The following is a 144,179-nucleotide window of genomic DNA, read 5'->3' as shown; positions in this document are numbered from 1 at the left end:
AAGAGCCATGACAACCATGGATTTTCATAGGTAATCTTTGTTTTTAATTGTTTGATTTCAGAATTTGTTATGACTATAGTTTTATACAATGAAGTTTGAGGTATCCTGGTGACACCCGTTGACAATTATTAGTCTACTCTTGTAACATATTATAACATTTTTGAGTGTGTAGCGCTGATTTTGATTGACGATTATTATCATTAAGTTTGATTTTATAGCAGCCATATATTTCAATTTTTTAATTGGGACTCAATTATTGAGTAGAATACAATAGCAAAGAAAAGCTTTTCTAGATATGTTATTACTTTTAATCACACATAACAATACAAAATAATCTTCAAATACATAAAAAGGAACACGATCATCGTTTTAAAAATAAACATTTGTTTCTCTGTAAGTAGGAATTGTTTCATATTATTTTTTTAAAACTCCATAATCTCCATTTTGAATTGATTCGGGTTTACTTTTACCACTTTTTATGTCTTTATTCATCTTCTCGTCCATCCTTCCAATGCCTCTCTTTGAAATTACGATCACGATTTTGAATTTCACTTATAAATAGTTCTGTATCAATATCGGAATCCCCCAATAATGCCAAGATGATACGAGAGAGCACCTACGAATTTATGCGGGGCGTACGAGTTGGCGTTTTAACGTAAAAGTACAAAATGGCGTTCACCCAGCTACCCACCTATTCGCGGCGATCTCATAGCGGGTACGCGTGATCGTTGCGCGCCCGCTCAGCTTAGAAGACACTCGCAATCCGCTAGTATCATAAGGCCATTAGATCTTGTAAACTCAAACAGAATAATAGTCTGGAGTCACAATGAATTCCTATTAACTCATAATGTGCTCATACTTGTGCTCACAGATATTGAAGATTCAACCTACTAGCTATACACAGAAGACCATTGCAAGCTTCTATTTAGATGGTCTAGTTGTAATTTGCAGATTTCACATCGATAAGTTGATTAGGCCATATACAATCTATAAAATCACTATCGATGAACAATTCTTATCACTCTTTGGACTCCATATCAATTTATCAGAATTTTTCTTGACGAATTCGTACATGGAATAGCTAGAAAAGTCCAAAAGGCAGACACTATACAAGAAATGCTACAGGTGCACTAATGGAATAGCAGGCACCGAAAAAGAAAAGACAACGCTGAAAAATATTTCAGTAGAAGGTATAACGTACCTCACAAATATATTAAACGGCATACTAAAAATGGAACGCCTTCCGAAATAAGAACAAACAGTTATTATCATATTGGGAGAATTCGGAAAAAGTCCCATTTTTCCACGGAATTTATTACAGACCAATAAGTTTGCTACCTGCCATGTATAAAATTGCCGAGAGGGTAATACTGGAGATTCTCAACGAACAAACAAAAATTCTTTATTAACTTCTGGGGAAAACAGTTCGCCCTCTGGAAAAACGCAACACCGAACAATAAATTTGTGACTTTTGTTCATTCTACTACTTCATATCAAATTAAAGCTGATTTCATTTATCGTGATAGTACCGTATGCAAGTGGGCGCAAATAAGTGATTTGGAGTGATTGCAGTGACAGTTATGATGACAGTATGGAGACTAGAGATGAGGAAAACAATCTATGTATATGAAAAAGTGTTCTTCGTCATGTGTTGAACAAAGATGACTGAGGGTAAATTTTAAAGGAGAAGTCAAATAATATTTATGAACATTGAAACTTTCCACACTTTGGTACAACGCAAGTTGATGAAATTTCAATAATGGAGAATTATATTAAGTTCCTTGACTCGGCATATTTCATCTCATATACAATTGCTATATTTATACCATATCTTTTGTCTCCGCAAACACCATTTTGGAACGTTTTTGAACTGTTATTTATCATGCACTGGACACTTTTCCAACTTTTCTCCTATATGTAATACTCCTCCATTTTTCTACTCTATATGGACGGAAGTGAAACTAGATACTGAGTAATGATTAATCAACAGGGCTTCTCTTACTCTCAAATCATGATCTAACGTTTCCTATTGTAATAATTTTGCTGGTTGGTGAAACTTCATAATTAATAATTTCACGAAACACATAACTTCACTTCTTTTGCATGTAAGTCAAGTTTTTGGCGTGGTTCACGGATCATATAACGGGATAGGAGTGAATCGCAGATTATGACTATATAATTGCATTTCTTTTGTTAAAATCATGTGGAACGCATTTTCCATAATTTTGATAATAGCAACTGACCGCAGTTGATTCTAAATCGTTTTTGACGAAATATTTGACGCTGTCGCTAACTTTTACTGCTTTATTCAAGATTAGCGAACCAATTAAAACATTCACGAAAAAACAATCATTATTATTAAACCTATAACTCTAGTCACAACTTATATCGTTTTATGGTTGTCAAATTCTGTTCTTCCTTCCGTCCTTCTCTCATTTTTGTAGATGTACAAACCCTTGGTTAAGATCTTTTCGCTTTTTACCTGAAGAAACCTGTTACGACTTTAACTTACTCTAAGAGAAGTTTGTTTTAAATATACTGTGGCGAAGCAAAGCAGCTCCAAATTATGGGAAACGACAATATTTCATAAGAATTGAAAGAAGGAGAAGATTCTTTCAAATAATCGGAAATATCTTTTAATTTTTCTAATTTTTATATAATACTTTTTTTTAGGTCAATGATGAATCAGTATTTATGTCGGAGTTTTCTGGCTGAACAGATAGTTGGTAACATGTCTACTTCTAGAGTTAAACGTAGAATGGGTCATGTGACTCCTGGAATTGGTGAACCTCTAAAGTCACATGTGGATATTACCAAGAATTTGATATATGATGAAGGCTCTACGGGTTACAAAGATTGGTTGTCGAAGTAAGTTCCGTAAGTTATCACAATTTGTTTGGCTACCAATGCACTAAAATGTCGAAATCTCAACGTAAATGCAAAAAAGTAGTCCATAAGTGGACTATTACTAGGTACTATCAAATAAAATTTTGTCAACACAATTTGAAGTTTCTAAGATTGTCTTATTTCACTTAGTAAATAATTATTAAATCTAAACACATCGTTCCATGTCTACCGACGTAATCAGAGCATATTTTGATACCTACAGTATTATAGGTTCATTATTTAATTCTGCTGAAAATTCTCCATTCAGTACATTTGACGCATGAAAGAAAGTAGTATTCGTTTCTAACTAGCACTGCATTTAATTTTTTTGTCTACTTTATTTCGGAGATGTTCAATTTCAAATATTCTTTAGAAGCAATAAGTTGATATTAAATATAAAAAAACGGTATATGTTGCTTAGTATTAAAAAAAATTCAATGAAGCTGGAGAGTTGTGTATATGACGAGAAAGTTCATTGTCAATATTTGTTCAATTTGAAAAGAAAATTACGCTTCCAAATTCAAGGAAATTGAATTTAAAGTTTCTTAGCTGCATTAGTGATTTCCCGGTGCTTTTTCTTTGGTTCGGGTCTCATGTTCTTTTAAAAAAGGATCCGAATTCTCCAGTAGCTTGTGGAATGTGTCTTCTTTGGTAGATATAGGAATCATTTTCCGCATGTTTCTGATCCCGGAAAGCTTGTTATCCTTATTACTACTTTCTATTCTATCTGAGAGAATTGACTTTTGCACTACGAGGCGACAAAATTTTATGCACCGTATTTGGCATGCTATATCATGGATACCATCTCTGCTGTGTGAGAAGAGCTGGAATTTTTCTATATCGATCATTCTATTATTATTTATGACTTTCAGTATGGTACAAATGTACTATTTGACGCAATTAGTCGAACGAGATACTGCAAAAATGTTATGATTGTATAGGCAGATGAAGGAAGTTGATTTTTTAATCTTTACTTTAACACATCTTGTTTGAAGAGTGACCTTCGACATCTCTGAGGAAGCTAAAGCTTTTTATGTAATCATAGCTATTCTCAATGCTTATTAAAAATTCGTAACAAAAGACGTTGTGAAGTTCTCTAATTTTTTCCCAGTGTGAGTGATGTGCGACTAATCTGACCATCGCTTAGCACAATTAGTTAGTTTATAATAAATAGTCATAGTAAACACAACGAAATAGAAAAGTAAACGAAGAATTTGAATCAATTATATGAGTTGGTTAAGTGTTAGGGATAAGTTAATTATTATTTAAATTAGTTAAGTGCAGTATAAAGTGCTCAAATAAATTTAGTGGAGAGAGTATTCAAGTATTCAAGTATTCAATGAAAATTCGATGCTCAATTTTTTCCATTTTTAAAATGACTCACTAATACGATTGTTTAAACAGAATCCTATCGTCCGAAAAGACTAAAATATTGGTCAGAATCTCTCAATACAAGTGAAAATATATTTCTCTAATTATATTTACATGTTTAAGTGGAGTTCGGAAACATCGCAGACAACCCTTGTATACAAATATGCGATTTGAAGTTAACGATACACGATTTGCAGTATACTAAAGCGAAAATTTGTTTTAACACTTTATTTGGTTTAAAGATATCCTTCCATGTTGTGTATACTTCAATAAGTGTGAATTACAAGTCGTTCCTTATCATTCTAGCAGTCAAATAATGTCATTTTGAAGAAAACAAGTTTCCTGAAATTATTTAGATAAACTCAACGTCAATCACCTCAGTAATATTGGCATTTTCCACACTATTCAATAAGTTATATAATGAATACAGATATCGATATTCTTAAATTACGACTGCATAAAAGTACAGAATTCTCCTGATAGTTCATTTTTTTTGTTATTTGGCTTTTGGTTAATTTTTTGCATTATGACACTATTTATGAATATCAATATTTGGATTGATTCAGTTAAATTTTTGTTCCATACAGGAGTTCTACATTAGAAGATATATATCGTCACTACGATCAAGCTCAAAATAAAGTAGACGTAACCGAAGAAATAGACGAAGAAAATAATGAAGATTTCGAAGAAGGTTATAATGTGGAGGATTTGGAGAAACAACAAGAAACAAAGTCAGCTTTGAACCATCGACACGAAGAAACATATTTTTCTGGTATAAGTTACATATATTTTAAACTCAAATTGAGTATATGTTTATCTTTTGACCAATGGAAAGATCACTTTGTGTTGAAGAAATATCAATGAAATATGATACGGTTATGGAATAGAAATAAAGTGTATATCCAAGTTAACACCTTGGTCTCTATAACATAGTAATAAAAACAGGATACTTCCAAGTAGTTAATTTCACTCACTACAAATTTTGATTTTTTGTAGGAGGCTATCCAGTTTCATCATATACAAACTACGGTCCTTCCGATTACAGTCATCAAAGCTTTGGGCACTTGAACCAGCACAGCTATGGATCACCGTATAGTTACCATCATAGCGGGGGAGCAGATGGTTACCAACAACCACAACCAGAACGTAAGATTTAAATTTATTCATCGGAATCATCAAATTAGATGATGGAAGTTTTCAAAAGAACCAAGTTTCTACTCACTTTTAGGAGAATTAATGAAAAGACTTCTGCAGCAAGTGCTCTGATTTACCATTTACATAGAATAACAAGATGAATAGGATGAAGTTTCGTATAGACCCAAATATCAGGTCTCATAATAAACAAAACAATAATACGAATGAATTGATTTCGATGAATTGAAATTGATATTTACCTCTGTGACAATTACCTGCTTCACTTCCTCGGCTTTTTAAACTTTATAAATACCCTCGCAAATCTTACATCATTATTAAAATTCTGAGTCTCTGCCAGGTATCATGTTTAGTTAATTATAATTTTGAAGATCTTCTACTACTCAAAACTGTTTCGATTTCGTAATAACCAGTTGATACAAGGTATTTTGTTCTGTATACTATTTTATGTAAACTGATCTGTGATTATAAGCCAAGACTTATTGGCTGTCTTGTTTGACTCGTTCGAACATATAAAGAATTCTGATTAAAAAAAACCGTTAAGAGTTACGAACCCTTCGAATCATTTCTAGAACTGGCAAAACGCTTTCCGTACTTATACAACTCAGCCTTTCGATTGTCGTAGTCTGTACAACAATTATTAATTTCAGTTTTTCAATTATATACATACTTTTTCAGATCACGTCACGTACGAGCAACAGTACGAGTATCATGAACCGGAATACCACCATAGTACGCCGACGAAATACCATGTTTACAATTACTATACGAAGGATAAAGATTTGGCAGATCTATTTGAAATAGCGTTAACGGCTTTAGCTTTTCTTGCTTTCAAAATGTTCATAGTTCATGTTATCATGTGCATTACCAGTGTGGTGAGTATACTAGTATACTATTCACTGAAAACAGTTTTCTTTTTGAGATAACAAAACTTTATTGTCATTCGATTAGGAAATTGCAAGCTTTGTAAGCTGATGTGAGTATACGTCCAACAACTCGAATATCCTATTTAGCTGAAACATCCGTAACAAATAAGAAACTAAGAGCAACTGGTATGGAGACACTAAGAGCTGTTGATATGCAGTACTTAAGAACCATGCTTTATTAAGGTAGAGTATCCAAAGTGGATGATAAAGGCATTGAAGGAAGTTGAACCAGGATGTTGACATAACGGTCAGGATCACTAGAGATGGAGAACCCTATGAAAAGTTCTATTGAACATCCACCAAAACGACGATTATACTGTTGGAAAACCATCACTAGAAACACTCATATAGACCAAAACTCAACCTTAAAAAATCATGAGAAATAAAGTAATAGAGGGTGGAGAAGCAATATACAGTTATTGTATCTTATTTACCAGAATTCTATAGTAGTTACTCTTTGCTAGTCCAAGTTATAAAAAATTTTCACATTATTCCATTTATTTTGCAATTTGATTCATATGTATATTGTATTTCTTCTAATTTTGATTTGACTGGGTAGCCAATAAAGTGAAGGTATTCCCACCTGAATTAAAATCATATTTTCAAATTATCTTTTTTTCTTTCACAACCTTCCCATGTTATCAGTTCCGGCTTCATATTAAACATTAATTCATAGGTTCAACATATTTTTGTGGAGAAAGTCGAAACCTCCCTTTAGTCTCCTTAATCATACGGCGACAGAAATCAAATTAGAAAATTTTGGGGGTACGTTGCGACAAAATTGACACTAAATGAATTCTTCACATATCCACATCAATAGTACAATGTATTTATATGCGTCGAAAATTTTCTTTTTGGAGTTGACCATCCAATAATGGATAGGAAAGAGCTAAAAATTTTTTAGGAGATCAACATGTCCACGTGGTAGTAATTAAACAAATTTGACTTCTGCTGCTTTTTGAACAATTTTGTGAAAAATGAAGCGTTTTCAACGAGATTTCTCTGCAATTTTTCTGAACAATAAAAAACATCATCTTCATTTTTCAATCTAGTCTCCTTTCAAATCTGTACACTAAGTCCCGCGTTGCTCTAGCTTCTTCAACCTTTTCAAATTATAGTTGCCAAATGCCTCCTCAAAATAGACGTTCACCTATGCGACAACAACCTGGGAAAATCAATCTTCTATGAATGAAACTTTGAAGTTAGGATAAAAAAAGTGGCGCTGAGGGATGAATCTGGTGCTTGAAGTGAGTAGTCAATAAATCCAAATTTTATTAATTTTAGCTGTTACGATCAAGGGTTCCTTTGTCCTTATGGAAAAACTTTTTTTTGCAATAAGGTGCGTTTTTTGCTTCATTCACACACACAAGCAATGATGCATAATACTCTTCTGCTGTTATTTCACCTTTTTGAAGATTTACACAATCTCTTGACCATCACAAAAAATGACCGCTCTCCCTTTTCGGCTAATGATACCGTCTTCTCAATTTTGGAGCAGATTCTCTTTTTGTAATCCACTATCTTGAATTTTATGGATTGAAGTGGTGGATTCAGGTTATTGACAAAAAGTCCAGCTCATTATCCTCAAACCGCGTCAATACAGTCTGGGAAATGTTCATTCGAATGCGCTTCTGGTCATAATAATTTAGATAGTATATGGCAAATGCGTCATTTTGATATGACAATAGCCTCTTTCATCTCTTTAACCTATATTCGATAATTTTCTAGTACCAGTTATTCAACTTCTCGTCCAAAATGGATGACATTCTAATGAAAATATCCAAACACATGGGCAAACTTATTTTTCAGCTAAATTGTTAACTACTGATATCTTAAAGTTGAGGTCGGAAACTTTCCAGACAATCATCGTATGTATTCGATTTAAATGAGTAATGGCCATAGTTTAAAATAAATTTGATTTGTTTTTGAAAACGAGCAATATATTTAGATGTTCTATCTAGCTGCGTACGCTTCTTTTCATAGACAATAATACCGATGACAAAGAAAATGATCACTTGGTGATAGATAGGTAAAGAAAATTAAACGTTGAATATGGTTTTGGTTTGTACTAGCCCTGATTCAGGAACTAATTGATCTGAAGGACTAGGATTATCATGTTTTTTGGATTGTGTTCACTGGCTAGTGTATGTTTGATATATGCCATGGGTGAAATTAGAAGTTCAGTAACATAAAAGAAATGTATGTAAATGTAGTTGAAACAGCGATGTCGCAAAAAATTGGTAACATCAAATAGTGGAGAGGTTGAGTCACGGATTTGTGAAAACGTTTAGGGTAACTATTACTAGACCATTACTAGGCGTCAAAGAGGGGAATACAGAAGTTTCCATCTGGGTTTCGAGAAGAGGAACTGCTAATTGTTCAGGGGGTGCGAAGGTTGTAGCGATTTGATAGTACGAATTACATACATTTAGATGACTCGCAATGTTAGTTATATATGTATTCTAACATATAAACATTAGTGCATAGGCAAAAGTGGCTCTTGTTATAGTAGTACCTAAGAAACGAAAAATAACAATGAGGAAAGGTGGGTCATTTATAATAAATAACCTAGTGATATACCTAATTCATTCGATGCAAATATCTGTCTTCTCAAAAAATTTTTCTGCCTGTATTAGTAGATAACAAATTAAGTTGTCATTTCGTGCGTTCTTGAACTAAATCAGATTTATAATATTTGGAATTTATCTAATGAACTTTGAAAACCAACATAAGTCACAAAATATCATCTCATATAATCTTGAAACTAGATCTAGGAAGAGCCATATCAACAATTAGGTCCAACGTTCTATTTTATTTGTTTTCATTTTTTTAGATTCTGCAAATTCCATACAAGTTAATCGGAACAGCGTACAAAATACGAACAATGTCAATCATTAATAAATCCGATGTCTCTGTCGAAGTAGCTGACATTCGACATTTTTCAAATTTTTATGATTGCTCAGGCACTATGTGAATTTTAAGAGAAATTATGTTGTTTGAATTCTTATGGGATCGGAATAACAAGTGAAATGGCGTCAATAACATTTATAAGTTCTCTTCAACCTCATCAAAGTTCATTTTGTGAATATAGCAACTTTATTCTGTAACTTATATACAGAGTTAGTTTGAAATATGTGAAGAACTTAATATAAAGTAGTTACACACAATTAATAGAATTCTCAACACATTTTTAACAGATTAACTATTTTTAAAACTATCAGGAAGTATCGAGAGACTAAAACACTTGAAATAACTCAAATATTGCGAGCTATAGTTGATGAAATGAAGCTAAGAATGCCCATTCGAAATTGAAGAAAATAAGACGTCCATTATCAGATTCATTGAATCACAGAAATGAAATTCACCGAAATTAAAAGACCACAGAATGTAGTATTATGAATTTATTGAAGAAAAGAGGAACGCTCAAAAAGAATGTATTCTCTGACGAAGGTAAACGAAGGTAAACGCTACACTGATTGATTTACAGACATGGTAGGCATCGCATTTGAAAAAGTACGCTTCAGACTAAATAGCTGATAGTCGTCAACCTTTGGCTCGCGCGAACTTTTTCTGTAGCGGCTCTAGTCTCTTCAGTCAATAGCCACACCTGGTATATAATAAGTAATATTATTCACCGATTCTTCTCAGTTCAGCCTTAGCTTTCTAGCCTTTTATACGAAGTTCTCGTGTAATCATAATTAAGACATGAAATAATGTCGATTATTATATTCTCGATAGTTTGTTTTAACTTTTTTTTTTCAATACATCTATATACTTGATACAATACTAATCATCTCCTCATCTTATTTTCCTAGACAAATAATTCGACAACAACCACTTCGACAATTGCAATGAGTATGAGTCCAACAGCTACAGGAACAGGTATGACTGAAATGCCAATGACTAGCAATGCAGGTGATATGACCAGCACAGGAGGTGATGTGCCTAGTACAGGAGGTGATATGTCTAGCACGGGAGGTGATATGCCTGGTACAGGTGGTGATATACCTAGCACAGGAAGTGATATACCTAGTACAGGAGGTGATATGTCTAGCACGGGAGGTGATATGTCTAGTACAGGAGGTGATGTGCCTAGCACAGGAACTGATATGTCTGATACGGGAGGTGATATGTCTAGTACAGGAGGTGAAGTGCCTAGCACAGGATCTGATATGTCTGATACGGGAGGTGATATGTCTAGCACGGGAGGCGATTTGCCTAGCACAGGGGGTGATGGTGATACATCTGATACTGGTGGTGAAATGATTCCTAACGATGGAGGTGAAGTTCCAAGCACAGGAGAAGGTACGTCGAGTACTGGAGGCGGAACTCCTGGTACAGACGGTGATATATCAAGTACAGGTGGGGACGTGGAAGGTAACGGAGGTGACATGTCGAGTACTGGGGGTGGTATAACTAACACGGGGAGTTTGACTAGTACAGGTGGTGGTACAACTGGTGACGGTCCGATAAGTCCAGAGGGGACTGAAGGTATTAAGATTGTATCATGTTAAGTATCACTGTAGATACTTTCCTTGATATTTTTCAGGCACAGGAACAGGCACAGGCACAGGAACAGGCACAGGAACAGGCACTGGCACGGGAGTGGAAGCAAATTCAGCTAATGGTGGTGATCTTAGTGATTCTCTCAACTTCAGATTTAGGAGATCCCAAGAATTTTATTTTCCACGTTCTCGTATTTCGAATCCTGAAAATAATTTAATTAACGAATTGGCTAGGAAAATTTTGATAGCAATCGAAAGTTCTTTGGTGGCGGATAAAGATGACGGGGTCTGTTTAAGGCGAACACTATGTGAAACAAATAGGTGGTCCAGGACTTTGGAAGGACGGCATAAGTTGTTTATACCTTTGTGGAGGTAAGGAATGTATATATATATATATATATATATATATATATATATATATATATATATATATACTTCTTTGTAATTTATTTTAATGTCCATCTTCCATATCATTTTTTCAGTTTGGGAATGAGCTGGCTGTCGGGAAGGATAGTGAAAAATGTAGCTCCATCAACTTCAATGATTGACGCTCTTAAAGCTTCTATTTTAGGTTTAGGCAAAGCCAATTGCGAAATCATATATCAGAAATGTAATCTCGAGGGCGAAGTGATGGAAAGAAAAAGAAGAAAGAGAAGAAGAAGACAAACCAACAATAGTAAAGCAACATAATTTTGGGATGAGTTCAAATTTGGTGCATCGTTGTCTGTTGTATTGAAATTTTTCCGAGAGCAATAAAAATTATATATTCCGGTTCGATTAATTATCATCATTCCTGATAATATTTCAATGACATTGATAATAGTTATTCATGATAGAAAGAAATGATAGAAATTTGAACTTCACCAAACGCAGAAAACAGCGATTTGATTGATGGAGAAGAGAACAATCGATAAGAAGAATATACATCAAAGATAACAGTGGGAATTATGGAATATGAAGAACGAGATGAATTTTACAAATTTAAACTGGATAAACATGAAGAAATACTAGAAAGAAATGAAAGAAAATGAAATTAAAATGATACTAAGAAATAGAATGATGAATGAATCAATTCTGTGTAAAAGTGATGCCAAAAACTAGCCTCGCTATAAAACTGTTGAAATACAGGAAATACTAAAACAAATTCAGCTTCATATCAAGTTAGTTGCAAAAAATGTTTGCAAATGTCAATATTGACAAAACATTTTTTGTAATATCCTTTCTAATCCCAGAGAATGAGTAGTATTCACTAAAAAGGGCCTCTCATAAATGCGTAAAAGCACATATTCAAAGGAGAAACCTCATTAGTAACCTCTCTATGTAATCAGTTCCGGATAATTCACCTTCGTCGTTAAACAGAACTATAAACGTCTCAAGGATAAAGTAGAAATTCTCATCGTACTATATTTCTAGGAATGTCACTTCCAACTAGTTTGATACATCTAGATTAGATGGATTTGAACATGTTCACATTGTATGGATATAGGTACGCTACGAAAAATATTTCTGAATAAATGTAGTGATGTAATCATCATTCGAAGGATACGTACAAGGATATTTGATAATTGATTGTAGGAATTAAGTTAAAAGATAACGTTAAGATGGCATAAGTATAAAATAGAAATTGAGGTAGAATATAATGAAGCAAATTGGATGAAAAATGAGTTTTACTTCCAAGATAGCACAATAAACGTTAATGTATCATCATATCATTGTAAATTTGTTTTGTAAGATGCGTACAATGTGACGTCACGTTGGAATCGAAATGTGAAGTATATTGTATGCTCTAAGTATAAATCTATGATAAATTTTTATTTTGATTCCAAAATTAATAGTTGATACAAAGACATGTCTATATGTTAATTATATATATGGTTATTGAATTAACCAGATAAATTCCACGTTCTCAAGGTTTTCCGCTGTTTACGTAAAATAAGAGACTCTTCAAAATATGATTAACGAAATTTGCATTATATTGAACTATGCGCTTCGAAATGTATGAAACAAACACGCGCTTAAATAAATAACACATAACTAATAGGTATCGTATCTAAATATTTTCAACTAAGCAGACTGTTACCGTTTTTGGATATAATTCTACAAGTAACAACATACATCCAACCTTAAAAATCTGTGTATTATTTTGTAATCTACAACATTTATGTACCATACTTTGAATCAATTCCATTCTTTCGATAACTGGTTCCTTTCCACTTCTTTGCTAAGTTTTCATTGGAAAACAAACTACTTAATGTAGCCACAGCTCAATTCATCATTGTGATCTTATAATAGAAAGTACAATAGTTTTGAAGCCGCTAAGTAAAAAAAAATACCATAAAACTAGTAAATATATACAACTTCCACATCATCAATGGTAAGAAACATTTTGATTCCAGCGTGACGCGAAGCGTATCAATTTTGAGCAGACAATTCGTGTATCGTGGCTATAATACAATATTCGAAGTATAATAAAGGCTACACAATAGATGAACAGCTAAATACTATCTGTTTCAATACATTTTTTCATCTGATATCCAATTAAAAAAATGTCTATTCATTTGAAAGCAACATACGTTGTATTCGAACATTCTGAAATAGATATTTGCCTCATATACTGTGGAGCTCAAAATAAATAGCCATATTCGGTGGAAACGGTTAAAGCGGATTAATATTTGAATATTCTAATTCAATATTTCTTTTGAGAGGAGAATGTGTTAGGGTTCAAGGTAAAATCAACATTGAATGTAAATTACAGCGCAGTTTTTACGTTTTAATACCTTAATTAAGTGGCTTCGTTAAAAAAGGCTTGATAAATTAAAAACCGTTCGAGTTGGGAAAATTAATGAAACTATTACATTCATTGAATTTTGTAAATTAGTGCTAACATATCCTAGGATTTTTTTTTGCTTTGACTCCATTATAATTGGTAAAAATAAAAAGTATTTTTTCTTTATGGTGTGAGATTCATACAAAACATACATTTCATTGATAAGTATAAATTTGTTTTGACCATACAAAGGTTTGTTTGATACATTTTCAAAATTCAAATTTCAATTTACGCAATTATAATATATGAGCAATTATAATATTTTAAAGTTACATTGAAATTAATGAAATAGAATCATTATTTTTGTTGGAATTATTAAGGTCCGTTTAATAATCTCTCATTTTCAATATAAAAACAGTAGCAAGCAATCTATATGTTTTGTTACGAACAAGCTCGCGAAATGGGTCCTCAAGTCGGCCCTGTCCAGATACAATGGAATTTTAAAATTTGGCCAATGTTATTTTTATATTCAATTCATAGTAAACTTTGGAATTATCTAACGGCAGCCTTTATAAAATAGTTACGAAGTAAGTGAAATGCCATGGAGAAGGGCCAAAGTAACCTTCATATCAAAGGTAGGGAAGAAGGACACCACACACACCACCCAAATCCTTTAGACCAATCAGCTTTACTTCACCAGAGATTCTGAAGTGGAAACCTCTCCAGTCATGAAAATTTGCATACCAAACAGTCAACTATACGGAGACCTCATTGACTTAGGATTCCAATTCAATCTACAAAACATGCCTATGCATGTCCGCATATCTGAAACCGTAACTAGACCGAAACTAGAGACACTCAACTTCCCATATCAATTGTTGAGGGGAATCGGTTCCCATACTTATGTTTCTCATGGAATTTGATTATTATGTACTATGTATTGTTTCTTAAAATAATGGAATACGTATTTTTCAGAGGGTCAGAAGGAACTCTTCATTTATTTATAAAGTTTATCATAACAATGAACTTTCACAATCAAAAAATTGGTTCTCGAATGAAATCATATAGTTGTTCCAGTTCTTTATAGAAGTAGGTCGTAATACTGCTTGAACTAGCTAATGAAATAATTTTTCTAAAACTATGACGCAATGGAAGATTATTTTGGATACAACTCTGTGTGTATTTGTTTTTTGAATATCTTGGAATTTTAATTGTGGGCTTACAAAGTTTTCGCAGTCCTGATTGTTTTTAAACGCAACTTGTACAACATCAATTTATAAAAAGCACTTATTTAAATTTATTCAAAAACATTTTCCCAACTCAGTATTTTCCAATGTGCTCAAACTACTGAAACTGGAGCAATCGAAAGCGAAATTATTACCCTACCGGAAGTTCGTTATCAAAGTTTTGATGTTAAGCGGAGGGTTGCCATTTTCTTTTTCCTTTTACTTTCTTTATTATTCTCCTTTTCAACCATAAACGGCATATTGCCTACGCTGGATTTCGATTCTATTCGGTACTCTCATTAATTGCGTTCAGTATATTGAAATAGTGAAGTATGATTATTTGAGTCTTATTTTCTGGAATGTTTCTTCAATAAATATTTTCGTCTTATATAATTGTGTACAATTAAACTCAATTAAATGAAAAATAACTTAAGAAGCATGACTTATACTGTATATGACGAACCTAACCTAACCTAAACAGGCTTCAAATCAATGTGGGAAAATTGATTAGGAGCCGCAGAAATTATGTAACAAAACCTTCTGCAATTTTGAAGAATAATGGAGACAAAAAATTGAAAATTCGTAATTTTCCACTAAAAAAACTTAACTCTGCTTCATCTGAATTTTAACTCCCTATGAGAACCGTGCAGGAGGAGTTTATTCATCTTTTGACATATGCACAGTGGAAGCAACTTTCCAACGATGGTGTTCATAACATTTCTGGCGCTAATTTCATAATTTCATCTCTGGGTATCAACTGAAGCAATGCTATGCCGTTAGATCTAGGCATTCAGCCATAAGTCTCCTCTCAAGGATGGGTCAATGACTACATGACTTGAATTTTTTGCCTCTTAACTGAAAGCAATTATTTCCACGTAATGCGATGTGCATCCTCAGCTGAATCTAACAACTTGAAGTATTCACTGAGGAGGCAGTATCTCGACAAAATTCCTGTGAAGATTGTTTTCACTTATGTTGACACATTCAGTAGAACTTCTTTATCCCAGTCGCTGTCCCGTATACCTCCTTTTCACGCGTTTTCTCTATTTTCAGGTCGGACAAAGGGTTCATCCGCCACTACTATGGTACTTTATTCTTTTTGCGTTTTAGCTCATTTGACTTTTCTAGGCATTCCCTTCTCGGCTAGGATCATATGAAATTGGAGCTGAGAGTTAAAATGAGAGAGAGAATAGCTTCATTGTCATTAAAAATATGAAAAAAATGGTAGGTTAACTATGTGACAAGATGATAATCACCTATCTACGATAATTTCTTTCTCAAATTAAACTAGACACATTTTTTGATTGCTATTATTTATGCTTGAGAAATATTTGCTTTGAACACTTTCCAAATACTTTGAGTTCGAGTTTTTTTTCTAGTTAAGTTGATTATGTAGGTCTCGTTCGGATCGATATATAATCCTACCGATGAGCACCATCGTATCGTGAGCAACCGTCCACTGCCCCTGTACCACCGGCAGGTTCGGGAAGTAGTGGCTAAATACACACTTGCACCCTCACCGGTTTTTTACCGACCATTCTAGTCTACTTCTCGGTTAAATAAACTAGTCTTGGTAATGCGTGCTTCCACTTCTAAAGAAATTCGTTAAAGGATACTATAGACATTCTAAAGAAATTGAAAAACTTACTACCATCACGACTTGGTTCTTCAAACAGTGTAGAATGTTCCCGTGTGTTCACTGCTTTGTTGTCACCACAACAAAGCATCTGATTATTTGACCGTTAAAAATTCGGTGTGTGTGCAAGTAGCCTGCTCCAATTATGTATCGGCCAATTTTGTACTGGTCGTCCAAAATCGGTGTTTGTACAGATAGCCTTAGCCTTAGCCTCAAACGTAATTGATTACGCAAATCCAGATTGTTTGGATTGTGGTTTTCAAGGAACAAAATTATTAACTACACCGGCTCGATAAAAGTTTCGACTAGAAGCAGGTATATAAGCAGTGAAGTCATTATATAAGCCAAACCAAGAAACACGCTTCTATATCATATGAAACCAAGGAGTGAAGAATAAATATAGTTTGAGAAAACTAAAAATCACGGTTTTAAAGCACATCAAACTGAAAAGCTGAAAATAATTTATAAAATGAGATTTTATACGGCCGCCGTCCGAAATCGGTGTGTGTGCAAATAGCTTTAGATGACTTTATTTTCACGTTTAAACGTAATTGATCCGGATTGTTCGGATACAAGAAAGAAAATTTAGTAACGACTCTAGATCATTTGATTGACAGCAAGAGCTGATAACCTTTTTGACTGACATACAAGAAAAAGCTCCATATTATGTAATTATTGTTTATGGTGAAATATATTTCACGTAGAAGAAAGTTAATTGAATTTAATTGGAAAAAAGGATCGAGATAAAATCAATTATAAATATATGATACATATTAAGTGCTTAATGTCAAGCCTATTTGTGTAAACAAATATCCATTTCAATTAAAGATTTGAGATGTCTAATTACCTCAAAATCCAAATCAAAATTGTGTCGTGACATTGCGGATTCAATCACAAACAAGAAATAAATGAAAATAAATTAAGCTTAAAATATCACTGGAAACATTGTGCAAAACAAAGCATAATAATTGTATATGAGGCCAGTCAATCCTCATGAGTTCATCTTCTACCAGGTTACACTTTCATTTCTGCTGCTCTATTGGGTAGAAGCTGTGACATCCATCTCGTAGTTGTCGTATTTACTAGTTATCTTTCAATATCCTATATGTATAGTATTGTGAAAGGCACATTTCATATCAGCTTTTCATAATAATAATCGACTACCCTGGAGCATATACATACTAACCAAGAGAAAGGAATTGGGCCTAAAACTCAGAAAACTGTATTGGTTAAAAGGTCCAAGATCCCAATTAACAATCAACAACAAGCTGCAAATATGCTAAATACATCAAAACCCATCTGGAATTATTTTGTTCATCTATAGGAGAATACATCCAACTCAAATGGGCATGCACCAACTCGTGATTTCGTGACGGTACATTATGCCGCTCGGGATTTTAATTATGAAATGAAAAACAAAAATAGAGTTTTGATAATGTTTATTAGTAAAAAATATTTCACCTAATCTAACCTAACCTTACCTAAATGAATGAATCCGTTACCAGTTATATTAGGTACTCGGACTACCTTTGGTGCACCCACTCAAATATAGCAATGCTGAAACCAATTTTAGTGTCGTAGTGTTGTGCAGTTATTGTGTAGTTATCCGTCAAAACTATATATTTTTATTAATTGCCACTTCCTACAAGATAACTTATATATTGATATGAAACATTTGCTCAATTGAAATTTACAGCCCACATATCTGATGCTACAAGCATAGATTTTCCCTTTTTCAGTCTACTAAATGAATCCCATTTCAATTATATATAAAAATTATATAATTAGAACGTGAACTATAAAACGATCCTGAAATTAACTATTTTAATTTTTAAAAGTTCTCCGTCACTACCGAAAATTTATCTCCTAACATAAAATACTCTTTTACTTTACAAATTCACCACACAGCGATTATTTTCGCTGTGAAAACTAACGTTCATGCTGTATATGCATAAAATTTAATCGATTCAGGTCGAAGCGGAGAGATTTGAATTCCAAATTTGTCGACATTATTTATATCGACTTAAAACTCTGCATTATGAAGCGAAAAACGTCCAAAGAGAAAACGAAAAAGTGATGGAACTATTGGAAACAATAAAAATATCCAATTTGGTGTCTAAATTCCTCTGTAACGGTGTTACTCTGACTGGCGCGCAATTTCTGGCAACTGCATTTTTATGCAGCGCCGCCATTTTCTTTCTTGGCAGAACGGGTTTTCGTCAGACACTTTACGACCCGGGACGCTTATCTTCAACTATTCTCCGAGTTTCACTTGCGACTTTACTGCCTAGATAGTTTTAGAAGTGTAGAGACAGCCGAACCACCGTTCCGCTGTTTAAGCCAATTTTGATTCGACAAAATTGATGAAACGAACGAAATGCTCCTCTCGATTGCAAGCAGCTCGATTCGTGTCGAGGTTTATTGAATACTTCATTTTCTAATCATTCGAAATTTCAAATTGGATTGTAACTAATGCAGCGATAATATAATGGATAGTTTGTCGATAAGAAACGAACAAATAATGAAATGAAAATCGATTGAAAGAATTATCTTTCACTGACTTCATATTTTTGCAATTGTTCAATGGAATGAAAATTTCCATCAATTACTTTTCATAATTTTTATACTATTCATTTCTACGTATCATTCATTATCCGTTTCATATTTGATGTTGTTGCTGTTCCTTTGGATCCCCGCTAACTTGAGAAACATGTGGTTTCCTGATTCTCCTCCGTTAAACTGAATTTTTTTGTATGATTGAGCTCGCACCATGAAACTAATAGTTCTTTATAAATACATTAGGTGACTCTATACTTCTGATTACCGATATATGCAGGTTTCACAACCCGAAGGAGTACGAAATAAAATTGATCAAAATTATCTCAACTACCTGTCGTTAACACATCATAAATCCACTTTTTTGTTGCTGTTTTCATTGCTATATAACTTTTCTAGATTCAATAAACAGTTATTTTGTCAAGTGAACTTAATATCTGGATGAATATTGGAGGAGAAGAGATGAAAATAAAATGCAAAATGAGGCGATACATTTTCAGCATTTGCCCGTATAAACTGATGGGATTCGTCTACAGTCAAGTGTTCTTAGAGAAATTCCAATCCTTGTAATAGCATTGATGTTAATGGTGACTTTCAGTTTGATTAGATTTAGAAGGATTATTATATTATGACCTTTCCTGATATCGTTGTTGTCGTACTAAAGTTCTTTTCTTATAGTGATTTCCCGGTAATTGAATTGAGTAATAAACATAATGTCCAATGCTCACTACTTCCCTGAACAAATAAATGTACCTCGGTACATTACCATAAATGTACTAATATTATTACATAAGATCTCTAGAATAATGCTTCGATTACAGTATATTCTACTATGGAAATTAACTAATAAGAACCGGAAAATACTATTTCTGGTGATTTTAGTTGGAAATCCTAGAACATTTGGTGATATTTATGCACACTATTAACTACTGCCACTTTAACAACACTCATACATAATAACAATGGCTGACGCGCTTTTCGATACCCAACCAAATTCAAATTGAAGAAAAAAACTTATAATTATAAATTATAATTCACAACAATCATAATACCATCATATCACACATCATAACTTATCATGTATAGACTGACGTAAGAAACTGTGTCGCAGATGAAGCTCGAATTCGAGAGCATTATATCTTAGCATCAAAATGAATCGTGTCGAACAACGCGCAAATCAAATACTTGCGTATTATTATAGTTAATACAACTTGATCAAAGCAAATCCAAAAAGATTTAGTGTAGATATATTAGAGGAATTCGCTGTATTGTGACATAGTTAAAAAGAAGTAGTGACTTCAAATCTTCCAGATAGTTGTATACAGACGAGGTGAAACACCCACAATCGTGACCATACATTAAATTGTTAAAAAATGTTTAAAAAAGCTACATAATCGATGTGTGACTACTAAGCAGTTCAAGGGATGATCTCTTGTACTATGTGATACCGCCAAAAAACTTCACGATGCAAGCTTCAACAGCGAAGATAATGCTAACCTGAGCTTGATGCTGGAGTCACAATATCAGTAGATTACCTCCATAAGGGAGTTGCCCGAAGGTGTTCTCTTGTTTCAGGATAATGCACTTCGTCGCAGGTCTGCTATTACGCAGACACGATCCCGATTAGTTGAGCATTCACTATAATCCTCAGATCTCGCTTTCAAAGAAAAACAGGTGCTCTTGAAACTTGAAGAACACTTGCGTGGTGAATAAGTTTCTTCACATAATGAGATACTTAAGCAGAATAAACTGCACAATGTAAAGAAAATATTTTGAAGAAAAGATTTGTGAAACTTCCATAAAGATACCAAAAAATAAAGAGGATGCACCGTTAATGATCAAGTACCTTATATCAGGTCTAATGAGGGGAAGCTATTAACAGATACACGAGAAAAAGTTAGAAGAAGGGCACACCACTTCAAAGTTGTGCTAAAACGTTGACATTGTGGAGGGACGAACAGAGAAGGAAATTTTCAAACAGATACAAGATTCAAACAATTATAAGTACTTAGGAGAGATATTCACAAAAAAATATGGAAAATAGTACGGGAAAAAATACCTGCCAGATGGAATGATAAGAAATAATATGTCCAATACTCAAAAAGGGGAATGAAAGTAAATATCAAAATTATAGTCTTCTGAGTGTGGTGTACAAAGTATCGACTAGAGTGTGGTGCCCCAAGAAAATCGGTGTGGAGATACCAAGAAGGTTTCAAGAAAGAAATAGGAACAACGGATCAGATATTTATCCGTAAAACGATAATAGATCTGTGTGTGTGAGTAACGATGGCCACAGACTGAAGCTATTGGTCATAGACACTGTTTTATATTATACCTAACGAATATGCATGATTTAAAGAGCTACTCTTCCTTAATGAAGTTTATCAAAGTATATGTATATAGATTTGAAGCAGGCTTATGACTCAATAGATAGTAATAAAATCACTATCCTGAACTATCCTGAAAATAATTGTAAAGCTAGTTAAGATAACATTAGACAACTGACAGTAGACATACATATGACCTAGCTATGACAACCAGACCAAAATGATGCAAAAACCATCTGTGAACAAGATAAAGCTCAAAATCGTTATAGACTGAGAATAACTTTAGAGAAAACAAAATGTTTGGTGATAAAACATAATGTGGCTGTCTGAAAAGAAAATATAAGATAGGAACAGTGATTGGATTTTGATACTTGGGAGCGACAAAGGCAAATGGAAACGAAAATCCAGTCAAGAACTAACGAATCTTTATAATTGCTCATCAATAAAAAGATCTTTGATTAGGATATGTGGTAGGAGGAGTAGAGGGGGCCACAGAAAATTGGTGTGTGCGGTGTTAACAGGTGTTAGAAGAGTTTAAACAAATTGGAGTGTAAAATCAGAAATTACAAATTGTGGAGAATAATTGAAGATGAATAAGATGAGAGAAATATGTCATGGGCTTAGAAGTCTGCATTACTGTGAGTGTACTATATTGAGAAAATATTTGTTGGGTAATTACAAAAGTGAAATACTGGATGTGATAGGTAGTAATAAACTGGGAAATCTAACATGTTGTTAGTCATAATTATGCAATAAGTATAACACAAGCACATAAACAAAATGAATCCAATAATAAATTGTTGCATACATTTGGAATGATTGAGATTGTTAGATGTAAGAATAAATTGAATAGAGACGTAGGACCTGCTCGTGACAATTCACTTTTTTTCTTAGATAAGAATGTAATGTGACTACTTCTTCCTAGTTTTCTCATTGGTAGGCTATGAGATAGGTTTATTAGGTAGTAATTAATAATATGTTCAGATAGATTGATGTGCTGTAGCTAGAGAAACCGTTGTCTCCAATGAATTGTATAGTTTTGGATTGATATGATTAGATATAACTCATCCAGGACAATAATTTAGAAATAACTGAAATAATTATATTGGAAAATCCAAAGGGATCACATCACGTAAAACTAGAAATTCCTATAATTCCTCTTATCATATTCACTGGACCTCTTACTAATGATACTTAACAATTCTGGATAAATCCGAAGGAATTTTAGTAGAATTAAAGTGCAATTATGAAAATAAGGCTCGTAAAGGCAAAGCGATTGCAGAAAGTTCCTGATTGTGGAAATAAGATAAGAACATACAATAGAAAGACCTGCCGTCAGTCTCTTGGGCTTAATGATGATGTTCCTGATAGATTCAATAAGTTTTAATGGTTTTGGACGTAAAGTGCTGAGGTAAATGCTGACAACACTTGTTCAAAGTTAATCAGTGTAAAATGTCCGTCAGTATTATTTCAATATTTTCATCACCAAAAAAATTTTTACAGGGGCGGCTTAAGAAGATATTATAATCAGTTATATATCAAAAGATTACTTCTTATTAATTAATATGTATTATATTTACATAACATGCCGAAATGAGGTTGTTATCGTCAAATGACATGTGGTTTCTGCGTAATCACGTTTTATGAGTTCATTCCTATAATATTAAATGGAAAAGCTGAAGGTCTGAACAGTTATAATAGTAGTAGCGATTTGTTCATATTTGGTACAGTCGTCGGAGTTGTCTATTCCGTGGAATAATATTGAACATAGACATGCTTATTATCTCGTAGTTTATTGTTTTCCCACAAAGTTGGTAAGTTCATTTTTTGCTCTCCTTAAAAGTGGAAGTCACTGTGACATCAAGACCACAGCACCTTGAGTGAGGTGAACTAGATTATCTTCATAATAAGAAATAGAACATCAGAAAACATAACAAATTTGCCGGTTTATCAAGGAATCTTAAAATGTATGTATAAGTAGCTGTATAAAATCGAATTTGAAGATCCTGAACACTATCGAGTACACATTCAAGCTAGCGTGGGAGTGCAAATAAAGTCTTAAAGCACTAGCTAATAGAAATAAAGTGAGCCCAAAAAAGGGCAATGACTTTATACTTTGGACTAGATCGCTACAATAACCTCTAAAAAAAACACTCCAGGTCAAGACAATGTAACATTCATAACCGTTGCAGTTAAAAATTCCGGGGACCTTCTCATGATAACCATAAAACATTAAACTGGTGTTCGGTCTTATGTAACATTGAAATAGCGACTAGTCTTCTGATATTTCACTCTTATGTCAAATACCACCTTAAGAAAAGTATTAGAAATGCTTTATCACTTCACATCTTCTTTAATTTGAGTTCGTTATCCATTAATTCCTGCTCAAATCGAATATTCCGTTCCAAATTTATCGTAATGTCGAATAGAAAGAGCAGTTAAAGCTCTGATAGGTTTTGTCTAGTTTGTGGACAGTTATATTTTTTAAAAACAGAAGACCCACCTTAGATTCGCTGAAAAGTGCATGTCTACATTATTTTGGATTTTCTTTTTATAACCAACATGAAAAGTGTATACCTTCCATTCGATTCACCAATATAAATATATTCGACTAATATATTTCCTGTAAAAAATACATCACTATGTATTAATCAAGCTCAATTAAATGATCTCATTCGAAATTTACAACCATCAAGATCTGAAGCAGAAGTTTTATTTTAAATCGCTCACAACAGTGAAATACGATATTCCGGGACTTTCGGAGGCAATGGAATTAAAACTGTGATCAAACGGTTTGGTTGATCCTTCAAAACACAGTCCATAAACTGTTTTATTGCACCATGTAAGCTATGAATTATTGTGTAATTTAATGTAATTGCTAGAGTATGAAGAACATCAAAGGAAAGTACGTAGATCGAATTTATGTGTTTGTTATTTGGTTTACAAGGTGGATATACTTAATAATAATATTTCCTTTGTTTGTGGGACAGAAGGCCAGAGAACATTATATCATAAACTACTGGACTATTCGAAACAAGGATACTCCAGGCAAATGTGAGCCATAAATTGATATGAAAAACTATATTATACCCCCTTTAATCCATCAAATTAGAAAAAATCCTCAGTTTGGGGGTCTTTTATCTTTTAATAAGAAGCTATTTGTATATCAAAAGTTTTAGAGATGTTTGATGAAATATGAAATACCACGATGAAATACCAGGAATTAGTTCGATCTTTGTTTTTATATCAGTTTTAGCAAGCGGTTTATTTATATTGTTTCTTTTGAATAATAGACCTAGGAAGGTATATTTACTTATTTGTTTTTATTTGTTATTTTTATATGTCTTTGGTGAATTATTTTTAGATATATAAGGAGTTTTTGTAGCACAGTTTAGTTAAATTTATAATAAATAGTCGTAGTGAACAGACCAAAATATAAAGTAAGCGAAGAATTTACATGAATTATTTAAGTTTGTTAAGTGATAGTGAATTATTATAAGTTAGTGTAGTTAGTTAGTGTGAAGTATTTAAATAAATTTAGAACGTGATAGACTCATCGCGACTTTTACGACATAGGCAAAGATGCATTATTTTAAATTGATTTCTGTGTCTTGTGTGTAGATGATTTGTTAATTTCATTTGCTGAATTGTTCACAACACTTACAAACAATCATTGAAAGATTGGGCTATTTCTATGGGATGGATATAAATCAATTTACTTAGAAGTGATATATTTATGTTGATAGGAAGTGATGAATTTGAAATACTAGAAATTATATAAATAAGTATAGGTACGCGAGAATATATTTTTTTCAGCAACAGCCACCTTGGGGTACATTACGTTACTGCTTTTAGTCGGATAATTTGTTTGGTCCTTTAAATGAATGGACTTTAAAAGTACCCCGTATTATTTCATAGTATACCTTCCATCCAAATATTACTCAGTTCCCTTTCGATACAATGCATTAACCGTTCAGTGTGTTTGAAAATGAAAAACGAAAAAATTTTTAAAAAAATGCGAATAATGCACACTCGGAAGCTGTTCAGATTTCACATCAACGTTAATGTTCGCAATCGAGTCCTGGAGTTTTTTCCAATTCAATTTCATTATTTCGAACCACGGCGAGATGCACTTTACATCCTTCCATTTAGAACGCTCCGAGGACTAAGGCGTAGGAGGGTACGGAGGAGTATTTTCGAATGTTGATCAAGTTGAAATTGCAACAGTCTGAAACGTGTGTTTTATATTACTGTAAAACTTACAGAACTACTCATTCACTTCGTTCTGTCTAATAGTCATACGAAGTATAAAATACTAACTCGCACTAACTGACTAATTTCGAAATTGGGAAACTTGTTTGTTGACTTTAAAATATACCAATTTCACGAAATGTCTTGGAACTTATGTAATCAATCGGAAAATACATAAAATAAGTAAACAGGCATATTTTACATTTCCAATCTTTTGTCATATATGTTTTCTTAGTTCTGAATTTCGCAATTCAAGAGAGTTGAGAAATAAAAACTTTGATTCTCTTGGAATTTCTTATATTGCATGAAACAAAATGTATATTATTATACTAACGCTGTTCACAGTTTTTGTGGTGGTTACCTTCCATATTTGGTATCCCATCTAATGTATTGATTCGGTTTTGACACATCTCTTTCTAACAAAAATCGCTTTGCTATTGATAAATGTCGCTTCTATAAACATTGTAACTGGGCCAGGCGAGCAGGTAAGTTCATACGTAGAACTTCAAGATCACTCCCATGATACTTTGATTTGATCTCGTGAATTCTATCTGCTAATTGGACGGTGTATCGGTTTTGTCTTCCACAATAAATAGTCACCTTCTTTCCACCAGAACTGAGACAACTTAATTCACGCTATTCAATAATCAATAATAAATAATTTGTTCAATACAAAAAGAGTAAAAATAATACATAAAAGAAAAAATTTTGAAACCATATGTAATTTTTCTCGCTGGATTAGAGTTGATCCTCAGTGAATAACGGAACCAAAGCGTAACTCAATTGTTTGAAATAACTCATAAAGGTCGTACAAAAATGTTCATAACTCCGAATCATAAAAGCAACCCCCTTGACCGAATACATTTGTAATTCCAGTCGAAAATTCTACTTTATTAATTGCATTAAAAGCCCGCTCGGTATTTTCAAATAAAATTAGGAACGCCATTGACAACATCCGTCTAACAAAAGTACGGTCCAATGGAATACGTCAATTTATTATCGAGTTTTACAGCACGACATTCGAATTTGGACAGTTCAATGTGTGAGTGTGCAGTGTTGCTTGAATTGGGTTACAAAAAAAAACATAAAAAAGAAGTTGAAGTGCAACGCTGAATAAACCCTCTAGAATTAGAGACTAAAACCATTCAAATGGGGATTTAGAATGTTCCATAAAAGATTACACAAAAGACTAATTCAATTTCTATGGAAAATATAATTCAGCTACTTTATATGAAACGAAGGTACATGAAATCGTGAAATGATTGACTGTTGAGTTAAATTGAATTGATATAATATTAGTACCATTACGGGCGGCAAGAAGAAACTAGTTTTTAATTGAGATTATTGTCCATTTATTAACAAATAGGTTAAGATTCGCTTTTATTCGTATCGCGAAGATTGCGCACCTACAGCAAAAATTGCATACAACTTTAGCGACAAGTGTGTATAGGTTGATGCTTGACCAGGATGAGATAACCTGACCCTGAAATCGTACACCATCAAGAACTACAATAAGCTGTTGACGAGAAACTTTTGACAGCAGTTTTAACATTTAATCATTATAAAGCCTATATATGTTGTTAAATAAAATAGGTTATGGTTAGGGTTAGGTTTCTTCGCCTATCACATTCCACAGCCTCAAGGTTCAGACCTTGATTTACCCTCGTGAAACATCAACCTGGTGGGCTATACTTGATCTACACTCAATGCTAGCTCTAAGCAATCTTCGCATATTCCTTTTATTAACACTCTTGAAAGAGAGGATATAAATTGTAGCAGTAATGTTAAGCCACATCATGCGTATCTGTAATGTACCATTTCGCGATATTGGCTCAACCGACAAAAAGAGAGAAACAAAATATTAATTTAGTGGTAATTTTATAACGAACAATACTATTTATATCATTAATTTTTTGCTCTAAATTTCTCTACATTAATTTTCTACAAATTGTGTTTCCTCCAAATAAATTTATAATACACAGGAATACAAAAGAAGTTTCTGATCTTCGCTGGATAACTTAGTTCTTGATTTGGTAAATGATTTGCTTCTTTAAGATAGAGTCGAGCTGAGATATCGGCAAAGAATTATGAATCAGATATATGGTGGAAGATAAAAAAGGTTGTGTTAATGATGAAAATGAAGGTCCGAGTGGGTTGATGATTGAAAATGATGTACTGCCAATAAGCGAGCAAATATAAGAAAAAAAGGAAAATGTCCAAACCAAAATGGGGATTTGAGGAAACAATATCCTAGTTCTAATAATCTCTGTATTCTTACAAATAGAAAATACATTAAAACGAAGTCTTTTGGTAATAAGTCTGGATCTCTGTATAAAAAAACTGTTTTGTCAATATGTGTGCACATGAATAGTTGTGGAAAGAGTATACGTAGAGAAATGTTTCTGTATTAAATATAAATCAAAAGGAAAAATAACCAGGAACTATCATATTTACAAAAAAGAAAAATATAAAAAGGCTTTTCCATAAAGCTATAGATAACAACATACTTGAGATAGTTGAAGAAAGCGGGATGAAAATGGTGGGCGACATAGATGAAAATGTAAAAAACATTGACCATAAACTAGATGTGCGACTTTTATTGACGAGTTTTCTTATCATAGGTATCTTTGTACTAATCTAGTTTTTTTATGTGATGTTTCCTAATATCATCTTTAGATGCTTTATGTCATAACATCCATTTTATTTTTATCATTGTTTCCAATACTGTTCATATGTTATAATATTATGATTAAGTAATGGCAGTATAAAGCTAGAAAACGATTACTTCATTAATAACGTGCTATTCTATAAATTATTATGTGATTCAGTAATCTTTTCTTTTCTAAATTTTGAAAATACTCCAAAATTGTATTCAAATAAACTCATATATACTTCAATTCATTTATTCTATAATAAGTTAATATTAAATAAACATAAACTAGTTACTCATCGTCATCATTAATAGATAATATAAATAAGAATAGACATAAGCTTCAACTGTCAAAAAATTATCTTACACTAAAAAAATGAGGCTCTTACAATGAATAAATTGCTAAAACTGATTATTCACTAGTCGTACGCCATCTTTAGACTGTATTTTCCAGGAGTAACTTTCTAAAGTAAGTGCCCTGTATACGTTCACTTCAAAAAAGTGAAACAAGAGCGAAGTACAAAGCTTCTTTTTTTATTTATCTTCCATTGATATATTATTAATTTTCTTCCATATTAAAAGCTAGGTTTTTGATACCTTCACCATCACCAACAGCTCCTTCTATATTTTCGTCGACTTTATGTATCACACCGTTTTGTTTTGATTCTTTTATCGTGCCATTTTCTTTAGTTTTATTATTAGTCACACCATTACCTGTAGAAACATCGATTGGTACTACTATTTGAGTTTCTCTTACTGCTGTGTTCAGTATAACATTTGCAACTACACTGTTACGTTTCTCGTGATTTAATTTTGAAGATTCCTTGGCTTCACGACATGACTGAAGATACATCCAACTAAAATAAAAGAAAAAACAATGATATAATAATAAAAATATGATTTCCAACAAGACAATAATGACGAATGAGGTAATGTTTACCAACTTTTAGATACGTATTATATCTTAACCCATTTCCCAATATCAATTTCTTAATTTGATCAAATTGAACTGACTGACTGAATGAATAGTTACAAATATCGATACTCACGCGAAAATTATAACTGCAGGTACAGTTAAAATTCCTCCCAAAATATAAAAAGCTCCCGGCATAGCTTGGAGAGTTGCGGCATAAGTGGCATTGTACATAGGTCCATACAATAATGGCATTAGTGCTTCGCAAACTCCAAAGAGAGAATTTACTTTTCCTAGAACAATACAAACATCAGTAACCCTGGAATAGTCGCGTGCTCCAACAACACTAGTCGCGCGGAGTCTAACAGAGTTCGTATTTGAAAAGATCCTTTTGTAAATTATTATTCTCATTCATTTTACTGATTATTTGAAAAAACATCAAAGCACTCATCTTTAATAAACAAAATAAAAACCAATATATTTGTATACATAAACATACCTCATACAGAGTCTAAGACCTAACAAAAACTACAGAAACTAACTGAAATCAAAAACAAAACTCAAATTATTTCAAGAAGAGAAAACTGTTACAAGACTCACGCTTCTGCATAGAAAAAGTATCTTTGCATGTGTTGCTAATAAAGGATTTGTAATACTGGCACTTAAACCTTGTTTTTGTATTCGACGCATTATTTTCTAGTACCTTCTGATGAATGTTCTACAACAGATCCAGAAGCAGTAGAGGTTTTCGCTACATCTTTTCTTCTTTGATGGATGATATCTGGTATATCTACCGATAAGAACGTCTCTGCAAATGTAGTTCAACCAACTTAAATGCTATTTGTGTCAGGTAGGTACACTTTTCCTTTCAAATTATCTCTTGCTTCGAGGTGATTGGGGTTTACTTCAGCGATATGCAATAAAAAGAAGAGAATCACCACTACTTTGTGCTCCATCATAGAGTAAACAAAGTTTGTCTACAGAATCCATACCCTTTTTGGGCCATTGTAAAATGTTATCTTTTCGGGTTTATTTTTATCACCAGCGTCAGAGTCAATTACGTTACTGTTTTGTAAATTGGAAATCATGCAAACATTCTTTTCTTTTTTCGCGACGTTAGTTACAATTGTTATATGCTCTACAAACCCAAACATGACTTCAATAAATCATTTTATGATCTCTTATTAATTTTTTAGACCAATGGCACTGAGATAAAACAATTATCTATGTTGGATATGGAACAATACTCATAGCGTAATTTTTTGTTATGACCAAACAAATTCAACGTATAAAAAGTTCTACTACGTATTTTGTCCAAAAACTTCTGTTACATACGTTTTCTTCTGTAAATTTTATTTCTCATCAAGACCCAACCATTCAATCTTCATAAGTGTTATATGAACCTCATCACAAATCGAATTAAAAAAAATTGTATGGAAACCACCAAATGTTGCACTACTCTCTAACATTACAATTCGTAATAAAACTAGCAAATATATTGTTCAGAGATATAAGTTTGTTTCAATAAAATAATTTTCTCAAATTGGATATTGAAACTTTACCTATAAACCTGATTCAATTAAAACTTCCGAATACGTGCAAATTATATTATTTTACGATGTCGACATTTATATTAACTCACCAAGTTCATCCGTGGGCACCAATTTCGAAGCTATCGATCGCATCGCAATAAACGACGTTCCATTTAGAATCTCAACTATGGCACCTAAAATGTACAAATCATTAAATTAAATATTGATACAAAGTAGCTACAATGTACTCTATTTCTATTTAGTGCACTCTTGAGATATATTGAAACAAATTATTCCGAAACATGTACTATTAAATTCTGTATTTGTAAGATTTAGAATCGGTACAAGCAATATTCATAGTCTGAATTTCGGTGAGGTTCAAAAGTCTCATACATTACGATCTGCTGTCACTCGATGTAGTAGAAGCATTTTTGTAGTAAATAATTGATTATGAGCAATCTTCCATTCGAAAATTGAAACAAATATTGTACTATTACCATGCAGTTCCAGTGCTGAAGCTCTTTTACAAGTTGATCCAGAACTTTTATCGAGACTGTATAGTTACAAAGCTTATTATTAAATTTAAATCTACAATTTTTATAACGGAGTTCATTTTGTTGGAGTGATTAAAAGACAAAAAGGATTATTAATTTCATACACATTCGTCCAATTCCATATAAATAAGCAGTATCTCACCGACTAAGTGATTATTACATATTCAGCTGAAGGGAAGATATTTGTTTTTCTGATTTGGAACAATATTTTCGTTATTAATTGAATGTAAATTGTTATTTTCATCATTACTTTTCATTATTATGCATTTGATATATTGAAGAAATGTAACAAATACAGTAAAATGTACCTGGTGCGGTTTGAAAACATGAAAGTATTGATTTTGATGAGCTTCACTTAAGTTCTGATAAAAAATTCATGATTTCAAAATTAGGCGAATTCGCGCGGCACCTTTCATCTACTTTTTATAAATGACGAATACGCCGTTGATGTTTCCTTCTATAATTTTTTATTATAGCAGGTGATTTATTCACAGTATTTCTTTCAAATAATTTCTAGAAACGTCTGTTTGTTGTATATTTTTTTTTTGTTCTAGAAGTTTCTAGAATTCTATTTGGGATATATAAAGAGTAGTGTAAGCGCAGTTAGTTGAGTTTTAAATAAATATTCGTGGTGAATTGAAAGAATTAGTGAAGAAATTAAGACTGAAAAGAAACAATCGGCTCTAAAGAAGGCAAAAAACGGTTCTATCTGCAGGGAAGGTCATGGCGACGGTTCTTTGAGATCCGGGTAAGATAATATTCATTGACTATCTATCAACGGCTAGTATTATGTGAACTTATTGCAACGTTTGAGAAAAATTAAGCAAAAACGACCGCAAAAATAAATATATTGTTTTCCAAAATTTTGTGTTTTTGTTGGGCGAGCTACTTCTGGGACTATCCTCGAACCTTTGAAAATAAAAATTCCTCAGGCATGGATTAAAACGAATCCCGTACGGATTAAGTGATAAATTTAAATTCAATAGATCCGCATGTTGTTAAAGTTGAAGTATAACGATGAATTCAAATATGTTTTACAAAAGTTCACAACTATACGGTGTTAAAAAATGTTAAGCTAAATTTCTTTAGATATAAGAGTATCATAAACTAACACGATTTACAAGACAAATTTTCTAAAATGAAATAAATCGTATACATAAAACGAGATACTCAGAAACTCTCAATCAAATCTCACTCTAATATATTGTAATAACTCCCAATATATGAACTATATAATCAAATAATTTAACAGAAGATAAAATATTCACATTCCACCCTTAGGTGGAATCCATCCTCATTATTGAGTAGTGTTCTTGTAAAATTCTCCTATTTTCAGAGATACTATCAATTTTAGAGATTAATGTATATAATTTTAAATGAAGTTACCACTGAAGCGTGGAAATGATGTTTTCATTTTTAACAAAAAGTATCCATTCTGTATTCTTTGGAATGGAAAATATTCCAAACCAGTTTAAAAGCTTTTAAAAACAGAAATATTCCCCTTTGTTCTGTAGGCGATTTTTTATTTAATTAAACCCTCTAAGCCCTTTATGTTTTTTGTAATTACCTAAATAGAAGACTAGTGATGTCTTTGCAAATCCATACACAAAACTCGAGAGTATTTTGCTCATCGATGAGTAAATTCCAATAATCGCATCATCAAATTTCAGGACATGGCTGAAAACTCCGACTGAAAATGAAGTTCCTGAAAAAACAGAATTTTTAATCTACTTATGTTAGAAGTTTTGCTGTTTAATAATTATTTGTTGCATGGTTCAGTCAATTTTTCTTTTAAAACTTTTGAATTGGAAAATCTCGAACAGAGCACTGAAATTTAAATAATCCGAGATTTTTTTATTATAGACCAAAAAAGTAAATATGAACAAGTGAACATTTATGTTCAAAATACAATATGGGCACTGAAAATACAATTTTTCTATCTTTATTTTAACAGTCCCTCTAAGAACATAAAGAGTCGAATCTAGAGATAAAAGTTTTCTATTACAAACTTTCATTAAAATGTATATACTTTGTACTAAGAGCAAATAAAGATTACACACTACATTCCAATGGGTAATTATTGTACGTGGGTGGTATCTTATTGTTAGATTTAGATGTCCTGGTTATCGAGCCATCGTCAAGTACCTGTATTTAAAAGGGTAAAGAGGTAAGCAGATGTATGAAGTTATGCTTAATACCCTAAGTGATCGATGTCCTTCATATGCAACCGTGAAAATTGGACTGCAAGCTTCAAAAGAGGTAAATTTACTATTGAAGATCATGACTGATCGGGAAGGCCCCCGAAAATATCGATGCAGTTCATGACATGATTTTATCAGACCGTCGAATTGGGCTAAAACGGATATATGAAGCACTGAATATTTCATACGAATGCATTCGTATGATAATGTACTGTATTGTATTGTAATGTAATGTAATGTAATGTATTGTAATGTAATGTATGGTGATGTAATGTATTGTAATGTAATGTATGATGATGTAATGTATTGTATTGTAATGTATTGTAGTGTAATGTATTGTAATGTAATGTATTGTAATGTAACGTATTGTAATGTAATGTATTGTAATGATCTCTGATACTTATTCAATGGCTTCAATGCGAGCGAAGCCGCGGGTAAAAGCTAGTAAGTATATAATGATATTCTGAATTTTTTTTTACATGATTCGTTTCACGTATGTGAAGTACACCACAGCATGTGTAAATGGAGCTTTCAAAATATACGTTTCATAGTAATATCTAGAGCTCGAGTAACGTAGAGACTGTTATAAATATTGATTTTTTGATGATTAATCTGACAGGAGTGGGTAACTTAATACGTCTATTCTTTTACTCTTCCATTGTTTTAATAAATTTTAATTAATATTCATGAGCAGATCGTGTTTTTTATGTTTGTGCTTCATTATGTAACTGAAGACCAATACAACCAGTAACGACTACTGCAAATGAGTTTTCATCTTTTATTAGTTTCCACTAAAAGTATACTGTCATCACATCAATTAACTAATTATTTTCTAGTATTACTCGTAATTTCATTTTTTTTTTTTTTTTCGATACAATTAGCAGTATTTATAATTTCAAACTCAAGGCAAATAGAAAGAATAAATCGTCATTATAAACTTGCTGTATATAAAATGAGTCTCTAGTTTCTATCTTTTAGAAAAAAATTTGCTTTGGCAATTTCACTACACTCATTTTTTATAATTTGATTTTGCATTAACTGATATAATCTAATATTGAAATATGCCTTCCTGTTCAACTATCATTGTATTTCAAAAGCAGAACACAAATTTTAGAATTGATTTGTGTCACCACTACTTTACCTATTAAGTTCGTAACCATACTATATGTTGAGAATATACTGAAATCTACTTCGTCCCAATTGAATCTGTATCTTGTAAAAAGGTATCCAACACTCATTTCACCTAAAAATAACAAAAAATAATTATTCATTATCCATTCATTATTTCCACTCAATGTTGAAATAGATAAAATTCCAAGGAATGTTTTCTTCACACAGTTTTTCTTTTCGCTGATTGAAAATCAAATCATTTAAAGTAATGATTGATATCAACAGGTTCAGATCATAATAACTGAATACGAATCAACCAAATACAGAAAACTTTGAATTTGGCAACAGAATTCTTAATTGTGTTAACTTTTTCTCAAAACTTTTAGATGAGATATCGTGTATTCTTAATTTCAATGCAACAAAAAGTTTTTCATTGATTTGTAATCCATAGTTCTGAGAAGAGGGTTGAAACAATTGAGGCAGGAAAATCATCCGGAAAATACTATATAACAGAGGACAGGTTGAAAGTAGGGAATTATGAAATTTCCGAAAATTTCCGATACGTACGTTAGTTAGAAAACTAAATATAGAAGTAATGTACGTGAAGTATATAATAGGACGGAAAAAACTATAAGGGAATCACCTTTCATGAACCTTGAGAAGAAATTCGATAAGATAGACAAGAACGATTCATGAGGAAACCTAAAAAACAGAGGAATGGACGAAACAACTGAGAATGGAATCAAAGGATTATACAAGAATATGAAGAATGTGACAAAAATAAGAAATATAAAAACATTCAATACAATGCGAGGAGTAAGACTAAGTTGTTTACTAAAATTTCAGCTTTTCCCAGTTGATTTAAAGTGTGAAGTAAGCAAAAATAATGAGCAACACACTACAAGGTGGAACATTAAAATAAATAAAAGGTCATAGTATAAAACATATTCTATGCAGATGATTTGAGAACATCAATATGAACATAAATGCTAAAAAAAGAATCGAGAATGAAATAGAGAAGAGAACAGAGTCAGTGGGAATAGTTTTTGGCAATATTAAAAATACCTTTCTGGTAAAAAAAGACATACCAAAATAAATAAAAAACAAAGTTTTAAAACATTAGTCTGCTCTATAATTACTTGCCGGGAAGAAACATGGACCACAACACAAAGCCAAAGAAATAAGCTACAGAGCATGTGGATGAGGTCCATAAAGAAGATAAGAGATAAAACGAAATTGGATGGGATTAGAAATTACATACAGTTATAATGTTACAACACATAGTACAAAGTGGAACAGAGAAAGCGCAACTGATATGATTTGAGCAAGTATAGCAGGAGAGAGCAAAAAAGAATCAAAAAAGGAGGACCAAGAGAAAAATGAAATGAGAAAGTTGAGATAGCCACATAAAGAAGAAACAATTAATAAACTCGAATAAGCCGAAAGTTATGAGCAGAAAAAAAATTGAGGATAACTTGAGAAGAAGTGATACTTGCCTCACACTCGCAAAAGTATACAGGCTTAGGATTAAGTGGATGTGTTCTATGAAAAGTATTTTGGAATTTGTTTTTCCATCATCTGACTCACTAGATAGAAATTTATCTTTTTTGATCAGTTTCAGTATTGTATTTCATACAAGTAAATATACCTCAATTAATCTATATTATTTGAAATCATTAATCCAAATTTAAACATTTCACACCTCTATTAATTATATTGAATAAAAACGCATTCAATTTTCATCTGAATGACAATAATTTTCGACTTCACTAAAGGTTCCCAAGGTCGAAGGAAAAATATTTTTTGACTTCTTTATCAAGGTCACCGAAGACGGAGATTAGCCTAACTAGAAAAAAAAATTTGACGCCATTGGATTACATTCAGAAAAAGCTAATCGTATTATTGTCCATTGATCAATGATGTCAATGTTTATATTTATTTGAACTGTTTTTATTACTGTTTATTTAATGTATCAACAATTACACAATATTCTTTCGTTAAGCGTAACACATCCTACGGAAATATTATCTTACTTTCCTAGTACAATAATGAGCTTCTTCATTTTAAGAGTAAAAGAATATTGAAAATCGCGCGCCTAATTAGGGGAGTCTTAGGTCCTTTAGAATCGGTATTTTCAAAAAATTTATTGGAAAAAAGTTGTCAAAATAACGAATTCCAGTATTGAAGTACTCACTCCAGCAAAATTTGTGTTTTGCACAAAATTTTTAAAATAAGCCTGTGATTACCAAGAACAATATTGAACTGATAGAGGGTCGCTGCTCCGTCACACACTAGCTTAAGATGATAGGCTCAAAAAATACTTTGGAAGATCAACCAATTAGGTGTTTTGGAAATATTTCTAATTCAATACAGCGACACATATTTTCAAGAGAAAATTGAGGAAGTTAGTGCCAAAAGCAGTGAGAGTAGCTTTAACTGAAATTACTCTATCTTCCATATTACTTATTTAGAGCATCAGAAAAGAGTGGACCCAACGGAAATTGTGCGATGCGAGCAAATGTGCAGCAATCAAAAGGAAAAGGGAGAAATCATTAACAGTGTTAACAGAAGACATTCTGCTGTATAAGAACAATAGTCAAATTTCATTAATTGAATTGCTTCCTTATTGACAATTGAATATTTTCCAAACCGGACCCACAGTGACTCACATGAAAAATTCAATTCATTTCTAAAACGAAAACCTTTGGGTCAAAAAATCTTCATATAAAAGTGGGAGAAAGTATGAATAAAAACTATTTCTTAACGATACTGGGGTTATATTGATTGATTTATAACACCCTCAGAAAACTGGGTCTTGTATTATTCGTGATACAAATTGTTGTCTCGTCCAGTGCTTCCATCTTTTCAGTCAATATAACACCTGGTTCTCTGAGAAAAAATCAGGTTACAATATACGGCTAGTTGGTGTAGAATACTTGGTGTAGAACTCGTTATCAAACATTCTCATCTTAGGTAATGATACATCCTCCATATTTTTGTTCAAACTGGTAAGATTACAGATGTAAGAGAACACATGAAATAACACAACAGCAAATAACTTTTTTGAATTTTAATCAAATTGAGCACATTGTTGATATCGAGCTCGGTAAGACACAAAAATCTGTAACTGTTATTTTTATTAAAAGTTTTCACACTGTATCAAAGATTGATTTTCTCACATACTACTATTACTTATTGGTCCTAAATGCATAGGCGATCCCTTTGCAGTTTCCTTAACTCCCTTCATCCCACCCCATGAGGTGTCTCTAGAATTGAAGTTTTTCTCGGAAATCAATGGCTTCCACTAGATCAAATCCTAGAATTTGATTCATAAAAGCTCGACATTTACAGAGAATATGTATTGTGATTTTTGAGCCGGACAGTCTTTGTTTTTACCGTACATGGCTTCAGACAACCATCTTAAGAGTTTGTCTTCCCTAAGAAGATTTTGACCTATATATGTAGCGACATGACTGGAGCCATGAATCCATAGAGCTCTCACGGCTCTACCAGCGATTGATTGATTTTAAGCTTGACTGAATCATCCCTTATTTTAGTTCGGTCTATCTTTTGCTCATTGAGTGTCTCATTGTCAATAGTGCCACTGTGTACACTGATGTGGTTATATTTTTATGCAACAAGTTAGATCCTGATAAATATAGTAATAAATTGGAATGAAACATTAATATACGCAAAAAGTTTTTCATGTTTGTTACTGTTTATCTAAATAATAATCAATTTGCGTTATTTTGCGTCCGCCCTGTATATGAACGTGAAATCTAAAGAGTCATTTAATTTTATACATCAATTCAAACATAGTAATAAACTAATAATTTCTTTTGTAAGGCTAAATCAATTCAGTGGAATTTGAAGCATTGAACTTAAAAAAAACATTCAATACATTATTGACCCTGGTTATGGAGTTAATGATAATTATTACTTGCATAGATACTTTTTTCAATTACTGCGCGATATAATGAATAATTAGCATGCATAATTACGTTTCTCAAGTAAGTTCTATCGGCATGAAAATAACAAAATTTATAATAATATTCTGAAGTGTGACCATCTTATTTATAAAAAGTATATATGGGATAAAATTATTCACAAATAAGACAGCAAGCTTTGAATTGCATATTTTGAATTTTATTTACAAATATACAGGGTATCTAGCCAGGCTACACCAAAACATAGTTACACTAAGAAGAATATAAATATCGATAAGATATAACATGTAAATGAGAAATTAGTTTACTAGTATTAAATGGTCAACTTAATTCTTCACTAATACTCTTATTTTTGCAATGGGATTCGTATCCAGTTGCTACAGTGGTGAGCGCAGTGTTAAAATAATCAATTCTCGCCAACAATATTCCATAAGCCTGTTTCATTAATAACATATAATTAGCTTGTAAAGAATTGCTATGTTGAATAATGCCTAGTCCCATTATTCATTATTACATGATCGCTTTTTCCCATTAGACGCCTTTTATTGGACAATGGAAACATCTATTTTTTTTATTGTCCGATATCATTGGTACCTTTGCTTATTTTTCCAATTATCGTAAATCTTCGATAAGTTTTCAATCGACAGTTTTTCTACTATTCAAATCCTATTTACATCTAATTTTCTATGGTTATCGGTTTTGCTCGTAAAATCCAATCCCCGTAATGTTCATTAGTCTTAAATATTTCTTTCATATTTTGTCTCTTAATCTGATTAACTATCTAAGAGTGGATGATTTTTGTTGTCATTTTTTCTCAAATATATCAACTAATCTTCACGAGATTGAAGATTTTCCTTGGTGACTTCATTGATTGTATTTTCCACAGAAATTATACCAGCTCTACAAGCTTCTGCTACTGTCTCTTGTGGGTTGGATTGGATGTTATTATCAAACTAGGAAACAAATTGGGTGTACCATTCTCTCTTCCTCTCCCCTTCCTTTTTATTGGAACCTGTCATGTTCAATTCCTAACAGTGGTATGCCTAGTGATCTCAATTTGTTAGGTTTATGGGTTTTCCCCCATTTTTCTCACCTGTTTCCTGGCATTCTATCGACGTATCATATCACATCTTGAATTACTAGTTATTCTCTAATATCCCGACTTCTTATTCGATCTCCTTAATTGTTGTTTTGTTCTCATTACAGTTTTTTTAAATATTCTTTTTGTTGTTGAAGATTTGACTTATGTTTCCATTGCAATTAGTTCATCAGACCTTTGGCTTGTCTTGTCTATGTCTTTCTCATAGATGGTACGAGTATATGCTGTTGGTCATCTTCTTTCTCCACTAGTACTCCATCATTCACTAACACAATAAGTCAAATGTTGGATCTCCTCTTGTGGAACCTGCGTTAACCTTGTTGACGCTTCATATGATTCTATCCATGAATATATTGAATGGTGTAAGGGTGAGGCTGTCTTGCAGTCGATCATGAGCTGTACTACTCTGGATAGTTCTCTTCAAACTCTATCCATTGTTATACTTTCAGTTTTCAGATCTTTAATAATATTTGTAATATTTATATTTTGTCAACAAATAAAACGGACTCTCAAAAATAACTAACCTCATTTTTTGTTGATTCCATTTTTGTAATAATATTAGTCTTAATGGGGAAATAAAAACACTTGGTATTCCTTGGAAAGGTAACTCAAACTCATCAATTTTCACCCAAAGTGATACATACACTCTACTTGAAGTTGAAATTCCAATGCTCAAATCAAGTTAATGGTAAGAGTTTCTTAGCACACTGCTTTTACTACCGCTACATCAAGATTCACAAACATTCTTTGACGTGCGTGTAACCAAGTTATTGTGTTGAGAGGTAAACTGTGTACTGCATATATCTGCAGTCCATGTAGACGATAAATTATCGAAACGCCCATCAGACATTGTAATTGTGATTGTTGGTGTAGTAGTAGCGTAAAAAGTGTGTTCAATGTGAATATCACCAACATTTCCAGAAATTTTAACATCAAGAATAGGTAATAGGTTATCATAGAGGAATTGAAAATATCAACACTACTAACTTCAATCCAATGTTCATGATTACTCTGGACAAACATATATTTCAAAAATTCTTACCGTGCATCGGTCCAATAACTACCATTACAACAAGCATCAGCAGCATCACCTTCTTTCTTCTTTTGTTTTCTCCTTTTTTAAAAGCAACTCTAAAAGTATCTAGAAGATGCTTTACGTCAAAAAAGTCTCGAATAAGAGCACAAGGTTGATTTGGCAACGTGGGCCGGTCTAATTTTTTAGGTTCCTTGATAGATTTATAACCGTAATAGAATGCCATTATGTACATAACTGCGGACAGAGAAAATGTACCGTAAAAACCGATTTTTTTATATAGAATTCCACTTAATGCAAGTCCGATTGGTATTCCGAGGGAGCAAAATACATTAACTATACCGATTCTTAACGTTCGCACATCTAGGGTTGTTACATCACCAATATAACTGAATATACCCATAAACATGGTGAACCATCCGCCGGTTATAGCTGGGAAAAATCCCTCTATAAACCCACTCACTTCCATGGGTAATTCTTGAAAAAAGTATGTACATACCATAAGTCCCACAACCGTCATGAATTCACCAACAATGGGAAACAACATGCAAGGTTTTCTTTTACCCCATCTATCACTCCAGGATCCAATGAACATGATAAGGAACGCGGGTAAAGCACTTTGTAGCACTGTTTTCCATACACCCATACTGGCTACCAATTGCTGTACTTCTCGTTCCTCCATTGTATAGTTTTCTGTTCTTCTTTCAGTTAATGCATCACATACTTCCGGAGAATAGCCTAAATTTACTCGGCAAGCTTTTTCAAGATTTAAATTCTGAGTGGCAAGACTAGCTAAAACACTAGGTACTATATAACAAGCTAACATTGGTTCTACTGTTATATTTTCAACGAAAAAATTATAACGGTCTTTCCAAGTCATGTTAGCGTCTATGAAATTGGCTTCTTTTTCTTTTGATGCCTTCTTCTCGGCCTCCGACTTGGTATCGGCAGATCCGATCATTTTTCTCTTCGATTTCCTCAAAACCTAAAACAAAGAAGTATTTAAATCAATACGAAAGGCCTTTTTTGATTAAATATAAATTGTCGTACTATACCCAATAAATCTTGACGATATTAATTATTTCAGAGTTGAAACTGAAGAAGTATGATAAATCTCGAAATATAATGCATCTCATATGTTCTATCGCCATCTTAATGTAGAATTTTTTATATCGGTAGTATAGTAGTGTGAATTTTTGATAGATGATAGCAATATATGGATCAAATATCAATACCACAATATTCAATTTTCAAAATTGCGAGAATCTATCAAAAAATAAAAGGAGTAGTAGTAGTAGTTTGAATTTCAAAGTTGCACTGGAAAAAGTCAGTAAGTTACTGAGAAGTTGAAATGTGATTCAGCTCAAAATTAGACATTTGAATAGAAGAACTCATCTTCTGAAAACAATTTAAGTACAGAAGACAAAAAACAATTGATATCTAGGGAAACAAATCACCTACCACTGAGGTCAAATTGAGAAAATTATCGAAGGCATGAACACTTGAATTGATCTCACGCGCCTTTTTATTGATAGGATAACTTATCTTACTGCATAATATTTACGAAGTTTTTCAGGTGTTTTAGAGCCAATAGAGTTCTAATTTTTTTTAATTGAAAAACCAGTACATGGTAAAAGCATTTGACATTGATTAGGAGCATATTGTGTCTGCGGCTGTTCTTGGATTCAAATAATTTCCATATTGAGTGTGACGAACTAAGTGTATTGGTTTCCATCAAAGTATTATTCAATATCTTCGAGACAATACATTACAAGAATTGTTCTAAATAGGAATTTGTCATACACTGATTTTATATCAAAGTTGCTAGACTACATAATCAACTTCTTACCTGATTTTCTATAGAACTGGTTTACCGATACATGAAACTAAAACCAACAAAATATTCATATCAATTAATCCCTCCTGTTTTGAACTCAAAGCACAACAACCGAATGAAATGAAAAAACAATAATTATGCTGCTTTATTTGTACCTGTTTATCTTTCAACGATAAATTCGTACATTTTTCAGTATCTTTTTCGAATTTTGTCACCCAAGGTTCTTTACTGAGTGGAAATTGTTATGACTAACATCATAATTGAACATAACTTCATAATCAGAAGCATTCTTTTCCGCTTACCAAGCATAACATTCAGTTGACGATAAACATAGTTATAGTTTCGATTAATACAAACATATTTTGAATGCCTGTATGATAAATCAATAAACCACGGTTGGAATTTTATCATGCAAAAAAAATAAACTAATAGTACCAATATATGTTGAACCAAATTTTTGCATCAATAAAAAGGATATAATGATTGGCTCGTTCATATAATTAATAAAAATTAGTCCAAATAATAACGATTATTCTCCTCAAGTTGATATTTTAAGTTTGTGTTGATTTTTTTCTTTAAGAATTGACCTTAAAAATTCATCCTCTAGTTTAGTTCAAAGTAGGAATATCTGACAGGGTCCAATCACCTTCACCTCTTCCTGGAGGTGTTTCATAACGTCAACTTCAGTCATATTTTTGAAAAGTGATACGTTAAATATTCTATTTCATAAGGAGCAGGTTTTTTTCTCCTTAAGACATAACTCGCCGGTACATTAATACATTTACCTAGTTTTTATTATTTTATTGCGTGAACAGAATAAAGTTTCAATAGTTTATGATCAGATTGAAGGTATTTTCTCTCTCTTGCATTATAGATTCATTCAAACATTTAGTTTTGTGTTAAAGTTTCTCTGTTTTGACACTCGCAACTATCAGTATACATTATTATGATACTTTTTCCATCAATCCTTTCTAGATGTTGAGGGTTAATTGACAAAAGCTTGTGTTCTATAGAATACATCTGAACACTTGCGAATTTCTAAAAACCTTCTTGTCACTCGTTCTAAACAAAACAGAAATTACAATCATAGGAAAACATTTTATGTGCTTATTGTATTACTACTACGATTTTTGGATCCTGAAGACAGCTAGCACGTTTTTTTTTCTGGTTTATATGTTTTCCCATCTCTCTAATTTCTCTTCAGAAATTTGTCGAGTCCTATAGATAATGAATGAGGAACTGAGACAGCATGAACGTTCATAATTTGTAAAATCATATATCTCAGAATCGGCACCTGGAATGTCAGAAGTTTGTTCATGAAGGAGAACTAGACAATACCATCAGAGAAATGCACAGACTGAATATCAACATCCAACGCTTAAGCGAATTCCGATGGCCTGAAAGTGGAATATGCCAAAAGAATAAAACTACATAACTACATTAGACGATAAAACAAATAAAGCTGTAATTAGCTCAATTCCACTCTCAGTTAGAGCCATGTTCATCAAACTAAATGCCCAACTTAAAAACATAAATATAATCCAGCGCTATGCTCCCACCGTAGAAAAACCTGATCGAGAGGTGGAAGCATTTTATTAAGAAATACAACAACTGCTAGGATATACCAAAAACAATGGAATTACTATAATAATGGGCGATTTCAATGCAAGGTTTGGAAACATTGAAGTAGATAAAATCGTCGGTAAATACGGCTTAGGTGAATCCAATAGTAGGGGAGACAAGATAGTACAAGTTTGTCAAGAAGAGGAATTTGTAATTACTAATACATGGTACAAACTACCAGAAAGACGTTTGTATACTCGGCAATCTCCGCAGCACCATCCAGATAATATCGTTCGCAACCAGATCGACTATGTCTCAATCAAAACAAGATTTAAGAGTCGGAATAAAAGGCTTAAAATATAAAACTAAAAATGAATCAAGAATTTGCAACAATAAAGTTAACTACAACACAAGATACGAATATAAAATATGTCTGGGATCAAATTAAATATGCGATGGTAAAAGTAGAACAAGAAGAAATATGATATGCCAGCCCAAAGACCAAGAAAGAATGGATGGCAGTAGAAATTCTACTGATGATGGACAATAGGCTATTACAGAAACATAAAATCATCGAAAAATACAAATATAATAAATAGAGAAATGAAAAAGAAAATCCGAATAGCAAAAGAACGAAAGGTGCGAGGAGATTGAATTACTTCAATTTAACGGACATCAATGGACTTCATAAGATAACAAAAATTAACCTGTAACAGGTATACTAAACGAAAACAATGAAATGGTGACAGAAGAGCAAGAATTATTAAAAGTATGGCAAACATATATACGGAAAACATTCGCTAGCGATACGCACGAATATTCGACAGGAATAATGAATGTGAAGAGGTTCCGGACGAAATCCACATAGAAATGATGAAACTAATAGAAGAAGAAAATTTGTTGCCATTTTTCTAGTTATTACAGGGAGTCTATGAATGAAGTAGTTTTCTCTCCCTTTTGTCAGTTCAAAATAGATTATTCATAGGCCCAAATATAAACTTTTCTTGACTTTTCCGGCAATAAATTTATGAGGCAACCTTCTTTAATATCTGGTAGTGTAAAAATGATTTAATCTCCATTTTCTAAATTCATTTCTAAATCGGTTTTCAACGGAAATGAATATAAAATATGAAAACAATGAGAAATTTATATTGTTTCAAAAAGTACTTCAATGTATAAAGCTACTTCGATTTCCAAACTGTGGCGGAAAACATGATATGTTGAGAAACAGATTTACTACAAGTATATTCAAAGTCGATGGTGGCTCAGTGAATATTCCAATTCCAACGACCAGGGTTCGCACTGGTCTAATAAAAATTTACTTTTTGAATTTTTTTTTGTACAGAATTAAATTGAGATATTTGAATCACGTGATAGCATTTTCAAAACCCGATTGTTGTAGCAAAACTATCTAATAAAACTAAACCGAGAAAGCATCTGACAGCAGTGATTAATGATTCATGATTCACTGCCGTGAATGATGGTTATTATTGAGGTCGAGCAAGCAGACATATAATGGGTACATTATATAACAGTACAAAGGGTCCCGTATTTTCATCACAATATTCGAGCTCCTTCTTGAGAAAATTTACCGTTTTCCACCCAATTTATTGAGAAGATTATAAATTATGTTTATTTTTTTCTTAGTAGCTATTGATTTTGGGAATAAAATTAAGAATAAAAAATTTGGTATGAAATAAAGTAAGAGTTGCTAATTTCACGCCCGTATAATGTCACAGGAATATTAAAAAAATACCCGTAGTTAGTTCATTGCGAGTGCATAAACATCACAAAAAATAAAAACTCAATTTAACTCACACCTTTTAAGGGTGATATCTCGGAAAGAGGTAGTGTAAGGAAATTTTGTTATAGGAGAGACTCATCTTTATTTCATACGAGACATCACCTCCTGTAAATTGTGCCATTAATTTAGAAGCACACTGTATATATTTTGTGGTATTTTCTAGTGTTATATTCAAATTTTTCTCAAATATCTCACATCTAGGACTTTTATTTTTTGAGGAGATGAAAGAAATATACCTATGGAAATATCGATATTTTGGCAAGAGCAGGAACAACAAAACAATTCTATATACACCATTGTCAAGGGTTTAATGCGGTAACTACCTGAAATTCACAAATTTCATTGGTTTATTCATTAACATGAGTTACGAGATAATGTAAAACTAATGTAGAACCGAGAATTAATGTACCTACGTTCTAAGTAATGTTTATAATTCTAACAAATCATGTTTGTGCTTATTGTAACTACGTGAATACTGGTTATAAATAAATAATTTTAGTGCTTAGCGTCTCATTAGCAATATTTTACTGAATCATTTGTAATGAGATGGTTTTGGTGGACATCCGCTGATACTTCAAGGTTATGTAATTTTTCTAAGAAGGTGTGGGAATTAAATTCCGGAGATGTGGGTGTAATTTGGGACTGCCTATCTGCATTATCCCGAATACATGTACCTAGTGAATAATCTATCCGGTTCACTACAGGCCTTATATTGATAGCATGTTTGGTGGGTATTTTGCACGAGCTTAAAAAAAACTATATTAGTAGTGAAATAGGTGAAGGCACGAATCAGTAAGAAATAGTCCACGTAAAAGACCAAAAACAGTGATCGTTTTCGTATGCTGATCACATCTGACCACTCTTGCGTTGTATAATCCCTAAAGAAACCATCAGAAAGATGTTATAAGACGATTGAAATATGCAAACGATTTGCGCAAAGATTTTGTTCTTAATCAGTAACAAAAACAAATGCGATAAGCGATCTTTAAGGATTTGTTGGTCCATATTCAAAAGGAGTGCAGAATCTTAATGAATCAGATACTTATAGAGATGAAACCTGAATATGACCCCGAGAAGTAGTAGGTAGGGGTTTGGAATGTCCAACGAGACGTAAAGCAATATTGATATCCATGACATCGTGAATATGTGTGAAAACAATGACATAAGTTTCTATGTCAGCGTTCTGGATGGGTTGAAACTAGCGTTTTCCATATACAACCTCAACTTACTGCTATACAGTGGAATTTGCATCACGAGAAATGAACGGTCCATTTTTCAATAGGATTCTAACGAAACTTTAACCATTCTGTAGTCCCGATTTGCCCCACCCAACTTTTTCTTACTTCAAGAGATAAACTTACACTGCAAATAAACTTATCATTGTGGTGTAGAGACTGTTGAAGAAGCTATTTCCGCGATTCTTAACGGATTAACTTCAGATGATTACCAAAGATGCTTTGAATTACGTAGGTAACGTTGAAATCGTCGTACAGATATAAAAGAAGGCTATTGTGAAGGTTGATAGTAGAAGTTTGTGTGAAACTTCATTTGCTCCTTTTCATTTAAGTTTCTTGAAACAATTTGATGAATATGGATATTATCATTCAATGGAATTTCACATTTGCTCTTGTGAATACAGACCATCAAGTGAAAATTCTGCACTAGAGATATTTGCTGTATGTTACACTGAATCCATGAAAATAATCACCTTTTATTGGTGTTATGTTGAAATTTCTGTTGAAAGGACATGATGCAAACAGTTTGAGAAAAATATATCGTAATATACGAGTATACATAGTTATTAGAAGGAAAGAACGATTGGTATGATTTAATAATCATACATGAGGTTTTAATGTATTGTTCAGAATGCCAAAACGAAGATTTATATCATTTGTCAAGTTATCTTTATTGGGCTGGGCTATTTCAAGAACATGTGTCTGAAGAAATTATTTTCGACAGTATGATCGATACTGCAATTACGTATGTTTTGAATAAACAAATTCTTATTTACAGAATAAACTGGTTTGGTATTGTTTTGAATAATAATTTTATTTTCAAAACTTAAAAAGACTGTTCGCTTCTAAATCCGTTTTTTATTATTTCTTTTTCATATAAATCAGTTATATTCTTAAATATACAGAATATACGTATGCATCCAATTATTTATAAAACGTTGCATGATAAAAAAATTCTTTTATAAAAGTTGTAGATGTTAAAGGAACACATTAAATCATTTGTTCTTGTACAAGATGGCATTAAAAGATGAAACAAAAATAAACACAGATTGTAAAATTGAAAACGTCAAAAGGGCAACTATAAATGTATATCCTAATAAGATAATGATAAAAAACCATTCTTTGATGCCTCTTTTACTTGTTCAGTGGTGTTGTTTTGATATAATCTTCCTAAAAATGGAGAGAGAATAGTGGTTCTACTTGATTGGTTCTCGCTGACACATTTTCATTTCTCGATTTGTAGAGATACATTTCGGCATTCATAATTCAAGCCCACACATTTACTTTCCGAGTGTGTCGAGTATGTGTTTCTATCCAATATTTTCCTGTAGTTGTACTATTACTTCACAGGTTCTACTGTTCTACGGTCGAAATACTTCTTGGAAACAGTTATAAGTGTGAAAATAACTGTACCCTAAAATATTCTCAATAGAGTTAAAATAAACACCAACTTAAACAATAGCGTTTCTCAGTGTAAAATGAGGAATTTAATTCAACGTAACACAGCTTGTGAAAATGTAAAACAGTAGATGTTATCTCACCTCAGTTGCAGACCGTGATAGACCATTTTAACAATGTTTTCATAAGAACACACATTGTAGAATTTTTATCGTCTTTGTCAGTTTTCATTGATTTGGTCGGCTTCTGTGCTAAAATGATCAATTGCTAGAACCCCTTCACTTTTTTGTCTATGAAGAAAACTCGCAATGTATCAATATTCTCGACAGCTGGGACAGATTCTCACAATCTGTGAATTAACCTTGCTGACAGATTGTTTTCTAAATCAATGTATGCTTCGGGACTCACTTAGTATTGCCCAAGAAATATGATGTTCTTATCATGACTGCATAAAGCCAATTTAAATTCCCCAAGAATTCAAGATAATTTTTGACAATATCAATAAGCAGAATATAATTAAGCCACGGATAACATTTGTTTATCATATTCCATGGATTTATAAAGATGACTCTTGGAGTTTCTTTTTATGTTGAAACTCAAGTGCTCTAGATCGCTCACCCCTATTTTCGTACACACTCTATCGCTACAAAAAATGAGCTGCGAACGCAATATAATGTACTTTTTTTGGTTACAACCACAATTCCAATCATTATCAAACTCTATCTTTCCCTCGTATTGATATAAATCACACAAATTCTGATCATATATATTCTTATCCACTTCAAATAATCTGAAAACTAGAAAGGAAAAAATTCACATTTTTCTCGATTTTGCCGCAACTACTGGCAACATTGAATTGAAATTTTATACGATTATGTTTTGGAATCTGATACATCCAATGAATTTGTTTTTAAGTCTCACATAGAGGGCGCTAGTTACACAGTTCGTACCATGTAGTATTGAACATAACTTTCAATATTAAATTTATTATTATTACATCATTATTTCCAAATAGAAATATTCCGAAAACGATACACTTTATCGAATTTTATCAGAAGTACCTTTTTGGTGTGAAATTGAATGATGCTGAGTTTTTATTTAATAAATTCAAAATTGAAGAAGTTCAAAACTACTAGTAAGAACCTTGTAGCTAGCGGCCTCTAAAAGACCCTGTTTAATAGATCATCGAAAGAGCGCCCAAAGCACGTTCCTGTCTCCCAGATGAATAATATTACAACAACAGCGTAAATCGGAAAATAGATGGAGTGTGCAACTGATCAACATTATTGAACGCTGGCATTTCGTTTATAGTTTTTTATCAAGGTATCATAAGGCGAATGCGAGGTTATTTGAGTGCTTATTTCTGAGAGCTCAGGAACATTCCAGTAAATTATTTTGGAAACTAAAGAAATCAACAGCAATGTAGCATGCCGATTATATTTGTTAAGAAGATACAGAAAATGTAACCAAAAAAGGCTCATTACATTTTTTGAGGAACAAAGTTTTGTCAAACACGCTTTTTTGGAACCAATAACAATAGCTTAATATATTTCTTCAATACGTACAACTTTTATGGAAAAAATTCTTTATATTAGGCACCGTTTTCGATATAATTGACTGTTCCGGGATGTTCCTCACATACAGAGTATAACATAGTTACATAACAGATTAATTCAATGACAATACAATATATTCAGTACATGTAGAGATGTTGAAATATAACAACATTCACTACTAATATTTATTCCAACAGGTAAACGAGAGATAATTATAGAAATATTTATGATGGTGAAACATCTTCAGTTATACTGCATGTCTCATTAATATATTTCTGGCAATATTCAAAGAAAAATAGTGGAACAAAACATATTTACGCATGGTGCATGTGATAAGGGTTGAAAACGCCAATCTGAGCATGTAACAGGTTAACACTTCGCACTTCATCAATGATTTGTGGTCTCATACATCAGATTAATAATATGAATTATTAATAATTAGACACAATTATTATAACAAAAATATACAATGTGAATGTATAGTTTGGCATATATATAAAGCGAAGATATAGATGTCAATCAAAACTTCTTAGATTTACCTACATGGTGGGTTTTTCAATCCTATGGAAAATCCATCGAAGAATGCTTACCTTGAGGATTGCATTGGAGAATCCACCTAAACCTAGTATGTTCAGTGTCTACTCATGTTTCGTCCAGGTAGTAAAATTTCTGCTTTTTCTAATAATATAAAATGTTGATTTCTTAAAAATCCTTATCTTCGTTAACTATTCTCAAAACTTTATCTACTGTAGGTAACTCATATTGAAAGAGAAAATTGTGCACAATTCTTTTGATGGCGCTTTTGTCCAAATAATCAATCAAATTATCAATTTTTTTTCTTGATGGATAGTTTTTTGGGTCGGCCACTGAATGATTAGCTCTGTACTCGCGAAGGATTCGGTAGACACATGTAGAAGATACTCACGATATTTTTGGAAATAACGGCATTAACAGTCTTGTCATCATTTCCTAGCATTCCATTTTCATGAATATTTACAATCATTTGTTCTTCGCTAGCGTTAAAATGAAGCTTTTTTTGGTCTCTTCTTAGGCGAGATATAACTAATATTAACAACTTCATCCGAAGTATCCGTATCAGACATGTTTAAGAAAATTATACAGTACAATAATACGATGCCGTCCCTGTACTATACCTGATCTAGAGGCTTCTGCAGTGATGCGCCGTGCGCCCCCTTTTTTTTCATTTTATATAAATATATTGTTTTTTAGTTAAGTTAAATTCCTACCAAGCCTCGTTATGATGAAACGATAACGTGTTACGTTATGACTTTGTCCGAAATAAATCTTAAGAAAAAATTATTTTTGAAATGTGGAGCGTACTTTACCCTATTTAGAAAAATCTTTTGTTCGTTTATGGTTCACAAGAAATAACAATTCTCAACATGTTTCACATATTCTAGTAACAAATAACAACTTTGTATTTAACCGGAAGCTGAAAAATATCGTTCCTGATGAAGTGGACATTTGCAGAAAAAAATTGAAAAGCAAGGATTCGGACATGTGAATCGTAAACTTTTCCATGGCTTTTATTACATTTAGGCGGTATTTTGAATAAGATTGAACTTATTGTTGTGTTACTATTTGAATGCATGACCAGACCCAGAACATTTTGAATGTTTATGATTCTTCTACGACCCTCATTTTTCAGTTTTATTACTATTTACAGATGCGGTCGTAGATAATAACAAAAACAATTTCAGTACGTAGTGGTTTTTATTTGTATATACGTTGCATCTAAATAAACCTGATTTTGACTTGATTCATTTATATCTCCTAGATGTTTGAATATAATCTACAGTTAATTAAAAATAAAAGTGACGGCTTATCAAGCCAAGTAAAGAAGGAAACAAAATATTTGTTACTACTATCAAATAACACAGCTTAACAAAAAAATTGTTGCCTTGAATATCTTTTTATAATTTCAAGTGCCAATATTATGAACATATTCATGAAAGTACTAAACGTGCTATTATTTTTATGATTTTCATAATATCTCCCATTTCAACAATTATCAACATTTTCCATTCATGTTTGGGCTTCAGCGCACTTTTCATGGGCATGAAAACATTAAGTGATTCCTATTATTAAACCTTTCACTTCCCCTCCAGAACAACTGAGATCTAAGTTTTCATGATATAATAATTTGTTCCATGTACTAAAGGTTCATTCTATTATATTTGTTTCTTTTGAAGCATGAGTTCGTCATGAAGAAAGTGTGAATATAGTAATGATTCATTTTGTTATATTTATCGTGTTTGTTTAACATAAAGCAACTTCAGATACGTTGCGAAGCAGGATAATGTTCAATATTTCGATTTCGATGTGGACAAACTAGTTTTTATTGAGTCTTCATGATTACGGAAAAAAAAGAAAGTCCTAAATCAAACTTTGGTATTTCTATAATCCCATAATCTTGACAAATCAAAAATAAATCAAATCTTTAATCCAAACTTGCAGACTACGAGATGTCGTGTTTTACTCAAAGCATATTTCTCTCCGTCTATTCCCTTTTCAAGTCAGTGAAAAAGTATGTCAAGCTTAATGTTATACTTGTGATATTCATGTTTATTGGAAGAAAGTAAGAGTTGTTTTCTACAGCATAGTCTAAACTCAAATTTGAGTTCACTTTCAATCTTCACAATTAGAAAAGCTCAAACCACCTACTTTGTCATTTGCGCTTACTGTTTTGTTTTCGTAATCTCAATTACATCTGCCTCGTCGATAACTTAACATTCACCAATCATTAAACACTGCGATATTGATGTCTGTCAGACAAGATTTTAAATCTATAATATATTAAATAGTGACTCTACTCTTTCCAATTCAAAGTCTTAATTTTGCGAAAAGTAATTGCTGAACCACCTTGTACATTATATTTACACTAACAGGTTGACAGCGCGGAAGAACATAATTAACTAATATAAAGAAAAAACAAGTATATCACAATTTATTTGACACTTGTTTTCTAATGCAATTTGTTCAAAAACAACTTTTAAGGAAACGCCGATAAAACCAATAACCTTAATTGGAATATCATATTCCATTAAAGTACAAGACAAAATGAGAATGCTGTCATGTCACACAAAGCGTACATAAATTATATGGAAAATATTGTAACTAACCTGTAGCATTCATTGATATGGATAAAGAATTTTTATTACAACTTCAATCGCTCTCAATAATTCTTATCGATTCTTTCAACACATAAAAGTATATTCTGTATCTGCGTTATCATATAGGCAAATGCCAGCATACTATACAAAAGACAAAAATGATCCTAAATCAATACAAAAGGATAAGTAATAGGTATTAGCAGCAATCTCCTCAATACTTGAACAATAAAGAGTATTATTGTAGTTTTTTGGATTAATTGGATATAAAAAGTCGCGATAAAGAAAACGAAAATAAGATTTTTTTCTTGTTTCACCAACTTCATCTTCCTCTAACTTCTACCTGTTTACACAAAATCCCTGCGTGAAAAACGTTTTGTATCAAACGGAGATGGTAGCAACCGTGTAGGCCTATATCAACAATCTCAGAAAATCTAACTCATGGGATGGAATTGACAAATAAGAATACTACTGGAAAAAGTGTATTGAGGATCAATGTGTATTAAATAATAAAATTTCTCTCAAACCATAAGTTTGTGTTGTTGTTATCAAACTATAAAATTTATCGAGCAATCAATACCTACTTGATGAACTTTGAATTAAATAATCAAATAAAACTTAAAAAAATCATGACTTTTCAAACTAATATTATATAACGAAAGAATGGTGACTAATCATTTTTTTTGATAAAATGGTTTCAGCTTACCGTAATTGGACACTTCATTTATTAGAAAGTAATAATGGCCTTGCTACCCGACCAAATAAATAGAAATAATATCATTATGGTCTGATTGATTTCTTGAAATGAATGTCGATAAAGTCGAACTTGAAATTTATATGAAAATATTTATATTTTTTAAAAATAGTTAATTTTGAAACGAAGCCGTTTCCTAGTGTTAATTATGAAGTTTAGTAAAAGTTGTTTCCTCTCCAAATACATCACGAGAGCAACTTATACTACTCTAAATCTCCTCCAAGCAGCTATCGCTACTACCTTATTTGATGGCTAATAATGCAGTGAAATATTACCTTATATGCAAATATTGAAGTTAATTCATAAATTCTACAAGATTTTGCAAAGCATTGCCAATTTTTCATTTGTAGAAATCCTGAAATTTGCCACTATGGCACTCCCCCCATGAATGAAAAGAAATTAAAAAAAAATGGAAAACAAAAAAAAGTTTTCAAAATATATTCCCAAACTGGAAGGAAGCGCTTTTACTTAGGCTTGGAGCTCTCATTTCGTCTTCTTCGAGCCACTTGGTCGCCGTTTTTTCTTCCTCTTTCTAGCCTAGATAGCAGAATCATCAACCAATTACCACAACCCCAGTCCTGCAGAGGAGCAGCTCCTATATCAGGGCCAACTCTAAAAAAATTTTCATATTCAACCTAAAAATACCCATCGAATCTCTCTCCATCTCCCCCCCCCTTCTACCTCACTCAGCCGCCATGGTTAGTTTGAATCTAGCACTCAACTGGTGTTACCGATTTGGTACTCTAAGATGTTAGGTAAAATCGCAACACTATAGTATTATGTTGTAAACTTCTTACAAACCAAAAACTATCAACGAAAAAACAGTAGGAACAGCTCCTAAGAGAGTTGAAGGAAGTTTCTTTTGAATATGAAGAGGAGCAATTTTCTGATTATTATATTATTAACGCCGCTTCCAAGCACAGTAATCATGATACAGAACATTCGGCAGATGGTGATATTGAAGAATCTCAAGATTTTCCCCGAGCTCCTATTATCCAGATGAGCAGAATTACTCCATTTCGAGTGTGAGAAATGCTAAAAAGATTTTGAACACCGAAAGAGAATGTTGGAAGCTTTTCTCCCAGATCAGGTAGTTAGTTGAATAGTGAACTGTACTATTCGAAAACTATAAGAAATGCGGAAAATTGCATGCGGCATTCCGATTTTTGATTATGACAGTAATAAGTAAGAAGAAGACAACACTTCAATATGAATGACTCATGAAAAACCAATGGACTATCACCACCATAGTTTCTTTAAGATATACTATGGCTGCTACTTAATTTGATGTGAATATGTCAAATCTGTCAGTGCCAGTTTGACATCTTTAATGGTTAACGTACTAAAAACGTATTGTCATGCGAGTGATTTTTGAGTACTATGAGTTTACACATACTTGAAACTTTCATCTTGCCAAAAAAACCCATGGCAGTGTGCAGTTCAACTCGTTTCAATTTTTCTTGATGAAGCAACTTCTCGAGCCACCGTTTTTCGCTGGTTTTACGAATTCAATCATGGTCGCACTTCGCTACAGGATGAGTTACGTGGAGGTTATCGGCTGTTGTTCCAGAAAACATCGAGATCCTGTGCGTAAACCAATATTGAAAGATCGTCAAGTGATATACCGTGAGATTGAGGCATACTTGGGCATCAGTTCCATTTACATGCATTGAATATTGAATGAAAATTTGTCTGTTAAAAACATTTGTTCGTGTTGGATACCGCATAATTAGAGAATTTGACAAAATTCAATCGCGGTGCTTCGAAAGAAGCATATGTTGATGCTAGCATATGAAACAGAACAACAATCGACTGTATGGGTCTTTCGAGACGAGCTAATAACTAGATATGTCGCCATCGCTCCATTAGGCTCCATTAGAGCCACATAGAATTGTCAAATATGAATGGGCATATATTTGCCAGAAATGTTTGAAAAAATCGTAGAAAACGAATAATTATCCACCAGGACAATGCCAGCTACCTCACATCAGTTTAAACAAAAACGTTTTCGAACAGTTAAAACATCAAATAGATGGGTCAACCGGCTCTTTGTTTGGCACCCATTGAAAAATTTGAAGTTTTTCTACACAAGAAGAAGCGGTTGATGCGTTCAAATCAAATATTTTGAAGGTACATCTATCGAAATGGAAAAAATAATATTTTGAAAAGCAATAAAGCCATATCTAATCAAAACCCTCGTGTTTTAGTTCTTGAAGATGTTCAGAATTTTATTTCCCTCTCTATATTGTTGAATAATAGATGTTAATTTCTCCAATATCCTGATAATTTTATTTATATTTTAGTAACTAAAATTTCTTGTGACTGGATAAGAAAAGCTCTTTAGAGATAAAACAAAATGTTTACTTGATCTAGCGGTCATGAGCATAATTTATTTAAATTCTGTATCTAAATACTTGAGTGAAAATGGTAAAATTTTGTAATTTGCTGAAAATAAAGGATTCTAAAAAGTATTTTTGCGAGTAGAATCAAAACGATGTTCTCGTGAGAAAAATTATTGGCTGGAACCCTAATTCAAGGAGAATGATCCTCTAAAATCCGGATGACATATGGCACTGAACTTGACTAATACCATAATATTGCAAATACATCAATGAATAGAATGGAAAACCTTGCAAAGTTCACAGTTTAATTTGTTTTGCGAAATACAGTTATATAATATGTATCGACCATCAATTCTAGAACACTTTTTATTACCATTTGTTCAAGTTTGTATATCATTCTTATATAACAATCTACTATACTACATAGAATCAATTATAAAATTTTTATATAGATTATAAAACGTCGAACATTTTTTTTATGAGAAATAAAATTTGTATTTCTTGAGAAACTAAAGAATGAATATACTAATCTCAAGTGTACAACGTGTATTCATTGGTATTCATACACATGGGCTGTTTTACAAGTGAAGAACGAATAGTACCTAATAATAACGTACGAGGGCCGTACCGTACATCCGATCGCTCCGTGCAGACGCTACGTGGGTAGAAGAGAGCGGGCATACGCTGTAGGCGACTGCGAGGCTCTCGCTCAGTCGGCGTTGTGCTACCATCACCTAAACCTGTGCGCCCTTGTTGATGCTCCCGATAAGTGTGAATTGCAAAGTGTGATTCGTTTTCTACAAGCTTAAGGCCGTAGTGCTGCAGAAATCCATCGGAAAATGAGTCGTATGTATGGGAAAAACTTCATGAGTGATGGTGTTGTGCATTATGAAGGGAGCCAAGGACGGAAATCTGTCGTTTCAGATGACCTGGTTCAACAAGTTGACAGAATGGGTAAAGAAAACCGCAGATTCACCATTACTGGTGAGGGTATCGAAAAGATTGTCTATAGATATGACAAATGTCCCAATCACTTCGGTTTATAAAAACCGAAAAAAAATTATATCAACTAATTTTCCTTAAGTTCTGCTCAATGTTTGTAGAACTAATTAGATTATAACTAGTTATAAATCGGGCATGATGCAAGAACAAAGCGACAGTATTCACGTCAATGTCAGGACAAAGTGTAATGTTGACTATGTTTTTGTTGATTATGGAAATGTTTTGTCATAAATATGCTCCAATGACTAAATAATATTATATAAGGTTACGTAACACACCTTTCGATAAGCTATGGTTGGTTGCTATACCAAGGTAATATGCCAACAAGTTCAATGAATTTTGTACAATAATATTCCAGAAAGCCCAAAGTAGTATAACTTCACAATCCTCAGTACTACCTCGACGTAACTTCCCGGAACTTTTGTCTCCTTCCCAATTTAAAAATACTGTTTAAACGACATTGATTCGATGACAAAGAGACGGTGATAGCATTGAGATGATGCACCGGAGGTAATAGTCCACAGTACAGAACCCTTCCTACTTAACCATTAATACATACTTTGCATAAAACTTCTTTTCGGTGAGCCTGAAAAACTTTTTATCTATGACTTTTTTCGAAACAACAGAATTGTTCCCGTAGGAAGCACTTCGAAGCAAATGGTCTCCTGGATATGTCGCCACCGTTCCTTTAGAGCAACGTAGATCGGTCAATTCTAAATCGTACATCAGCATTTATTTGTCAGAAGTATTTGAAAAAATTAGATCGATGGGTCATTCGGCGTACAGTCCTTGTTTGGCACCTAATAATCTCTTCTTATTCCCGCAGATCAAAAATAAATTGCGAAATCAACGTTTTTCTACACCTGAAGAAGCGGTTGAGCGTTCAAATCACATTTTTTGGAGAAACCTCAAACGGAAAAAATTCTTCGACTATGCAAATGCATAAAAAAGTTTGTTGATATCAATGGAGAAGATTTTGAGAAACAATAAAGCCATATCCAATTATAAATATTTGTTTTTATTAGTCTATCTTAAAACTTAAGTAGCAACCCCCGTTCGAAATCACAAATAGTCTCAACCGTCGTTAGCAGCGTTGACAAATTAAGACGAAAGTCGAGAGCCTAATCAGATGTACACGGAAGCCTCGTTATGGCTACCCTTGATATAGAACGTTTATTAAGTTAGTAATTTATCTGTTATCAATATAATTAAGCAACAATGAAAGTTTAAACAAGTTAAAAGCGCGTTTCTAAGAAGGATTGTTAAAAAATTGCCGTAATAAAAAGTGCTAATACCGACTCTTTCAACGGTAATGATCATAAGAATATAGTTGAATGTGTTAAATAGGCAAAAACTCCAAAACTTTTTAACAATATCATCGTTTAAAACATTATGACGTGTGTATCATAGGCGGCGTTGAAAAATCATTAGCTCGGTAAAACCTTATAAGCAATACTTCAAATATTATGTGAGAATTGTAGACTTTAGTTTTGATTTATTCAGCTAACTCATTCAATTATTGGAATTGGCAGTCACGATAGAATGTGTTCATTTATGTTGGCTTGATGCTAGATACTTGTTTATTGATTAAGGATATTTTGAATTTATTTTATAATTTACAGTGTATGTGCTCAGCCACTGTCATTCACTCGGTCCTCTTACAATTACATACGAACAATAAAAGTCATTAAAGTTATTATCATATGATAACCTTCACAATTCTGAGAAAAGCGCTTCAAAGTATTATTAAAAGAATATTACCACTTCTCACAGTTGCATAACAAAATTAAAAAAAATGGATAAAGGTGAGTAGCGATTACTCGTTATAAAAATCATATATACCGTTAACTAATGGGAAACATAGTTTCAATCTCGAAAAACTAGTTTTTAAAAATCTTCATTTTTTGCATCAAGCTCGTAGGGTTATTAGGGAAGTATCAGGTTAATGACGATTTTATTATAACCGACTTGGTTTTACTTCTAATAGAGTCGACTTTGAAAATAGACTTATCCAAATATTGTCGAATTCGATATTATTCTTAACTTCAAATTTCTTTTAAAGTGGTGTCAGTTAATTTTTTTTACTTGATAAAATGTGAGGGTTAACTATAAGCTAATTAGAGACGATTCTAATATTTGTTTACATAAACTCCGTTTACTTTCAGTCCACATTTTCAATTTCAAATGCTTTATTGAAAATCGCGCCAGAGTAGAGATTGAATGAGACTGAATATAGAATGTATCCTTGTTCGCCTCCTCTGCTAATATCCTATTCTTTTACATTCTCGATACCTTGAGTTGTGATATTGAACCTTCCCAAAGGCCTTTTTGTAATTAAAAAAGCAGAGGAAGATATCATTCTGTACCTCTCGGCAGTTCTGGACCAGTACACGGATATTGAATAGAGCTCCTCTTGTCTCCATTCCACTCCTCAATCCGAATCTCTGATGTTAGTTTCACATTTTGTGTATATTCGATTACGTTAGATATTCAAAAAGATTTTTAATGCGTGACTTATTAGACTAATTAGTCGGTATTCACTGCATTTATTTATATTGTTTTTCTTGGGTAGTGGAATGAAAGTTGATTTTCTCGAGTCTAAAGGAAATTTGCCCTCGCTGTAATTCTATTAAATATATCTTCTAGAACTTAAATAAAGATTATCGTCATTAATTAAATCAATAATTTCTGACAGTGGTTCATCAGAACCTACTGCTTCTCTATTTATTGATAGTGTCGCTGTTTTACGAGTTTCTTCTTTTGTTATTGGTGAGACAGTCAGTGTTTTTCTCTCATGATGGATGAATTTGTCTTCCCGAAAAATATCCGCAATATAGAATTCGCAATCCTTCGGTTTCTGTTCTGCTTCAACCACTATTTCGTTGTTTTTATTAATAAACATTGGAGCAGTTTTGGTTCTATACATTCCAGCTATCTCCCTTATTTCTTTATGCTATCCATAAGTATCATGCATCTGTTGGAGCTAATTTCAGACTGAACTTTTGCGTTTAATATTATTTACATCCAAATTTTTATATCTTTGTCTTTTGTCCATAAGTTGAAGTATCTCTTCAGTCATCCATATTTTTTTAGCTGTGTTTTCCTATGTCCTATAATATCCTGTCTCCAGAGCAGTACACCTGTGGGCGTATGTAATGGAAGACAAGTATCTCTGGCAGCTACAGCCATCCTACATTCTAGACTTTTTGAAAGGAGGGGAATTCTTAGATCAGCTAGATCATTTACTTCAGTGTCTACGAGAATATCTGCTTAAGTTTTGATATAATGTAACACTGATATGGATGTGTCAAGCCACCGTGATTCGCTGATCGTTCGAAGTCAATAGTGGTCGCACTTCGTTATAAGATGAATTTCGTGAGGGTCATCCAAAATCGACTATTGACTGAAGCATACTTGGGCCTCAGTTCCAGTCGTATACATTCAATATGACATGAATATTTGGATTTGCATAAAAATTTAAAAGTTAACAATCGACTGTATGGGTCTTCCAAGACGAGTCAAATCCAACAGAAGTTGTTTGCGCATGAAGAACTTCGACGGAAATGGTCGCCCGTTCTTTTTGGAATATCCGGATATGTCGCCACCACTCCACTAGAGCAATAAAGAGCTGTCGATTCTGAGCGATACACCAGCATATGTTTGTCAGATGTGTTCCAAAAAATCAGGGAAACCAGTCACAGAAGATGAACGCGAGTCCCTCACATTTCAGTTCAAACAAAAATTTGTTTGGACAGACAAAATATCGAATTGATCAGTCGTACAGTCTTTGATTGGCACCCAATGATTTCTTCTTATTCGCGCAGATTGTACATTAAATGTGAGTTCAACATTTTTCTACACCTGAAGAAGCGGTTGAAGCGTTCAAATCACATGTTTCGGAGGTACCTCAATCGAAATGGTAATAATGCTCCTACATTTGGTTCACACGTATGCAAAAATATATTTATCTCAATGGAAATATTTCGAAAAAAAATTGAGCCCTGGTATTTTGTGCCCTGGGATTCTTGCAATCGCTCGTTGATTTCTCGATCTAATTCCGATCTCATTGGAAATTAGAGAATAATTATTGTAACATGAAAATAAGTAGAAGTAATCTGTGAGAAAATATCAAGAAAACCAGACTTGGTGTTGAGACCAACACCATTTGCCCTATATGTAGAAGAACGAATTAGAGTTGGCCCCAACGGTTTTATGTGATTTGCATGGTCGTTTGACTTGTCGACAATACATTTGATATTCAATTTTATTGAATTTCGGGTGTTAAAACATTAATCATTCTTCATAATCGCTTCGTGTTGGATCAAAGAATCAGAATAATAGAATTTAAATTAAGTGTGAGGTACTCTACTAAAACCAACTAATGAAATAGTAAACATTGTATCCAAAGTGAGAATATTTCTTTTTAATAAGAAAATTGAACAGAATTGAAATTTAATATGAAATTTATTGTATCATATTTTTGCTTTTAATTATAAACTGTTGAAATTGTATGATATACCAAAGCGCAATCAATCATCGCAATCTTAATAATAATTATTATATGTTTGATTATCAACAAAGGAATTAGTAAAATGCTTATGTAGTATTCATATTCAAAGCGGTTATAAGTCGTTGCCATATAAATTTTGAGCAGTATACTTTTAAGTCTACTAAAATATACAATACCTTTGGTTATTAATAAGATCTACAGCCATTCCGAAATATAACTCTTGAATATAACAATATAAATCTCGATATATAAATCATTATCAATAATAGTAAAAAATAAAAAATGGTACTTAAAGCGAGACAAAATGGATATTTATTGTACTTTGAGAAATAAATGATGCACACTAATGTCGTCAACCTGGTAACTTAAACTTTAAACAAGGTCGTTACACATGTAGGTCCATAAAATTGGAAAAATTTATATAACGTAGAATGGAAGAGAAAGAAAAAAATGGGGCATTGCATTGAATCATTAATGTACATGAATTTAGTGCCATTACATTCGTTTCCTTCACCCAAATTTCAAATATTCCTAGAAAAAACTAAGCAAAAAGTAAACTGAGACGTTTATGGAGATGCAATGCAAATCTGTATAAAGTAAATTAAAATATATATATACAAAAACTTATACAGAGTGTGCCGAGATTTGATGGAAAAAATTCGGGAGTGAGTAGATGATGTGAGAATAATGCTGTGACATGAAAAAAATTTCTCATACGATCTCATACGAGTTATGGGTCTTTAAAGTTGCAAAATCAGAACTTGTATTTAATTGTATCTTCTAAATCATACATTTTGAATTTTTAAAGAATGATTACGTATGTTCATTTCATGTATTTGACAGGATAAATAATTCTACATGCCTCATGGTTTACAATCCGTAAATTTTACATATAATATAATAATATAATATCCTTATTGGATGCGTGATTCTCACGCCCAATATCCCGAAAATCTGAAAGGGCTGGAATTATAAGCGACAAAATAATTGGTCCTTTTTTCTTTATACCCAAGTTGGCTCTGATATTTCCAAATCCAAGTAACTATTTTCAATTACATTCAAAAAAACTTTATTATTAGAAATTTTCAGACAACCCTACCTCACTATGCGTGTGTGGTCAGGCAATACCTAAACAACGTGTTTCCCAGAAGATGGATTGGATGACGTAGTATTATCGAATGGCCTCCGCGATCACCCGACATGAGTCCTTTAGACTATTTCCTGTGGGGTCACTCACAAAACATCGTTTATAAAACAAAACTTGCCAGTATTCAGGAATCAAAAGATAGAATGATGAAGATGAATTGAGTAGTTAGGGATGTTGCAAAATGTTTTGCAAAGTTTTAAAAATCGCATAGCTTGTTGTATTGAAGTAAATGGACAACATTTTGAGCATCTGCTGTAACGCCTTCACTGTCTATTTTCTGATATTCGTAATTTTCCTACTTTACAAATATGGATCTACTTCTAACATTACAAATTACAAAGAAATTTGAAGATTCTTCTCCAATAGTTGTAGATTCTCTGCGCCATGATTTGGATAAATATTTTACTGCACCAGTTTCGTTTAACTTACTAGACCTTGTTACGAGATTTGTATTAGCACATAAATCATTAAAGAATATTCAAATTAAACGAGTTCATTCAATCGTAGCCATCTAAACAATATTTATTGTAACTTTGGTAGAGATACTGTAAATGTAGCTATAACTCCGAAATTATGGCATTTAGATATAGAAAACACAAAATATATAGGATGATCCATTCGAAATGACAAAGTATATAAAGCCTGAACTGGCAAAAAGTCTTATCAAGTACATAGATTTTCATGTTGATTTTTATGGATATATTATTATGCGATTATTATAATTTTGGATAACTATGTACTATGTTTAAGTAAATAATATATTGTATGAAATATTTGTTGGAATGAAATAATGGTGTTTCTAATAATATAACAAAATTTTGCAATAAAAATATCTAGTAGTCGTGGATAAAGTATATTATCCACCAGTGTACAATGTAGGTTATTATTTTTGAAGTTTTCTGCCACTAGTCGAGTGGCATAAATCATTATTATTATTATTATTTATATATATAAATACATCTAAGTGTTCTTGATTTTAAGTCTCTTCTGTTTTAAAATTAGGTTTTTTTCGATAATTTTTAAAACACAGATAAATTTTGACGTTTCGACTTTTGTTTATCAGTCTTTGTCAAAATATTTTGAGGAATTTTTCTACTCAGATGCAAAAAAGATGTTGTACCTACAATTCTGAATTTAAAATTATCCCATATAAAATTTACAAATGCCTGCAGCATGAATATCAAAATCACGTTGAATCTAGATTAATTTTCCAAGTCATAAAACTGTCTATTACCGAATCAACTACTCTAATAAGAAAATTTGAAAATGATTTAAAAAACATAACAGTTGAAATAAATGAGGTAATTCCTATTAATATTTTCCAAAAATTTGAAGAAAAATCTCGAGAAAAAACTGAATCACTTTTTAATAAATGCAAAGAAGAAAAATATTGAGAAAATTGATAAACTAATATTGAGACAACAATGAGAATACAAATGGGATAAAATCAAAATGAATCGCGAATTTAACTGATCCCAGATGAAGTCGATGAAGTTTTATCTGGTGACAAACAATTACCTGTGGCATATATCTTATGTAATATTGAATACAACACCAGTCATCTAAATAACAAAATTAAATATAAAATAAGATCTGATACTTGTAATATTATCACTAATTTTAAAAATAAATTGCAAAACAAACAACAACAAAACAATATCAAACCTCGAAATATAACTAAAACCAAAGAATTCGTAAATAAAAATAGAAATCTCAAAATTTTGGAACCAGATAAATCTAATAAACTGTTATCATAAAATCAGAAGATTATAATAATAAAATGATTTAACGATAAGACAACTTACAAAAAAAAAGAAATTAAAAAAATTTATATAATTATTAACTGACATATTGACATATTGAAAAAAAAGAATGTGCGAATGTATGTAAGAATGTACGAGTATGGAATAATGATGATTGAATATCTTTTTTTTTCTTCGAATTCACTCCAATCAAACCAATCACATTTTTTCGATTATGATTAACATTTAATAGTTACAGTCAATAATCGTGTCCATCAAACTCTAAATTGCAATTAATTAATCATCATCGACTTCTCAATTGCTCATTTTTGATTGCTTGTCAGATAAAATTTTTGCCGAACTATGTTTTACTCACTCTCACAAATTTCTAACAATGATTGATCGTTCTTTTCATAATTTACATCGAAATATGTTTTTTCTCCCTCAAATACATTCTTGTTGTATTAATATTTTCCTTTGTTACAACTGAGTTTTAATATTGATAGCTCGATATAAGCAAACACTAGAAGATTGAGGACAGTCGCATAACGCATAAAGAACAGAAAGATTGTGTTTCATACGTGTGTGAGAGCTGTTGTGTGACCCATGCCCACAGTTATTTAAACGTGTGGTCATTTCTTAGTATCGGAAGGTCTAGCTTACTTTCAAAATATTGCTTAATTATTTTCAGATGCGCGTTTGTTTTCTCTCAAATATTGTGCCACTTATTTTCAAATATTTGTTTTAATTATTTGTTATTTTCGATTTGTGGCGAATGGTACTTCGATTGGGTATGACGGTAAAAAGTAGTTTTCATAGGTACGCTTTTATTTTGCACCGAACAAGTTTTTTTGGAATTTTATCACCGAACTATGTAATCACGAACATATTGATGTAACAATGTTTTCAAACTGGGCATGAAGACTTTTTTTTAAATATTAACACTCAACTAAAATGAAAATTATCTATGTGGACATATCAGTCTGTCACAGTAGACTCCGGATTCATAACAAAATTTTTTTTCAGTTTTTCAATAAAGCTCTGTACGGACTATGAACTATGTGGATATATATCGAATTGATTAATTTGTCGAAACGTCAATTTTTTACCAATCTTTTAAAATTATCGAAGAAAGCATTAATATATCAAAAGGTCCAAGAAATTGAAGAAATTTACATGTGGGTGTGTGTATGTCGTTGTCTTTTCTATTTCTATATTTCTAGCTTAACATCACTAAATAATTTAGATAATATAAGCTTAAGCTCCAAAATTTACAATTTACTTTCAAAGTAAATGTTTGAGTACAAATTTATTATTTTAATAGAATTATGCCACCTACCTTACCAAACAATAATAATAATAAACTTGAAAACTGTACACACAAAATCACTAATTTTCATACGTGTTTGAAAATTTCTAATTCAAACTGCTCGCAGATATGGAACCGATATTTTAAATCAAATATGAAAATTGTCAAGACTCCGGTAAGAGAATGTACTGTTTAGTAAATAAACACCCCCACCAGTAACATAGATTCATCATACGTCATCGAATGCCCCCCAAACAGTCTCTCCGAAGTCCCCAAACGGTACACCTGTGCAGGTAAACTTCGATAACAATGAACTTATGTAATTATTGATTAGATCAATTGCGAATTGATTGTTAACAATTTTGTGACATTGATCTATGAATAAATTGTTAATTAAGTGGATATTTTGGTCAAAAAGGTTTCGAACAATTACATAATTTTTTATCTTTTCAACCATTCTACCAAAGTTGAGTGATACTTCAGTATAAAGTAAAGGAAAATAATTTTTCATACAATTGTTCGTTTAAATAAACAAGGAACTTTGTAACAGATAAAAACTTTTAGAATTGATAGAATCAGATGCCCAAAACTGAAAAATGGAAACTCCAATTAAGCTGATCAACCAAAACCACTATATGATATTTACGGGCACTTTCAAATCATTAGACGATGTCTAATTTGATTTCAAACCGATCATTTTTTCATACAATGTAAATTCATTAGCAAAACTACAAGTACTTAATCATATTAAAGAATCTCTTTAACAGACTCCCTTAGCCCACTCCTAACTATCCGACAACTCTATATCACAAATCCAATTGCCCTAGAGGTCGAAGCAGAAATAGCATAATCAAAAAATGAAGATGCCATCGTCAAAATTAAGTTTGTACCATCAAATTCCGGTATAAAAGGAAATGAGAAAATCAGCATCCAAAAACTAGGACTCTATCCAGTAGACAAAGTATTTTTTTTAACATGAAATGTAAACTACTGCAATTGAAACCATAAATATTTCTGACTTTTGTCTTTTTGTCACCAATAGCCAATAGCAGGTGAAGCGAACGAGGAAGGAAAAAATTATATAAAAAGTAAAAAATCACATAGAACATAAAGTAATGGATAATAACAATTATAAACGGATAAAAGTAAATAGAATCAGATAAAACAAAGTAGGCACAAATTGAAACATAGAAATAGAGAAGACTAAATAGAAGTAAGCAGAAACTGATGAAACATAGAGATACAGATAAAACATGAAGAGATAGATAGAAACGATTAAAGAGATATAAATGAATCTAAATACAAATAGAAGTCGATAAACCTTTAGAAAAAGGAAAAAATAAATGGAGAGAAGCAGACAACTGAAAATATATGAAGGCAGATAAGAAATGCTGAAAACGCGTAGAAAAAGATAATAATGGATACAAACATAAAAATAGACTTAGAAATAGATACAGAAATTGGTATAAATAGATAGCTGCTGAAGTCTTTGAATAACGTGTTCATTGTTATAGTGTTTATACATTGTTTTCAGTATTGTATCTGAACCGAACTGTAACTCCAGAAGACTTTATTCCTTATTCAAGACCACTTGTTCTAATTCCAATATCTTACGAAAAATGGTTCTTAACAAATTAGACATATGTCTCATTATCCTGAGTGAAACTTGAGAAAGGAAAGTATCATTTACTTTGGGACAATAATCGCAGATTCTGAGAAACTAGATGAGAAATTAAGAATCTACAAGGAGTTGTGAAAGAAAGACAATCAAGCTGCATGGATGACATTTGTACAAGAAGCAGAATTTTGGAAACGAATATACAGGGAAATAATAGAAAAAAAATGTACATGTTAAGAAGCACGTGGAAAAGGTATTCATTAACATTAAGCTAGATAGACGTACGAGGTGTACAAGAACTAATGAAGAAAATGTGTCTACATATTGTAAGATATTAAATGTTTTTTAAAAATAGTCTTCATTTTGAAGATTGAACTTACTCGATAAAACAAAAAAGTTACCATCTTTAAATTTGTTAAAGATTTATCTTGAATATTATGCAATTCGAAAAGTTATGCATAATTCAAGTTAACCGTGAAGTTGTTATTATGTATGACCCTGTAAAAATATTATTATACCTTGTTCCCCTTATTCAATGAAGTTTTGCGTATGAAACGCATTCGTTGCAAGGTCCAAACATCCTTTGTAGAAAAGACGAACGAACAAATAAATCAGTGTAACGTTATGTTCATTTTTTATTGTTTTTCAATATAGTATACTACTCTCAAGAACTGATACTACGGTAGGCAGTTATTATGTTGCAATAAATGTGTAATGTTGAGATAATATTAATGTTTCCTAACGTTCCGTTTATGTAGTAAGAGGTAATTTCATGATTAATTATCAATTACAGATAATGCTGGAATAAAATCGATAATAAACAAGCACTTAATGAAATTTTATGGAGTACAGAAGTAGGCAAACAAAGAAAAATGAGAAAATATGATACCATAATCAAAAGCACGTTAATATATGGATCAGAGACGTGGAGATTGGAAAAATAAATGAAAATTAAAGTAGCAGCTACAGAAATCAAAGCAATGAGAAGGGTATCTAGGCCATCAAGATTGGAAAGAAACTGGTATGGTACGGACAAGTTCCCAGAATTACAGAAACAAGATACCAAAGAAAGTATGAGATGGATACCATCAGTAAGCCGAAAAAGAGGAAGGCCAAGGAAAACAGGGATGGAAGGAACAAAATGATCAATAAACAAGCTAGAATTTTCAGGCATATTTGTTCTTAAAGATATCATGTAGTTGCACCAATATCTGTATGCTGAGATGACATCCAAAGCACATACAAGAAGTATATATGGAAACAGTTATTTCACGCAGGATTAAGAATGTTTTGGGAAACGTTACTATACTTATGGAATTAGTATGATGAACATTTACATACAAAATCCTTCATTCACATTATAAAACTTCATAGTTATATTTTGAATAAAAAAGATTCACGTTAGAGGAAACATTGAATCGAAAAAGATTATTGTTCAACGAAAAAAACAACCTCAACATCCTGTATACTTATTCCACAGCAATATTTTATTAGGGTATAATTTGTTAATTGTGTTGATTGAAACTAATATCATTGATGATATTTTTATAGCTCTCTTTGCATATTAAATTAGTTACCTTCAAATTTCAACCTTAAACTTTTTTTAGAATATATTAAAGATGAAATATTCGTATAATAAAACTGATTTTTTTTCTAAGAGCCGAGATGCATCTAGTTCATGACATGGGAAGAATTGTCTGAGATTCACTCTTCGATCATTTGAAGTATCTTCAAGTGACATATATTTTCATCAAACCTATCCATATATTATTATTAATTATTCGACTCGGAGTCGTTTCCTCCATAAATAATTGTCCTTATGTGGCGAAGAAGTTTTTTAGGTTAACAAATACAATTAAACACCTGTTGATTGTATTTATAAAGTGTTTAAATGGTTATATGATTATATGAATCGACCAATGCTGCTCAAGTAGATACTGACTCGGCATAAAGTGCCAATCTAATATCATCAATACTCGTATAGCCAAAAAGTGTCAATAATAAAAGATAACAAAACAGATTCTAGCATATCTTTATAATTTGTGTTTATGTGGCACTAGCATTTGAATACGCCACACCAGACCATTATAATACACACTGGTCACACTACAATCAAAGGAGGAATATTTAGTACCGTAAACTTTCAATAACTTTATTGAGGAATTCCATTTTCAACCATTCTGCCAAATTCATGTTATGAGGGCATTAAGTTGATTCACCTCAAAGTATTATTCATCTGACACACTTCGGTGTTTCTGCAAGTAAGCAGTGATTCTTGAACATATTTTGTTTATTCATTTTCAAAACTTTTTGTATAAATGCGTTCACACCCAACCTATTCTGATCCTATAGCAGAAAATCGCTCAATAGCATATTTACTCATATCTACACATATTTTACAATTTTGGAAAAATCCACACAAACTTTCTCTCACTTATGTAGAAACTGTATCTGCATACTTTGTTCCAATATTTTTTCAACATATTGATTTTTTAGGAAACAAAACTCTACAAGTGGTAGTAGGTAGTAGTGAAAGGAAAATCCAAAACGAAAATTTAATATTTTGGTTTTTAATTTATCTGATAATCAGATCTAGTGGAACGTTTTTTAAACCCCAGTTGATCTGATTGTTCTCCTCTATTCTACCATAAAATATATTTTTTTTTCTTCTCTTATCAGCCTTATCTCACCAACTAACGTACTACGTATAACAAACAAAGGATTTATTGTGGTTGTGTAAGAGTAAGTTACGAGTCATCCTACATCAAATAACTCAAATGTATATTACGTTATAGAAGGAAATTCCAAATTTTTGAAATTCTTTACTTGAAATTATTCTTATTTACCTGACATGTCATTCCTGCTACAGCTTTAGCTTGTGTCTGCCTCATGGTTTCCAAATCCCACTCACTTAATTCACTACAATTCTACACCCGTCGTAATAATAACAATAGTATGAAATGAGGAGTCGTTAACTATTCAAATTGGCCTTACACTCACTTGTTGTTGGTCAGTGTGTACACTAAGATTGAGTTTCATGGTCCTGTGAATTGAAATGTTGAAATTGAAAGTTTAGTGGATAATTGACAATAATTTTTGTTCATCTAAGGAAAATTAATCGCTGCTTATCTTTCATTAAGTAGGTAATTTTTTATTGTTCCTTTTCTTCATTCATCAAGACATTATTACTTAAAAATTGATGGTCATTATTAAAAGTGAACCTAACAATTTCATCCTTTTTCCGCTAAGTAGATAATCGTATTATTGTCTGGGGAAGTTAGGAAACCATCATCAACATTTCTCCATAAGTAATATTATATTCCTATTTGATAACATATCTACCCACAATATTTTTTTTTAATAAATTCCATGTTAGCACAGTCGAAAATATAATTTTTATGCTAATAATTCTTTCATTTTTGCTCGTAAAAAAATTGTGGATGTCAAATTTGTAAGAAACTGTAACATTATAAAAGAAAATTCCAAACAAAAAATTTGAAATCCTAAATGTAACTAAAATTGTTAAACAATTCAAGAATTTGTTTATTTATGCGATAACTTTAATATAAATATATAGAGAGTGTTTCTGATAAAGTACTCGCTCTTTTTATACATATTTAGTACGGCAATGACAATAAAAAATTAATTAACAAATTGGATTCAATTCAATCAGTATGTAACAAAACTTCGACTTAGTTTTTTAAGGTTCTAATAATAGTATTAACAATTTTTTTTTCAATTGTACGGATTCTGAAAACCTAGCTTCTACTACTATCATACGTTTTATGTATAAATGCCCTATTTTGATAATAAAAGAGGCGAATTTGGAGTAACATCAAATTTCAAAATGCATTTCAATATTCATATAATCATAAAACCGGGTTAAATATTTTTTTTCTACGTCAGTTATAACATTTTCACGTTTTTTTTTTTCATTCATTTGCATTCATAAAGAATGTAATCGTTCAAAAAGCGTGAAAAAAAGTACCGTAGCGGTTCATTTTTACACGCTTTTGCGTGAAAAAAGTGCCGTAATTTGTTATTTTTTAACGCAATTTCTTTCTCATATCAATTCGTTCTCCGATAAATTGTCACACTTTTATTTTTTGATATTTGTTCAAGAAAATCCAATTTGTGTCTGATTAAAAGGAGTGTAGTATTATTATTAGTGATGGAGAGTAATAGTGAAAAAGTTTAAGCTGCTCATCAGAAGATGTTGTTGAATCCCTTATGGTAAATAACGACGTAGACATCAGTAAATACTCGAAACTCATTGCATATTTGAAAAATAAATCAGTTGGCTTTATACCCAAAAAATCTAAAACATTTGCATAAGAAATTAAGAGATATGACACAAAAAATTTCAATGTAGGTTTAGATATTATTTGTAACATCTTTCAGATTGCTTCAATATTCGGAATCGCAGGAGCTCTGGAAGAAATTATATAAAATGAAGTGTAACGATATTAATAATACCGGAAATGTTTTAATTATCACAGTACTTGATATAAAAAAGAACATGTTCAACGTCGATTTACTGTTATTGCTGAAATATCTGGCAAAAGATTAATCTTGGTAAACATTTATGAAAAATATAACAACCAACGACCCACAAAAGTCAAAATAGATCATTTCTTTTTGCGGTATAGAAATGGAAAATGCAAAACTCAAGCTGTAGGTATCAATATCTTTTCAAAAATTTCCTCGCTTATCGCAACATATTTGAATTCACATAATTCAAAAAACTGCACTGGGCATTTCGACGTTCTTCGGAGTCTCCATTAGTGGATTCTGATGGTGTTATAATTCAACTAAAGAAGCACGGTGGATGGAAATCCAACACAGTTGCGGAGGGTTGCGTAGACGACTCATTTAAAAACAAAATGGATTCCGCAGTGAAAATTTTAATTTTTAATTAGTTCGACTTCAAGCAACATTGTAAAGGTTCACCATGTTACCAACAATCCAATAAGTACTAATAAAACTATAGACGATGTTATATCTTTGAACGTGTTAAATGTTGCAAATTCAAGTACCAATAGTAATGTGACTTCTTCTTCTTCAGTTTAAATTAATAATGTTCACAGTTGTACTTTCAATATTACTATTACAAAATAAAAATTGATGATAGTTTTGTTGAAATTTTGTTTATATATGAACGTAGAAAAATTTTTCTATGAAACTCTTAAGTGAAGTAACTTTTTTTCACTCACTTTTTACATAAATAACTATTATTCACAACCATATATGTAATGCTGCCATTACGAATGTCATCATATTACACACCTCTACTTACCGCCCTCATTTACCGCCCTCTAAAACATTTTGATCGTTAAAATTTTTCTTATCTGTATATAGATGAATATTTTTTATATTTAAAAATATAACACATTGACAAATATTATAATACCTATTTAATGGCAAACGATAAAAACCAACAATGAACTAAAATACAACAAACTACTTATTGAAATTTGAATTATTATAAGCGTTTATAGAAATATTTAGGCCAGTACCAGCGTTGGCGTCTCCAACAGTTATCTCTTTGGTCGACAAATTACTTTGCTGTTGAATAACAGCATATTGGTAGTTATGGATTTATTCTCCATTGGGCCTTCTGCCACAGTACTAGATTTTCATCCTCCCAACCTTTTTAATTAGAATACATTTGCACAGCTGTTCGCAATTGCCTTGCCTGTAAAGCCTCTCGAGTTCTTTAGATTCAAAAAAGTAGCAATTTTTGGGGAAAAATTAGCTATTGTATTGTGCCCAATTGGTTGATTTCTTACTATTCCTTTTCTAAGCTGAACCGAAAATCTATCGATTTTTATGTTTTTTCTTCAAATTCGTATAGCCTCTAATGATCTTCACCCATACTGGATCAGTAATGATCTACTTGTATGTGTTTTGGAATCTGGATTTTCAATGTAGATATGCAACCTAAATCGATAGGAAACATATAATATCATAATAACTGTGCACTTGTATAAGCTCAAACACGTTTTATATTACCTTTATCGGTATAAATTCAATTGGTGCTGTGTTTAAAAAATCCTCTATAATTTTCCTGGAAAATACGTTCGATTTCTTTGGCCTGAAGCCCACATTTTTTCGTTTTAGGAAGACCAACAGTTTCCCATGTTTAGAAATATCAGTTTTTTCTTCAATTTGTAGTATCGTTAGACTCATACTGTAGATTGCCCACAAAGTGGTGTCTGTTTTGTTCTCCAAAATATGCTAAGACTAAATTTTCGGAACTGGTATTTTTCACCTTTTTTTCTTGGCACCATTTCCTATATAATTCAATAGCTTTCAGGTAGCGATACTTACTGTTTTCTGGCACCAACCCATGTGCTGTTGGGTCAGCAGCTTGTCGTATTTCTGGAGGGGTATAATCCATCAATACATCATCGGAGGACATTTTTCTCAATTTATTATTCTCGAACTTAATATCCATCCGTCTCTATCTAACATTTATTTATATTGGTGACAGTTGTTTACCACATAGCGACACTAACAATATAGGTACCTGCTTGCATATTCTGAGAAAAATGGTAATTTTTTATTAAATGTAATATTTTAGATATGTTCAGAACGAAGCAAAGATATTCAATTTTGATCGAAATATGATGACTGTGAATAAAATAGTGTAGAAAAGTTTCATTCCTGTCTCGGGATCATAGCTAACCAAAACGCGGAGCGTCTTGGTTAACTATATCTAATCTCTCGACAGTAATCAAATCCTTCCCACCTCGGTGTGTAATATACTATAACACGCTTTCACGCATATAATCACATTTAACATTGTTGGCTGTCACTGGCGCTTTAGTGGCGATTGAAGAAAAAAACGATCATTATGTTTCAATCTGAATGCTGTTTTAATGATGTGTCACGCATAGTATTTACAAATGAGGTCCGGTAGAAGCGGATATAAAATAATTGACAAATGACAGATGTCTGTATTGTAATAAAGCATCTCCCGAAACGTTTGAAAATTTTCATAAAATCTGCCATATATAGGAGAGGACACTTTTCTATGATCCACTCTGTAGATACGTTACCTTGTGATAAATCATTAAAACTTCATATTGACAGAAGTTTATTAGCGATTGATACATTTTATACCCATTCAATTTCTGGCGAGTGATATACATTTTATCGTTATATAATTACAATGGGTCCAAAAATTAGAATTCAACTTTCTCCTGAAGAAAAAGCTGCGTTGAAAGCAGCAAAAAGAATAGAGAAGAAGCGCCTTAAACTAGAGAAAAAGAAACAAGAGCAAAGGAATGTTTTACTAAGGTTAGTTATTTCAAATTGGCATAAAAAACGATTATCTGAACTAGAAGTTCGTGTGTATTAGAGAGTATCACATATATGACGAATTTTCCGTTATGCTGGTACATGATGTTTTTGATAAGCAATTGCCATCATTTTGTTTGTATGGTCACATTTGATACCTCGGTCTAAGCTAAAAGAATATATTGAGAATAATATAACTGCAACAATAAGACTATGACTGATGTCATTTATCTTAAGTAATTTAAATCCCAACCAAAATCTTATAATATGATTTATTATGGGAGGATTGAGCTACAAAGAGGAAGTTGAAAGTACTGTCGCCCTAACAAGTTTTTATTATCAATAAATAAGTAGTAGATTTCTAACTTTCCATTAAATAGCATTCATTCTATATTTTTCTTATTTTTTAATGCTCTACTTATTCACAGAAACGGTAGAAAAACGTTCTTTGATATATTGAAAGTTATGGGTCACGTGCAAAAAGGCACAAATGTATTGGTAGAAACTTCTTAAAAAAGAGAGCCGCCTCTCTTTGAAACGATGCGATGTTATAAAAGGTTCTTTTACGCATTACAATATCACTCTTTTACCGAAGACTCATCTTCAAATGTGATCATATCTAATTCTCCAAGACGTAAATGCGAAACCTTTGATCTTATTTGAAAAGTCTGCTTTTTTAGCTTCTTATTCAATCTTCAAAACAGATTTTAATTTAAGTTCACATAATAAATATCTTACAAAGATGGCTGTAATATCCTTGTGGGCATTTGGTATCGAATCTAATCTCTAAACAAATACAATACAAACTACTGATAAATTAAGTTTTTTATGTAGCAAAGAAATATACATTATAGTAATAGTTTCGAAGCGGAATGCGATAAGTATTCAAAAGCTATAATGTTTTTTTTTGGAAAAGTGACTTTCCAGAGATTGACGTGTGTTGATTGAACAGTTTTTACATGGAAAAGCAATTGAAAAAACTCTCTTCTTTGCCATGTGAAAAAGCAAGCACGGGAAGGTTGAAGTGTTCGGGAAAAACGTTGGAAGGTGATTCCCCAGACTTGCACTTCTCCAACAAAGTTCCGATAACATGACGTTTTGAACGTTTGCTGGCGAACTCGGTGCTCATGGGCCATGTCTGTCCTGGATTTTGCAAATACTACTCTAGAGAGGATGGTATCTGACATTTCAGATGAAGCCCTGTCGTGTATGTGATAAAATACTCAGGTCAACGACTTTTTTCTATGGTCTAGGCGCTCCGAATTTCTGAACACACCTATAAGACGAATTACTCTTGTCTACATTGAGTCGAACATCATCAGGGTATGGTTAGGAGCCGAGCACCAAACGCGTTAGCATTACTCCAAAGATTAATCTAAGCCTTGTAGAGATTGATGTGGAGTATACAGCTTCTTGGTTGCAAGTTTTGGGAAGATGCCTTAGCTATTTGGTCCAAAGGAATATGCCAGATAATATAGCTCCCAATCTATTTATATCTATATATTATATTTCATGTCCATACAGAACCAAATCAGAAGCCAAAGTGCCAGTCTTCTTTGTGGAAACAGCAGCCTAAGTCTTTGCTGCGTTAAGCTCAATCAGATTACTTCTACCCCATTTCAGAATGTACTCAAGATCGGTATTGATGCGATAATGATCTGTTGTTGTCTACAAGTTGGGTGTTAGCTGAGTTTATTTCGGAGGCTGATTTAAACAACGAAACCAGTTTGTTATTGTTGTCGAAGCTATAAATCGGATTGGCCACTGTGACGAATAGATCGTTGATTTAGAGCAGAAAAAGGATGTGTAACCGGGGAACACCGGCACTTCATAAGGGTATCTTACCTAGCTTAATTTGCTATATATGTTGCCCTTCCACTCTCGAACAAGAGCCTCCGATGTACCCAAAGAGATTGCCCGTGATTCCCGCATTTTCTATGGCTTCTCTAGTGATTGGACTAAAAAATCAGACAATAGTTGTTGAGAACTGTCTTTTTTCTTTCTTTTTGTATGAGTTAAATTCGAGCAAGCTTCAAATGTTAGAGGACTTGTTAGCTCAGCTATGCACTATCGAGGCTAGTGGCTGTATTGATGTCCAAACCTTTGAAAAGGTTTGCAGCATCTCGGTGTCGAAAGTCTATTTCTTGCATCGACAAACCAACCCTAGGCTAGTGATTTTACCTACGAGTGAAGAGTTGAGTTAGTAGAAAATAAACGACCTAACAATTCTGCTTCCTCGTTTGCGGTCCCCTGGATTGACCAATCTTTCCTAATCTATGGTAGAATTTTGACTTATGACTATTTCTGCTACAAACCTGAGGGGCCTTGATGTCTTTAGGCAATTAAGAAGTTTGTTTTCCATTTGGTACTAGTTTTTGGCCGCCATTTGCCATAAACAGTATTTGTATTTTTGCATTAGTACAATTCCTATCAATGTTATTTGTGAATTCCTTGAGGTGTGAGGTATATAGGCTTGCATACCTACCAATGTTGATTCTAAAATCCCGTTTGCAAAAACTGAAGAATCCTTGAGACTATAGCAGACATTATTCATATGAAGCATAAAGAGAAAATCTTTTATATACTTCAATTAGGTGGATCTCTGATACCAGACAGAATGTGGTATAGATGGATCTTACTGGAAAGAGTACCAAATTTTTCTTGAATCATATCAATTAGTCTGGTATATCAAATTATGAGAAACAATTGAGTGAAACAATATTGTTAGCCTAAAGCCTAGAAACCTCATATTTATTTCTTTCTAATCTAAAAATAATAACAACAAAATGTTTTCACAGAGAGCTCAAATTTAGTGACGTTACCATTGGTAGACACGAAAAAGAATGGAGACAAATGTTAATGGACATTGCCCTCCCTCATATGAGAGACGAATTAGAATTTGCCTGGCATAACTTCGAACTAGTCATAGATAATAAAGATTTCACAATTTCCTTGTTGTTGGAAGAAATAAAAGATTCCGAAGAGCAGTATTCCATGAATTGTAAAAATCATATCGAGCACATTGATAAACTATTGGATATGTTTAAAGAAAGAATGGAAGAACTCAAACGTGATTATGACAACGAGGTAAGATTTACGAGGCTATTAAATAACGAGACTGCGCACCTAGAGGGCGCCCTAGACGGGTGGGGTAAAAAACGAGTAGTGCGTTGGGTATCTAGATATCTTGTCTATGCACGTCCCAAAACATGATTCCGTCACTATTATAGTATTTGTGCAGTAGCGGTTTGAACAAACGTGTTTTTTTTTCGTACCGAAAACCAGGAGTAACATATCAATCTTAAATTTCTCGTTAAATTGATAAAAACTCGAAGGGCCCAGTGACAACTGTAGATGACCATCACCCAGGTTGCCCTGTGACAGTTTCAACTCCGGAAACAATGACCAAAATCAACCAAATTGTGTGTGCAGATCGTCGAATGAGCATCCGGATGATTGCCGAGGCTGTAAACGCCGTTAAAGAAATGGTTTGAAAAATTTTACACGAGGAATTACACATGACAAGTCTGTGTAGTATCTTTCTGATCTGAGTCCTTGCTGCTCATATTCTAATGTGATCGAATTCATTTATTCAACTTGACTTCACATAATTAAATTAACGTGTATAAAAGACTGCAATACACAGAAAGTGGAAAATTGTCGTTTTATGTCTAGAACAATAAAAACAAGATAGCTACAAGGAGGGAGTTGATGACATTGCATCCTCATTGTCTCCCTCAAAATTACAAAAGAATAAACGTTGCGTCTTACGGTTTGAAAAGTTACTTTAGGATGACTCCAGTGAAGCCGTCCCAACGTTAACAAGAAAATTTAACGTACAGTTAATCATACAATTGCAAGGACGTCACTATATGACAAACTGCGCGTGATATATTTATTTTTAGTCGAATTAGAGATCTTCACGATCTCAGCCGGTGTTAGCCTGCAGGGATTCAAGACTTTTCACCTTGATTTATCAACATAGGAAACAATATAGTTCATATCGTTTCCTATTCCTTCATATTAAATAATGGTGACAATTTTTTTAATACTGTTTATACTATGCCAATATACTTAAGATTTTTTATGGATATTTAGTGGTATAGTGCTATACTGCGTGATTTCGGAAATTTTTGTGATAAGTTTATATACTATTCGTATTTCATATTTTTATTCAAAAATTTTGGAAGTGTATAATTCTCAATAAAAGATATACAGACCGAAATATGCAACTTGTCGGTAAAAATTTTCATTGCTGAGAATCCACCTAATTAATTATGTTCGGCAGATTTTTTTCTATTTCTATGACCCGTATTTTGCAGATTAGTAATTTGGAAAAGAAAACCGAAGAAGAAGTAGGAGAATTAACGCAGACATTAACGGATGATGAGAATTATGTGAAAACCATTTTGTACATATTGGAAATGGCTAGAAAGGAACAAAAGGCGAATATCCGAGCAGAATATTTCAGCAAAATAGAAGAAGAAGAGACTAAAAATGTACAGTTGATCCAAAGGCTCCGAGGAATTTTGGAAGCCGTACATTTTGGTATAGAAAAAGACATTGATGAATTTCTTTCGAAATATAACAACGCAATCAAAGAGAGGAAGAAGGGATACGAAAAACTGAAGTAAAAATAAAATTTAATTTTCTATATTGTAATCAAAAATTCGATATAAAAATTTAATTTGAGGAATGATGCTTGAAATAGGCTTGAACCAATGAATTTAGAAATTTTTTGATTTTTATTTATTTATGTTGATGTTTCGCTCCTGACTATAAGCATTATCAAATGACTTATATACAAAAATGATTAAAAAATGTCATGATATATACAGGATATTACAAAATAAGTTGATCCCGTATCTAGGATAAATAAAAAACTATAAAGAGTTGGGGTTTGCTCTGTAAAAAAATTGCTGCAACCACTGACAACATTGTATTGAAATTTTATACGAATATGTTTTTGAAGCTGATACATCCAATGAATTTATTTTTTTGTCTAACTCTTATAACTTTTTCAATATTAGATTTATTGAGTAAAATTTGGGATGAACTTGAACCTTATTTAGTTTGACACCAAAAAGGTACTTTTGATAAAACTGGATACTGTGTACCGTTTTCGGAATGTTTTGATTTGAAAATTATAAAGTAATAACCGATGCTGGTATATGATAAATATAATGATAAATGTATTAATTGAATTGTAAATCACCAGAGGAATTTCATAGCAATTTTTTTACATAAAAACTTCAATTCACTCTTAGGAACTTGTGATATTTATTTGCCATTTATCAATTCCATCTCTAAAGGATTCTGCCTGTCTTAACAAGCACCCCAACACAGCCGACATCGTCGTCGTTATCGTGATGCTCCTCTTCAAAGATGTTTCTTTAAATGAAGATACATGTAGTAATCACTGGTCGCTAAATCAGTACTGTACGCACGATAATCAAGTTGTACTCAACCAAATGCTCTAATCAGATTGGGTTTTATTAGCCGCATGATGAAAATTGATGAATTTACTCAACTTACCACGTTTTTTGATTTAAATATCACTTCTAAATTTGGTCACAATACGTCGTAGATTTTATTGTATATACCAATAACTTAACTTCCTCGACCGAATATCGCCATTCCATAAACTTTTGTTTTGAATCTGGTTTACGTAGGCTACACATACTTGGACATACTCCTATGACTATTTGTCTTCTAATCATTGCCTTGTTCGTTGTAACATGAAAGAAGAGTGAAAGAACTTGCGAAACCGTCGGTTTGTGTTCCTATAACGGTGTTTTTGATACACAACGTGATTACAATTTTCAAAAATTCAAATACTCCGTCAGAATTTTGAGACACTTAAGCTAAGTATCAAGAAAATGACGAATTGTTTTCTCTTCAAACCACTAATAATGACAAAAAGGTGGCCACTGTAAATCTCTTTTTCTTTTTTTATATTATTTCTCTTCATTTTTACGTTACTGAGAAAGTAGAAACTCTTTATTTTAGTATTAATTTGTATCTGCTAAGGCATCTCTGGCATAGTATTTTCATTTAGATGACAAAGTTCCAAATCGAACATTAGGAAAGATGATATTCTATTTTTTCGTGTTGAATCAACAGTAAAATTGTATTTTATAGACAGCAAGACGACGCCCTTCAAGAACTATTAGCTTTTCAACTGGATAAGATAAGGAAAATGCACGAATCTATAAAAACGCTTAGGCAAGAGTTGGCAGATTCTCAAAAAACCCTTGGTAGGAAGCTTAAAGATTTGGAAACCGAATTTCAGTTTTTTAACAATGCTTTCAACATTTTAAAAACACGATTGGTGAAAGATAGGGAAGTAAGTAAGCCAAACGTTTATTTTTCAATGATATAGGAAGATATAATTTGCCAATACAATTCTGCCAAGCTTGTTAACATTAATTCGAAACATTTTTTTTGAGATCAATGAACACATCAAGAAAAAAATTTCAGTTTAGAATCAATGATCTAATCGAATAAATAGGAAAAAACATTGGTAGTTGCATATTGTAAATAAACCAAACACATATATAATCGATGAAAAGTTCTCCGATGCTAAAGATCATTTCGAATGCAATTAAATCCGTCTATTTTCAGTTAGATGCAAAAAAGATGGAAATACTAACTGTTAATCACAATGAGACAGTACAAGCTCTTCAAAAAATTAAAGAAAAAGGAGAACATATACTGCACATAGCTGCGGTCTGTCGGAAATTGGAAACACAAGAAGAAAAAATTCGTCCTTTTCCTTCGAATTATTTGAAAGAAGATACAACTGGAATCGATCAACGGGTTGAATCAATAGAAATATTGGATCTTTTTTGGCAAAGAGTGGGTCAAGCTGAGGCATCACGGTAAATACCAAAATCTTAATTCCCAACATTTATTCATTCCTAACTACAAATGGAACGTTCAATAAATTAAATAAAAGGTGTTTCTAAAGTAATCTGAAGATTTTATGCTAGAAATTCGTCAAGCATTATTGTACATTTTGTCATTCAAATTGAATAGGAGACTGACATTTTTCCAACAAATTCTCTGCGCTTAAGAATATCTGTTCTTTAGTGATACTAGATTTTCAGAACTTTCCGAATAGTAGGTTCGGAGTATTCAAACTTTTTTCAATTTCTACAGAATTCTGTCAGTTCAACCAAACAGTAAAAACAAATGTCGGTGTGCCAAAAAAGTCGAATGTGTGCATATTTGGTCAATTAATAGGATGTATTGATATCTAGTTAGCCTAGAGTAGTTCCATGCTCAAAAAAATATTGCGTTACCATAGCAACGAACAATAACTTATTAGAAGTGTCAGTGTGAAGTTTGACGTCAAAAAAGTAAATTGTGAAAATCGAAAAATTGGAGTATCAAGCCATCATCAAGTACCTGTATTTAAAAGGGTTAAATGGGAAGCAAATTTACGAAGATATGCTCAATACCCTTGGTGATGAATGTCCTTCGAATGCGACCGTGAAAAATTGGACTTCAAGCTTCAAAAGTGGTGAATTTTCCGTTGAAGATGATTACCGATCGGGCAGTCCAGTTTCTGTGTCAGTCCCCGAAAATATCGATGCAGTTTATGACATGATTTTATCAGACCGTCGAATTGGGCTAAAACGGATATCTGAAGCACTGAATATTTCATAAGAACACGTTTATCATAAAGTTCACGTCAATTTGGATATGAGAAAAATTTGCTGCAAAATGGATCCCCAGATGTTTGAATGTTGACCAAAAGCTTGAAAGGGTAGAAGCATCGCGTTCGATCAGTGCTCGATTTGAAAACGATGTAGACTTCTTAAACCGAATTGTTGTTATGGATAAGACGTGGGTACATTTCAACGATCTAGAAACAAAGCAACAATCGATGGAAAGGCGACACTCTGGTTCTCCAAAACCTAAGAAGTTTCGCGTCTGCTGGAAAAGTTCTTGCTTCAGTTTTTTGGGATTGCCATGGAGTAATCATAATTGATTTTTTGGATAAGGGTAGAACAATAACTGGAAATTACTATTCGATATTACTGACCACTCTACGGGAAAAATTTAAAGAGAAAAGACGCGGAAAGCTATCCACAAGTGTTTCGTAGGATAACGCCCCTGCACACAAATCTCTTGTTGCTATGAAAAAAATTCGTGATTTAGGTTTTGAATTACTAGAACACCCCTTTTATTCACCAGATTTGGTTCCGTCCGACTATCATCTCTTTCCTCAACTGAAAAAAAGTTTGAAATGTCGGAAAAAAGTTTCTTCCTTGCTCGACCATCGTGTATCCGCAGATAAAAACGGAATTCATCGTTGAGGATTATATGATTCCATTACTAGTCTCACTGAATTCTCTTCTTGAATTAGAACAGTTTCAAAGTTTACTCATGCTCTGTTTATGCCTTTGTCGTAATCGTAATTACTCATCAACCATCCTTCCACGTCATTTAGACCAGTACTTTACGATTGCTCAGAAGTTGGTATATTTAAGAGCAAAAATCCTTTGTTGACCTGGATAATCCGTATTTGATTTTCGTTTGTATCATCTCAGTCCACTTCAACTACTCGTAGTTGTTGGTGTTTTGATTCTCTTTTAATGTCGTTGTATGTATTTTTCTAATTATTCGGGCTTATCATTTATTTCCTAGATGCCCAATTTCTTATCACTTAGTTGTATACTGCTTTTGTATGGTTTTTTTTTCATTCGATGTGAATCTCATTATTCGTAAAAGTTTTACGCTTTTGATAAAATACTCGATGTTGAGAACGACTATAAGTGTCGGTTCAGATTACAATCCTATTTGAAAACCGGACATATCGAGTAGGTAACCATTTATTCAATTATCTACTCCATTCTTGTGCATGTCTTCCTATGATAGGAACGCTTCCTTTTTGACTTCAGCCTTCAACCAACGTGCATGTGTTTAAAAAAAAATTAATATTGATTTACTTACCCTGATTATTTGAATTTAAGAATAGTTTACTGATTTCAAACTTCAAAGTAAAGTGAGTAGCTAAATGAGAAGAAAAGAAAGAAGTCCAAACAACAAATAAAAACTCATAAGCACGGCCGGCGTAAGCAACTACAGTCTTTTCCGTACGCCGTTTCTTACAATCAGCATTAATACAAATATAAAAAAAAGATATTGGAAAATGAAAGCAAATAGTCAAAGAGAAAGTTTGATATTCCATTTTTTGCTTGTTGCATAATATGAAATATACCTGATCTTTTTGTAAAATTTGAACGTTATTTGGCAAAAAGATTATTAAAGAGCTAGTCACGCGTGACAGTTACTCGACCACTCCTTGTTTATACAAAATAAAATTACTTTTTTCTTGAGTATTCACGTGGAAGAATGAAAATTATAACACTGCACACATATTTTTACCCAAGAAAGTAGCTTATTTCACACATTTACTAAAAAAAAGAAAACATACATGTATTGAAATGCTTCTTTTTCTTATGCTATATATGGTATCGAACGATAGAGGGAATAAGCAAAAACAATAAGTTAAAAGTATAAACAAACACACAAGCAGTCATTTTGTAAAATTGTAAGTATTGTGCTGGCGAAAAATGGATTATAGAGATTTTGCAAATACGCCTCCAGAAATAATATAAGATGATAAAAACACTTCTCTTAAATTATTGGCTGGGAAATCTAGAGTAAGAAATCTATGTGCTTATGATCAATTTACTAAATGGAGATAAATGAAACAAATGAAAAGTTCGTTTTCTAAGAATGTACTTCTGACCTATATGAATGAATTGTCATTAAAAGTGCAAAGTCCGATTTTGTGGACACAGTACTCAATGCTGAGGACTTCTTCATCTATTGAGCATAATGGTGATATTTCCAAGTACCTAAAATTAAAGGCATTCTTAGAAAGAAAAAGTGATGGCTATAAAACAAAAAAAGCCAAAGTCCTGACGCAGCAATAAATAAATAATTTCATAGAAACCGCTCTTGATGAATTACATTTATTTACAAAAGTAAGCAAGTTTAATATCTATTATTTCGTCCGAGTATTTTTTATTATTTTCGGTTATACTTAACCTTGGTGTATCAGGAGGATGCGAAAGCAGGACCTCACACAATTGACTATAAACGAAAGGATTTGGGTACAGCTGTTGTGATAGAAATAAATAACACAAAAAACCAGGTGTCTAGAAAATTCACAATTATTGGACAGTTTTATGATATATTTAAAAAATATTCCAATCTTAGGCCGCCAATCTTAGGTTTTTTCGCAATTATAAGAATGAAAAACACACCCAGCAAGTAGTGGGTATAAACAAAATAAGCAGAGTGCCAAAGATAGTGGCAAATTTCTTAAATCTTCCGAATCCAGAACAATATACTGTCCACACCTTTAGGCGTTCTTCTGCAACAATTTTGGTAGATGCAGAAGCAGATCTTGCTGCATTAAAACGCCACGGAGGAAGGAAATCCTCTACCGTGGCTGAGCAGTACATAGATGACTCTGCAACTATTAGATTAATGAATAAAATAATGGGTGCCGTTAGCAACGCAAGCAATTAAACAAAGACGCTGCAAATAGAAACATTGAACATAGTCTTGAACAAAATGCTGAATAACATACTGACACTTCACAACCCAAAAACAATGCAAGTACGTGTACTTCATCCATACAGCAGCAAGAGGCAATAAACACATATGTTTGTGATACCACCAATAATCCAACATTACATAATCCACTGCAAATTAGTAATTGTTATAATAACAAGTTTACCTTCAACTTTTATAACGTCTCAGAAAAAAAGTAAAACAAAATCATTAATAATTGTATAGTTCTTGTTAAATATCTAATATAGTTACAAAAAAATTATTGTTCCATTTGTTCTTTTCCTGTTCTTTAGTTATAAAATATTTCATGATCATTCTTTTCACTTTTGTCATCTCTACTATCACAAAATAAAAAATATTTTGTAGGATTCTTTAGCACACATGTTCATATACTTTTCAACACATGTGTGATATTGTTTAATTGACTTTCTTATTAAAAAATACGTCTTTTGAGGAATGTTTTAGGTGGTCGTAGGAAAAATAGTGTACAAAGCTCGTTGGAAAGTGTATTTCGCACTCGTTACGTTGCAGCGCTCACCACTACGCGGTTCGTGCAAAACAATAACTAGTGCGAAATGTAATATACTAATTCAGATAATGTAGTCTCATATTATGAAACAAATGGATCAGTTTTAATATTTTTACGTCGGAAATGAATGTACCTGAATGTATCTCAATTTCTTTGTAAAAATTTGTTCATTTGTTAATATTTTTCTTTTTTAAACAAATTTGAAATTTTCAGATACGCTCTTATTGAAGAACGAACATTTTTAAAAACTGAAAATAACATTTTACAAAGAAAGATACATGAATTTTGTCAATGTTTGCAATGTCCTGTTCCACAAACATTGGATAACGAAGAATTGAATTGGCCACCTTATATAGGACATATTTCTAAAAATGTTACTGAGGCTATTTCAGAGATGAAAAAGTATCAAGTGCATGATTATCCTTTCGGGAAATGAATTTTATTGTGAAATATTAATCGCAATAAAAATAGAAATATTTTTGTTGTTTTCATTTCATTTTAATCCTTCGATTAACGGGTTGAATACGTGGAAATATTGGATCTTTTTTGGCAAAAATTGAGTCAAGCTGAGGCATCTAGGTAAATACCGAAATCTTTTGCTCATAATATAGTAACAAACATGTTATTTGGAAGTTAACTCACAACATTTGTTCATATATCAAATACAGGGTGCTTCTAAAATAATCTGAAGATTTTAATCTGGAAAATCATCTTTGAAATCAAAGAGGAAAGTATACTTGTACATTTTGTCATTCAAACTGTATAGGTGGCTAACGTTTTTCTAACAAATTCTCCACGTTCAATTAATATTATGATTATTCTTTAGTGATACTGGGTTTTCAGAACTTTCCGAATGGTAGGTTCACAGTATACAGACTTTTATCAGTTTTTATAGAATTCTGTCAATACAACCAAGCAGTACAAATGTCGTTGTGCCAAAAAAGTCGTATGTGTGCATATTTGGTCAATTAATAGATAATATATCATACCCACAAGTTTTTATCCGTCTCAAGGGCGCGACGAATATACAGGTGAGATTTAAATGTAATATAATATATTCTTCTCTACTGGGTTATTTCAAAATGTAGATATCATTAGCATGAAATAAAATTAGAACAACTCTCCAAACAACAACTAGCCTTTTAAATGTAATATCACCCTTTCTATCAATTATTCTATCACTATCAGAGGACTGAGTAGATGAAAATCTCATACAGATAATGTATTCTCATATTATGAAACAATTGGACCAGTTTCAGTATTTTTTCGTCGGAAATGAATGTATCTGAATGTACCTCAATTTGACTACCTAAAAATTTGTTCATTTGTTAGTATTCAGCTTTATCAAACAAATTTGAAACTGTCAGACACATCGCATTATTACCGAATTTCCTTAGCTCAACCTGGATTACCTATGGCTCAAGACTTTGGAAAGAATTCAAGCTATACTTAAGATACAACGCACAGAAATCAGAGTAACGATTTTTTTTAAGTACGAAAATATGAAGCTGAACTACCGAAGGCTAAGATTTACGCAAGCAATTATGCACACAGTTGGTGTATGTGCTTATATAGCTCGCGTTTTATGGTATCTCTCGTACGCCAGGCAGGAGACAATTCTTCTAAGGCTCTCGTAAGGGCTACGTACTATACGGCTACGAAAATGAACCTATTATTATAAAATAATCAGAATAGTTTAATTTTTTGTATTGTCCACAACTGACAACTTAATTTCATTTTGCTGGACGTATATTTTTGTTTTAAGTATTCTCAAAATATTCTATATTATAATTTAGTATGAGTAAACTTGAAAATATTTTGTTGTTTTGGGTCATCATAGTTTTGTAGTAGTTGTTTTAGTGATTGGCTAACTTCAAAAATGTATTTCTTGAGACAACTCGTATAATAATTTTTGGAATCAATTTTATAGGACATTCCATCTCACAAAGATATGACCACAAGCAGAAATGCTTGTTTCAAGTCATAAATTTCAAAAGAATCGGCCGATCACCAGGCTTCCATATACTTGTATCTGATGCTGTCATTTAGCATAACGAAGTTCAATCTGGAATCTATCCCAATCACGAATGAAGCTCTTCTAGCTCTATCAGGCATACTCTAGATGAAATAATGAATACAATTTTGAGATTAACTTATCCAATTTTGTATATATTCTTGTAACTCATCAAGTAAATTGATAGGATACTCTAAGGTATTCAGTTTACTAGAAACTTCCACCCAGATATGTTCTGTACTCTCCATATATGGTGAGCATAAACAATTCCTCTACTCTCTGTTCCCCAGTTAGCTGTAATTTAATTAAAATGATTTTGTCAGTGGTGTTATGCAATGACCTACTGATGCGAAAACTTTAGTAGGTTATGTTCCTCCTTATATTAACACACAAGTAACGGTCGTCAGATGAAGATGTGGTACATTGTAGCCCTCCACCATGAACATATGAGGCTCAATTAATAGTTACATAAAGATTCCACACGCGAATTATTTCGCTTTATGTAAAATTCAAACGTTGCAGTAACTCTTTGGTGATCCATTATATAGTTTGAAGCATATATGAGAGAACTCTAAACATCTTCGTGACATATTTTGAAATAAAAGCTAACACATGATCTACTTTTAAAAATAACTAATTAAAGTGAGATACATTAAATTCAGAAAAAAAATTCCATTAGAATAACCACAACAACCTTCAAATTTGAGGTACAACAAGGTTCAACCCTTTTGTTGTATGATACATAATAGAATATAAAATTAAAATATTTGCCTTTTATGATTCAAAAAAGTTGGGTAAACATTATTTATAGATAAGAAAGCACTAATCGTTATCGTATCGTTATCGTAACGTATTATTTTTTCACCAGAAAATTCTCCTCATGATGGTGATTTTAGGAGTAAATGTAATTTAGTGTACGCAAAATTAAGTGTTGATGTTGTTAGTTGTCAATTGTCATATTTCAAATAAATAACAAATCATTTTAAAAATGGCATCCCGCGAAGAATGGTGTACAGATAAACTATCAAAGCTTTTACAGGAAGATTTAAGGATATCAACATTAAACGAAATAAAAGAACATTTAACATCCATTCCACAATCGGAAGCCACAAAAGTTGCCGATAACCTGGATCTTCCATTAGTTTTTGATTGTTTAAACGACTCAAATCCGTAAGTAATCTCAAAAGTAGCATAATCCACCATAATTTTCATGTATTGATACATTGTAGAGAACAAATTGATTTGGCTTGCGAAGTTCTAACATTATGTATGAACAATTTAACAATAGGAAAAACCACAAATAAATATGATGTGCCTTTAGAAAGATCTTTACATCACCCTTATTCGAGTGTTAAGATAATGGCCCTTACAGAAGTCTGGAGGAATATATCAAAGGAAGAAGGTCTTATCAACGTTTGCAAAAGAATATCTTTGCTAAACAGTGTAATTCATTGTATTGGAGACAGTGATTTGGCAGTAGCAAAAGAAGCTATAAAAATTACTGTTAATATTGGTTTATCAGATTTGGGGTTAAAAACTCTCGTTTCTCAAGATGTGATCAAAGAAATACATGAAGTGATGTCCGTTAATGAACTTACAAGGTTGAGGGTATATGAGGTAAGTTGAATTTTACCTTGTCATCCTTATTACTAATCACAATTTTTTCTTATTTACATAAATGAACATTGACATACATAATTTAACTTTGTATATACTAATTTCCATTTATTCATGCAACCAGTATATCCAAATTCTTTATTAAGTTTGCTTAAGGTTAAGATTTTATGGAATCTTTTAATGATTATTCTTTATCAAAAACTCATTGATAATGGTATGCAGGGTACTTCAGTACAGATAACCAACAATTCTGTTGCAAGGTTTTGTTTGCATCAACAGTTGTTTTATTCTATTCTGTTTCTTGCTTTTTGTTTATTATTGTAGTTTTTATCACATTTTGAAAACAAGATTTGAAAGTCTTGTATATTTTTATTCTATTTCATTTGAGTGGCACTCATTTCTACTTGGAAACAAATGGAAAAGAAAGGAAACTTCAGTGCCTCCTTGTTGTTTGAGATATAATTTGAAAATTTAAGAGATCATTATTATCATTAGTCTTCACATTTTAAAATTATTTACAATCTTCCAAGATGTTCCAAAATGCTGTGCCATATGAAAGTTACATTTTTTCAAATGAAACTCCTTATATTTTATTGCATATTTTGAAATCAGCTCGACTTAACTCATTACAATAAAATGGGGTTGTGATGTGTTCTGTGAGGTATTTAAAAAGTTATAACCAATTTTCCATAAAAACCATAACAAGCTCAATACCCTGTACAATGTAAGAGAAATTTAAGAATGAAGATTTGTTGTGTCCAAAGCATTCGAATAGTGGTGAAAATTCTGGAAAATTATTTATTTCGTTAATGTTCATTGAATCTGATACAGTGTGTATCAAAATACTAATACATTATTTTCTCGGTTTTTTCAAATTAATCTGTATTTTATGTGAGTATCGGAAAAGTACTACTGACATACTTTTTTTTTATCAAAAATTATTAGTTCTTGAGATTTTTTGTGTTTCTGTGAAAAACAATGATTATGTTCCTATATCTAATAATTTAACAATTAATTGTGAGATAGCTAAGATTTATTGATTAAAAATTGATATTTGACAATGACATGACAATGTATTAATGCTTTTTGATTTAACGGTTTGATTCATTTTTTGATGTTTTGAAAAATTTGAACAAGGTCAAAAATGAATTTCACTTGTGATGAAATGATTTATATGATTTGTGCGGGCTCAGTTAGTTAGAAAAAGAGTGAATGATTAAAAACTTTTGTGTCAGAGGAAAATTACATTAATATTTTGCTGGCAGCTACTGAAAACTCGCACACAAGTGTAAGGAGTATTTCCAGCAAACAAAAACTGAGCTACTATGATGTGTAAAGAATCTTGATGACACAGAATGCACCCTTACCACATTTACTTGCAACAGAAATTAACTGAAGTTGATTTTGAAATAAGACTAGCAATTTGTAGGTGGGTTTTATGAAAATTTAATCACAGAGAAACTTTTTCGACTATGTTCTAATTGTAGATGAAGTCACATTTAATCAAAATGGGACATCTATTGTAATAATGAAGATGTGTATGAATACTACAATAAAAATAGCATAAAAATTTTTTTTATTGTTTCTTTCTGTAGTTTATTTGTAATATATTGTATATTGTATTTGCAATTCAACCTCTACAGTACCAAACAGCAATGTTATAATTTCAGTTTTTGACAAATAAATCTTAGCCAACTCACAATTATTTGTTAATAATTTTCCAGAATTTTTACTACTTTTATGATTTGGCTGCAACAGATCCTCATTCTGAAATGTCTCTTACATTGTACAAGTATTGAACGATTTTCATGGAAAATTGGTTATAACTTCTTAAGTAACCTTGTAGAACAAATCACAACCCCATAGTATTATAATGGGAAAGTTGAGCTGGTTTCAAATAAGCAATAAAATATAGGGTGTTTCAATAAAAAAAAAATATAACTTTGATATGGTACAGCATTCTGGATGATTTTAAATAATGTTAAAATTTGAAGACTAATAATGGATATAATCCCTCAAGTTTTCAAATCAATATCTCGAAGAACAAAGGAGGCACTGAACTTTCTCCCACTATATACTTACAGCTACATTTCAACCTTATTTGATCTATATAACTATTTTATTGATAACTAGTGAACAATTTCACAAGATATACTTTCATAGTTACTTTTAGGTGGTTGTTGATATTGCAAAGGAGTCTGAATCAAATTTAGATACGTTAAAATCAACAGGCATTGTTACTCAAATCTTAGAAGAAGTCAACACCCATGATATTCTATTAAAAATGAATATTGTAGAACTCCTAACGCAGTTAGGATTAAGCAGTCACGGTTATAATTACCTAGATCAAAACGGAATATTGAGCAAGCTGTTTTCTCTAATAGATGATAGTAATGATCCATTGTCTGTACAGTTTTGTGAACCTGGTATGTAGATATGTATTATATAGATAAACAAAATCAAAACAATTACTTCTCAATATTATTTTCAATTAATTTGTCCGAATAATAATTTTTCACTGCTCCACCTTTATTTGTGACGCTCAGTACTACTTGATTTAATGATTTTATACAAGCTGCATAGACGACTGGAGAGAGATTTAGAGAGTTAAAGTGAGTTATAGATAAAAAAAGGTTAAGAGGATGAAGGGAGATATAGAATGATAAAGAGGCATCAAAAAGATTGTAAGGAATGAAAGACATGGAGCAACAGGATTGGAGATGGATAGAAAGAAGTGGTCAAGCATGGAGAGATGAAGAGGTATCAAGAAAAATGAAAGATTTGTAGAGAAAAGGGGAGGGACAGAGAGGAATGGAGATGATTAGATAGAGGAAAGAGAAGATGGGAAAGTACTGGATAGGGATATAGAGCTATAAAGAGGTGGAATGAAAAATATAGGTATGAAAGAAATGTATAAGGATATGGTAGGGAAATCAGAAGACATGGATTCTAGATTATGATTTACGTTTTGTGGGAAATACCTCATTTATTTCCACAATTATTATTAATCAGTAAACATGAGGGCACAATAGTTTACCTATAAATTAGTAATAAAATTTATCGAATGAATTTTTAGGTATTTTAAGATTTTTCGGAAACATGGCCCATTGGAAACCAATGGAACTATTATCAAAATATCCGAAAATATTCGATAGGTTATTTTCGAATCTTGAAAGTAGCGATTTGATCATAGTTGGAATTTCTCTAGAAACTCTTGGAGTAATAGGACGTACTAATCAAGGAAAATGCGCTTTACAATCTACAGGTTAGTTTAAAGTCAGATATTGACATTAATTTTTCTTAATACTCTCAGTAATTGTTAAAAATAGTCAATATGCACGATCTGTTTCTTTTAGGGAACAAGATAACATATGCCATCAAAACAATAATGAAATTAATATCATCTTATCCGACTGATGTTAAACTAAGAGCCTTAACATGTATTGAAAATCTACTTCGAGTGTCTGACATCCAATCTAATGTGAGCCAAATAACGAGAAAATGGTTTACTTTGTTGAACGACGATCCTATGGATGTTATCGTACGATATGCCAAGAATCCTTTTACCGAAATAAAACTTTCCGGATTGGGAATTCTACAAGCTATGTCTATACAACAATGGGGACAAGAAGAGATACGTAATTGTCCAGGTGAGAGAAGGTGCCCAACATTATTGTTAAAAATTCAATTATGTCATTTGTCTATTAATGCTTGTGGGATACATAGTGGTAGAAAATATTGATGGTGCAATTTTAAGACGAGGGAATATTATAAATAATGAAGTGTAATAAATTATTTATGACGGTAAAAACTATTTTCTTAAAAAAAATTGCCATGCAAAGAACACAGTCAATAGGATTGTGATAGAATGTGTTTTGCAACAAATTTTCCTTTTTTGGAATGTAAGAAACCATCGTCAGATCCTTTGTAAAAGCAAAAATAGAAGAGTGGATTGGCCTAGACGTGTAATTTAGGGTTGCGGGAGTATCAGGTTTATTTTTACGAACAGTTCCCAATGAGGTTAGATTTTTAGATAATAAATAGTTAGCTAAAGGGACGCTTGTGAAGAAATTGTCAGTAGTTATTCCTCTCCCAGTATCACGATATGGTTGTATCTTTCTCTGATAAATTTCCAGGGATTTTTCCTGTGTAGACTTGAAGATTGCAAAGATAAGAAGTTTGTAAGTCAACAGCTGCCCATATTTTGAGGCCTTATCGACCTGGCTTTGATTTAATTTATTACCTAAAAGGGCACTTTTCACGAAAACTAACCAACTGCTCGTTAATAGTAATATTGTCATATGGCTCAAAACTTTTTCTACAATTGGTAACAAAAAGATTCCATACTTCTCTTACGGCAGCTAATTTGTCATTCTCCTTTCTTTCTGCTCTAGTAGATTTGCGTCAAATCGTAAAAAAGTTGAGATTTCTTCAAATCTGTTTCTTGATAATGAAGCAGTGAAAAATGCTCTACAAATGGATGTATTCGTGGTCCACATTTCCTTAGTGGATTCTTTCATACATCGAAGCGCGCCTGCTTTTATTAGAACCCCACAAAAGTCAGGCTCGTCACGTTCTAATGATGTCCATTGTTTCTGGTTATTCGGATTCTTACCATTCCAAACATCATAACATCTAGAAGCATCCTAATTTGTATGTAGACAAATGACATCTTTAATTTCCGGTGATAAGAATAAATTGAAAGCTTCTAATATTGTGTTAGCATCGGCACTATATTGTGTAATTCCAGGCTTAGTAGAAAGAGGGATGTGATTATCATAGAAGGGTTATTAACTGTAAGAAATCTGTTCTCAATGACAAGGCCAATATTTTGCAGAACATGGTAGCCACTTGCAATGATGAGCAGATTTTAATTGTTTTCAGAGCTAAGTCATGACCCTGGTGGTTGTTAGTATACAAGGCGAACGTCGTATGCTTACGACACATCCAAAAAATCGAAAAATATTGGAACCTCATCTTTTTCCGTATCTTAGAATACTTTGCTCCATATAACCAGACAAACCTTGATATACTCTCTACCAGGTTCACTCTCATCCCTACCTTGGCCTACAGGATCGCCGGTTTTGTCTCTGACTGAAAAAATATGGGCCATAATCATTAAAAACTCTAATGGCTATACAAGATAGAGAGAGAGAGAGAGAGAGAGAGAGAGAGAAAGAGGTGACAGGAAAAATAATTTATATAAAACTTGTAATGTATCTTCAGGCTAACCAATGATGGTTGACCATATTTTTTGTATGAAAACTACTTTGTTGCTTAATAACCAAAATTTTAATTCTTTATATCTAACCAACAACCGTCTCATCGTTTTGGTTGGTTAACAAAAGTTGAATAACTAAGTCCACTACTTTGAGAAAAACTATTTATTAAACAAGAAAGTAGTTGTTTAAACTTGGTTTCAATAATCCCTTAACTCAGATTTTATGTTAAGGTATCAAGTAAAAAAAAAGTTCCTTTTGAATTTATATAAATGAAACAATCATTTTTTTTATTGTAGCAGAGTATTAATACAAAATTCGATTCGATCTAAAAACAACATATTTATTGAGATATTTGAATTACATTATATTCATATTCATATAATATGTGGCCATTTTTTTAAATTCACAATATTTGGATCATTCTATAAGTCATTATCAGGGGCGCAACAACAGGGGTGTGGACCCCTCCTAACCTAATAAAGTCTAATCAGAACAAACTTATTCGATTTTCTTTCAATAATTTATTACTTTTCATAAGATATAGCGACATTCTACAAGCCCATTTCAATTATAATAAACCAATGTGACTACCTTTTTTTAGTCATTATAAAGAATTCACTGGACACTCCCTTTGAGAGTTAAGTTGTTGCGCCCCTGGTCATTATCTATAAATTTTTGTAAATTTAATTCAGCTAATTATTAATTATTTTCCCTAGGACTCGTCGAATATCTTTTGGACAGAAATGTAGAAACTGTCAAAGAATGTAAAGAAATGAAATACGAAATAGTAAAAGGCCTGGTAACTAGTACTGTGTTTGAAGAGAATATGTTAAAAAGGTTAACAGATTATGTCAAACAAGGACCATTTCATGTTGAAGCTGTAACTGAAATTGCTTTTGAGAGGAGTGAATAAGTATTGTTTTCAATTTTTTTAATATCATGTTGATACAAGCTGTTTAAGTTTATATCTAATATATTATCTAATAAATTCTAACAAACTTATTTTTGTAGGTAGTAATTATGTTTCCATGGTGTAAAAGTTTCCATGCCAATTTAAATTTTTTTGTTCATTCATATTTTATTATCTTCTTATCTCTTCCTTTCTACGTTTCTCCCAACTCGTTTTCCCACATTCTTATTTCTCAATTACCAATTTCTACTTGCATATTCATTATTTATGGGGGAATATTAAAAATAAAGTACTGATCAAGAAGTTCGGTTGTCAAAAACTACATAAGAAGATAGGAAAATCTATAAACAATTATGGCAAAGTCGTATGATTCTCTCAAACATTTTCTCGAAATAGATTTTCATTTTTTTGTTTTACTGGAATTTTGAAATTAGCTTATTTAAGTCATTCTAAATAAGATATCTGTTAATAAAAAATTTCTGTTAGGATACTCTGATTTTTTGGTAATTTTAAATTGCAGCTGGCTACCAGTTCACAATGAAAGGAAACTAGCATACCCTAAAGGTACACTGAAGTAAAGAGTACAGCACTTCATTAATTACTTCACAATTAAAAAATTTAGAGAATATACATTTTAAAATCTTTAAGCTTTGTTTTGGTTTTTCTCTACTTTTTTTACTTCACCTCTGCATCCGTTTCTGTCATCTATTCTTTCTCTTGACTCAGTTATTCCCACTCTCCTCTAACCTGATGTTACCTCTCCTATCCATTTCTTTTTCGACATGCGCCTCTCTCCATTTGTGCTCTCTTGGCAATTCTATTTATACCCATTTTGTACACATGTTCCAACCACCTAGCTCACTGTTATAATCAGTATTTGTTATTTTTCATGATTTTCACATTTCTCAGTATTTTCCGGAGTACTTTTCTCTCCCACACATCTATTTTTTCAGCACTTTTTTGGGTTAGCACCCAGGACTCATAACCTTACAGTACAGTCGGTCTAATCATTGTTTTGTACAATCTTATCTTTGTCGCTTTGGAGATTACTTTTGATTTGAGAATATTATTTAAGGACCCTAGTATTCTATTACCATTTGCTATCCAATTTTCTAGCTTTTTCGTCTAATCATCCATATTCGTAATCAGAACACCTAGATAGTCGAGGGACTCAACTTTTTTAAAATGATATTTTCGTTTTTCCACCTGATTCTTACTTTGCCATTTAATTTCAGTCTCTTTAGTCTTCGCCATTCGACTAAAGCAGTATCTTTTTAATCAGTTTTCATATCTACTATAGACTTTTTTCAATTCCTCCCAGAATCTTTCTAAATCAAAATTTTTTTAATCAGTTTTCAAATCTACTATAGACTTTCTGATTCCCACTGGGCTAGTAATACAATATCGTCTGCAGATTCTAAAATTTTTATGCTTTCGGTGATAGATCAAATCTTATAATTACCTACAATGTGAGGTTGAAAATTGAAGTGGATAAGGGGTCCCCCTGCTTCAGCCTTCTTTTTTCTGGAAAACTTTCTGGTAGTTTTCCTTTAGATAATACTTTGGTCTCAGTTCTATTCAGTCAGTTTTACTATTATTATTAGTTATCTGGGGACACCTAAACATTTTATCCTTTCTTTTGTATCTTAAGCTTGTTTATAATCTATGAACAGTGTATATAATGGTAGATTCTGGTCTTAATTAGTGCTCTGTATTATTTTTAAAATAAAAATCTGGCCCGCTGTGCCCCTCCATAATGCCTCCTTGGCTCACATTACAGTGAAGAGTATAATTAGTAAAAAAAATGTCAAACTGATAATGAGAGTGAGACACACTGTATATTCCAAAAGATTAATAGCGGAGATTCATAATACTAATGTACCAACTCATACATTTCATCTTCTTAGTTCTAAACAGCATCTTATTCACTAAAGCTGCTCACAAGCAATTTTTGTTTTTTTCTGTGAACTGGAAAATTTTAAGCAAATAAGTGTATTAGTCGGTATGAATCCATAAAATAAAAAATAAGACTATTTTTGGACGTAGTACATGTACATAACAAATTTCTTACTTACTAATGTAAAAAAATAAATATATACAACCATTTTTTTTTCTTACAAGTCTAATTAAGTACGATACGTGACTGAAACGTGATCATTATTGTTATGAGTCGGTGGTTTCCTTAAAGTGAATACTTTAGTTATAATTCTTAATAAAGAAACAATAGGCGCTTCGAATGCTACCGATACGAAGAAAGATAAAATGTAGGATAACATCATCTGACCTAAATATATTATCACTGTTATAACACTGCCAAGATGTAGAGGACTATCCATGTACATAACCATCACTCTTATTGCAATCGGATGGACTAAATAAGCGCAATAAGTCACGCGACTGAATGGATACAGGATAGTAGCTGATAGTATTTTATCCACGGGTCCTGAAAATACATTTTTAGTTAAAAAATGTCTCGAAATAATAAACAAATGCATTGTTTAATAAAATTAGAATGAAAGCTTGATGACTAACTTTGAAAAAATGTTTTACTATTTTAAGAAATGATTTTTGTTTCCAAAAAATGATTTTACAAGTAAAAAAATAACATTCTTAACAAGTTTATTATGAATGTTCCTCATAATACATAATATGAAGCCAAATTTTCCACAGTATCCATAAATTAAGGAACCAAATGCCAAAAAAACTTTAAACAAAGTTCCATTGATCTCGTTTGCTTATGCTACTACAGTGTAGCCAGGAATATAAAGTAGTAGTGAGATTTTTTTCACCCTTTATATTGTGGAAAAATTGGTATTTATTAGGAGTAACTTACCACCATAACCGGTAACACATGCGACTACTATCCACGCCAAGGCAAGTGCCCAAGCTGAGTGACTCAAAGAACTATAAGTGGCGCCTAACCATGGTGTTAATTTTGTTTCATATAGACCGTATACTAATGATAACAAAGTTCCAATAGACAAAATCCAACCGACCGAAAGAATAATCTGAAAGCAACCAATAATTAAAACAGTTTTCCCAAATTCCTATATGACAATTACGAAAATATGAATATTATAACATCCTAAACTAGCTGAAGGATAAAATGAGAACTCAGGTCATAGGTATTATAGTATTGCTGAAGGATCAAAATACATAGGACCTCTTTTTTGAGAGCTAACGAAACTTGGTATGTTTGGTACCTGTTATCTCGAAAAATTTTTTGACAATTAAACTAAACTTGTTTTTTACTGGAACAAAAATTTCCCTCTACAGTTTTCAGTACCTAACTCATCAAATTTATCGTACAAAAACATTTTGTTTTAGTTTATTAGGATTCTTGGGAATAGTGGTGAATAATAGATTCTTTAGATCCCTCTGGAGAACTTTAGTAACTTTGAATGTATGGGTTATCGGTTGCTTATTACTACCTCTAAATAGGTTCTTACACATAATTCTTCCACTTCTAAAACATTGTGACGTAGACACTCAACTCGTTGGTCTACTTCTCATCTTATCCTGGTGCCTTTTCAATACTTTGATTTAAACTTTATCACTTCTTCCACCTACTAAAATCTAGTGATTTGACACAATTCATAACATATAAAATAACTTGTACAGATGTTATAAAAGTACCTAGCGAATGACTTTTGAATATTTCCATAGGTCATACAATAAATGAAACGTTATTCTACTTTACCTTTGTTAGTTGTAGTTGACAATTTTTCTTAAACAAGAACCATCCAGTACACATTCCGATAAGGTAAGGACCTAACCTTGTCCAAGGTTTGTCATAAATTTTATCAAATAACGCTAAAGGATCGTCCAATCCAGGCATGTGACTATTGCTGTAAGCTATATAACCAGTTGTTATCCAAGAACTCGTCATGAAGACCAAAAGAATAGCGGCTGCGCTCTTAAAATGACTAAAATAAAAGTTAATTGTATTAGATGTTCTATCATCAGTTGTATGGACTTGGAGAACCACCGAAAATAATGTGGTAAATAACTTTGCGTTAAAACACTCTATTAATTCATGATTCTACAACTTTGGATGTAATTTGAATGAACTCGCTATCACCTTACATCTTCTACGATATTGTGCAACTATGTACAAGTGCTGGGTTCCAATCCTAGATAAGTCTGCTGTTATGGTATCCTCCTAATCCTTCTGTTTCCTGGTCTCCCACAACCTATTGTCTTCCGACCTTACGACATGAACTACCTATTTCGTCGATCACGTTTATTTACATACAACAATGCCTTACAGTATTTCAAATTCCGTTTTCTCTATACAGACAATTTCCTATTGACAACAAAGTCAAGAGTTCCCCACCGGTCGTGTCTCGTTCTGTTAGATGTACAAAGATGCAGCTTTTTCCGTTAGAGTGTGATGTGACTGTACAATTAACCAATTTTTACAAAAGGGTGGAAATAATCAATATTAAGAAAGGATCGAAATGTTACTAACATTAACCCATGCTGGATTCAAAAGTCATAAAAATTGAATAGTCTAGTGTAGTGAACACAAAGATATTTGAAAATTTGTCGTTATAAAAACGAAACTTAATATTCTGGAAGACCAATAGTTCTTTTTGCTATACTGTAAAATATATTCATAATAAGATAATTTTCTAGTAGTTTTGAGAGTTGATTTCATATTTACCTTGTTGCCAATATTAATATGATTGCTCCAACCACGTAAAATTGTGTATCATCTGACAAATACCAACTCCACAACATACACTAAACAAATGAAAAATATTTGCATCAGTAAAAATAGTCAAAATTATTTTTATAATCAAATTCTAAAGCTAATATATAATCATGACAAAAATTACAGTGAGTTGGACAGTTATACAGAGAAAGAAATTTCTGTCGAAGTTGTATTTTATAAGAGAAAATTGCTAAATAGCTGCATCGTATTATTGTATATTTGTAGAAGAAGAGTGAGAGCTCAAAGCAAAAATAATAAAAAATCAACAGAATTAAAAAAGAATATTAAGTATTTTGACAGTAAATTGATTACTTGTAAATACAATTAAATCTATCAATCAGGCAAACAGTTTACATACTTTTTTATTACATAACGTGCATTTGAAAAATAAGTTTTCTGAATCACTAGTCTTTAGTAACACAACAACATGGAACACCGCAGTGTTCAGTAATCAATCCAACTCAATTCTTGATAGCTATCAACAACATAACCACTAAATGATATACATGAGGCTTTAGCAAACAATAAGAAAAGCGTAGCTGTATTTCTTGACATAAACAAAGCCTTCGATACCACATGGAAGCCCAACTTCACAATCCGCAATCAACAACTCACTGGATTTTGATTCATGACAATTAATTTCCTCATGGCCTTAACATCTCCAGATAATGGAAATAAATTGATAGTAGTAGTGATTTTTCCATTTTATAGGAAAAAATAATACAATGAATTCATCATGCTAATAAAATAGACACTGCAAACTACAAATATCGATATTACTTCTTAATCTTACCATTTGATCGACTGGGAATAACGTGTTTATATAGAGAATATTCCTCCACCAGTAATTTGGACAATTCAAATGATCCATGGTAGGAGGTTCGAATACTGAATTATATGCGAACCATTTCATCGTAACCTCCACAATTCCCAGAGTGAACAAGTAAGGAAAAGTTAATCTGAAAAATAATGTTACAAAAACGATATGGTTGTGTATGTAATTAATTTAGTAGAAAAGAGAATACTGACAGTCTTTTGTAGTGAAATTTTTTGGAACCGATGGTAATATTCATATCAAAAACGTTGGTCGCATTTAAGGGACGTAGCGCATAGCACTGCTGCCCCATATCGGTATGTGTAGCGATCGGGAATGTGTTGAATGTTCGCTGTCAAGCCATTTTTGTTGCGAATTATTTTATTGGAACCAAAGTAAAGTAAACATCGTTGAAAAATATTGATAAATGTACAACCTTCAACTCGCAAAATGAACTTCACAATTAGAAGAAAGTTTTTATAGGTTGACAACACTTGCGACGGTGATTATATTGTTAGTGTGCGGCTTGTGTCTGATGTAATCTATCAAACTTTTCATAAATCTCACAGAATAGTTTTAATATCAAAAACTTGTTCTCAATTTCCACCAGATTTCTTACGAATTGCGAAAAAGGTGTGATACTCTGTAATATGTTCTATTTCGCTAGGGAGTTATCTCATTGAAAACTAGTCTGAACACTGTCGGATCTTCTTCAAAATAATTCATTTCATGAAGTCACAGCGTTAAGAATGGAAAGTATTTCACTCCTCATATCTGTTCTAGAGGTTGTAATAATAAGTCAGCTCAGTAGTTAAAATCGTTTAATTGTTTTATAATGGGCTTAAATCCTGTGCCATCAAATTAGTTTGCGATTTAAGGAACAGGAAAAAGTCAGGTGAGTTAAGATGTTGCTTAGCGACAGAAATTTTTTTATCGGCTAAAAACGGGTCTATTGGAATCACTGTGTGACAAAGCGTATTGTCATAAGGCAAGCTCCAACTGTCCTTCATGTTTGTTTCCAGGTATATGATCTTTCCAAGAACCACACAGTGAAAATTGTTCCACTGCTTGGCATGGCTATCAAAACATGTGTTTGGTGTTTGACGTCGTAATCCCAAGTCCAACTCTCGTCTACAAAAATAGGGATAATTTCTAATTGATTCAAGTCATGATGTCCTTTTCTTGTTACGAAGCTAATTTCTCAATTCATCAGTCGAAATCCTGATGAACGGTGATTCAAATTCAAATTCAACTCTTCCTCGGATTCTGTCGACATTTTCAATGGCTCTTGAAGTTGAAAATCTTCCGTCTTTCATCGAGTCTCATTCTTCTGAAAATACGTAAAACCACTGAAACACCTACCTTCTAGACAAACAACTTTCTCCTTAGACCTGCTGAAGTTTGACAAAAAGTTTTGTTGCAAGTCTAAAAGAAAAATCTGAGTGGAGCACCGTTGCTCAGAATAGTGCTGTAGATGAGGAATCATTACACATTACCGACTCACTAGATCAAACCCATAATGAACGTCTACCTTATATTCACTTTTCACTACTCCAAGTAGCGTGTTTCCAGTGTTGCCATATCGAATATTACGTTGCGTATCTAATATCTAATTTTCAGATTCTCATAACTGTTATACTCTTATTTTTATTTTAACTCATTGTCATTCCGTATTTTACTAATATGTTCTATTTTGCTGTTTAAAATTTTTATTTGAAAGAACTTTATACTTTCTTTTTTGAAATATTGAATAAAAAGTAGAAGATAATAGTTAGGCAAGACAGCCTTGAATAACGATTACAGTTCATTTCAAAAAATAATCCTTGCTTTTTGTATTTTTTACATACCTTGCAAATCTGTAACCAACTAATCCCAAGAAATGTAACACGCCAGCAATAAATCCGTTGCCTTTATTCAATGAATCTAGTTTTCCTTTGGCGTTTGTTCTAAAATACAGAAAAGAGACCAAAAGACCGCTGCAAAAAAAGAAAGTATCTACACTGAAGGTTCCATTCGTTACAGTTTGAAAGAGAAACTCTTTTTGAACAATTCTTCTGTATTCCATATTATCTAAAAAATATCGTCATACATTTTCATTTGTATCAAAACTATGATATTAAATTGGATAACTAGCAAACTAAAAAGAGCCCTGTCGAAACATTTTCCATTGACTAGTGTGGCAATAAATTTTATCAAAATCATCTTCCAAAGTCTCCCCCGTAGTAACATAAGGTATCAAAGGTATCAAATCTGTGGACATTAGGTAGCATGGTTCTTGTGGATTTAATTACTTTGAAGCGTTACGAGAAAATCGTGCGCTGTACCCGAAGGCGATTTACAAAAAACAATGCTTTGTAGCTGAAATAATCCAATCGGTCACAGTCAACCATAACGTCATAAAAACGTGGATAAAGTAGAACAGACTCGATATTTGCGAGGATATTTCAATTCGGAAGCGTGTGGATAGATCCTTATTACACATTTTGCATTACAATCTGAAACTTTATTCACACAAAATTCAATTGGTGTAAGAATTAAAACTCAAGGTTCCTAGATATTAAAATCTAAGGTGAGGTAATTAAAGCTGCAGCTACTAGGATGAGAAGAATACAAAATATAAGCATGGAAAGCTATATAATTGACAAAAAACGTGGCCTCTAATTTCGATGAGATGGAAGTGAGCCTTTATATTTTGAGAAATTGACCAATTGACCATGGATAAACAAAAATTGTTGTTCTATAACTCACCTGAATACTTGAAGGCAACGATACACGTATGTCCCAAAACTACCCAAGCCATACTTATAGCTTTTAGACCATGTATTACAGATATAGTGTCACTTCCAACTGTTTGATCGCAAATATAACCCATATTTATTCTTACAGAAAATGAGAGCAGCATCTCCTTTAAAACAAATTCTGAAAACAGTATTTATTCATTTATTATACTTCGAATATACAACAAAAATGGTTTGAAAATGTTGGTCGCTTTCACGATCCTGCGAAATTTAATTATTTTTGTTAACAGGATCATTTTAATGTAGGTAAGATTCAAATTTGACTTATTTTCATATTTTATGGTAATTAAAGTTATTATGCTTCCAATTTTCAACTTGATAATGTAGTAATGTAAAAACTTAACCTATAAAAGGTTCAATTTATTCTTATATATAGAAAAACGTTTTATTTATACTTAATTAATAAATAAAAACTGTATTATAACAGTACACGCTACGTTGCTGGCAACGATAACCTCGTGATCATAAAGCAGACAACTTCTCAATGTTTTTATTAAACCTATGACGTCACAACTGAAAACTAATTAGAATCGTCTCCTCGTGTAGTTATTTTATTTTAATTTCTGATATCATTTCATATCAAGAACTTGTAAAATAAAAAAAATTAATTCTTTTAAAAAAGCAAGTACCCAATTTTTGGAATTGACACTATGGATTGGTGATCAAACAGTACTGACCTTAACCCAATTGAGAATGTTGGAGTCATGATCTACCGTCGTTTTTCAAAACTTTATAACCCTCAATACATTTTGATTGGGCTTACTTGAGATATTGTCCAAATATGAAATAATTTAGATGCAAACAAAATAATGCTCGTGATTTTAAGTATGAATAATCGCTGTTAAAGCTAATATTTATTTTATATTTTGAATTTGCTTGTTTTTTTCTTTATTTTTTACTTTTTATGGAATTTCATTTCTTTAAACCCTTATTAAGTAGATAGAATATACATAAAAATATATGGTGGAACCATGAAATGAAAAATAGTTTTTAAAATATAGTAGTGGTGCGTTTATATTGCTGTCCAAGGTATGAAGCATTTCACATAAATTACAAGAGATTTTATAAAAATTAATAATTGAGACATTCAACTTTACACTAAGCTGCTCGATAAATGAAAGTATGAGTGCAGTTAAAAAAAATTCAAAAAAATAAATTCTCGTTCGTCAAAACACAAAAAAAAGATTGTGCTAGATTCCACTTGCACTTTAAGAAATATATGTACATGAAGTGTAGGAAAAAAATACCTCCACATTTTCGTTGTTTGAATGAATTAAAATTAAAATGTTTCCTACAGTCAAATAAAGATGGTTCCAAATTCAGAAATGATCAGCTGAAATTCATATTTGTCTTGCAACAACTCGATAGATGAAGCCAATACTCGATATTTTACTTTGTGTTTGGGATATCGGAAAATGTATTTAAAAAATTAATAGGAAATGCTGTTTCAGAAACAATCATCCGATTTAGGAAAATCGTAGCTGTTCATCATATCATATCCATTGTGACCGAACAATACAAAGTAATAAAGAAAAAGTCCGAGAATTTCACTGATTTCCGCTTAATAACAGTAGTACGTTACTATCAACACCCAGCTTAAGCCGGTACTACAAGATGCGTCCAATGTTTGCAACAATCGCGTTCCAACGTTCGGCTGAACATTGGACGAAAGCTGGAAACTTACCTTAAACATTGTAAATTTTACAAAAAAATTCTTTTAAAATGAGCTGGATAATACTGACAATTTTGATTTTTCATACAAAACACGTAGCATTCACTTGTAAGAGGACAACAAGTGTGTGTAGCTGTACCACAAGTTTTGGTTCCAACTTCGTTCCAATTTTGGGTACTCCTTTGACGTAAGTTAAAAACCCGACTTTCTATAACCAACGGAAACAGAATATTCGTCGATTGACATGCGCACTACGACCACACGATGCGTCCAGTCATACCAGCGTCTAACGTTGAAAGCATTTGATGCATCGTGTAGTACAGGCTTTAGTAGTTGAAGGTGCTACATCACAACCGCTACCACTCACCAACCACAACAAGGGAAAGAAACGTAAACCAAATTATTAATATCTAAAATCAAAATAGCGGTAATATCAACAATGAATGAAAGCGATAATCAAATATCGTTGACCAAGAATTTAAATAAAATACACGGAGTGAATTCAAATGAAAAACTAAAGTGAGATCAGCAAGCCCGAGTAAGTGCGGAGGGCTAAAATGAGCAAGTGCTTAACTGAACGGGACGCAAAATGAATATTGAAAAAAACAATATGAGAACAATTAAAAAGTGGAAAGAAATTTCAGAAATTAAAAAAAAAAAGATAGATATGTATTATTGAAACAAGAAAATCTTAATAGCTAAACAAGAAGAAATATTTGAATATGTGGAAGAGGAAGCAACATATTAATTCAAGGATTTGATGATAAGGAGAATGAGAACCAACAATGAACAACAAATAATAGAAGAACAGAAGTGGAAGAAGACCCGGAAACATTTTTTATATAGTTTAACAGGACAGATTAATTAGAAATAAACACAAAAGGTTTAGAACAAAATGGAGATAAGAAAAGAAAAAGTCATAAACTAGTGATGAAAGAAAATAAGATTGATGTAATGGAAATTAATAACGCAATGAAATGGTTAATAACTAAGGGTGAAATCAAGAAAAAACGAAAGAATTGAATAAGAATGGCAACATGGAATGTTAAGGCAATGATGGTAATGAGAAAAGTGGAGGTAACGGTGATGGTGAAGGTGAGAGGCATGGAAAAAATACCTTCAAAATTGGAACTATATAGGCTTCAGTTTTGTGACGAATTAAACATTTTGTTACTATATACTTGCCACTATTTGGATGGTGAATTGCGAAAACTAATGAGTGTATTCACTCGATAATACTGCCGTCAATGTTAGCATCAAGACGCAACGGTATTCAATGAATTTTATCATTATAATCGATTTCAATAAGACCTAGCTTCATTGAAAAGGGCGTTTATTGCAACTGCTTTCCAAAAAATGCAGAATTTTTCTTTTAAAATGATTTGCGTCATAATTCTGGAATAGCTAACCTTTAAACTGGAACTTAAAAAACTTTGTGTATAATTCAAATAACAGATAATTCAAATTTTACCGTAAAAATTAGAATATAGAGTGATTAGGGCTAACCCTTCAATAGTGGGAAGACCTTCCGGAATTTCGCACAGAACTAGGGAAAGAGGAAGAAGACAACGCGCCAATAACGTAACGTAGGCGATGGATTGTCAAGTTTCGCATCACCTTGAATGACTTTGTAAAAATTCAAATCTGATTTCTTCAAAATATCGAAAATATGAAGGTATTCTCATCTTAAACTCGATATATTGCTTAATGATTTTTCTCAATCGACTTTAATTTTATTAATTATAAATCAAAACTAGCATCAATTAAGCATTAATTGAGCTGTATATATATAGCATTCTAATATACAATTAAGAAGCTAACTTTATACTACAAAATATGTACATACTTAAGAGAGTCTCTTGTGATATGGAAGCATTGCTACTACTAAGGTCAAAACTGCGAGCATGATCGTCACAGGGAATGTTGTTATTATTATTATTATTGTTGTTCACTACGTAAAGCCCTGCAAAAAAGCTATCAGTAATATATGCATAACTAAACGTGGCAATTGAATATCTATATAGTGTTAATAGGTAAAGATTGTTTGTGCCTGGACTGAACAATGTTTCTTTGGGTGTTTAGACTTAATAAAACTGAAATCCAAAAATTTGGCGGGAATATTTGGAGCCTTTTACTGAACACGAGACAACAACTTTATCAATATCTTGTTCGGTGGAAAAATTATGAAAAGAATATCAAAAGGGTAACCAAACAAAATATATTTCTAGAACACCTAGTTTGTAATGCTATGTCTATTGTATACCAGTGGTAAGTTATAGTAGTTTCATCATAAATTGTAGAAGCTGTTTTTCTAAGGATCAATAATAAAATGAATGTAGCGGGTACGATAGTGAAACAGGTAGTCAAGGTAGTCGTTGTGTTCAGGCAATCACAGCATTTCAATAGACATAGAACAGTGGTCCAAGCAAGAACAGTCTTTCGTCGTGAAGATATATGATATATAGAAAATAAAGTAACAAAAAATGTAGATTAGGTGAACATGCGAAAAATCTTTGAGGTTCAATGAATCAAAACATTTTTTATGGTAGATATCTTACGAGAGTTGTTTGAAAAGTAAACGGTCTAGCAAAAAACCAGACATATTCTTCTTTGGAGCTTTTTTTCAACGATGCTCCCTCTTAACCCTTCATAATGATAATCTCTCTTCTACAAGTGAAACTTTGAGTATAGGAAACAAAAATTCCTTGGGAGCCAGGTCTGGTGAGTACTTTCTTTTTCTTGCAATGCGGTTGCTTTTGGCAATTTCTACCTTTACGTTATCAAAAATGATGCTTAAAAGTCTCCTTGTCGCTGAATACAATCTCATTACTATTTCAAAAGACGGTCACCACCAATTTTTCGGTTGGTGAAACCCTCTTTTCCTTTTTCGGAACTTGTTGCCTCTTTGTAATCTTTTTTTTAACTGTTTTTTTCATTTCATTAATGAATCGACGTAAAAATACCGACTCATTTTCTTTAAACTTTGTTAATAAGGCCTAGAAATGTTCCTTCGAATGCGTTTTTGGTTCAAAGCGAGCACCCACAACGCAAATAGCTCCCGCATGCATAATTCTCCAGTCAGTATATGGCAAATGCCTTCTTTTCCGTCTGATGGTCGTCCAATACGATTGGGTGAACTTTTCCGTTGATATTGTCGATTGTCTCAAGTTTTAGCCGTTCCGAACGCTCTACACGACTAGGCTCGAACTCAGCTGCCCAAAATTTTACAATCGTAAATGATGGTGCGGAGTCCAAGAGTCTAATTCCTCTTTTATCTGCGTAGGCGTATTGCCTTTCAAAAACAACTATTTAATGACGGTTCAATATTCAATTTCATCCTTTTTCAAAAAAATCCTCACAAAGACTCATTTATATAATTATCAAACATTAAGTAAACGTCCAAAATGACTGAAAGTTTAGTAAAAATCTCTCATCGCACGCGCCAAATATCTTTCCTATCTTAAATTGATTAGTACTGACTTCTTCAGGTTGAGGTCCATAACTTTTCAGACAACCCTCGTATAAAGCCCCAGACAATGCACTGTTTTGTTGGGAAATGTGTTTTTATTTTCTACCATGGCAGAATGATGTAGCACAATGTGATAATGAAATTGCACAGGTTAGAAAGAATATTAACATAAAATATTTGAGACCATATAAGAATTGTAGAATTAGCAAAAATTAATAAACCGTTTAATATTCGAGTTACTATGAAAGAAGTTATAGTGAATATAGAATATTTAAAGATATGTTTTAAACAAATTGTAGGGTTATTATTATTTAGATTATACTTATACCAGCGCAAAAAGGAGACAAATCGGTTTTAAACACAAAAAACTTATTAAGCCCTTAGAGATAAACTTATTATCGATGATAGTGAAATGTCGACAAGATTATTTGAGTAAAATAAAAATCAAACTCATTATTTTCCTTAACGAAGCATAATTCGAATTTCATAATGTAGTAAATTACATTTGGTCAGACATTATCAAAAATTGCTCTAAAAAGAATACTTAATTCGAATAAACATATCTGCATTACGTGTTTCGGTGATCTTTTACTTCATACAAATATTAGTACTGATTCGTTATAGATGAAATATAGACACTTACCGTTCTTTCCTTTTAGATCCGGCATACTCATATTAAAATGAGTGCAGCTTTTCTCTTTCATACTGCAATTTTTCAAATACTCCAAATAATAGTCAAATGCTGTACCAATTATCAACATGAAAATTATAATTGCGGTGGTAACACTAAAATATTCATAATATTTTCAATAAATTTCATTATAAATTTGAATGTATCTATTTTAATTCCAAAGAACTGTTTATTTTTATTAATACACACATCGAACACTATGAAATTGTCTCATACCTTTGGTATGGATATAGTAGGTAACTCACACATCATCTTCGTTCAATGAATCACCAGAAAGAGAGAATTGGTGCAAAAGTTCAGAAAACAAATAACAAACAAGGAATGTTGATCATTTTAATAAATTTGGTACGATGTTATAATAAAGAGTAAAAAGTATCTCCTCTTTTTACCATAACTACAGTATGGCACCTGTTAGGTAAGCTGAAAATGGGCTTGTTAATCTCCATTTCATTCGTTAGGTTAGGTTAGGTTAGCTTCTCGATCTCCAGTTGGTTGGAGGTGGTCCAGAGACCAATCAAAATGTGGGCTTGTATGTAACGCACAAATGACTTTTTCCCATCGAATCCCAAAGATATTCGATAGGATTGAAATCGAAGATCTACGCAAGCCCATAATAAAGCTTTCCAGATGTATACTTACTAAGTGTACTCTGTGTAGACGAAAATTGTCGTGGGATGAACTGGCCATTCAGGTCGATTTGATAGCTTGGACGCACAATGCATTCAACTAGTCGTCTAGTAAGACGAGGTAAGTTCTTTCTTCTATACGAAGACCCCCATAGTGTACACCTTCCCGCAGCATCAAGACGTTCCAGATTTCGAAATCGTCTTCACACACGAACATATATGTTCGTGTGCCCATGATAATCTTATACCGCGATTTTTCCTCATCGATGAGGGTACTTGACGCAATCTACGGGTGTATAGATTGAAACGGTGCAACCTTTTTGTCACAGTTTGGTTATTCACAATGTCATTGTGTCTACAATGTCTCTCACTTGCTGACTTGTAATGAAACGCGTTCTGAATAAGATCCGTTGCTTTTGTACGGTTACTATGTCTTTCTCTAACATCATCAGCCCGACCATATCGTTTCATCAAATGACAAACAGTACTGGGTGAAAAGTTAAGGTGTCCAGCTGCACTTCTATAGTTTCCATCCGTTTTCACCATCCCTACTTCTCTCAATTGCTCGTTGCGGCTTTAATATCGTTCCATGTTTCCCCATTTACTAATTTATCAATTTTTCAATTTGTTTCTTTAAAATGAGTGTTAGAACTTTATTTTTGAAGAAGAAATAACAACTAATTCATTTCACCAATAAAGTTTGTTGTGTTGAGATCTTAAAATTTTTTGCATTGCCAGAAAGACTAGTAAACAGTGTACATCTCTAATAAATGCTAAGCTTGATAAATACTAGTTTGTTATTCTAGTACCACCATGGAAACTGCTATACGTTCTGCATACCTAATTGAGATCTATACTTGCAAAAAAATTCACTACAGAATTGTGGAAGCCGTAGACATCTCAGCGGTTCAAATTTTGAATGATGACTTGAGTGTGAGAACGCGTTTCCTGTTGTGTGCCGGATTGGATGACGTTTGACCACAAATGCAATCACAGGAGTGTGCGCGCAATAATAACGAGTTTCTAGCCTCTTGGATCTACCACCATTTGGTTCCTCTAGGAGAACCCGATGCCGAAAATACAAAGATGTGTTTGTTGATCAATATTCACCACCTTCAAAATGTGACTATTGTTTCTAATCCTGGAGAAATGGCTTTGAGAAAAGATATTTGACTTCAACGGTGAAATTAAATCATGAACATGAGCCTATTTTACCCTTAAAAAATCTTTTTACTTTAGAAAATTGTATGCTTTCTCATTCAAATAACTATCTTCAAAAAGTAGCGGGCTCATTAACCCCCTCACTTAGTATTGAAAATCGAGTAAATATATAGTTCTGAAACCCTTATTATTCCCATTATCATCAATGAAAACAACTGAATATTTCCAAGAAACAAACTATATTTACTTACCTCAAAGCAATGAATGTGCTGTCTGTCCAATAATTGTATCTATTATGTTCAGATCTGACTAATTGAACTTTAACCGTAATTTTCGTTGAAGAAGCTGAAGTTCCTTCCATAATCTTTTGAGCATCATTTGCTGAACATGCGTGAGGTAAGCATAGGCCGAGATGGAGTATTTTTTCCTAGAGTTTTATATGAATTAATACAAATATGCTCATTGACATTATAAGTGTTACACCCAAAAGGGATAATTTTGTAACTTTCATATTGTGGTACCATAATGATTATTTTTTAAACAGGCTTTGATAACAAAGTTTTATCTTCGACCAATTTTTTTTCTAATGTTTGTACTTCTTTTTTTAGTTTCAGTTTTAGGGGCTAATGCTTTGGCAGCCGATAACCACTTATGTTTATTTAAAACCATATGATAACAGGCGTTAAAAATACTATACTGTCTTATCTAAATGGGCTTCTTTAAATTCTTATTCGGCGTGGAAATATGAAGTATCTTGAAGAAGTTGGCCTTCCATCAAAGATATTCTGAATATTATTGGAATGAAGCTTTCAAATTTGCACCGTCCTCCACAGATTGGAACTAGGTGCCACGCATCAAGTACCTTATTTTGTCGAAGCCTATATCCGTATTCGAGTGTATTCAATTACGATATTGCCGAACACATTAATAATTTTTCTGATTGGGTTTCAATGAAACTTCTTGAAAAATTAATCATTCTTAATGTGGAGAGCTATAACATTGTAAAATATGGAAAATAGATTATTCCTTTTGGTTGTAACACTTCTAATGTCAATTATACTTCTCACATTATAACCATTACTTCACGAAACAACATAACCTACTCAAATGTAAATAAAATGACGAAATAATATACATTCTTACCTCTGTCGTAAAACTTGAATTGACATGAAGTCTTAGTTTGAAAAATGATACTGGAAATGGAGGTCCATTGGTATATACCACAGGACCTGGTTTGAATCCCATAGCAAATCCTGGACTGTGGGGTTTCAAAGAAGCGTCCGCAGCTCTAGCAGATCTTGAATGGTTCTAAAAAATGTAAGTTCAATATCTTCGTTATCAAATATTATATTTAGGATTATATTTGGGGTAATTTTTGATATTGATAACATTTGATTATTTTAAATTTCAAATTATATTATAAAATGTTTTTCTTAGATATAATGTATATTTATTCATTATCACCTTCAATATATACCCCTCCTCTATCCCTACATGGCTCCATACGAATATTCAATTATTTGAAACAGTGCTGGATGTCTTTTTCTCTAAGATCCTTCAAGACACGTGCCTTTTATTTCTTTCATAGCTTCAACAGACTCAAATTTTGTTTCTTTTAATGCAGATTTGATTATTACCTTTCTTAATAAGTAATAGTCGCATTCAAAGTAATAGTAGTATCAAAATTAAATTTTTTGAGCTTCTTTTTGTTCAAATGTGAAGATTATATGCACTAGTTTTGCTTACACTTTGTACTTATTAAAATGTTCATGTAAAGTTGCCGCACACATTTTCTGTTAATTTATCGACTTGGAAGCCGAACGTGAAGATCAGATGATATAGAGATTAAAACTGAGTCAATGGCAAGTATGAAATCACATCGTGCCAATTACATTCAATATGTTGTTGCTTGTACCCGTACCGTAGCGAACTTAACCCTATAGACATTTTGATGAAGATACAAAGTTACATGTGGAGCTATAACCATGCTCTACAATATTTCATCATTATGTGTTTCGAGTTTCGAACGGAACAAAAATCAACATTTCCAATTATGGTCCGCTACTGGCGTTTGAATTCAAATGTCTTCATGTACCGATGATGTAGTTGACTAATTTTACATTTAGTATATTAGACCATTAATAAATGATAATTAAACTTGTTAATAATCTCTTAATAGCTCCACTTTTTTATATGTATTTAACTGAATTTCTGAACTCAATGTTGGAGCACTTGAAAACCATGTTTTAATTTGAAATTAACTTTAAATGTGGCACACATATGATAATATACAAATTTCAAAAATTAGTATCATCATTCTTGCCAGGATCAACACTGTTATTTGTGATTCCACAACTTTTGATTCGATGCACTTACTTGAGATATGATGATAATTTGTTTTTTCGGGTTAATATGTTCGCATAAATTCTGAGATCCAACCCAATAGCTGTTTCCCCAAAACCATCCGGTTGAATATCTGCCACTAGCATCGTCCACTGAAAAAATAAAATAGCGTTGGTCATTGTACAAATAAGAAAAAATAAGATTTAGGCACATAATATCGTATTGATTAAATATCTGTGCTTTAACTGAAATATGAACATAAAAATATTTTTTTTTCGGTTGTGAATCAGTCGTACACTTGTGATTTCATGTTCGCTAGATGTGAAGTTTAGTGTTTTTAAATTAAAACTTCTCACAAACTGAATCTTCTCAAGGAGTTGTAGGTTAGAAAAACTGGTCATGCGAACAAAACAAACTGCTAGTGCAAAGCACCTCATAAATTTTGCCACGAGCCGCAACTGAGTAATAGTTATCTAAAACTCAATAGAAACGCCACAAGATGGTCATTTTTTTCAATTTGATTTCGTGAACATAAAAAAGCTTGAGCTTTATAATTAAAAAGAGAGAATTAAATTAACCCATCAACGGATAGCGGTATATAGTTATATGTAACGCTGAAAAATAGTGGAAAACACGGCAGCAGCGCTATATTACTATGAGTAGCTATCAGTTATGGTCGAGGAAAGACTATAAAGAGGCGTGTATTGGAGTTTTAGAAATCAGCTGTTGAGCCTAGCCTTAAAAGTCTTCTTTGGTAAGGGCCATTAGGAGCTCTGCCGTTTTTTGCTTTACCGCTTCCATCGACTTAAATCGAGTCCCTTTCAAAGCATCAGTTCGTGATCTTTTTCTAACCTTTCAAGCAAATCTGAGCGGATCCGTTGACGCAAGAGCTTTTGGTCAGGAGTCAGATTTTTTGGCACCAACTTCGCACTATTTTATCATGTGTAATTCCTCGTAAGAAAATTTTTTAACCGTTTCTTGATCGGCGTTACAGTCTCGGCAATCATCCGGATGCTCATTCGATCTGCACGCACAATTTGATTGTGATTTTGGTCACTGTTTCCGGAGTTGAAACAGTCACAGGGCGACCTACGAGCTGATCATCTTCAGTGCTCTCTCGGCCTTCACTAAAGCGCTTACACAACACGCTCACGAGATAACGAATTGTCCCTAGGCCTCTCTCAAAAAGTTATAGCACTCAGTCGGAGTTTTTTTTCAATTTAACGAGAAATTTGAGATTGATACGTTGCTTCTGTTTTTCGTCACACATGGTTTTCGGCACGAGAATAAAACACGTTCGTTATTTAATAACCAGACCTTGTATAGTACCCTAAAAACACATTTTTGTAACGCTAGCCGTTTGCGGTATAAAGATTGTGATAGATAACCGTAACTGATGAAAATGATGAATCAGAGGAGAATCTTGACGCCTCCTGATGACAGTTCCGATACAGATGGAGTTTCTCCTCGTCCGGGACTAAAAAATATAACATGGATAAACGGTCAAAAATTTTTCCTGAACATCGTTGTGACAAATTTAGGAATAAGAATTATGTGGAAATATTTGAAAAATTCTTAAATGAAGAAGTTATTGGACTACTTGTTCAAGAATCCAACAAGTATACCTTGTTCTGTAACCAATCTAATCCAAACATTTCCAAAGAGGAAATGGAATGCGCGATTGCAATTCTAATATATATAATGAGTTGCCAGGACGAGAATTCTGTTGAGATTCCAAAGGAGATATGAACTTCTCCTTGGTCAGTAATTCCATGAGAAGAGACAGATTTCGTCAAATTATGAAATACATGCACTGTGCTGATAACTTGAAGCCTATTCTTGAAGATAAGAATCCACATGTCATGAGACAAAACCAACTGTTCGGGTAAAACGAATCGATACATGTGGATCAACATATATCCAGGTTTAGAATTTCAATATGACGAAAGAAATGGTGGTGTGAAATTTTCTCCTGGCTCATTGATGCTGCCCTAGTAAACGTTTGGTGCATTGCAAAACAGTATAAACATTCAACACCGCCCACTCAAGTGGAGTTTCGACGAGAAGTTTCCCAAAATTACCTGGCTGCACTTGACCATTTGCTAACCAATATTCCTAATAATAAAAGACACCGATGTGCTGGAGAAATATGCTGTATGAGTACATGTACGTGTTGTGTTAAATGTGATGTTGGATTATGTTTATAGTTTACAATTTATTTTTTCATTAAAAATAGACATTTTCTATACGATATATGGCTAGCGTTACTTATATGTAACAGTCTTTTTGAGAAAAGTGCTATTTTTTTAAGAAAAAATATAAAATCAAACAATTTTTTAAGTAATCATTCTTTTTTTGTTTTGCAAACAAAAAATTATTCTCGCCGTTGCAGGGTTAATACGATAGTTTCCACAACGTATTTAGATCTCCTTGTACTTGAGCGGAAAACAACTCACCCAGATAATATCTAATAAGTTTCAATACAATTAATCTTTAAGGTTGTGGTGGGTAATCATCAATTTTCCGCAATTTAATATCAGTATTTGTTCTTGTGAAACGAACTGATAATAATAACAAAACAGTATATTCAAGAATAAATGTGTTCAATGACATTATCCCCGAACGCGATCTATTGTTCGCAATGCACCAACATTTCATCAGTATTACATTTGGAACAAATACATGATTGAATTATAAATACTCGGTTTAGTTGAAATTTATAAAATTGTTATTTGCACAACCGAAACGAAATAGTCCGTTTCAAAATACTAAAATCAATTTGACCTCAATTCGCAACCCGTGAATCAACTTGTGATTTATCGGGACAATTGAAAATTTGCATACTGAAAATGAATTCAGTCATAAAATGTCTCAATCCAAATTTTTCGCTGGAATATTAATATGTCGACAAATAAACAATCTCGATTCTGAAAACTAGAGCAAAAAATGCCAAAAACAGTAGCACAACTTGGCATGCTTTCTATAAAGCTGTTCAATAATTTTTGTGCAAAGAGTTGAAGTTGTGAAAGATTTCTAACCATGCATTGATTTTGTTTATTCTAAAGCCACCGCAGTTCGATTAGGTCTCGCACTATAATCAATAAAAATGTACTGGGCGCCTATAGCGGCATGAAATTGTGGCAGTAACTTAACCACTACTTAATTCCTGTATAACTGTCATATCCTAATACAATAAACTCAGTACGGCAATTAGAACAAATCCCTGACCAGATCATGATTTTACTTGTAAGAAAGAGGTGAATTTCTTGGATAGGCCGTTAATGTGAGGGTGTCAATGGATTTATCCATAATCACTTCATTCATTACGCCAGTGTTGGTATTCCAATAAACGTGGTCTGGAGCTTCAGGTAGCATTACGGATTTTTGACCTCATTGTTGAGATCGAAACAAAAACACCTCTGGCATTCAAAAATGTAGGATTCTACAGGAATAAAGTCAATTTCTACTAGCCGTAAGTCCCCGGTAGCAATCATTGACAAAGGTTGTTGCTCTGGGTCTTGCAGTTATTTGTCTTTCGCAGCATTCTTTTGTTTTGAGTAACCCAATAGCCTGAAAAGACTCTTCGATAGTTGAATTTCTTTTCGGAATTACTAAAATCAACCAAACTTTTAAAAAATGTTGTACAGCCTGTGTCACTTTTTTCTCACTAATCGAAATATTATGAAATTCCACACAGATTCTTTAGAAAATTGGTACTTCATAAACGTCATATAGATATGACAATGACAGCGCCATCTGTGTGTCAGTCACTCGACTTATTAAGTGATGAAACATATATTGTATTTTTGAGCAAAGTGCTTTATATTATCAATTGCGCTTTGAATATCGGCCGTGATTTTTTCGGCAGTTGTCCGTACAGTTAAAACTTCTTTAACATCAGCAAATGTGGCTAATATTATGTACATACGCTCTAGAATGTCAGATATGTATCCGTACAATCTTTTCTGCATCCTGTGTTCATTAGTACGAGCTCAAAGTACTCATTTAAATACGGCTAAGCTAAATTTATAAAATAGTTTCGTTTTAAGAAAGCAATATATTCAAAGAAATCATAAATGTATGAAATTCGAATAATAATCAATTTGGCGCACGCCATATTATCAAACGAGGCGTCAGCTAGTTTCGAATAAAAAACTGTTTGGTGTAATTTTACAATTTCACGGAATATTCAACAGAAAATCACATTACATAATTTAATGGAGCGACACGCTCCAAAAATAATCTGTGATATAATATTTTCTGATTACTAATATTTATTTAAAATATGTTTTGAGACTGACCGCCTAATTGGCAATGCAATTCACCTAGTGAAGAATGCTGTAAATAAATAAGAGGCAACCATCTTTATTTTTTTATAGCCTCGGTTTGGTTTGGCTCTTCAAGAAGCATTTCATTTCTATGGAGTGTAATTAGTAACACGCTTATTGTTGAATACCAGATAAATGTTATATTTGCCAATTATCATCTTCTGAGATAAAAGAGTTGCCACGGTTCGAGATTCTTTGTCCAATAATTGAAACCATTCGGAAAGTGCTCTGTAGGTTGTTAATCAATCATATTACGCAGGCCGTATTTAATGGGGTAAAGCCAAAAGAGTCGGATCCACCACCACATTCAAAAAAGGTCAAGACAGTGAATTGCAAAGTGCGAATTAGCTACGAAAAAGATAATGATGGTTTAAATGTAACGGCGACTGGTTTTTGCTTGCTTGATAACATAAACATAATTTTTCGAAGATTTGATCGTCCTTGATCAACAGTGAGGCCGAATCGTAGATGACCTTTAGTTTCTTGATAATTTATGTAATAATTCCAACATCGAATATTTTTTCTCACATTAACCAATTTTGTACAGAATTAACTGCTTTCGAAAAATAATCAAAGTTCATAGACAATTCTCTAGAAGGCGGATTCAAATTTATGATTGTGTGTAGAATAAAAATATTTTTAAAAGTAAGAGTACATTTTCCAAAAGCCTGTGATTGAGCCTTTTAAATGCAAGAATTATATCGCGTTGCTTGGCGCAATTCATCTTCATACAGAGATGTAACTCTTTCGAATTTTGGTTGCTTGTACTGTAGACAGGCCTCAACAGCTTGAGACTTGCTGAAGTCTGAAGAAAATTTGATGATAAATAATAGAATCAGCACTCGCCTACCCTATATACTAAAATATCTACTTAATTTAGTTATTAAATTTGGATGGTTATAGATTGCATCGTACAATTAAATAATTAATTTGAAAGTAAACGTTTAAGACATACTTTGAATTATTTTGTTGCGAATTACGTCGATCACATTCACTCTTTCATATTAATTTCGCTTTCGATGGCAGAAAGCGAAACAGTATATTTGTATTAATTATAATTACATATTGTTATAAAATGTTATATATTCTGATACCGGCGAATTTTTCCGGTGAATGTAGAAGTTCATTCATTTGTGAAGAAAACCCACAAATGGAGTTTTCTTTATACTAGTCTAGTCTAAGGTGGTCGCTAAGAGATTAAAATCTAATTTAAATGGATGAAAGAGTAGGCTTATATCGATTCTAATAATTTTTGGCATCTCATGCTATGTGACTATAGGTCACGTCATGACATAGTTTTGTTCATTATCAGTATTTCAAACAACCATCATTTCGTACTAATTTGGTAATAACTTTTAGCGTTATACTTCCGTATCTGCCCGGTTGTGGATTGAAATAAAAACATATTAAGTTAGCGTTCTCAAAGTTGTGGAATCTATTAATCGACGTCTTAGATTTCGGAAAGTATTACTGTTACCAGTAATTGGATTGGTTGACTTCCAGTTCGGCTTCTTGATCTGGATTTATGAATTAAATGAAAGGTTTTATTTGGAAAAGAAAGATGTACAGTGAAAAAAAATTGCAAACGATTATATTTAATCAACTTAAGCAGGCCAAGGAACAAATCCATTTTCTCATTAGGTTAGGTTATTTTTAGCTTTGATTAGGTTATGTTATCTTAATTGGTGCAATATGTGCGTCCACGAAAATGCCAAATTAGAAAGTTTTATTATTCAGAACTGGTCAGATACGGATATATAGAAAGATAGTCATATCGATTTTCATTATTTTTGGCATTTCATGTTCTGAGAATTCACGTTTAAAGATGTTCTTGGTCATCAGTAATTGGTAAATGTTTCAAACAATCATTAAGTTGTAGAATTTTGGTGCTTTTCAGAGCTTAATACAGAAACTTCCCATTTTTTCCAAAAAAGTCTTATTCAGATTATAAACTACTTAAGGATCAAGCCTATCGAGTAGGCAGCTGCTTATTGATCTACCGGTCATACGACAAATAAAAAGTTTGTCAAGCTAAAAGACACCAAAAAGAAATAGAGGAAGATCAAAAAAGATATGGAAGTCATAAAGGACATAATACATTATCCAAATATTTCACTAAACTAAAATCTAAAACACCCAAAAACAAAACAAAAAATATTATATATCGAATACCTTGTAATAATTGTGACGCTGTCTGCATAGATCAGACATCTCAAAACTTGGAAAATAGCCTAGAAGATCATCAATACAATAAAAAAAATAGAACTGGATTAACGAACAAGATATATCAAAAAGCATAAATTCAATTATAAAGATTCAAAAATTCTTGAAACGGAATCAAATAACCAAAAAGATAATTTTCAGAAATGTTTCATACTTATAAGAACGAGGAAGCTAACATTAATAAAAAAGACCTAAATAATTTATTTAATATTTACAGCTCTTTTATCATTATTTTATTATATTATAATTATAAAAAAACTTAGACTGATTTAGTCCTTGCACACTTCTGGAATTTCTTCATTGTATTCCTTTTATTTTCATTTATCATTTAGATTTTTTCAACCACTATATTTCCGTTTAGTTTTTTTGTCTTTACTTATACACTCGAATTTTTTCCATTCTTTTGTGATTGAGTGTTTGGTTATCCAATTACTACTAATACTCCCGAATCATTTTTTTTATTTTCGTCAGTAACTGGTTTGTTTTTTTCTCATTTTTCTTACCATTTTCACTTTTTTTGATTATTTTCTTTTCTACGACGTCTGTTTTCCGCAATACACTGAGAGTATTCTCTCTAATTTCTTCTGTTTTATTTATATAACTATAATATTACAAAAATTGAAAGTGTAAGATTCAACATCAATTTATAGGTTATATCTCATTATGTTATTCTAGAATTTAATGTTGATTCCTTCATCTCTATAATTAATTCCAAGTACATATGTAATCTTTATTTAAAATTATTATAAAATTCCTCAATCTGTTAATTTTGCTGAAACAGTGTTCCAATTATGTAAAGGATTATTCCGTTTTGGAATATACTTATATAAGTTTAAAGACAGGTGCATTAATTAACGTTCTGTATCTAGGAATACCCAGCTTCTAAAATTAATATCCAATAGAAACAATTCTGCAGTCACCCAGAATGACTTAAGTATTTCATTATTTGTCAATTTTTAGAAGCTATTCACTTTGGATCAATTACTTTTTTTATTAACAAAATGCTATCCTTCTAAATATTTCATATTTATCAATAATTGAAAGGAATTTCTAATATGGATAAATTCTAAGAGAACAAATGATCATTACTCAATCAATTTTATGTTAAATATCAAAAATTATAAAACAAATTTTCACCGGAATATGTTTAGTAATCAATTCTAAAGAAACTTATTTATGATCAATCGATATCCTAGTTATTGTCTTAATCAACCATTGGTTTTACCAAGTCGATAAGCTGTTATATAATAATACTGAAACCACTTTCACTCGAGATGAAATGTAAGATTCGGCTGGCAGCGAAGACTAAGCAGGTCATATTGTTTTGTTGGTGCATACAAGAAATCAAGGACACGGTACGTTTGTTACATAATATTAAAATAATATCTACAAGGGTTACTTTCCCATCAATTCAGGTGTATTACTTGCAATATTATCTATCAGTTGCGAGTAGTACTATCAGGAACTTTATCTTAAAAATAAATGAAATATGTCGATAACAATATTGTTACAAACAAATTGGTCCTTAATAGGAACCTACTTTCCTACAATTGAATTAAAAATTTTGGCGAAGGTGCATTACTATCTATACATTTCGGAATTCGTTTGGTCTCAAGCAAGCGGTTTATTTACATTCTTTCTCACGAATAATTTCTATGAAGGTCTATTCATTCAATTGTTTCTTTATGCTCTAGTAGTTTGGAGAATCCTTTTGGGATATTTTTTATTCATATATAAGTTTTGTAGCGCAGTTGAGTTTACTTTATAATAAGTAGTAGTGGCGAACAAAACGAATTAGCCAAGTAATCGAAGAATTTTAATAAATTATTTAAGTTGGTGAAGTGAAGTATTTGAATAAATTAAGAAAGGAAGCGACGGTGTTTATTAATAATTAAACCTCACGAATAGAAATCATATAAATAAATAAAATAAACATTCCAATATATACAACACTGCGAAACGACACTATAAACAGTCTAAACCAAAATAATATTTCCTTAAGTCTTTGGGGTTACCAAAGACTATTAAAATGCAGTAGTTTTGTCGAACGATACTTTTCCTTGAAGTTCTTCAAGTCAAATAACTTTTATAAAACCAATAAAATTTCACTTCACTTAAAACAAAGTTCATCTTTTGACGTATGAACAAAAAATAATGTCTTATATTCACATTTGTATTCAGTTTTTTGGGACACAGTGTAAATAGCAAGAGGTTTCATTATTATATTTCAATGTGTGTACTTGAACTGTTTAAAATATGTTTCTAATTAAAAATTTCAAAACTTTCCCTGCGACAATAAAATTAATCTTCGTATAAGGCCAAAGCTTCCTTCAACTTGACCCGATTGCAGCAGTCGAAAAGAATTGTTATTCATGTTCTAACGCCGTATGTACAGTGGGTTCATGAAATAACAATTCGGATTTTCCAATAACCATATGAGTTCAATAAGAATCGTCTATTACCGACAAAATGCGTATCAGTAGATAAATTGCAATCCAACCACACCCTCCGTACTGCTCAAATCTGGCTCCGGAAGACTTATGGCTGTCGCTTCAAATTAAAGGGAACCGATATAAGTCCATTAAATCCATTCACTAGCAGATGATGACGGTTTTTAAGACGTTAACCTCGATATACGTCCAGGTTTCCTGCCAGGAGTAGTTGGAACGGTGAATCAAGTAAGTGGCACTTTAGAATGGTTACTGTGAAAAAATTAGATCTAACAATGCAACTTTTATCTCCGAATTTTTATTATTTAACGCCTCTTGAAGTGTACAGAATAAATTTTACAGAAACGACGTGGCTGTAATATTGTCTCTCTTGAATAAAACCACTAATATAAATAGAAAGTGAAACAACTTTAATTCGGAATTGCTCATAGTCGTTGGTGCTGGTTGAAGCCATTGAAGTGCGATGGTAGACGATTCAATCAAAGTTTGATGTTACTTAATCGAATGGAGAGAATATAGAGAAAGGAGTGAATGCGAAGGAAACGAAAAGAATGAATAACAGTTCTACAACTTCAACTATCAAAATTTCAATAACCGTCACAGAATATTCTTCAGTATAACAAATAAATAAGGTGTATTCTCAATCTTTATAAGTGCATTATTTTCAATCTCAAGTTTTAGCTTGTAGAAAAAGCACTATATGTAACTTATATATAGTGGTTATGACGCTTCCAAATTAATCACCTTCCGCTCCTACAAATGAAAAAAAATCTAATGAAAACTAACATGATAACTTGAATTTAATTGTACTTGTGAATAATTTTTTTAAAAAATACAAGAAACGGGTTCAACCATTTCTTTTTCAGTCGAGCGACGATTGTTTATGAAAGTGAACTGATACAATGTTGAGATAACAAAACTGTTTGATTCATTATGCACTAGTTTGATTTAACTAATGGTACATTTTCGGTATCGCTTTAGCGACGGGCTGTGAAATGGTATTCCACCAATTGAATAATTCAGTTGAGAAATCAATATATATGCTAAAGATTTATCGAGTCCACCGATAGATAACGAGTTTAAATATTCACAATTAGTCCTTTTTATCATGTATGAAACTTCTTTCTATAGAGCTTATTTGCCGCACAGAGTCGATGATTGACTTTACTGAATTTCAATGTTATGATAAACAAATTTCTTTTCGAGTTAATGCACTCCGCGTCTTTGCTTAAAATGAATATTATTCCAGTTTTAGTGGTAAAAATGGCGTGACCACATTCATTGACTTGGCAACGTATAACCTCAAGTAAGACCTAATAACTGAAAAGCACGTTAATTTGAATAGGTGACTAATATATTGTTTTGGGTTTATTCAATATAGAAGAGAAGGTAAGCTGCATCAGGCTACGTTCGTTTCAATGGTTTCCATTAAATCTTCAAATCAGAATTAATAAGATCATAAATACCATTAAGGACTAACCATATAATACAACGATATCTCATGCCAGAAATTCGAGCGGTTTCTTGAAAATTAAATGTATTTCTGAAAGTTTCTTGGAAATCTGATTACATTTTGAGCTGTCTAAATAATTCAACCAATTTCCAAGAAGTTTGATCACCTCTCGTCAAAAAAACAATTTCTTAAGAGTAGTTTTCCGAATTTTCCGAAGAAGTTGTTCATACAGTATGGGTAGTTTTCTAGTCTGTCCTGTAGAATTGGAATAATTTGTCGAATATTTGATATTGTGGATTTCATGTGATATAAGAACAATTTCTTGAAACAATTCCACAAATTTCAGCTGACGGTCGATACATTTCTTAACAGTTTATTTATTTTTTCGAAAATCTGAAACATTTTTCGGAGGTTTGATAACATTCTCAATCTTCTTGAGATATTGAAAAAATTTCTTAGAAACTTGTCAGATTAAATAACTTAAAACGATTTCTAAAGTAACCGATATAAACTTCTATTTGTGCTGAGAGATATGATGCGTTTTTATGTCTAAATAAAAAACTAAATTTCTTATTTCTTAGACCTTTTATATATGTTTCCTCTTCTAAATGTTCTTGATTTTAGGTGTCTTCTGTTTTAAAATTAGTGTTTTTTAATAATTAGATTAAAGATTAAAATTGACGTTTAGACTGATTTTGGTTTTTTTCAAAATATTGTATTGACAATTTGTATATTTATACTAATCATTAGATCACCTACATCACGAATATCAAAATAAGAATAAAATGAAAACAGAAATTTGTTTGAATAAGAAAAATGTTAGTTACTTCTTACATCTCAAATATGTAGTAATAATCAATCAAATTATTTCTAGATTTATTAGAATTTATAAAGTAGAGATATAAATTTTACTCAAATTATTTAGGTCTTTTCTATCATTTATAGCTTTTTCATTCCTATGAATATGAACCATTTCTAAAAATTATCTTTTTCGTGTATTAGATTCCATTAGAAGAATTATGAAATCTGTTTTATTTTTTTAATTGTATTGATGACCTTTTAGTATATTTTCTAAATGCTGAGATGTCTGCCCTATGTAGACAACATCACAATTTTATTTTTTAAATGCTCAGATGTGTGAACTATGTAAACAGCCTCACAATTAGTACAAGGTTTTTGGTGTTTTAGATTTTAATTTATTGAAAGATTTGGATAATGTATTATGTCCTTTATGACTTATACTAATATTCGACTAAAATTCGATAGTTGTTGGTACATATGATAAGAAAAAATGTTTTATGTTTTGATGTTTCGTTTCTGTTTGTAGCGTAAGTGAATGCTGTTATTAAAATTCATTCACCGTTTTTTCAATCACACCTCGTATGACTGATATGGAGTGAAAGTATCAACTTATAAAGGAAAAGGTAAACATGGATGAAACGCGTACCACAGACGACGAATCGATGCAAAAGTTAAGAAATGGAAATTATATAGAGGAATATGAAATTGAAAAGTGAATTAAAGAGATGTCATTAAAAACGATCTATAAAGTACTATGGCATTATCAGGTAATCGAACTATTATGTATATAATTCATTCTACTTATTATTCTGGTCAAATCTGATTGGAATTTGATTTAAAAATAACTTAATACTCCACTCTGTTCAATATCTAGAACACAGTTATTAATATTACATATACAAAATTATATAATGTAAATATACAAGGTAATGCTCACAATTCGTAAAACGTATAACGTTCATTTTAAAAAAAATGCAAAAAACTGAAATCGAATCTGCAGATCACGATACCAAAAATCTTTAACAACCTTCAAGAACTCTCAGCAAGACAAACTTTAAAAACTTTATACAATATTCTTGGTGCTATAAATGTGCGACAGCACTATACAAAATCCAACAATCTATTTCTCTAAAAATTAGGACAATAAAAAACTTCATATCAATCACACTAAACTTACTAACGGTGTTATTTGACGTCTTGGGAAACCTTAAGGAAATACTAAACTACGACACCAAGATCAAGAAAGAGTTCCAGGAGCTACCTATCTTTACCAGAAAATATCATTTATCTATTTCAACAGGTTTTTAATTGTGTAATTTTCCTATTTTCTATGCCAATAAAGTTACTTTTTGAATACATTTTCCAAAAATTCATAGATATACTCTATCTACAGACAGCAAATAGTATATCACTTGGTTAAAGTTATTATAAGCAATATGCAAGATTATTTTATTTGTAAAGGCAGCGTGGAACTGAATAATCCAGTCCAAACTTCTTTTGCAAATGTACAAACTATCCTATTTGTCCATTTTTGGAATATGGCTCGCACATTTGGAGCTTGTCCTCCAAGCATACACTGAGAATGCTCGACTCAATACAGAAGACAGCAATTCGACTTTTAGTCGATCCAGAGTTCACTAGAAACTTGGATGGTTTACAACATAGAAGAACTGACCTGTTTTACCGGTACTACCACGGCAGATCCTCTTCCGAACTGTCTAGCATATCCCAACTAGAGGAGTATTTGCGAGACCTACTCGCTAGATAGACGTGTCTCATGAACACGAAGTTCGCCTGCAGTCGCCTAGAACGTCAATTTATCAAGACTCCTTTCTTTAAAGGAGTGCAATCTGGTGGAATCAGTCAGAGTTTCAAGATCGATATCCACAGGCATCTACGCACGGCAGGCACTACTTGGATTAGTCGAGTGTAAAAGGGTTCAATATCTTTGCTTGCTTTTTACATAAAAAAAATAACAAATATAGTTTCAAGAAACTAGAATAATGTAATTAAATGAAGAGGGTGATTCAAGTGGCCAGCGAATGAACAGGTCGAGTTTCTTTAAACCGGTCGCCAACGTGTTGCCGACTGATTGGCATCCAGTTGCCTCGTGTGTAGTCGCCCATCCAAATACAAATTGCGAAATGGTTAGTAATTTTAGTTAGAAATTAGTTTCTTTTCAGTTGATCCGTGTGTATTCGGCCTAATTTTGATGATTGTTTCATTGTCATAGTTCTGCTGTTTATGTTTATATTTTGTATGTGATTTGATCATCACTACCGGCTAGGAGTGATTTATTTATGATTTATTTGGGAAACAGAACGAATAGAATAGAACAGATGGAGCATAAGCTCCTGTTTATTCATCTGTGTTCTACCAACTCGTTACTTCTTTAATAATCTCCATCTGTGTTCCCATTTTTCTGCAGTTCTACAACTGCCAGGCTGGAGTCCCACCACACATAGAACTCCACTATTCCATTAAATTCAACTCCAACAACTGTGAACTCAGTTGAGAGCTGCAACTATACCAACTATAATTTATAACTGCTTTTTATTCATTTTATGCTTTGTGTTTGTTTCATGAATGTGATTGAGGCATCCGGAAAAAATGCACCATCACAAGCAACAACTACAAACTCCAATATCTGGAAATCCAGTTGAGGGCTAGAACCATCCCGGATGTCCATAGATGAGTCCCAATCTTATCTTCAATATATATGTGAATCTGAATTGTTTTTAATTTATAACTGTTTTTCATTTGTTGTACTCTTTTGGATATGCAGTTGGAGAATCAAGTTTGGGGATAGTTTTTTCAGCTTTTATTAATTTAATTCAAAATATGTTTCCACCTCCACCTTTTTCTTTCACTTTTAACGTCGTTCGTTAGTTCGACGCTTGTGGGCGTCCAATTTAATATTAATTGTTCATCCCATCTAAGTACCAGATACTTTAACTAAGGCCTAATACCACTTTCTGAGGAAAAGTCTCCAACCGGGAAAATAAGATTACCGGATGACCAGATGAAGTGTAATTTCGAAATAAATTAAAAAACCATCATGGTCAGCTTTATGCTTTCTTTGTAAAATTGCGTTGAATTCACAATGATTTAATTGGTGTATAAATGTTTTTTTTTTGTTAACGAAGGTAATAACACGATTAATGATAAAATTTGTAGGTTGTTGTTAGTTAGTTTTTTTAATATTTTCAATAATTTGTAAAATTGGTTAAACTTTGATAATAAATAATTTATTTTTTAAATGGTTTTTTGTCTGCACTTTTAGACATTCTTCGGAACAAATCATCCAGTTTGTAGAGAAAAATCAAAGAATTTATGATTTTAGGATTTTTTATTGGCCATAAAACACATTTCTATCTTAAATGCGCTAAAAAATATATAAAATGATTGAAAATATTGATTTCTCGAGTTTTTATGACCAAAAACAGAATCGATATCACTTCCAAATATTTCCCAATATATTTTCTGTATTTAAAATATTTCTTTAAAAAACTTTTTCAAGTTGTAATTCACACGTTTCGTTTAATATTAATTATTATTTGCTGACATAATATATCATAAACAGCGTTGTTTAACAAAATTGTAATTCTATGCAATCAAATATCATTTAATTATCTCAGTTCAATTTCACTGAATAATAAAATTAAAGATTTATGCTAATCGCATTACGATGCTTCATTCACTTTGTTATATAATTGAATATACACGTTGTTGCTCAAATGATTTTGAATAACAAGATATCTGACATACATTTGACTCGATTGACCAACGCATCGACTTATATCATATCCGTTAATCATATCCAATGAAGTTGAAGAACTTAAACATAAAACAGAAATATATCTAGACTACGATTAATTGAATGATAATTACTTATAATAACCACAAAATTAATTGACGTTATGTCGAGAAAGTTCTATTAAATAATTCTAACGAAAATATGAAAGAGGATACCAACAGAAAACTGATGATGGTTTATTTCCTTGTCAGATATTTTATTCGTTCATATTTTAATTATTGAGACTTTGAACAAGCTTTTGATTCGCAAAAAACAAACACAAGCAAAATTATGAAAACATTAGAAGAACAACTAGTAAATAACAAATTAAGAAGACTAATAAATATGACAACAAAAAAAAATAAGCTCGTACAATTTTTCTAGGCAATCTCAAATGAGTTTAGATTTTATGATATTGGAGCTTAGAGCTTTAATGGTTGCTTGACTAACGGAGAGGATGATGATCTCCTGTTTGGGATAGTTTCTCTCTAGATTGAACTGAACACATTTTTCAATTGCTTGAAAAATGCTTGGTGCTCTGTCCAGGCTTTTAAAGTGTTTGGTTTTGGGCCAGTTCACTTCTATTCTAGGTCCGTCTGCTGTTTATGGTCAATCCATATACCATTTAATGGCATTTTGGTTCATTTCTTATATAGTGTTTTGATCCAAATTGCTTTTACAGTTTATGATTGAAATTAAACTTCCGATGCAACATCCTGAGGCATGTCCCAAGGCTGGTCATTACTAAGTAACGAGTTTTCTTTGATGATTCTGTCTCTGAACATTCTATGTGATACTCTCCAGTACTCTGTGGAAAGATGAGAGTTTTAGAATCACTTCTAGTGCAGCTGTTGAGCAAGATTTCATGGCCCTAGTTGCACAAAAGCAAGCCAGTCTTTGTACCTGTGAGAGATTCTTCCTCGTGGTATTCAGACTAGTTCTAGTACCCCAAACCACTGCTCCAAATATCATTGGTCTCACAATTGCCATGTACATCCACCGTAGGGTTACAAACCCAATTCCTCCATGCAAAGTTTCTGCACACCATGAGAGCTTTGGTGATTATCTCTTTTTCATGTCCTCTTTGAACTATGTCACAGAGTGTGATGTGATGTGATCTGCATATCCTTGACATGGTATGCCGAGCATAAGAGATCGTCTACTACTAAGATCCACATGCAGCCATGATCTTAACCTTGATCTGTGTATGAGGATGACACGATGTTATGTATTGGACGCACACAGAAAATTTGTCAAAGCAAGGCAAAATATTGGGTAAGAGAATAATGGGGAGGTTGGCGCTCAACAACGTGGTTGAAAAAGCTTCGTCAATGTTTCGGGAAATCAACAACTCAGCTATTCCACGCAACAGTAAATAAAGCAATGATAGTCAATATAATAGCCAACATGGGAGTCATCGATCGATACTGATGGGAACAATGTCCAATATATTCATATGCGTAAGTTAGGATACAAAAATCAAGACAAAAATAACTATCACCCTCAATTACTAATTGAATAATGTCATTGAAATAAAAGTATATTAATCAATGAGTGAACGATAGCCAGAAGAAAAATACAATATATCAGAGGTGTCAAACTCAATTTTGCAGATATATAAAATTTTGAATTTGTAGGTAGCCTGTTTAAAAATGAACTGAATTATTATTACATTTTATTTATTAAATTTCATAAGTATATAATATACGGTTGTTAAACATCCTTTCAAAGTTATAAAAGATGGTAGGTAATTATGTTGAGCTCGAGGATCCAGATACCTAACACATTAATAGCAGGTATCATATTCGTTGTAGCTATTTTAAGAATTGATTCCCAAGTCTTGTGCGATGTTTGTTCTTATTAATTTCCATGACGGAAAACATCTAGTACTGAGCCTTGAGGCACTATTGGCTTGCAAGAAGACATCGTTGTATCAACCCCTACAAGCTGACTTCTGTTGGTAAGGTATGACTCAAACCATGCGAGAGGTGTTCTTCTGAAACCGTAGTACTGCAATTTGTTGATTAAAATATTATGATAAACCCAATCGAAAGCCTTAGAAAAATAAAAAAAGTTGTTGGAGTGGAGTGATGGCTGTTTAGGCTGCATAATTTAGTTTAGAGTACATTATTTAGGAACGAGAATATAGTATATTTTGTGCATTTGTTGCTGAAAAATCCAAATTTATGGATAGTGAGTATTTTATATTGGGCGATAGTTCGATGCTTGATCCTTAACTTTAAGCAGAAGTATAATTATTGCCGTCTCGAGGTAATTTGGAAAAGTGCCATTTTTAATATAAGTCTATCAGTATCAGACGAGGGCTTACTTTTGATGTCATTAATTGTACTGCTAAAACTACATTCATAAAGAAGAAACTATGTAGATTCACTTTAGCCTCAGGGAAATATGAAAACGAATCATGAGAAGGAGTTATAGAATTCGTAAAATTTTTGACTACATTTACAGAATAATTATTAAGTTTGTGCTCGACGAAGAAGTTTTATTTCCTAGAGCATTCACAACAGACTATGTTTCCTAGCAACAATAGGAGAATTCGAGAATTGGCGGGTCTCCTATTATAATAAATATCCTTGGCGGCTTTTATTGTCTTAAATGTTTCTGTATAGTTTTACGTAATTTGGAAAAAGACACTATCTGAAACTTTCCTCAAGTGAGATAAAGATCACATGTTCTTTGCAGATATTTGTAAATCTATAGGGGTTATTTTGCTTATTTTTAATACTCCCGGGGAGAAAAGTCAAAGTCTATATGATCCGAGAGAATCTTCCAGTCCTTTGCTAGACAACGGCATAATTTGCGAGAAGCATTTTCAATATTGGATTTTACCGAAAATTTTGTTAATATTGCTTCATGATCGAAGAGACCTTAATTAAAGACAGTACAGTGGATAGATTCTGAATCAGACGATGACGCGACATAGTCTATAGTACTAGAATAAAACTGGCTTTGGTTATTCTGGTTGGTGAGGTAGTATGCATGACTTAAACAACACGCACACTGAAATAGTCAAAAGAGATCGCCACATGCTTATTAGAAGTGAAAGCTCCAGTAAGGTTACTAGTTTGTGACAAGTGTCTACATATCGTACGAGAAAATGAAACTCATTGATCCCTCAACATCTATGAAATAAGTAAATAACATAATTTCAATATTTTTATAGAAAAAAAAACGTACTGAACATATGTAGCTGGGTGATCTGCGTCGATGTGGAGATGGTTAATTTTTTATGGGGACAACAGAGTGGTTCATTTGCCTATAGGGCAGTCGAGTCAAATCACGTCATAGACTCACAAAAATTGTTCTAAGAGAAATAAAATTAGGGTTATTGAATCAATTTTTAAGGCTTTCGACAAAAATGGTCAATGTTTTCAGAAATTTCCTGCTTAAAGTACTGAAAAACGAAAAACAGTTATCTCTGATGGACCTCAAATACTTCAATTAATAAAAGGCATCATTAACTTTGAGATTTGCACGAATGACATGGAAAGACTATAAGTAATTTGTTTCTGCTGAAGATTCTTGTTAAACCCATAATGGATGCAATCCGCGCCAAACACTTTTTATCACTAACTTTGCTCAGAAGGAATGGATGATACTCTGATGCTTTATTGAGAAATTTATTCAGTTACTCCGGTTGGCTTTCCGACTAGTAAAAAGCTCATACTGAGGACTACTTCCTGATTTTTTAACTTTACTGCCAATCCATAAATTTCTTGTACTGCAGCAGATTTTTTCGTGCTTTCGACCAACCCCAAAAGCTAAGAATTTCGACTTCATCAAAAGTACTCGAACGATCTTGTTTGCAAAACAAACGAGGCTTAATATAGAAATTCACAAAATGTCATCATTAATTGCACCATAATAATGCATTATATTTTAATTGGAATGTAACTTTTAACAGGACGATTGAATAATATTATTCTATCGAATTGTCGATATTATTCAATCGACGAGAGTAAAAACTTATTAATACATATTCGCTAATTACTCCACAAATTATATGTTGATTTTTTTGACTCTATCAACAATCCTCAAAATAATTTGAAAACTACTTTGATTCAATATTTAATAATTATGTAGAAAAAAATCACAATCAATATTGAGCTTCACAAATTGATTTAGAACCTGTTGGACAGGTTTATAAAACCATTTATCACATCTTTATTTCAGAAATTCTGTTTAATTTCTAAACTAACATAAACAACGCTATAGAAATGGAACCACAATGTGTACTCTTATAATGAAACAGGTAAATAGAAAATTATAAGTTTTAAATAGGAAGAACTTGTTTGTATTAATCCTTGATGTAAATTAGAAAGCCTAGTTAGGTTATGTCGGAATAATTTAAAATAGTAGTTTCGAAACTTTGCTGATTGTCCTAACGAGAAAAATAAAAAATTAGAGTGCCCTCACTCCCTTATTTATCGATCAAAAATTTGTAATAACTTGAAATGCGACTTCTAGTCGACGCTTTTTTATAGTTGTATCCAACATAAAAAGAAAGCCAGAGCGAATTGATTGAGATTTGGAAGTACAACAGTGTTGGTTAACTATAGAGAAAAAGGACCAAAAACAACCAAAATATATAGAGAAAAAAAAAGAGCAATAGGTAAACAAAATAATGCAATAGATGATATCCACAAAGATATTAGGAAATGAGAATTCACGAAGACAAAGAACAGGATTCAAAAATACCAACCAATAATAGAGAAAATTGGAAATTTCGTTCATATGTACAAAAGTAGAGACAAAAAAAATAAACCGAAAGAAAAGGCAAAAACTTAGTAAGACTTATGATGAAATTGCTGAGAAAATAAATAAATAGTTTCTTTATACAGGATGTTTCTAAATTCACGCGACAAAATTCGGGAGGTGATTGCTCGTATGAAATTAAGATGGATCTTTTCTAAAACAAAATTTCCTTTCCTTGTATGTTTTTTCTAAAATTTCAGTAATGCTAGAAACTTGAAATGCCATAATTCGTCTATTGAATATTCTGTATAAAACTGAACTCCATGAATTTTCTGATGATACGTTTATTAACTTGAATCACAGAATTGTAGATTTTTTTTTAAAATGCAATGCTAGTCGCTTAGCTCTGATACCGAGAGTGTTCCTAAATTCATGAGACGAAATTCAGAAGATGATTAGAAGTATGAAATTAAGATGGGTTTTTCCTATAACAAAATTTCCTCAGCTCACACATTAACGAGAAAACACCCTAAAAGGTGGTGACTAAAATTGAGTTTGTTTTTCTAAAATTTCAGTAATGCTAGAAACTTGAAATTCTGGAATGACTAACTATGATTATTTTTTCAATATTCCTTTTATACAGGGGTTAAATTAGCAGCCCTTACTTTTAAACATTTGTTATGAATCTCTTTACTGCTCTCCTTTAAAATTATTAAAAATATTATAAATTATAGCGTTTATTGTTTTCAGGAAAAAATTCAAGAATAATCAATATTTTTAAATAAAACAAGGATCTTAAGTTAAAATTTTATTTCTTAAAACTTCATCCTGAAAAAAAGTTTTGATATGAAATCAATAAGGGTTGCTAATTTCACCCCCGTATAATGTAACAGGAATATTGAATAAAAGTTAATAATAATAATGTAAATTTTCAAAAATAACACACTAACGTAAATTTTCAATAAATATTTTTCAAACATTGATGAATATCCGGAATTTTTTTTAGTTTTGGAAATGATTTTACGCGTAATCTGATTACAGAATCCTACATTGTGTATCTATGCGCGAAAAAAATGTCGCAACATCGCTTTTACCATAATCTTATTACGTATAAACAAAGTAGACATTTCTCCAAATACTTTTAGGATGTAAATATTCAGTCAACCTACATAGGTAGGTAATAAAGTTTCTTCATCAACAGAAAAACACTAGTTATAATCATCTGTTATGTAATTTTTTATTGTATTACTCTACCTAATTTTATAATTATCGATTTTAACACAGTTAGATAATTGAAGCGATGTGCGATTCTAATTCAATTGAGAAATAATATACAAAAAAGTAGATTCATACAGAGTGGAAGAAGTCTGAGTCGAGATCATTGCCACGGAAACTATTTGAATATATTCTTATTAGATACTATCTAAAAAACAGTGTCATAGATTTTGCTTACTTCCTTATTACCAAGATGGGAAATGAATTGGGAGATATGGAAGCGAGTTTTGTTAATTGGAAGTATTTATTTTATATTTTCTGATTTCTATGTTAATTCTTAGAGTAAATTCACATTTTTGAATACGTAACGAAAAAAATAATCTATATTCCCCATTTAAAAAATTTAAACTCTATCTTCTCAATCGTTAGGTACATGCGGACCTAAGGAGCAATAATACGTATCTTGGTGCGCCCTCCGGCCTGGAAACTCTGAAAACTCCTTCACCCGCCGCCTGCGAGACCTTGAATACATACTGCAGGTTCCGTGAAAAATGAGGCTTCGAATACTTCCTGCAGGTGTTACACTCCTCCATTAGCATTCTCGTCTACTTACGGTTCGGCGCACAGCAGTTAGATTGATGGAATTTGGATGATAATTGTTCGACCATCCACCAAACAGCCCTGATCTTTCTTCTAGAGATTTCAAGATTTTTTTGCACCTCAAGGAGTTCTTGTCCTCCAGTGAGCGTTTTGGCAACGACGAAAACTTGCACGTGGCAGAGATCTTCGGCTGAGGAATACAACACGATGTATAGACAAATTAAAAATAGTTGTAACTATAAAGTTGCTGTTCCACGTGGTTTTGAAGAAGAAGTACACCCATTGTAATAGTGCAGTTCAATTCTTTGTTATGTACGATTAACTACTTCAAAAATTGAGATTTTGATAATATTCAAAGAAAAAATGTGAATAGACAGGAGAAAAAGTCTACCTCCTATAAAATTAAGTCAAAATATATTTTTTTTAACTAAAAATAACAATTAGTATTGATAAGAACATGTTCTACTTTATCCATATCAGGAAAATTGAGAACGTTCGGAATTGAAAATTTCAATTATTCCTATTATTATTAAAGATTTTCGTATTTTTTAAAAGAAAATCATTCAAAAGAAAAGAAAAACTGACAGGTTTTGACATTATTTTAAAATTTGAACAAAATTAGAAATATTAAGTGGTGGAAATTTTGGTTAAGTCTCCGAACTAAGACTTGACATTCCTTCCAGAGTTTTTTTCAAATATTTTTGCTACAACTATCTACCTTCCTTAATAGTCATGATCTTCAAATCCGCCTTACCTGTTCCTCTAACTTTGTTTTTGGTATTTTTCTAGCTCTTCCTGCTGCTGGTACTGGTAATTATTCTTTTATTTCTTTCTTGATGTATTTCACATGATGTTCCAAAGAAGTATCTATATAATCATATAAGTCTACCACTCCTATGAATTTCTGCCTCTTTCTAATTAAATATTCCTCATCATTTTTCTCACGAATATCCTTAATTTTCTCTTTTCTCATTTTTTGTTGTATTCGGTAACTCTACACAATAGGTCAGCAATTATTTTTGTGTTCATATCAAATGTTTTTATCTTGCATTATTATTTATAATATTCATTAGCTAATTGTATCCACTGAGCAATTTTCAAAATTAGCTCTTGTTCTAAATTTAAGAACATTCCTAAATACTTTTTATTTTTCACTTCTTCGTATTCACTTTTTATTGATTTATTCAACTGAAGTACAGACAGCCCGAACCCAAATTAGTATTCCTATGGTTATAAGGAAACAATGGTCAGTCCACACGATACAAATTTCCTTTAATTGCAAAGGACTAACTACGAGTATTTTTTTCAATACCTATGTCACTTTATACGGGAGCGAAATTAGGAACCCTCACTTTATTTCATATCAAAACTTTTTTTAAAGATGAATTCTTATAATAAAAAATCATAACTTGAAATCCTTGTTTTATAATTTTTTCAATAAATTGAGTGAAAAACAGTAAAGATGTAAAATGTAATACGATTCATAATAAATACTGGAAATAATTACCTTTATCCAAAATATATGAAGGCTAAACTGTTTTGTTGAGTTTACCTTCAGTCTCTGAAGACGATAACTCGGTTATCGAAACGCGAGTCAGACAGTGTAATTGTGAGTGGTGTAGTGGTGGTGTAAACAGTGTATTCAATATAGTGAGTAATAGTGAATAATTTTTCAGCCAGTATATGGCAAATGCATTCTTTTGAAATGCCTATATAGCCTTAATGCAACGGTTTTTTAGTACCATTTGTTGAGTTTTTTCGAGGATATCGATGGTTCTCGCAGTTTATGACCGACCTCAGTCACACTGGAACTGTTGTGTATGAATTCCATTTTGAGAAAATCTCCAAAATGACTCACTTATACGATTGTCAAACAGACACTAAGAATCCCAAATAAAATCCGTCAATATATTTCCCAGCTTATATTAATAAGATACTGAGATCTTCGGACGATTTGAATAATTATAGATACAATAAATAGGGCAAATATTCAACTTCCAACTTCCTATTTTTTTATTGCGTTCAACGTCCAAGTACGAAGTGATTAAATTATTCTTATGTTGCATCTTTAGGTATGAATTTGACCACCTGTAATAGCTTATTAATTTCCTAATCCCAAATTTCTTTTCAATCCCTATACATAAACCAACTGTTGCTAATAATATTAACGTCTACGAGTACTTGGTAATAAAATGTTGTCCATGTCTAGACACAACTCTTTCTATTGAAGTACCCTACATTTCTGGTTCCGGAAGACTGGAACTTTGGAAAAATTTGAAGTACAGATATTTTATCCATATGTTCCCTAATTTTTTTCACTCAGACTTCATAGTATGTACAAATATCCGTATTTATGAAGTCTAAAACATTTTTATGGAAATATTCCAATATAACTTGTAAAAAAGAAACAGTTTCAAAATAGAAATAATCAGATAGTTTTCACAAACCACAAAAGTCATTATGCTCAATAATATTTTCAATCAATTTACCGAAAGTTCTAATAGATTAAGAAAAAATTTCAACTGTAGTTTTCTGGTTACCAGCATTGCTTTTGTTTTCATTGCTTTTCCAGCTTAAATAATCAATTTCGTGAAATTGTTTTGGAAGTGTTACATATTGATACCATTAGTATATCTTCCATATAAGCTAGAATTTGCTCCTAAGTTTTCTAGTGATAGTCCCATTCAAACCAGTAGTGTTATCTAATGCATTATGAAAAAACATTCTAGACATATTATTGCCTAATGCCACTGCGGTATTCAAATTCCTGTTTACCTTTCTCCTGCCATTACTGTTGCTATCAATCGCACCATCATCAATTTTATCATAGTATTCAGTAATTTTGTAATACTTTTTTAGGTCTTCTTCAAGTATTGTACATGTTCATCTGAAGCCTATTTATCTTTACATATTACATTCAGATAAAAATTGTAATAAAAGAAACAAATTAAATTCCTAGTCTTTCCTAAATGAATACTGATAATCATGAAACATCTTGTTTTTTAACCACTTGATTTTCATATTTCAGTAAAAACAATTTACACATTACGACGTTGTCTTTATACTATGAATACAGGATTATGTAATAATATAAAAGTGTATCAAATAATATGTTTATGCACGAATTTCATATAATTATCCTCATTCTTTCACTCGTTGTCTAAAAACGCTGGAATTTATTATTTCTTTATGGATGTCTGCTCTTAATAGCATATTGTATAACGCGATGAAACATAAGTCTTAATTTATAGGTACATATTCAAGATGCAATTTAAAATGAGTACAAGCTAACAAAAAACTTGTAACCAAACAAATGAAATATTGTGAAAGTGATGGACTGATACTATTCGCTGTTAAAGCTACTTGAAATTAGTGATGATGATCATGCAGTCATGTATTCAACACGATAGTACTCGATATTTACTAGGAACTATAATATAATACATTGGTAAGAGAAGCTCATGATGTGAAGGGATTATTCATGGAATACCTAGTTATTCCATGGAAAAATTGATCGTGTCCGTTAAAGTGTGTAATATGTTATTAATTTGACTATGAAATATTTAGGTATTCTATAAATTAACTAATGAGAGACAGTTAAAGTGTAAAATAAACTATTTATCTAGAATGAAATAACAAAGTATTCTATAAATAAACTAATGAAGGACAATTTAAATGAAAAAGAAGCAATTTATCTAATTTATCTTGCGTTTAAATTGTATTTATGGAAACATACCATAAAATGATTTGTTACAACAAGGATTACTAAAATGACACTTGGAATTATAAAGAACATTATTTCTACAACAAAGACATTTTTTGTTAACAAACTGGGTTTTACACGAACATTTTTTGAATTCATGACCAGTACCTAAACTTGGAGTAAGCGACCCAAGTGATATTTCTTCATCCGGTAGTTCTTCGATTTTAATTGATTTTTGCTCGCAGCCACTGAACTGCTGAACTACTTTCGTTCTCACAAATTCAGACTTGTAAGTGTTAAAATGGATAAACCAAGTAACTATCAGTTGAAACTCGTGCATTAATCGCAAAAGTAACCGTACCATTACCGCTAAATTAAAAAAACTCGTGGACTACAATGTGAAAAAATATGCATCCACAAAGAGCTTTGGCGATAGTAAACGTTCAGAGCAATTTAGGAAAACCACAACCGCTGAAGATAAACGTATTTTATTGATCAGTAAACGTAAACAATATGAGTTACGAGCTCAGATCAATGAATCCAGAGATCTGCCTTTGAGTACTTCTACAGTGAAAAAGAGATTGTGAGAACCTGGCCTTTTTGAGAAGGTGGCAGTGTAGAAACCTCTTTTAAGACGCCAAAATAAAATTAAGAGGTTAAAGAATATAAAAATTGATCGCATGAAGAATAGGAGAGAGTTTTATGTAATGATGAATCAAAGTTTGAGTCTGTGTCTAAGAGAAGAGTGTTTGTACGCAGGATGCCAGATCCTGTTAGATCCAGACTATAAAACACGGCGGAGGCTCAGTGATGACTTGGGGATATTTTACAGGAAAGGCGACAGGAGACCTGGTAAAAATTGAAGAGATTTTGAAGAAAGAAAGCTGTACGAGGATGTATTGATATCTAGTTAGCCTACACCAGTTCCAAGCACAAAATCAATCAAAAAGGTCGCTTTCAACGGCAATTACGAGGATGTATTGATATCTAGTTAGCCCAGACCAGTTCCATTCATAAACAAAATATTGCGTTACCATAGCAACGAACAATAACTTATTAGAAGTGTCAGTGCAAAGTTTGACGTCAAAAAAGTGAACCAGAGTTACGCAATGAATTAAAAGAAAAAAGATGTCCACCGAAATTGTGAAATTCGAAAAATTGGAGTATCGAGCCATCATCAAGTACCTGTATTTAAAAAGGTAAAGAGGTAAGCAGTATTACGAAGATATGCTTGATACACTTGGTGATCAATGTCCTTCGTATGCGACCTTGAAAAATGGAACTGCAAGCTTCAAAAGAGGTAAATTTTCCATTGAAGATGATGACCGATTGGGAAGGCCATAAAAGGAAGTCCATAAAAATATCGATGCACTTCATGACATGATTTCATCAGATCATCGAATTGGGCTAAAACGGATATCTAAAGCACTGAATATTTCATAAGAACGCGTTCATCATATAGTTCACGTTAATTTGGACATGAGAAAAATTGCTGCAAAATGGATCCCCAAATTTTTGAATGTTGACCAGAAGCGAGCAAGGATAGAAGCATCGCGTTCGATCTGTGCTCGATTTGAAAACGATGTATACTTCTTAAACCGAATTGTTACTAAGGATGAGACTTGGGTACATTTCTAGGATCCAGAAACAAAGCAATAATCGATGGAATGGGGACATTCTAGTTTTCCTATACCTAAGAAGTTTCGTGTCCAAATATCTGCTGGAAAAGTTCTTGCTTCAGTTTTTTGGTATTGCCATGGAGTAATCATGTTTGATTTTTTGGATAAGAATAAAACTGGAGATTACTATTCGACATTACTGACCACTCTACGGGAAAAAATTAAAGAGAAAAGTCGCGGAAACCTATCCAAAGGTGTTTTGATTTTGCAGGACAACGCCCCAGCACATAAATCTCATGCTGCCATGCAAAAAATTCATGATTTCTGGTTTGAATTACTAGTATACCCCCCTTATTCGCAAGATTTGGCTCCGTCCATCTATCATCTCTTTCCTCAACTGAAAAAAAGTTTAAAAGGTCGTAAGGCTGGAGGCCTGATTTACAGAGCAAGAAGAAAAAAATTTTTTTTGAAAGATCTAGAGACGTTGCAAGTTCGCTGCTATAAATGTATTCAATTAAGAGGTGAATATGTTGAGTGATAAAATATAGTAGGCTAAGAATCATCTATATGATTCAAAAAGTTAAATTTGTAACAATTACAGACTTTATTATTACTATATCATTATTTATATATGTTCTTTAAAATATAATTAACAAATTCGATCGTATTGTTTTCATTTGTTTTGTGTATAACGCAAATTATAGGGTAGGCAAAAACTTTTGACCTGTTTTGTAGCTGCAGAGAGCAAACAAGTGAGTAGAACTCGATGAAAAACTGACTATTATCTAACCTGCTTGGTCAACTCGGCTGCACCTCGGTTATAAATTTATGGAGAATTAATATTTTTCACCCTCGTTACGTAGATAATTTTCTTCTCCCTATATTGTAACAACGCATTCTAACACTGTTCTGAAGGACGTAAATAACAATTATCAAAAAGATATCAATTGATCGTGACGACAAATTGTACGTCAATTTACCACCCTTGGATATATCATTTACCTACAACCTATATTCAATTCAACCACAAACATAGGAATTACCCTCAATTTTTCACTCTCTCTACAACGTAAAACTAATAATGATTAATAAAATTTTAGTAATGAAGGTTATATCTGAATAAAAATAACTTATTTTTTATAATAACCTAAAACGAAACTTACTCTTTAAAGCCCAATTCTCTGCAGTTATCAACCCCTGTATATAAGCGTCCACATCTTTTTGGCAAGACTGGCTCAAAGTATGTTTGAATTTTGGAAAATTCGCGGCCAGTAATTCAGTGTTATAAAAATCCAAAACCCTAGCCAAACTACCCCTCACAAGTTGAGTATTGTTCGGAGCACCACTCAAACTTAAATTTCCTGGCGGTAAAGAATGCGTCGCTTCTACGGAAGTACCCTCGCTGTAATCTATTTGATGTACAGCTTCACTGGGAAGAGTACTTTCCATAGTCGTGATATTGGCAAGGGTTGATCTTAAAAAAATCAGCACTAGAAGTGCCTTAACGACCATTTTCAACGCGTACGATCACAAGTTATTGAAAAGAAATTCGCTCGCAAGTTCAAGTCTTCGCGGTAATTGAGGAATGAATATTATGTCCACTAACGCTGAGAACTTTCTCTTGAAAATGACTTACCATTTCTTCGATAATGGTCCCCTCTTTGTTTGTTACTTAATCTTAAGGAAACCGCGAATTCTAGACGTAATATGTCGCACAATTATGAGAACGTGAAACTAAAACGGTAGCAGTGGCGGAGCCAGAAATTAACTAAATAGGGCACCTTTTATAACAAGAATAAACGATAAATAGTACATCTACAAGTCAATTATACGAACCATAACAAAAATAGAGAAAACATCTATGCAATAAGTTGACTGAATACTACGAAAATTATAAAATTTAGAGAAAAAATGTTAGAGACATGGTAATAGCATTGAAAACCATATTATGGGAGAAATATGGAAAAAATACAAAAGAAGATAGTAAAGAAAATCAGAGCTCTACTCTAGAGCTCTAAAAATTTAAAGAATGGGTAAGCCGAATAACAAAACAAATGAAAAATAAAAATTGTGTTGTATTAAGACAAGAAGAAAAATACAGTGGAGGGAATACACTTTGAGGAGCTACTTAATGTAGAAGAATAACAATTAAAAATCTAGGATGGAAAGCATCCAGAGCTAGAAAACTATGAAAACGAACAAATAATACAAACAGAAGATATTGAACAAGCATTATAGAAGCTGAATAGAGGTAAAGCAGATGATATTACATCAGAAATGCTACAAAACTGGAAGAAAGGGATCTACGAACGCTAACAACAATAATGATTGATAAAGAAGTTAATTATAAGATTCTCATGCCACGACTTTTTGGTAGTGAATTTGAAGGACCAAATAACAAATTTTACTGCTCACAACTGTAACTAAAAACAGTAGTATTTCAGTGTTGTATATGTAACTTTTTTAAAACAATACTGAAGCAAAAAGACTCTTTTGGTTGGGGGGATATCATAGAGTCCAGTATTGTTTACTCCTATAAAGTTCTGCAGCCAGTACCTTTAGGTTATAGATGTCTGCAATTTCCAAAATGTGTTTATAGTATTTTTTTAGAATCAAACAAAGCTTTCTGATGCAAATAAATTGTTTCCAAAAACGAAATGTCTCTCAGTTTCCGCAATATATTTAGAAAGTGATACATCATCAAATTCATACCTTGTATCAATTCAGTCACCTAGACTAAGCTAATATATGAGGTTGTTTTTTAAGAAACAGAAAATAAAATTTATGAGAGATATGTAATATCATGTTAAATTATTTCATTAAAGTAAAATTTCAATTACACTTTCTAGATTTTAACTCCATTGGGAAATTGATGGTTTATATTTTTTTTGTAAGGAAAAGCACATTTTTGGGAGGGAGTACCAACCAACCCCATATCTACGATCCTGCTCTGACGCTGGTATAAAATAATCGTTTTTGAATGTTCCAACTTTATTTGAATTTATTTAAAGAAAATCATAATTACACGTATTTGCCAATGAAAAATAGAGATAATATCACTCACACTACAAAGTAATAGTAGCCAGGTCTTTTATATTTTTGTAAGGTAATGTGAATTTGATGTAGCATATAGAAGTTATTGGCCTCATATAGTAAACAGAATGCATTCAAATCAAAAACAGATTGTTTACAATGACTTGTGAC

At 32.2% G+C, this 144,179-nt stretch overlaps 4 protein-coding genes across 6 annotated transcripts; 2 read left to right on the top strand and 2 right to left on the bottom strand.

The window, feature by feature from the left end:
• Window positions 1-28,492: 28,492 nt before the first annotated feature.
• On the bottom strand, window positions 28,493-66,224 carry LOC130898674 (proton-coupled folate transporter-like). Of its 2 annotated transcripts, none has more exons than XM_057808122.1 (7): window positions 66,003-66,224; window positions 40,652-41,627; window positions 34,595-34,696; window positions 32,820-32,957; window positions 30,809-30,892; window positions 29,303-29,459; window positions 28,493-29,110 (listed from the first exon to the last, which is right to left on the bottom strand). In XM_057808122.1, exons 2-7 carry the CDS (start codon window positions 41,601-41,603, stop codon window positions 28,813-28,815), a joined length of 1,731 nt encoding a protein of 576 aa, XP_057664105.1. In that variant the 5' UTR covers window positions 41,604-41,627; window positions 66,003-66,224; the 3' UTR covers window positions 28,493-28,812. The 2 variants fall into 2 exon arrangements, with proteins under 2 accessions (XP_057664105.1, XP_057664106.1); XM_057808123.1 differs by lacking the exon at window positions 66,003-66,224 and adding an exon at window positions 42,492-42,714.
• Window positions 66,225-70,586: 4,362 nt separating this feature from the next.
• LOC130898673 (dynein regulatory complex subunit 2) lies at window positions 70,587-86,495 on the top strand. 2 transcript variants are annotated; one of them, XM_057808120.1, is made up of 6 exons: window positions 70,587-70,729; window positions 77,691-77,979; window positions 79,215-79,522; window positions 81,034-81,238; window positions 81,517-81,773; window positions 86,231-86,495. In XM_057808120.1, the coding sequence occupies exons 2-6, from the start codon at window positions 77,746-77,748 to the stop codon at window positions 86,451-86,453; spliced, it is 1,227 nt and encodes a 408-aa protein (XP_057664103.1). In that variant the 5' UTR covers window positions 70,587-70,729; window positions 77,691-77,745; the 3' UTR covers window positions 86,454-86,495. The 2 variants fall into 2 exon arrangements, with proteins under 2 accessions (XP_057664103.1, XP_057664102.1); XM_057808119.1 differs by lacking the exon at window positions 70,587-70,729 and adding an exon at window positions 74,578-74,892.
• A 2,420-nt stretch (window positions 86,496-88,915) lies between these two features.
• Window positions 88,916-95,868, top strand: LOC130898929 (26S proteasome non-ATPase regulatory subunit 5-like). The gene is made up of 6 exons (XM_057808536.1): window positions 88,916-89,201; window positions 89,261-89,648; window positions 91,822-92,074; window positions 92,725-92,913; window positions 93,005-93,298; window positions 95,587-95,868. The coding sequence occupies exons 1-6, from the start codon at window positions 89,020-89,022 to the stop codon at window positions 95,781-95,783; spliced, it is 1,503 nt and encodes a 500-aa protein (XP_057664519.1). The 5' UTR covers window positions 88,916-89,019; the 3' UTR covers window positions 95,784-95,868.
• LOC130898931 (nose resistant to fluoxetine protein 6) lies at window positions 95,190-142,476 on the bottom strand. The gene is made up of 13 exons (XM_057808537.1): window positions 142,139-142,476; window positions 114,105-114,223; window positions 112,872-113,036; window positions 111,980-112,155; window positions 109,894-110,036; window positions 107,628-107,744; window positions 104,060-104,230; window positions 103,159-103,381; window positions 101,291-101,456; window positions 100,447-100,526; window positions 99,481-99,706; window positions 98,614-98,788; window positions 95,190-98,223 (listed from the first exon to the last, which is right to left on the bottom strand). The coding sequence occupies exons 1-13, from the start codon at window positions 142,422-142,424 to the stop codon at window positions 97,907-97,909; spliced, it is 2,364 nt and encodes a 787-aa protein (XP_057664520.1). The 5' UTR covers window positions 142,425-142,476; the 3' UTR covers window positions 95,190-97,906.
• Window positions 142,477-144,179: the final 1,703 nt, after the last annotated feature.

The sequence above is a fragment of the Diorhabda carinulata genome, chromosome 10 (genome assembly GCF_026250575.1).
Source record: "Diorhabda carinulata isolate Delta chromosome 10, icDioCari1.1, whole genome shotgun sequence".
In the NCBI taxonomy this organism is placed as follows: Eukaryota; Metazoa; Arthropoda; class Insecta; order Coleoptera; family Chrysomelidae; genus Diorhabda; species Diorhabda carinulata.
This window is presented reverse-complemented; position numbering and strand designations above follow the sequence as displayed.

Bases quoted from the DNA above. Each gene is read 5' to 3' on its own strand.
- LOC130898674 (XM_057808122.1), bottom strand. From the start codon at position 41,603: ATGATCGGATCTGCCGATACCAAGTCGGAGGCCGAGAAGAAGGCATCA. The intron at 34,697-40,651 runs GTAAGAATTTTT...TGTTATTTTTAG, and splicing joins AGTTATTGGACCGATGCACG to GTGAAATGAGTGTTGGATAC. The intron at 29,111-29,302 runs GTGAGTATCGAT...CTTTTATTTTAG, and splicing joins CCTGCAGTTATAATTTTCGC to TTGGATGTATCTTCAGTCAT.
- LOC130898673 (XM_057808119.1), top strand. From the start codon at position 74,765: ATGGGTCCAAAAATTAGAATTCAACTTTCTCCTGAAGAAAAAGCTGCG. The intron at 81,239-81,516 runs GTAAGTAAGCCA...GTCTATTTTCAG, and splicing joins GATTGGTGAAAGATAGGGAA to TTAGATGCAAAAAAGATGGA. The intron at 81,774-86,230 runs GTAAATACCAAA...TGAAATTTTCAG, and splicing joins GGTCAAGCTGAGGCATCACG to ATACGCTCTTATTGAAGAAC.
- LOC130898929 (XM_057808536.1), top strand. From the start codon at position 89,020: ATGGCATCCCGCGAAGAATGGTGTACAGATAAACTATCAAAGCTTTTA. The intron at 89,649-91,821 runs GTAAGTTGAATT...AGTTACTTTTAG, and splicing joins CAAGGTTGAGGGTATATGAG to GTGGTTGTTGATATTGCAAA. The intron at 93,299-95,586 runs GTGAGAGAAGGT...TATTTTCCCTAG, and splicing joins AGAGATACGTAATTGTCCAG to GACTCGTCGAATATCTTTTG.
- LOC130898931 (XM_057808537.1), bottom strand. From the start codon at position 142,424: ATGGAAAGTACTCTTCCCAGTGAAGCTGTACATCAAATAGATTACAGC. The intron at 107,745-109,893 runs GTAAGTGTCTAT...GCTTTTTTGCAG, and splicing joins GGATCTAAAAGGAAAGAACG to GGCTTTACGTAGTGAACAAC. The intron at 98,789-99,480 runs GTAAAGTAGAAT...GGTTGCTTTCAG, and splicing joins GTCAACTACAACTAACAAAG to ATTATTCTTTCGGTCGGTTG.